General features: G+C 56.9%; 3 protein-coding genes, 1 long non-coding RNA gene and 1 other non-coding gene across 10 annotated transcripts; 2 read left to right on the forward strand and 3 right to left on the reverse strand.

Moving 5' to 3' along the window:
• The first annotated feature begins 470 nt into the window (after positions 1–470).
• Positions 471–22097, forward strand: LOC121076225. The gene is made up of 2 exons (XM_040570350.1): positions 471–1592; positions 21859–22097. The coding sequence occupies exons 1-2, from the start codon at positions 869–871 to the stop codon at positions 22092–22094; spliced, it is 960 nt and encodes a 319-aa protein (XP_040426284.1). The 5' UTR covers positions 471–868; the 3' UTR covers positions 22095–22097.
• Positions 22098–23904: 1807 nt separating this feature from the next.
• LOC121076107 lies at positions 23905–58478 on the reverse strand. The gene is made up of 4 exons (XR_005823333.1): positions 58298–58478; positions 48594–48663; positions 26379–26479; positions 23905–24508 (listed from the first exon to the last, which is right to left on the reverse strand). It is a non-coding gene; the product is annotated as an uncharacterized LOC121076107 (long non-coding RNA).
• A 10180-nt stretch (positions 58479–68658) lies between these two features.
• Positions 68659–68731, reverse strand: TRNAR-UCG. Its single transcript has one exon. It is a non-coding gene; the product is annotated as a tRNA-Arg (tRNA).
• A 93-nt stretch (positions 68732–68824) lies between these two features.
• On the forward strand, positions 68825–79285 carry POLG (DNA polymerase gamma, catalytic subunit). 2 transcript variants are annotated; one of them, XM_040570498.1, is made up of 23 exons: positions 68825–68926; positions 69686–70297; positions 70390–70585; positions 71046–71213; positions 71367–71513; positions 71663–71742; positions 71968–72150; positions 72232–72374; positions 72452–72578; positions 72661–72885; positions 72976–73093; positions 73243–73302; positions 73452–73574; positions 73780–73940; positions 74098–74151; positions 74222–74339; positions 74562–74697; positions 74775–75021; positions 75114–75236; positions 75487–75658; positions 75974–76182; positions 77155–77315; positions 78446–79285. In XM_040570498.1, the coding sequence occupies exons 2-23, from the start codon at positions 69720–69722 to the stop codon at positions 78505–78507; spliced, it is 3591 nt and encodes a 1196-aa protein (XP_040426432.1). In that variant the 5' UTR covers positions 68825–68926; positions 69686–69719; the 3' UTR covers positions 78508–79285. The 2 variants fall into 2 exon arrangements, with proteins under 2 accessions (XP_040426432.1, XP_040426431.1); XM_040570497.1 differs by having other exon boundaries at positions 71968–72374.
• On the reverse strand, positions 78008–103309 carry FANCI (FA complementation group I). Of its 5 annotated transcripts, none has more exons than XM_040570495.1 (38): positions 103182–103309; positions 103014–103086; positions 102350–102480; positions 101802–101958; positions 101666–101723; positions 101046–101087; positions 100587–100710; positions 99563–99648; positions 99248–99380; positions 98899–98991; positions 98274–98410; positions 97118–97298; positions 96449–96536; positions 95771–95901; positions 95043–95113; positions 94007–94121; positions 93544–93666; positions 92366–92434; positions 91003–91104; positions 90001–90183; positions 89784–89905; positions 89224–89388; positions 88383–88562; positions 86934–87097; positions 86487–86563; positions 85901–86017; positions 85027–85078; positions 84316–84443; positions 84121–84189; positions 83917–84004; positions 83447–83628; positions 82513–82569; positions 82375–82434; positions 81563–81649; positions 80355–80450; positions 79684–79809; positions 78894–78961; positions 78008–78750 (listed from the first exon to the last, which is right to left on the reverse strand). In XM_040570495.1, exons 1-37 carry the CDS (start codon positions 103275–103277, stop codon positions 78896–78898), a joined length of 4029 nt encoding a protein of 1342 aa, XP_040426429.1. In that variant the 5' UTR covers positions 103278–103309; the 3' UTR covers positions 78008–78750; positions 78894–78895. The 5 variants fall into 5 exon arrangements, with proteins under 5 accessions (XP_040426429.1, XP_040426428.1, XP_040426427.1 ...); XM_040570494.1 differs by having other exon boundaries at positions 83447–83631; XM_040570493.1 differs by having other exon boundaries at positions 78008–78961; positions 83447–83631.
• Positions 103310–104183: the final 874 nt, after the last annotated feature.

Consider the following 104183-nt stretch of genomic DNA (forward strand, 5'->3'; position numbering starts at 1 on the left):
CTTTAAAACAAACAAAATAACCTCTCCTCTCCATCTGGCCTCTCTCTCTGCTCCTTTCTAGCCTGGTCTGCTTCTCTACTCCTCGCAATATGGAACATGACAGGGTATTTTCAATGCTATTTTTGTCCGTTGTGTCATAGCTTATATTTAAAATAGCATTTAAATCTGCCAAGTAGTGCAGTGTTTTAAACTGCTGTCAGACTGAATTTCTCCTCCTACATACCGCATATTTCAGATACGGCTTAAAGACAGCTGAGGGGAGCTTTTGAGGCGGGGGGAAGGTGGAGGTGGCTGGGGACCCGATTGTCTGCAGGTGTGCGGAGAGCCAGAGGGTGTTAATAGCAGAAAGGGGTGCTGAGCTTGGGGGTGGAGGGGGGCCATGAGCCCAAAGACAGCCAGATGGGACAAGGGAGGGTGTGGGAAGGGCTGGGACACCTCTTGCTCCTGGTGCCCACCCTCACCATGACCAGGGGCTGCAACGGGGTGACCGTGGTGCCGCTGGGGGGGACCTACAGGGGTCTGCACCGACTGCTCCTGCTGCTGTGGAAACTGGGGCTGGGGGTGCCCCGGTCTGCAGGTGAAATGAGGGCCCCCATGTGGTGTTTGCTTTGTATTTGGGGTTCATATCAGGACTCCCCAAAAGGGGATCAACTGAGCCTTCAGAGACAGCAGGAACAAGGCAAACTGGGGGCTTGTCCTGCGCTGCTCGCACAGGGTTTTATTTCCCCTTTCTTCCCCGATGTTTTTTCTGGGAGGTGGCTGACATCTGGGAAGCCCTGTGGCAAAGTCACACAGCCTGGTTAATGCCTGGAGAGGGCCCACTCCTCACCCCCCCCTCTTCCTCGCATTTGCTGAGGTCTAGAAATGCATGTTTGGGGAAAGAGGGATGCAGCTTGCAGGGGCAGGTTTTGCAGGCAGCCCCGGCCTTCCTGCGCCCCCTCCTCACCCAGGTATCTCAAGTGGAGGTCAGACCCAACTCCATCCCTCCCAGAACTTCTTCAGCACCAACTGTTTAAACCCTGACTATCCCTGCAATCCACGTAAAGTCCAGTTCCTCTCTAGAAACACCTGCCTGGTGCCCTGGCTTGAACCTGGAGGTGTTCCAGAAATGGGTTTTCCTCTCTCATACGAGCCCAGGTTGTTTTTGCTTCATACCTATAACCCGCAGGCCTCTACTCTAGGTGACGGAGCTATTGTGCGTGGGGTGACATCTGGCACAGCCAAGAGGGCCCACGGGGGGGAAGCATCCCTGCACCAAGCCCCCCAGTGCGGAGAAGTCCCGTTTCTCTTCTTCCACATCTCTTTTTTGGAAGGACTGGGCAGCCAAAGCTCTGGTGACAGCCCCCACAGCTCAGCCCGCGGTCGGGGGAGATTTTCTGCTGCTGGCTCCCCCGCGGTGCCCGGTGGGGTGGGGGTTTCAGGGGGTGCCCCCCAGCTTCCAAACAGGGTTTTGGGTTTCTTTCCTGCAGAGATCCTGGGCAGAGCCTTCCTGCACCCGCACTTGCTGCAGCGCGATGCCCGCCGTCCTGCGCCCTCTCCCGGGACGCGCGTGTCTGCCGCTGATATCTCCTGCCCATCCTCTTCTGTCAACACTGCCTGAGCGAGGGAGAGATTTGATTTTTAGCAGCGTGCCCTCTGTGTCAATAACTCCCCCCGGCCCCTCTCGGCAGCTCGGCCGTCTCCTCGCCCACCTCTCCTGCTGGTGGCAGACGCCGGGAGCCGTGGCGGGAGGGCGGCGGGCAGACAAAGAGCAGCCCCCCCCTGCCCCAGCCCCCCGGGGGGCAGCAGCCCCTCTCTCCCCTTCCCCAGGGGCCTTGTCCCCCTCCCCAAGCCCCCCTCCCCGTGTGTCCCCCCCCCACCCCCCCCGAGGCCTGCAGTAACGCCTTTTGCCACAGGGTGCCACTATGGCAAAGCTGTAGGCGCCGCCGGGCCCGCAGCGCTGTTGTGTAAGAGCTACCTGGAGCTCCCCGTGTTTTTCTCGTTGTGTGTGTGTGACCCCCCCCATACCCCACCGCCACCCCAAAGCTCCCCCCGAAGGTCAGAGAGCAGGGGGAGCAGGAGGCCGGGCGGCCCGAGGTGGCGGAGGGATGCTGCGGTGTCCCCCCGGCTGCCTGGCACTGCCCCGGGGGGCGGCGGGGGCCGCAGCCCCGGCACCGGTGGGCCCAGAGGAGAGGGGAAATCCTGGAGGTTTGGGGCTGGGTGTGGAGCCAGCGAGCAAGGGGAGACGGTGCCTAACCCAGGGATGAGGAATGGTGTGTGGCTGAGCGATGGGGAGCTGCACGGGGAGCCCTGGGGCTGGCACCGGCCTTTCCCCAGGGATGGGTCCCACCAGGCCCACGGGTGCTTGGGTGGTGCCTGTGGGAAAGGGGATCCTGCAGCTGGGGCATCCCACCCCATCCCATCTGACCCCATCCCATCCCCTCCCATCCCCTCCCATCCCCTCCCATCCCACCCCACCCCACCCCACCCACCCCATCCCACCCCTCAGGACCCCATTCCAAGTTCCTCATCCCCCCAGCACCCGCTGCCCACTTCCCAGCCTCCTCCCAAGGCCCCCGCGCCGCAGCCCCATGCTGCACCCATGCACGTGCACGAGGCGACGGCACAGCTCATCTGAGGGAGCTGGGGTGACGAGAGCCATGCGGGATCAGGCCGTAAACATGGGATTTTTTAGGGTGAAAAGTGCTCTGCAAATGGCAGGCGGTGGGATCCTACACGCCGCATCCGCCGCAGGCAGAGAGAGAGAAGATTCTCCTCTTCCCTTGCTAATAAAGTCTGGCTGAAATGACACAGTATAATCAGTGTTTACCTGGGAGTTTACATACGGTTTGTTGTAATTATAGTTTCAATTCCTGCTTTTGCATTTTTTTTTCAAACATCTATTTTTCAATCAGTAAAAGTAAATACTATTTTCAGCCCGATGTAATTCTTCCACTCCCGTGGCCACAAACACAGCGAGGAGAGCGATTCCATTTGTGCGCTGTGCAATTGAGCAGAGAGAGGAGCCCGGCGGCTGCACAGCCGGGGCGAGCGGGGACCCGGGGCCGAGCCCCTCTCCCGGCCCCACCGCCAGTCCCAGCACCTCCGCCGGTAAAACCAGCACCAGGCCCGGACGCCGCCTCCTATCACCTCTGCATCTCTAAACCCCTACTGCTGCCTCGTCGGAGGCACCGGGGAAGGGATAAGAGCCATTAGGTGCGGCGTCATTTATTCCTGGGCTGGCAAAGCTTTGTTCCAGCTCGGGGAGTGAGTTGGCACTGAAAGCATCGCGATTCCCCCCTCGATTTAATTTTTTTTTTTCCCTCCTGCTTTTATGGGTGTGATTTATAACAAATACAGGATCCGGGTGTCAGGTCCCTTCTTCACCCAACTATTGCGGCGCACACGCTGATTAAAACCGCCCGGTTCCTCCTCGTCCATCCATCAGCCGCTCTGGGGACACACTTGGATATCCCCAAACCTCCAAACCCGCGGGCTCTGCTGCCAGGGGTTGAGCCAATATTGGCTACCCAGATACAGCTATATATTTACAGGTGCACATATTTGTGTCGTGCCCCTAAATCCTTGCAATAATAATAACAATTGGGAGTATGTCTGAAGGAAGAATTAGGCATGGTTGGGGTGCAGAATAAAACTGAATGCCTGAAACAGTGCACGGAGGATTCCAACCTTAGCCACTCTGTTAAATATTAGCATTTTATGTCCCCAAATTAGACGTCATTTGAACATGGTGCCAAGCCATAGCTGCTGCCCAGGCGTGCAGGGGAAAGCTGGGCGATGCAGGGCACCCTTCTCCTTCCTGGAGGGTCTCACCCGGCCCCTCAAGGGCAGCAAGCAGAGGCCATCAGCCCTGCAGCACCCTGCGACACCCCAGGGATGCCAAGGATCCTCCCCCCAGCATCCTCAGCATCCTCATTTTGGGGTAAAAGAGGGTGATGCGGATGCCTCCCAGCAGCTGCATCCTTGGCCTCAGCTCTGACAAGCTCACAGCGAGGAAAATTATTTTTTCACTACCCCACACACGCAGCACCCAAAAGGCTGCTGGAAAACACACCGTTTCCCCCCAGTATTTAAAAACCACCTCTATTTCCCCCACAAAAAATAATTTCCGAGCAGAAATGGCCGGCGTTTGCCACCCCAGCTGCCGGCACGCCGTGTCCCCAGCCGCCAGCATCCTTCGTCCCCGAGCCCGGGCTGCGGTGGCGGCGCGGCCCCGCGGCAGCAGGGGCTCCCCGGCCGTTTGAAGTTTTGCTGCACGGATAAATGCGTGGCCCTAATTCGGGGCTTTTTCACCCAGAGAGCCTGGGCTTCGGCCAGCGCGTCCCCAGGGTTTTTATGGGTGGTTTGTTTGTTTTTGCCAAGCTGGGAGGACGGAGGGGGAATATTGTACAGCGAGTGCGAGCCATCCCTCTCCCACCATTGCCCTGCAGTCAACAGAACATTTTTAAAACCAGTGTTTTTCAATTAAAAATAATAATAATAATGTTTGTTTTCTCTTGCCCTTTTTTTTCAAAAAAAAAATTATTAAAAACAAAAGCTCTTCTCACTGCCTCCCAAACCTGTGTATATTTTCTTACCACCTTTCTTAAAAGCCTATCACATTCAATCTTTTTCCCCAAAAAAATTAAGAATTGTCTGTTTTAAACCATCACCCAAAATATTTATCGCAAGGAACAAAGATATTGGAATCTTCTCTGCGGTTTTGATTTCAATTCTCCTTTTCAGCCTTTTATCTTTTCAATCCAAATTTCAGTGACAATAATCAGATTTTGATTGACATTAAAATTATTTATTGTCACATTGTAGCTGTTTAATAAATTGTGCCTGCTTTTTTGGCTTATAAATGCTGTATCTTTACTACCTTGTTGCTTAATTCAGGGGAAGGAGTCACTTGTGAAGGCAGGCATCAATATTCTCAGCCTAGACAACATGGAAAAATGCCTTTTTACACACATGTCCCTGACAACAGAGAAACACAGCTCCACCTCTTCAGTAATTTAGATTTTGAAAATCTCTCTGTTTTATAAAATTTAGCTTTATTTTATAATGCTAAAATATGCTTCTGTGAACTACGTGCAAGAGGAAGAGGATTTTCATCTCCATTCAGATACAGAACAATTAATTTGTCAGAAGTATTTTAAAAAATCAGGAAAACAATTCAGAACTACTTTCATGATCCAGATTTGAGAGGTTTTTCACCATTCAGGGAGTAAGTTCATCTAAAAAAAAAAAAAATTAAAAAATAAAACAAAGCCCCGAGACATTAATTTCAGAGTGCTATTAAAATCTGGGTCGCATAGCAAATGATTTTTTTTTTAATTTCTACAAATTACTGAAAGTTAAAAGGAACATCAGCCCATTTTACTAAAAAAAAAAAAAAAAAAAAAAAAGAAAAGGAGAGAGAGAAAGAGAAAAATTTTTAGAAGCATAGAGAATTGAGAATTTTGGAATAAATCAAAAGTAGGCAGAGCTGATCTCCACACCTTGGCAGGAATATTTTTCTGGGCAGAAATGTTTAGGGAGAGCTCGGGGGTGCACAGGCACCTTCTGCTGGGGGGGTTCCTGTGGTTTCATCCCCGCATTAATGGGCGTGATGCTGAGCACCCTCCCCAGGCCTGGGCTCTGCACCTCAAGGGATGCTCTGGGGATGCCCGGGGGTGCAGGTACCGTTCCAGGGGGGATGTGGGGTCCCCGTGGGGACGAGGACACGAGTGCTCCCGTGGGGATGGAGGGTTCCCCACCCCGGGTCCCCACCAAGGCAAACCCCCTCCTGGAGCATCTCTGCCGAGCACCAGGCGGCCGCAGCGGCGCTGGCAGCCGCGTTTGTTTACGGGCTGAATTTGTATTAAAACGGTTCATTATTTTCCTGACTGGCAGGTTTCCAGTGTCCGTGCTAGTTAATAATTGCAGCCAATTAAACGTCCGCAAAATATGCATTGCGGGAGTTGGGGGGGGGGGAGGGCAAAGGAGAATTTCTCGCGAGCCCGTGCCCGGTGTGGCATCGCCGTGAGCCCCGGCACGGTGACATCCCAGGGACGGGGTGCGCGTGGGATGGGGATGCTGGTGGACAGAATTTGCAGCTGGTGGGGAAAACGCAAGTCCCCCCCGCCCTGATGATGTGTGCAAAATGCCAGCACTGGCCCCCAAAACCCTGACCCTACAGACAGGGCTGGCTGGGCTCCGAGGGGCCTCGCCCCATTGCGAGCATCCCAATTTCTGCTTTTTCCCATTTCCCCTCATTTTCTCCCATCTCCCGAACACGCTCAGCCTTGGCAGGCCCTGCCTGGCAGCTCACCCCCTCCACATCCCACCCCGCTCCTTTCCCATCGGTTAAACAAAACACTTATGGCACAAGCCAGGCTCCCTGGTACAAAACCCGCTGGGTTTCCGAGCCGAGGCAGCCCCGGCTGGGTTCGCGGGTGACGTCGGGTGCCTTGTTTGAGCCACGAGGACGGGCGCCCATTTATCTCATGCAACTCGAGAAGCGGCCAAAGGAGATGAATAAAGAAGCGTTATTTAGTTAACATTTGCACCGGCCTTTGAAGCCGCGGAGCTCCGCCGTGTGCTGGCAGGGGCGGTTTGGTGGAGGAAGGCTGCCTGGGGGCTCCGAAATCGCTCGGCTGGGGGGGGGGGACGATGGCTGGGGGGGGGGTACACGCTGCCTTTCAGCAAGGCAAATAATCACAGCCTAGGTTAGGTCTTCCGTCGAGAGAATAATTGTGCTTCTAAAGGCCCTGATATGATGAGCAGCACCGCTTTGAAATAGAAATAAATACATAAATAAATCAGGGATCTTGGACTGATTAAGGCAATTGCTTCCCTTGCTTTTGCAACCCCTTTGGGTCCTGGTTCCCAGAGCCAATTACATATTTAAAAAGTTTCCTTCTTAAAAAAAAAAAAAAAAAAAAAAAAAAAAAGGGCTGCAACTCTAAAATAAAGTTTCTTTGTGATTGCCTAATGAACAGCGAGGGCCGGGGCAGTTTACTGCTTATTAATTGGTTTTAAATGGCTCCAGCTCCATCTCGGAGCATCTTTACGAGCCGGCCACAATGCACAGGGTCAGGGCACGGCGGGCACGGCGGCCCCGGGTGCTGCGCTCCTGCCGCACGGCCACGGTGCTCCCGGGACGAGCAGCCCCGGGGGCAGCCCCGGCAGCTGCACAGGGGGAGTCTGTTTCCAGCACGTGGAAATTCAGGATGTAGGTCTGCTCTTGTGCACGTTAAAAATGTTTTAATTTATCAAGAGATTCACTAAACCACTCGAAACCTTCAATTCCTGCGTTTTCCAGTTGCCTGTAAAGCTGGTATTCTTAACCCAGCTTCAGTGGTGGCTGCTGCAAATGTCTTTAAGCGTGAGCATGGTAGGCTAGTATTTTAACCTGACTTTTCTTAGCTAAAAACCCCTAAGTACATGATCATATACTTACAGTATGCGTATACTATGCTCAGTCATGCACCAAGGCCCCACAACCAGGATGCAACCAGGGGAGAGGAGCTGGTGAAGCCCCAAGGACGCTCAGCCGCTGCTTTTGTAAATATGTACTCATTTTTTCCAGCTACCTACACCTCCTTTTTCTCTAAGTGCTCCCCAACAGGGAGACTTGCTTTGCCACCCTCTCCCCATTCTGTCCCACACCACGGCACGCTGCACATAGCCCCTTGCTGCCCAAGCCCCGGATATTTTTTAGGCTCTGCACAACCACGGGAGCTTTGTCCCTGCTGCTCCTCCTGGCCACGAGTGTCTGGGCACTGCTAGGCACCCAGAGCCTGCAGGCACCGAGAAAAGGCTCCGGTCCCAACCCAAAGACAGCCAGGGGTTGAATTCGGCCACCAGGTTCATTGTCGGGGACCTTATCCTCAAACCATCACAGCCTTCGTGCCATGCCGGCCTCCCCGCCAGACCTCCAGCGGGAAGGGAGAGCGAGCCTGGGAGGGCTCGGACAGCCGGGGCCTTGCCAGCATCTCAGCAGCTGGGGCTATGAAAAGAGACCCCTTTTGCTGCTTCAATTTGCCTCTTCCAACATCTTCTCTCCATAGGTGTGCATTATCGGCAGCAGGAATTGTGTCTGATTGGGTTTGGGAAGCAAGGAGGTGCTGATGGTATTGATATTTTCCAGTGTTGCTTCCAAGCCTGGCCTATTCTCGGCCCCGAATGCGCAGCGTGTGTCATCTCCGATGAACAATTTGGAGCTTTAACTCGAAAAATAGCATTATGTTTGCGACACTATATAAGGTTCCAAGCCGGCTGTCCGCGCGTGACTATATATATATATATGTGTACGCCTGTGGGCCTGGGGGTGTGCACAGCACCGCAGTGAGACAAACAGCTCAATCCGCAGCTCCTGCGGGACAAGAGCTGCTGGGGCAGCCCGCAGGAGCGGCTGCTTGCCTGCAGCGTGGTTTTAGCTCCTTTTGACCAGCCAGCAGGGTTTAGGGGCGCCTCGTCTGGCTAAACACCTAAGAGTTGTCCCCGATGCACAGCCAAACGCGCGGCGGTGTTGTGGGTGCAGGTACACGGCCGGGCCGTGTTGGGGCTGTATTCAGCATCTGTTGGGTGGCGGGGACGGGCTGGTGCACGACAATACGCCAGGCGCCTTTCAGCACGCCGGATCTGTACCTCAGCACTTTTCAGAGCAGGAAAGGAGCAGCAATTAGCCGGCAGGACTCGCGCCGCGCTCGCGGTGCGCCTGCTTTACCCGTGCACACGCGCGTGCAAGCGGGCAGCTCCACACCGAGCGGATTCACAGCTTTTAGAACACAATGCTGGTTATTTTTTTGTTGTTTGTTACGGTGATGGATAAATTATCTAGCGGGAGCAGCGCTCCCCGATTCCGGGGTTTCTCCAGCAGCACCTTGCTGGCGATCGCTGTTGGCCCCTGCCCAGCCCGCCTGGTTTTATAAAGGGCTCTGGAATAACGCTGGGAATGTCAGTGTGTGGGAAGGAGGAGGAAGGTTCTAGCTGCATGGGGTCTTCCATCTCCAGCTCTGTTTCTATGGATATCTGAATGGAGTTTATATTTATCCCTCCTGTTTGAGCCATTTGTGCAACTTTGGAGGTGGAGGAGAAGGAGGCGGAGGAGGAGGCAGAGGAGGAACAGGAGGAGGACGCGACCCCCCGCTGCCCGGCTGGGGATAACAGGGCAGGAGCATCGCTCCTGGGCCCTGGTCCTCCTGCTGCTGCCCTGCAGAGGGCCAAAATTCCTGGGGGAAAGGGCTGCCCCTATCACCTTTGCTGTCAGGGCAGGATTTAGGGCAGCGTGCCCAGGCGCCGGGGCAGGTAGGAGCGGGGAGGCGAGCGCCCGCCTCGGCCTGGCCCTCATGCACCAGCTCCCAGAGCATTACCGTGATGGCTCCATCATTAATTGATCAATCACAGGATGACAGTTAATTAAGTAGAAAATAAAGCTACTCTGCCCAGCCTGGCATTAGTAGGCAGCGGCATTAAGATTTCTGGATTACAAAGAGGTGGGGGGGGGGGGGGCGAGAAAAAAGGGAAAAAAGGAAAAAAAGGGCACAGCTGGAGGAATGGAGCCGTGGTGGTGGCGGGGGTGGCACTGCCACCAGCAGCCACCCCAGGCCCTGTCCAAGGCCAGGATGCTCGGGAAGCCTCGGGGTGGCGATGGCCGAGGGTCCCTGTCCTGCCCTGCGGGTAACCAGCAGCCATGGTGGGGACAGACAGACAGACAGAGAGCAAAGCATCCTCATCCCCCCCACCTTGTGTGCCAGCAATTGTCCTGATATGAAAAATTATGGTTTTTGTTAAAAACTATTACTAATGAGGCGTCTTTCCTGCCCTTAATTGTTGCCAAGGCGATGACCCCAGCCAGCCATCTTTAATTAACTTAGACTAGATCTCCTGAAATGAGTTCCTCGGGTAAATTGCTCACCACGGCTTTCAGGCACGGAGCCGTGTTTGCCAAGCCCACCCGCCCCGGCACGCCGCCGCCGCCACCGGCAGAGGCGATGGCACGGGACCACGTCCCCCTCCGTCCCCACCCTGCCACCCGGGCAGGGGACCCGGGCTGGACAACGCAGAGCAAGAGGCTGGAAACGGAGCGATGGGGAAGGAGCAGCTCGTGCCCTACAAATGGGAACGGGATGAGGGAAGTTTTCTCCATAAAACGGGAATTCGCACCGGCTGCTGGCTTCTCCCGGTGTGCCGGGGACCGCGCGGCTGCTGGCGCCTCTCCCAGCGCGCGGGGAGAAAATCACATTTCCTGCCTGACAGATAACGCCGGTCAAGAGAATGCCAGGACAATTCCTGAAAATGCCATAATTGTTTTAATCTGATCGCGGATAAAAGATAATGACGCTAACAATATTTAAACGTAATTATAGTTTCCTGCGGCTGTTGGGCTCCCTGAATACTCTCCACTCAAGTGGCTTTGTTTACGAGCGGCTTCAATAACGCCGGGCCCGCTGCTGCGGGTGCGTTTTTCTCTTCCGAGGCGTTTCCACCTGCACCTCCAGCAGGCGGTGGGATGGACGCTTGCCAAGGGGCTCGCTCCGCTCCGAGCCGCCGGCCCTGCGCCTCTCCTGCCGCTGCCCCACCGTCGCCCTCCTGGGATTTGATGCCCGCCTTGAAATCGGGGCCAGCAGGCATGGCTTGTACCCTGCCAGCACCCAAAGGGGTGATTAGGGTGTAAATCCCCCCCTATATGGATGGGGCAGGTGCATGGTTGTGGGTTTGTAAAGGTCCCCAGGATGCTCCGTGCCAAGCCTGGAGGTGACGCTGGGGTGGGGACGTGGCTGTGGCAGGGGGGAAAGGAGCAGCAACGGCAGGAACTGCCCAAAATGTGTGGGACCGGCACCCGTCGGTGCCCACAGGGTTTTGGGACGTGGGCAAGGAGACGGGAGCCCATCCAAATCCCACATTATAACAAACGTGCTGTGGGCCGACGCAGATTTAAGGCCACCCAGAGAAATCTCGCGGTCAAACAGAACAGCAGAAGCAAACACGTGCCCTGAAAACACAGAAACTGGGGAAAATCTGGAGGAGCAGCAACGCCCAGCACGGATGTAAAACCGCAAGGCAGGACAAAGAGCTTCCCAGGAACAATTTGCCAATGGCAAATAAAAAGCCGCAGAGGTGGCCGTGCAGGCAGGGCTGGGCGGTGGCAGCCGGGCAGCCGAAGAAGGAAACCAGACGAATCCCCTACCCTGGCAATTGCTCACAAGATCTTAAAGAAATTCCCCCACAGGAGGCTTTCTTATGGGAGCTGGGTGCGCTCGCAGGCCAGGTAGTGGTGGAAAAGGTCGCAGGGCTGCTCCCACAGAAATAAATAGCGACAAAAGATGAGATTTCCACAGGAGTTTTGGAAGGACTTAAATATGAAATGGCTATTTCAGTAGCTGGAGCGTAGCCTCCTGTGTGAATCGGTCTTTGTAAATAGGAATGGAGGATAGCCAACTTCCGAAAAAGGGCTCGACGGGGGGTCCGGAAAATCACAACGTCCCGAGTTTAATGGGGAAAACAGATAGAAATTGTAACAAAGAATGAGTAGAAACAGCAATAAACCTGATTGTTTGGTAAATAAGGCCGGTCCCGTTGCTGAGAAGGGAAGTTTGAAAAGCAGCTCGGGAATGAATAACCGGTTAAAAGTTAGGAGACAAAGTGGCGTAACAAAACCTGGGGCTCCCGCAGCGGAGGGGTCACCGCCGGAGCCTCCGCGGCGCAGGAGCGCGGTGCTCGGGAGGCTCGGAAGTGGCTGGGGAAGGGGAGGAAGCTGCCAAGTGCCAACATCCAGCGCTGGTACAGCCCTGGCGCTGCGCGGAGGGGGATAGAAGGGGCTCCGTGCTGATAAAAGCCTTAAAATGAGAAGGGGATTCGGTGGTGAGCGTGCACGGAGAACGCAAATCCGCTGCCCACGCAGCAACGAGGCGGCTACAGGAGAGCTCCGGGCTGTGGATGTGGCTTTGAACTGATCGCATCGCCAGCTGGCAGGGGGGCAAAGAGGCAAAATGACTTGGGAAAGAGCAGAGCAGAGCGTGGCGATGGCAGGAGAGGAGCCGGGGAGGCTGCGGGGAAGGACAGGGAGGCCGGCGGCTGGAGACGCGCGGTAGCTGCGGTCAGAGCAGGGACTCAGTAGGCTGGAGCTCTTCAGCCTGCCAAAAGAGTTGACGAAGGGGGATAGGAGAGGGGGCTGTGAAAGCACGAATGGCAGGGAGAAGGTGACTGGGCACTTGCTATTCCCTGCTCGTCTCAGCAGGAGAGGCAGAGGGCATCGGATGCTCCGGCTGGGCGCTCGGCACAGGAGCAGCTCTGGCACTCACCTGGGGGGTGCAGGGCCTCAGGTTTAGAGGGGCTGGAAGAATATTTGGGAAATCAAGAGCAGAGAGGTGCCTGGCTGCTGGGAGGGCTGACGGGGAGCCGGCCGGGGGCTCTGCTGGGTGCGGGCAGGCAGGAGGGCACATCCCTCGCTGCCACCCTCCTGTGCCCTGTCCTGGGCTGGGGCTCTTGTGGGGATGGGGTGGCTCATCCCTGGAGCTGCCGTGGGTTTGGGGGTGCCTCAGTGTCCCGTGCTCGTCCCCAGAGCATCTCTGTCCCCCACAGCACCTCGGGAGGGGACTTTTTTCCTAAAGCACCGGACGGCACCAACTCCCCGCTCCCAAACCCTGTTCCCACGTTTCCCAGACGACCGCTGCCCAAAACGTTACACGGACCCCCTCCCGTGTACCCCCCCAGCACCTACATTTCTCCAGCTCCTTGTCCTTCCCCTGTGCCCCCCTCCAGAGCCGCGCAGTGCCTCTGACCCCCCCGGCCCGCCCGCAGCACCCCCTGCCCTGCTGTCCCCGCACAGCCAGGGGACGGGGGCGCTCCGTCGGGGGCAGAGGGGGCACCCCTGTCACAAAGCTGGTGAAACGCCACGCTGCTCGCCCACGCGGGACCGAGTTGCGGGTGAAGGGGGGGCAGCTTTGCCGGGGAAGCCCCTTCCCTGCTCCTCCCAGCGACCAGCCCGGCGCCACGCGGCTCCACGGGCTCGGCGCAGCCCCGACGGGGCGTCCTGACATCTGTAACCAACACGGCGGCTCCGGCGAAGGCAGGGCTGCCCGGCCAGGCGGAAAATTAACACTGACATTGAGTTTAATTAAACAAAACAACCGGGCTGCGACTTGGAGCCGAGACGTGGCGGCAGCTGGGGGAGCCGGCATGGGCGCGCTTTGGGGGCCACCCCCGCGGTCGCCCCAGCGGGACGGGCCCGGCCCCGGTGTGCCGGAGCCACCCGGACCCTGCCGTCTAGGGACGGGAAACGCCGTGTTTTCCCCGTTTTGCCCGAAAAAAAAAAAAAAAAAAACAAACTTCCGTGGGGGATGCCACGCGTGTCCGTGCCCCTGCGTGGGCCGGGGGAGCTGCGGGGCGCGGGGGGAGCGCGGGGCGGGCGTCGAGGGGCGCTCGGGGGGGCGGATTTCGTTGGCAGGGGTTGGGAAGTCGCCGCTCCGGACGTCCTCGGCGCCGGGAGAGACCGACGGACACCCGCAGCCCCTCCGGCTCCGGCCCCGCATTCCCCCTCCCCGACCCCAAACTAAAACAGGTGGGAAGGGCCGGGGCCGGGCAGGGAAACCCCGGGATGAGCCGCAGGCAGCGGGGAAGAGGCAGAGAAACCGCCCGGCAGCGCCGCTCCGCGCCGCGCACCAGTGGCACCAGTGGCACCAGTGACACCAGCGGCACCAGCGGCACCAGCGGCACCAGCGGCGTTTCAGGGAAAGCTCCGGGGCTCCGAAGCCCACCGGGCGAGGCAGAGCCTTTCCGCTCGCCGCCCGCCGCCCGGGAAGGCGGCGCGGAGCTGAAAATAGCGCGCACCGTCGGCGCAAGGCAAAGCCAGGGCAGCCTCCGCCGAGCCGGGCGGCTGCAGCGCAGGTGGCCGCCGGTCGGGGCTGGGCGGCTTGCCCTCGCCTTGCCGCTGCTTCTGTCTGACCCCCCCCCCCTCAACCCTGTGCCCCCTCGGGAGCTCCCTCCAGCCTCAAATCCCCCCCCCAGACACCCTCCCACCCGCCGCAGCCCCGCTCCTGGAGGCGAGGAGCCTCTGCCGCCGGGCTCAGCATCCTCCTCCTCGTACCCAGCCCCTAGCTTAGGGGCTCTCGGGCTGGTCATTTTATTTTATTTTCTTTCTTTTTCTTTCTTTTTTTTTTTTTTTTGGGGGGGGGGTGGGGTGGGGGGTGGGGGGCCGTGAAATGTCGGCTTTGAAGGATATTTGTAATAACATAACCAGCAAAATGAATGTCATATTTTTGCTCCAATGAATTGGATTTCCTGAAATATTGTCTCCGTAATGATGCCTTGAGGCTCCTCTGGATTAGATAACTCTCCAACCACATCAAGAAGGCTAATTATCCCGCAGCCACTTTCCCTGCGTTTCCACATCTATTTTCTATACGTGTAGAGCTGTGATATTTTCCCCAAACCTCCGGAGCTGCGTGGGGACGCGAAGCGGGCGGGTGGCGGGGTGTCCCCCCCGGTCCCGGCAAGGCAGAGCCGTCGGGGCTCATTTCCCCCCCCCCCCCCCCCAAAATCTCGGTCTCCCGTGCCGGGGCGGGACCCCCGACGGGGGACCCCCGTCGAGCGGCCGTGACGTCATAAATCCGAGCCAATTCTGGCGAGTTTGGCTCGTGTCGTCATCGCGAGCTGGCCAACGAGAGCCGAGAGGAGCGGCCGTGGCGCGATCCCCTCGACGGCTCGACGGGCACATGGGGGGCCGGGGTCCCGGGGGGAGTGGGGACAGGGCTGGGGGTGGCCGGGGCTTGGGGTCCCGGTGGCCCCGAGGTGCTGCGGGGAGAGGGGGAGGGCTCGGTGCCTGCCCCCAGGGCTTCCGAGGGAGCCCCCCCCGAAGGGGTTTAGGGCTGGAAGGACCCTGGTGCCCCGCAAGGAGCTTTGGGGACACGGGGACAGCGGTGTCGCCGGGTGACCCCCGGACAAGAGGCGAGCGGCTGCACCGACCCCACCGACCCCCAGCGCCCCCAGGGCCGGTGGGGGGGGTGCGGGCAGGGCCGGCCCTGCACACGCGTGGCTGCCCCCACTGTGCGCCCCCGCCCCCCCCCCCCGCCCAGCGCTGCTTTCTGTGCCGGTCCTCACTCGGGACGGGGAGTTTGTCCTTCGGGATTATTCATCTCCTGCAAGTTTTTTGTTAGGCGGTCCTGAAAGGCCTCAAAGGCTGGGAATACCATTCTAATTACAGGGAAGCACAGCTTATTTAGAAGATAAAAAGAGACTTGTAGTCTCATAACAGCTTCTTATATCCGTCAAATAAGGATCTCTAATGACGGGGTGAGAGCCAGTGAATGCCTAAAACAAACTAAAAAAAGGAGCGAAAATAAAGCAGCCAGGGGCTTAAGATATATTAAATTACCCTGATTAGGAATTTAGGCCGTGGCTCGAGTCTGCTGGAGAGGCTGGCGAGGGGGGGGGGACGGAAAGTGCTGCTATTCATTTCTGGGGAGAGGGGTCAGTAGGTCGGAGGAGTTCACAGGGCCTGGCTCTATTCTTATGCTAACAGAGAATACAAGCGCTGGCCTGGAAAATAGAAATGAATTTGCAATAATCCGAGCCCCTCTGTTTGCAAGGCGAGCGGCTCTATAGCTAATTGCAGCCCGGCCTCCCCCGCCTCGTTGCGGACAGTTGTAACGATGCATGGGAGATTAGAGCCCGAGGGGGCTTTTTTTTTTTTTTTTTTAAGCTGTCTCCCCCCCCCCCTTCCCTCTCCCCGACGGTGAAATATTCCGGGGCAGACGCTGGTGTTTGGGCTGGCTCTGCTCGCAGGGAGCGGGGCCAAGCAACTTCTTGAACTTCCCCGGAGCGGCGGGCGCGCAGGGGAGCGGGCTGCGGGCAGCGCCGTGTGCCCGGGGGGGGGGGAGAGAAAAACGGGGGGGGTCCCCTCGGCCCCGCTCTGCACAGCCCCCGGGCGAGGGAGGGGGAAGGCAGCTCAGGTCCCGGAGCCGGTGGGGGGAAGCTTTGAGCCGCCGGTGACAAGCAGTAAATCGGGGAAGAATAGCGCCTGCAAAGGCGCCGTCGGGGCAGCCCTACAGCTGCCGCCCCGTCTCGCCGCCAAGCGAGCCGGCGGCTCCCCCGGTGTCCGCCGCGGCGAGGAGCCCGGCTCCGGCCCCTCGTCCCCGTCCCTTTCCCCGTCCCTAAAGCGCCTCCCGGCCCCGTGCTCGGCCCGTCGGCGGCTGCCCCGGCCCGCCCCGTCGGCGCCGAGCGGGCGGTTTCAGGACCCTGGACAGGAGGGGCCGGGCGGGGCCGCCCGTCGGGGGGCGGCTCCGTGGGGTCCTGAGCGGCCCCGCAGCACCGCGGCTGTCCCGGGGCTCCGCTCCTTGCCCCCCAGCCCTTGTCCCGTCGGTACCGGGCTGGGCTCGGCCCCCGCCGGGGCCGCGCTTGGGATGCGGGTCGGTGCCGAGCTCGGTGCGGAACGAACCGGCTGGGAGAGGAGATGGTTTACAGGGTTAATAATGGTTTGTAGGGTTTATAGGGGAAAGGCGGTTATTATCCGCGGTAATAAACGCCCAGAGCCTTCGCCAGCCTCCGCCGCTCTCCCCGGTGCCGGGCTGCTGCCGCGGCCGGGGAGGGAAGGGCACCGCCGGCCCTGGTCCCCGTGAACGCCCCGACGGGCCCCGACGGGGAAATGGGGTGGCCAAGCCTGGGGCTCGCCTTGCCCGAGCCCGGCGGCGAAAAGCTGACCCTGCTGCCAGAAACGCAGCCCCCTTTCGTTAACCGGCGCTTCCCCTTCTTCCGCGCTGGCCCCAAAACCGGAGCTAAGGATGCTGCGGGGCAGGGCTGTGCGTGGGGCGGGCGGCACGAAGCAGTACCGCTTCTGACCCCCCCCAGAAAATCCCCGTTCCGGGTATGGGGATTTTGCCGGGCCGGATCCTGCACCCCGCGCCTCGCCCTAACAGCGCCGGGCGCTGCGAACTTCGCTCTGCCCTGCCGCAGCCCGGGGCTGACCGCGGGGGTCGCCCCCATCGTCCGCCGGGGAAATCGGGCACGGGGAATAAAATAAAAAAATAATAATAAAATAAAAAAAAAAATAAAAACGGGGCAGGGAGAAGGGCTCCGGGTCTGGCTGCGGGCTGCGGCCGGGAGCGGGGCCGCCGGTGCCGCCCCGCAGCCGCGGTGGCCGCAGGTCCCTGGGTCTCCCCCCGTGCCTCGTTTTTTCCCATTCTCCCCGCCCCCCCCCCCCCCTCCGGTAGTTCCTAAATTGACAGAAATGAAAAAAAGAAAAAAGAAAAAAGGAAAAAAAAAAAAAGATTCCCGTAAGTGGCATCGGCTGGACACGTTCAGCCCCGCTCGGCATTGTCCTTGGCGCGATGCTTCTCCGGGAGGTTTCACCTGATGTTTTTGTCGTTTTAAAAGAAGGAACCGCTGGGTATTATCCAGCGGGCTGTTCTGAAGGGCTTCCAAACCTTAATTATATTTCAGGTACATTAAAAAAAAAAAAAAAAAAAAAAGAAGACAACAACGGTGTTGGTGTTTCTAAGTTCCGATTGTGTACGGAGTCGCTGAGAAAAGAGGCAGCGTTATTTGTAAGAATAACCTATCAACTCTGTTTGGGAGGAATTTTCAGCAGGAAGAATTCATCACAGGGCTGCTCCGCGTGTTCCCTCTCTCCCGAGGAAACGCGGGCAGATATACGGGAGCTTTCCAAAATTGTGCTGGAAAACAAAATCCGTCGGCGCTTTAATCTCCCGTGCCGTGGGACGCGGGGACGAGGCGGCGCGGTTGGGTTTCTCCCCGGCAGCCGCAACTTGGCTTTTCCCCCGGAGCCCCCCGGTCCTGAGCCCCCTCCCCAAATAACGCCCGGCCCCGGCGCCCTCTCCCCCCGGTGCCGCCGGGGAACGGCGGAGGAACGCCGGGCTCCCGGCCCCGCAAACCGCCCGCGCGCACCGGGGACCTGCTGCTGGGGGCTGCGGGAGGACGGTGCCGCGGCTCGGGGGCACCTAAATTGGGGACGGGGAGCCCTAAATTGCGCGCGGGGACCCCGGGGGGCGGAGAGCAGCGAGGGGAGCCGGGGACCCGCAGCATCCCCGCAGCATCCCCGCAGCCGGGGCGGGCAACGGGCGCTGCCCGCTGCGCCCCCCGCACGCCCGGGGCCGCCCCCGCTTTCTCCCAAAACCTCCGTGGGTTTTTTTTTTTGGGGGGGGGGGAACCGTGATGGGTACCCGGGATGTGCCCCCCCCAATTTCGGACTGGATTCGCCCCCCCCCGGCTCCCTCCGTGGATGCTTTTTCCTCGCCCCGCGGCCCGCTGCTTTGCCTGCCGCGCCGGCAGGGCAGGGCGAGGTTCCCACTTCAACGAAAACACGCGGGGGCGTGGGCAGGGCGCCCCGCGGCCCCCCCCACGCCGCACCGCAGCCGGCGGAGAGGGGATGCCCGGCCTGGGGGGCTCCTGGCGGCTGAGCTACGAGCGGGGGGGGCACGGCCTTCCCCGCACCCCTGGGGCCGCGGCTGCGGGGCTCAGCCCGCCGTGGGACGCACCCACGGGTGTCCGGGGAGCGGGCACCCACGGTGGGTGCGGGACCAGCCGGTGGGTGCGGGTGCCCTCGGTGGGTGCGGGTGCACAGGGCTCGGATACACCCCCGTGTGAGGATGCCGGGGGGGGGGGGGGGGGGGGGGGGGGTTGGGTGCGGCACGTGCAGAAATCGCCGACACCCCCGTGGGTGAGTCCGGTTGGGGCCACGCGTGTGCAAAATTTGGGGCCGCGGCCGCGCACGGGCACGGACAGCGGCGGGGGGACACCCCCCGAGGGAGGCTCGGCCATGGGTGCGGCGCCATGGGAGCACCCCGAGGGGTGCGTCCCGGTGCCCCCCCAGCTCCGGGGCCGCTCGGGGGCCACTGCCGGGCCCGGCACCCCCCCGGCCACGCTCCCACGCCCCCCTTTTCCCCTTCCCCGCGCGATTTCAGGCGGTGGCGGAGCCTGGAAGAAGCAGCGGTTGAACGGAGCCCCCCCAGCCCTCCGCCTCCTTCCCACGCACAAGGTGAAAACCCAGCCCCAGCACGTCCCCGGCTCGGGGCAGCCTTTTAGTGACCCACGCGTGTCCCCGTGTCCCGCGGGGCTGAACCGAGCCCAACCGGGCCGGGTGGCTCCGCACCGGGGCGGGGGCGGGGGGGGGAGGGGGGGGGGGGGGCTGCGCTTTTCTCCCTCCTGCACCCGGCCGGGCTCGGGAAAAGGGGCGACAGGAGTGGGGTCCGGAGGGGGTCGGGGATGGGGGCACGGGGGGGACGGTGCCAGCTTCGGGGGAGCTGGGGGGGGGGGGGCGAAAAGGGGCCCGCAGGTGCCGCTGGCGGGAGCCATCAGCAATGGCTGTTTGGGTGTTGCATTAACACACGCTGCAGTGCGCACACAGGCGGCCCCTCCCCCCCCCCCAATCTGCCTGTATGTTAATCACATGCAAATCGCCACATTTGCATGTTTATCTCTGTCAATGGGCGAGCGCGCCGGGCGAGGCAATACATTTCCCACCGTGGCACGGAGCCCCCCAACCCCGCCGGGCCGGGGAGGGCAGCGAGCACCTCCCGCCCCCCCCCCCTCCCCCCCGCCCCGCCCGGCCCTGGCACGACGGCAGGCACTGCCACAAAATGGCTGCCGGGAGCGGGGGGCCGGGGGGGCCCCGCCAGCAGCCCCAGCGCCCACCTCTGCCCCCCAGCACCCCCCGGGCCCCCTCCCCTCGAAGCCAGCGCTGGGTTTTCGCGCTTAAGCGGCCAATCGGGGGGCGCGGCGCCCTTCCCCCCTCCATCCCTCCATCCCTCCTTCTCCCCTGCATCCCATCCCTCCTTCCCCCCTCCATCCCCCCTCCATCCCTCCCGCCTCCCCCCCCGCCGGGGAAGGGCTGTTTCCATGCGCAGGGGATTTCTGATTGCCGACCGGCCGGGGGGAAAAGTCGCTTTGCCCCCCCCCCCCCCCCCCCGAGGGGCTCCGACGCCTTGCGACGCCGGCCCCGAGCACCTCGTGCCCGCTGCGGGTCCACCACGGCCGCGTTCCCCCCCCCCCCGGGGCACCGGGTGGGGGTCCCGGAGGTGGTTTTATCCCTGTAGTGTCTGGGGCGGGGGGGAATCCCACGGGGACACGCAGCCCCGTGGGTACAAACACGCGTGGGGGTCCCCACGGCGGCGGAGAAGGGGGGGGGGCTCGCCGGGCAGCGCACGGATGGGACGGAGATTAGAGGCACCGGGGCGCTTTTATTTATTTATTTATTTTTTAAATAGCTACAGAAAAAAAATAAAATAAATAACGGTAATAAAGCCTCTCCCACATCAGCGGGCGGGTCCGCGCCCCGATGTGCGCCAATTCTGCTATTTTCAAACGTGCGCCGCCTTGAAGCGCAGGGCTCGTGCTTTGGGGCGCGCCGAGGGATGGGCACCGGCTGTGCCCAGCCGACCCCCCCCCAAAAAAAAAATCACCCCCCCGTCCCGACGGGGGGATAGCGGCCGTGGGGAAACGGCTCTCGTGTCGCGCGGAGGGGAAACGTGGCGCCCCCGAGGGGGCCGAGGCAGGGCTGGGAGGGGGGCGCGGCACCGCGCCCCCCACCCCCGGGCCGTGGGGGCGCCCCCGGGGGCTGCGCAGGGCTGGATCCCGGTGGATCCCCGCAGCGCTGAATCCCCGCAGCGCAGCCGCATCCCCGCGCCGTGCCGCGTTGCCCGTGGTGGCCGCGCTGCGCGGCAGGACGGGTGGCATTTTTAAAAGGCGCGCAGGGGGCCTGGGGCGCCGGGAAAGGGCCCCCGCGGTGCTGCGCAGGGCGCGGGGAAGGGTCCCTGCTCCTCGGGACCCCCTCCTGCCTTCCCCACGCCATATCCCAGCCTCTCGCCTCCCTTTTTTCTTTTTTTTTTTCTTTTTTTTTTTTTCTTTTTTTTTTTTTTCCCCCGAATCTCGCCCTCTCCGCCCAGGTAAGGTGTTTTCGTTCCCGCCTTGCCTTATCTCTATTTTAATCGCGGGAGGGAAGCTTCGTTCCACCCCCTTCACCCAAATTTGTCTTCAAAGAAATAAAAAAAAAAAAAAAAAAAAGCGGAAAACCAAATCCGCCCGCCCGTGCCCGAGGCCTGGGGGCAGCCGCGGCCCCGCGGCCCCGCTCCGACCCCGCTCCCCCCCAGCGCATCCCAGCGCGGTGCTGGCACGCGTGGGGTGCTTTGCGTGGGTCGAAGCCCCCCCCACCCCCCCCGGAGGAGGGCACGGCCACGGAGCCGTGCCCCCCCCAGCTCAGGTGCCAAGCCCGGGGCTGGGCACCCCGGATCCGCTGCTGTCCCCCCCTTATATCCTCCCCCGCGCCCCCCCCCCGTTAAACCGCGCTCCCCACGGGCACCCCGGCCCCACGGCGCCCCGAGCGGCCCACCTGCCCCCCCGGGGGGGCGGAGGAGGCCCCGGGGGTGGGGTTTGCCCTCCGGAGCCCCCTCCGGGAGCCCTCTGCTCCCCACCGCCCCCCCCTTCCCCCATCGCCCCGACGGCAGCGGGCCCGGTTTTACCGGCGGTCCCCGGCTGCGGGTGCGAAGCCGCCGGGGGTGCCGGCTCGCCGGGGTCCCCCCCGAGCCCCCCGGGCCCGCTCCGAGGTGGGTGTTCCCCTGCCGAGGGGGGCGGAGGAAGTTTGGGGAAGTCCCCCTCGGCCTCCCGACCTCCCCCCGCCAGGCAGCGCCGAGCATCCCCGCACCCCGGCCCGGCCGCCGCCGCGCACCCCTGCGGGGGAAGGGGTGTGGGGGGGGACACTCCTGGGGGGACCCACGGCCACTGCAACCCCACAGCAAGCCCTGGGAAAGGATGTATTTTTCCGGGGGGGGTGCTGGGGGTGCAGTGAGAGAGCCCCCACACTTGCCCGTACCGGCGCGCCCCGCAGAAGAGGCAGCCCCCAGGGATTAAATTTTGGGGGGGGGGGGGGGGGTCCCTTACCTGAGCGCCGTCCCGGGGCAGCAGCGGCCTGGGGGAGCCCCCGGGGGGGGGGATTTGTGCAGGATCCGGCTCGCTCCTGTGCTCCCGCCGTGTCCCGGAGCGGCAACTTCGCGGCTGCCCTCGGCGGGCCGGGGCCGGGCCGTGGGAACCGGGGGGGGGGGGCAGCCCCCGGGGGAGAGCCGCGCACCCCGGGCCGTGTTTATACGGGGAAAGAAGGGGAATTTGAGTGCTTATAACCAAGAACCGGGGTTGTTAAGTTTGCAAGGCAGGCAGCTAAACGGTGCCAAGTGCGGGAAGGGGGGGGGGGGGTCGGGGGGGCTTGCGGGGGGGAGGCTGGGGGTGTGTAAGAAATAAAGAGCAATTGTCAGAGGCGAACAAAAGGCGGAGGATGGGAAGGAGCTGGGAATCCCGGGGCAGAGCCCCCTCGGCGTGGACTTGAACTTGGGCTTTGACACCGGCTGCGAGGCGGAGAGCGGCTCTGGCCCGGCCGGGCCGGGCGGTGGGGGCTCCGTCCCCCCTCCCCGGGGCTGCAGGGGAGAGCCGGCAGCACCCAGACACATCCCCCTGGGGGGGGGGGGGTCCCCTTATTTTAGACCGGGGGGGGGGGGGATGACCCGGAGGGGCCGTGGGGCCCCGTCGGGCTGAGCGCAGCTCCCGGAGCGCCGCTGCGAGGGGGGCGGCGGGGGGGGGGGGGACCCCGTCGGGGCTGGCCGGGGCCAGACGGCCGGGGGGGGCCGCCCGGTTCTCACAGTCTGCGCCCGAGCCTGGATTCTCTGCACGTCCCGGCCGGTCCCCCCTTTGCCGCTATTCAGCACTTAATTGAACATTAATGGCAGCTGGGGATGAGGTCATTGGAGCCGGCTTTTCTCACACATTTTTCATGCAAATCCGCTAAACTCTAAACAAATTTGAATAAAACCCCCTTTGTGCGGGCCCTCCATGGTGTTTTTCCACGGGCCGCTCCGCCTGTCTCCGCACACTTCATCCGGGCCGGGGGGGAGCCGGGGGGAAACGGCGGGGAAAGAGGGGCTGGGGGGGGGCCGGGGGGGCCCCGGCTGAGCCCGCCGCCACTGGGCTGCATCCTCAGAGAGGCCGAGCCTCGTCCTCTGCGGGGATCCCAAAGCCGCCCCCGCCCCGCGGGATGCCCCTGCCAGGCACTTCACACGGGCTGGCTGGAGCCTGCGCTGTGCCATCTCCTCTCTTTTCACGCCCCTTCTCCCTACAGCACCAGTTTCCCCAGTAAAATCCACCAGCGACCCCAGTTCACCCTCTAATCCAAGACCCTCCGTAACCCACCCCCGGTAACACCAGTTTCCCAGCACGTAACACCCCCCCCGCAATAACACCAGCACCCCGACAACCCAACCCCCTCCCAGTATCACCAGCACCCCTTGCTCCCCTGGGCATCCATCCCCAGTGCTCCCTGCGAGGTGCTTTTGGGGCGCTGGTGGCCGCGCAGGATAAAGGCATGCAGAGCCCCCGGCCCCCCTGCTCCCGGCCCCGAGGCTCGCAGCCCCATTAGCATCCCCGCGCGCCCGGCCCCCTGCCCAGCCTTGAACTTGGCCATGCCGGGCTGCGCTCCTTCTGCCTGCCTGGGCGCGCACAATGCGGGCCTTGACCCATTGTTTGCTTTTTTTTTTTTTTTTCGGGTTTCAGCTGGGAAAGCAGCCACCTCGCGCGCTCTGCCGAGAGCACGCCGGGAGCCGGGCACAATGGGGAACCCCGCTCCGCAAGCAGAAGGGCTCCAAATCATTTTAGAGACATATTCATTATCCCCTTTCACAGGGCCTGTTTGCCTTGGGTTTAGCGGCTGCTTCCCAGACAGGGTGCAGACCAAATAAAGATCGCTCTCGGCTGCGAGGCGTTCGCTCGGGCACGACGCAGCCGGGGCGCCTGGGCTGGGCCGCTCCCGATGCGTCTGCGGGCGTCTGGGGTTGTTCTGGGCCCGTCACCTCCTCCGTCCCGAGAGCGCAGCAGATGACACAGCTCGCTTTTGCAAAAAGGAGTGTTTATTTTCAACAGTGCGAGGGGTGGGGGTTGATTTTAATGGGAGACGATTACAGACAGTACTTTTTTTTTTTTTTTTTTTTAACAGTGCAAGAGAACGGCAGCAGGGCTGCCCGGCCCGGACACAGTCACGGTCCCGTGGGCTCCACACACACGGTGCCACCAGGACAGCTGCGCCCTCGCAGCTCCACACCCCCGTGGATGAGCAGCAAGGGCCAAGCCCTGCTCCATGAGCAGAGCCCAGCCTGCAAAAACCTGCTGAAAGCAGGGTCCAGCCAGCTCTGACCTCCCTCCCACCCCCTTCGTGCACCCAGCGTTTTGCCAGTGGAGGCAGTGGCTTGCTCGGATCTGAGCGCTGTGGTTCTGCCGGGGGTATTTGGGGTACCGGAGGTGTACAGGAGTTAGGCGGGATTTTCCCTTGGTTCCCTGTCCCTCCCCGCAGCTGCAGACTGTGATCCGAAGCACTGCAGGAACCCTCCGTGTTCACGAGCCAAAGCCGCCTCCTCGCCAGGGCCATCGCTGCAGCAGGTTGGGACCCTCCTGGAGGATCCTGGAGGCATCAGACAGCGAGCCCAGGCAGGCGGCAGCCAACTGTGACACGGAGCTCACAGGCTTGAGAAATCCCTTCTCCACTCACTGGGATCTAGGAAGGAAAGGAAAACACGGAGAGGTTACAACCTGCAGCAGGGCAGGGCACAGAACCAGCACGCAGAACCGCAGCAGCGCTCGGCTGAGGGCTGAACACCTCGGATCACGGGTGGACCAAAGCTCCCCACACCACACTGCCCGGCCTCTCCAGCCCAGCAGCTCAGTGCCACCTCGCCCAGGTCCCCCCTGGTCCCTGAGATGCCGAGCTCCCCCCGTACCCGCCCGGACCCCCGTCCGCCCCCTGCCCCGCCAGCCCGGGGAGGGGTTGCCGCTTGTCCTTCCTCCGTAGGCTTTGGGGCATGGGATTACTCTGCATGTCAGAGCCACTAAAGGAACAGCCCTCTGATGTTTTAATCTTCACATTAACTTTCCCTGCCCTCAGCGCCCTTGGCCGTCTGTAGAAAGTGATACTGAGCCTCGGAGCTGGAGCCAAAGCTGTTTGCTGGGCAAAAGTGCTGTCTCGTCCTCTTCGCGGCTCTCTCTGCACTTCTGTTTTTGCCCCACACTTTGTGGCAGCTTCTTCCCCCTTTTTCCTGAGTTTTCCTGATTTTTCCTCCATTTCCTTTTTGTTTTCCCCATGGCAAGCACAGATCCCCTAGCACAGCTTTTGAACCCAGTCCCATCCTTTGCTGTCCTCCCTTCGCTTTGCTTCTAAACCACCGTGCTGGAAAGAGCCAAGCCAAATACCCCCCCAGTTCCTGAGTACACTTGGACCCAGGATGCAAAAGGAGCCATCAGCCGGCTAATTTATTCTTCTTATTGCGCCAAATTGTAATTTTATAAAATATTGCAAATTTTATAAAATATTTGCAAGCCCGTTTTGAGAGATAAATCTTCCGTGTGGCTCTCTAATGAGCCGCCCTGGGAGCAGCTGGCATGTGATGTGCTGTAGGTCGCACGGCGACGTTCCTGGGCTGCGAGTGGCTGAACCGCCGTCACTCTTTGAACTGTGCAAATACTCCGCACTCTGGGGTCCAGGCTGCAATTTTCATGGGTATTTTTTTTCCCTCTTAAAAATAGATATCTTCTGTAACCCCTTTATTACAGTATTCATAAAGCGCTTGATGGGAATCCGCGGAAAATCCCTTCCCTTTCACAACTTTGAGGCGAGCCTAGAAGCTGGAGGGGCAGGAGGCAGCTCCAGCCCAGGTGAGCTCAGCTGCGCTTTATCCTAACATCCCGATGGGCAGGGCAGCACGGATGGGAGCTGAAGGGTGCTGGGCGCTTTCCCAAGGCCCGGGAGAGGAGGAGGAGGGTGCACCCCTGTGCTTGCCAGGGGAAACCCTTGCTGGGTGCCCCTGATCTCCACCTGGGCAGGCTGAGCTTGCTACGAGCTCCTGAGAAGCCCATTTAATGTGCAGATGGGGAGGATGCTCGCTGGTACGAGACATCACCCCACCTGGTGATGTCCACCAGCACCTGGTAAGAAATTGGGGGCAGGAGGTGCCGGACCAACCCGGCTGGCCGGAGATAACGCCGACAACCTGCCCCGCGGGGCTGTTCGTGGCAGGGAGAAGGGCACACACCCCCAAATAACAGCACGCCGATGCACGAGGCTCTGCCTAATCGGATTCCCATCCCTTGCCAATGCCCCGTTTGTGGCCGGGAAGGAGGGACTCTGCTCCTCCCCTCCCCTCAGCCCAGCCTCCGCTTCGCAGGCTCGCGCGGAGAAACTTTCTGGACAATTTAATCTCACCAGGGTGTTACTTAGAAAAACCTTTTTCACTGTCATTTTTTTTTCCCCTCCCTTCCTTCTCCCCCCCAACTTTTTCTTCCCTCCCAGCCTTGATTGAATTTTGCAAGCCCCTGATATCTTTCTTTTTGTACAGATGCATGCTGCTTATGCAAATACAAGCCTTTCATACCTCCTCCCTGGCTCAAGACCTCCAACTTGAATGTGACCAAAAGCTGCGCTCTCCCCTGCTAACTCCTTAGCACAATTACACCTCCATTCTGCTCCGGGGGCCTGGGGAGGGAAAAAATCATTTTAACCTAATAACACGTGCTGTTTGCTTTGGATAATTACAAGGGAGCTTCAGCTTCTGAGAGCAAGGGAATATTCGGCGCGGCGGGGCGGGAGGGAGGCTCCGCGTTAACGCCTCCGCGGCGAGTTTTATCTCCTGCCCGGGATCGGGCGTGCGCACGGCCTCTCGAGGCTCCCTCCACCTCTTGTCCTGTGCACCTGGGCGAGCATTCACATTTCCGAGCGAGGAACCTGGGCTCCGCGAGAGGAGAACGCCGCTGACATTTTCTTATCTCAAGTTACAATTTCCTGCAAGCATCAAGATAATGAAACGCGGGCGAGCTGCGGGCCGGGCGGGAGGCACGCGGCGCGGGCAGGGCCGGGGAGCGGGCAGGGAGGACGCCCGAGGGATGCGGCTGCCGCTCGCCGTCATTGTTGTCCTCCTGCCCTGTCTTCTGGGGAAGTTTATGTGGAGGGCTTTCACCGGGGCGAGGAGGAGGAGGAGGGGAGCTTTCCCCCCAGAGCACCCAGGAATCTGTCAAAAGAGGGACAGAAAAGAGAAGAAGAAGAAGAAGGGAGACAGAGAGTGGGAACGTCAAGGACCCCTGACTAATGAATAGCAAGTTTGCCCTTGAACCTCCCTGGGCTTTGCCATTCCCAGGCTCCAAACAAGGGCTGATGCATGCTTGGGCCCAGCTGCAGGGGGACCGGGCTATGGTTCATCTCAGACACTTTGACAGCCCGGGCCTTTTCCCCGCATAGCTCAGACTCGCCTAACTACTCCCCTGGCAACAGCTCAGTGCAGGAACCTGCGCTGAGGCCCTGCCTGCTGCATACAGAAGTGCGAGGAGGAGGGGAGCGCCGGGAGAAATTAGCTGGAGACCGGCTTAACCCGTTAAAAGCTGGGCGGGCGCCGCAGGCCGGCACCCTCGGCCCGGTGGCACGGCGCTGGCGGAGCCGTCGGGCTCCCCGCGGGGTGGTGACGGGGTCCCCGTGTCACGGAGAGCCCAGGTCCTGCTCCTCCCAGAGCCTCGGAGCTGCTGGGATGGAGCTCTGTGAGGTGTCCCGGAGGTGGGAAAGGCCACAGTGGGACGGAGATGACACCGAAAGCTGCTCGGATGTGTCACCTGTGTCACCTTCGTCACCTGTGTCCCAGGCAGGGCAGTGCCAGCCTTGCTGAGATGCAGCACGGTGAAGCCAGAGCAAGGGCACGGCCTGGCCCCGATGTGGCAGGGCTGGAGGACCCCAAAACCAGGGGTCGGGCCGGGCCCGAGGGGCACAGGCTCGCCCCGGCCGCTCTTTTTGCATTGCAGATCAAAGAGCCGGGGAGAGCTGGCCGTAGGGGTCTGCGCTGAATGGCGGGGGAAAACAGGCGCTGCAGACGGCAGCAAGCACCCGACGGCTCCAAAGCACGACCCAGAAACGTTCCCACATCCCGGCCCCTTATAAATCAAGGGGGAGAGGGGGAGGGCTCCTTCCCGGCCTCTGTTTTTACAGAGCATCTTTCATGTGCAGCCCCTGAGAGAGAGGGCTTTGCCGAGCTTGTTAAGGAAGGCTCCTGCGCCAGGCAGAGAGGGGGACGCACCATATGGAGAGGAAAAAAAGAAAAGGGGACACTGAAAATGGAAAATTATGCAAATCGGGAGGAGAGAGGCTCCGGCGAAAGGGGGGAGGGAGGCAGGGAGGCGGAGGGGGATGGGAGGCCGGGAAGGGAGCCCTGACTTAGGGGACACCAGCCGAGCCGGCAGGAGGGACAGAAGTTTCCCACGTTCGGTGTCCGGGCGTGGGACAGCCCTCGGTGGCACCTCAGGGCTGTCACTGGTGTCCCCAACGAGGGCACCGCCGCGGGGTGCTGGCAGCCCTGGCCCCGGGGAGCAGCCCCACCGGAGGGCAGCTCGCCAGCCCCGTTGTTCCCGTGCCCTACCAGGGGGATGCCCCGGCCCTGGAGAGGCAGCAAAACGAGGTCTGCGGTGACCTACTTGGCAGAGGTGTCCTCAGGACCTCTGTTACTGTGGCAATGAGGTAGCGAGCAAATAAATTTTTTTTTTCTTGGTCTACGTTTTTGCTTTTTCTCAATCCCCAAAACTGGACTGATGCACCAAGGTGCCTCGTCATAAATGGCCCCGAAGGGCGGCACCAATAGCAAAGCCCTGGGTTGTCCCTGAGTTGTCCCTGCGTTGTCCCTGAGTTGTCGCTGGGTCTCAGCCGCTGGCCAGGTGACACCCAGGTGAATTCAGCAAAGTCACAGGGAGGTCCCCAGAGTTCTTCCCTTCCCGGTCCTGGAAGCTCTTCCCTTGGTCCCCCCAGCGTCCCCGTGCCGCAGGGAATTCGGTGCGGGCAGAGCTGCAGCCCCAGCGTGGCACGGGGACGCTGTGCAGGACGGGGAGCAAACGGACTCTCCAGACCCTCGTGTACGTTATTCCCTGCGCTGGGCTCAAACTCCAGCCTGGAGGCCAGGCCTGGACTAACGTGGTGCCCGGAGAAATCCCTCCTCTCTTCCCTGCCCACGGTGCTGGCGGTGGGGAGAAGCACCGCTCCCCCCCCAGGGCTGCTGCATTTCGGGAGCAGGTAAGTCACCCAGCTCACCCTTCCGACCGCAAGCTGCCTTCCCCTGCGTGCACCAGCCCAGCTTCCCAAGAGGTGCGTGACACATCCGTGTCAGCTCCTCCTCCTGCCTGCAGCCGCTTTGGAGAAGAGCTCTGAAAAGAAACAGCTCTCCCACCTCTCAGGCATGGCCATGGCTCCTTCAGAGCTCCTCCTTGCTCTCTGGAAACCTTGCCCAGGTCCTGGCTTTTGGGCTCGGCTCACCTTTGGGAAACCACCTGGCTTGGTTCTGTCCATCCTGCTCCCGTCTCCCCCATATCTCCATTCAGTCGTATCCATTGAGACAGACCGGTGCTTTCCCTTTCGCTCTGTGCAGCACCTCCTGAAGCCCAGGCACACAAACCACTCCTGGCTGCCACCTCTCCTCCTCCTTGCTCCCATCACAGCCTTTGACCACGCCACTTGCTTTTTTTAGCTGCTTCTCCCGTGCATCCCATCAGGACACTTCCCCTCGCCGCACCCCGCGTGGATCATCCCACTAATCCCTTCTACCTCGCATCCCTCCACTTGCCATCAGCCCAGAGCCGTGCTAAGAAGCTTTCCATAAAGGGCTGATCAGGTCTCGGCGTGCCCGGGCAGGGCAGTCATTAACCAGGCTCCGCACACCCGCCCCATGTCCGTCTGTCCGTCCGTCCCTGGCAGCACGCCCCGTGTAGGTGCTCCTGCGGGTGGGCGAGAAATAAATCTGCTGGGGACCTGAGGTCGGGAGGAGGCAGAGGCAGTCCTGGCGAGGAGCTCGCCCCGGTGGGACTGCAGAACCGAGATGTCCCCCGGTGCCAGGCTGGGGCGAGCTGGGGACGCAGCCTCCAATTCCTAATTTTTTGCTTTGAGACGCCAGGGCTTGCTGCTTCCTCCCCACCCGGCCAGTCTGAGCCTGTGCGCGCCCTGACAGCTGGCAGAAACGTCCAGCAAATAAATCAACCCTTGCGATTCAACGCCAGTAAAACCCGAATCCCTTTAAGAAGGCCCTTCAGAGGGACGCCCTGCTCTCACCTTGCAGCCCAGGGTTTCGGGCAGGGACGAGGCACGGGGCCGTGCTGCCGTGCAAGCACACGTGTGGCCGTGCCGGTGCGGATGGGCACGCGTGCCCCAGCGTGCGCGTGTTCCTGCCTGCACACGCCAACACCTCCGTGCTCCTGCCCACGTTCCCTCTGCCGCCTGCCAGGCTGCCAGGAGCTCGGGGGGAGCTCTTCTTGTTCTCCCGCACCCGGGGCACGTGCGTTATCTGTGCAACACGGCTGCGGGCAGGGATTTGGGCTGCTCAGCCTTGCTGTGGCTGGGCGAGAAGCACGCTGTGTCCAGCTCCTAGTTTCTTCAAGAGCCGTACCTCGGAGTAAGGCTGCATATGTTGGCCAGATCCTCGGTAAAGCCCCGGAATAAGCTGTAGGCACTGAAGAGGATTCATGTAAGCGGCGCACAGAGAAAAATAGCAAAAAATAAAGTTCACAGGGGTACAAGGAAAACAGAGCTTCCACCCACAGACCAGCTGTGTGGGGCTCCAGGGACAGGCAGACAATGTGGGAGATATTTCAGAGCTTGCTCTCAAGATGATGCATTTGCAATCGCTTCCCTCCTGAAAGTGGCGGAGGGAAAGTGAGCCACCAGCCCTGCCGACACGCATTTCCATACCCCCACCTTCAGGTGAAGGCACGCGACCTGCCTCACCTCTCACCTGGGCTGCTGTAAGGTTGGATAGCCACCAGGGCTGAGCTACAAAAAACACGACGCGCTCCCAGGGAAGAGGAAGAAGAGGGATATCTGACGTCCCTCGGTGCCACGACATAGGCAAGAAACTGCCCCTGCTCAAACAAAGCCGGGCGAAGGGGCTGCTCGGTGCCCTCCCTGCAGATCCCCACCAGCCAGACGCGGGTGCGTGGGGCGGGGGGAGCGGGCGGGGACCGTTCCGGGTGTCCTTCGGATCAGGCTGGCCTCAGCTGCCACGCTGGAAGCTGAACCACATCCAAGGAGGATACGGCAAGAACAGCGAGTGCTGCCCAAGCGGCAGTCCGGAGCGCTGGCACTTAGTCCTGATTCAGCCTCGACCCAGATTCCAGCCCCTGGCGTGGATCCAGGTTTCTCTCTCCTTGACCCGTCTCCATCAAAAGCAACGCCGCGGTGAGTCTCTGCTACGAGTTCCTATTCTACAAATAGAAGCAAAGAAGCGCCCCGCTCCTCAGCTGAACGTTTCCACTAACCCCTATTTTGATGCCTGCCCCACTGAAAGAAACCTTCAGAGACCGTGCCCTTGTAACTACCTCCCCCTCCAGCGACGTGACACTAAACCACACCACCACCAAGTGTCCCCGCGATCCTCCCCGCACAGCTGCCCTGCGAAGGTCCCACCTCTGGCTGGGGACAGGCAGCAGGGGCACGATGCGGGCAGGACGGGCTGATCCCGGCTCCTAGGAGCATTTCATTTCCAAACAGGGCCCTGGAGACCTCTCGGGCGAGGGGCTTGTCGGGGCGATGCAGGAGAGCAGGAGCACCCAACGCCGCCTGGCTGCGTCGCACCCGGAGCAGAACGTGCAGAAGTAAAACCTCCCAGCCACGTGCTCGCCGTCCGGGTGCCGCCACGGCAGCGCCGAGCCAGCCACCGAAATCCTCCCCAGCCACCAAGGAGCCCTTCCTGCCGGCCCGGCCCCTTGAACAGGAGCATCTCTGTTATTCTGGGAAATGGCGAATTGGGATCTTTTCGCCTCCCTCTTCCCCCCCACCCCACTTCCCTCCCCCAGCTCTTTTTTCCGCATCATAAGCAAAGTCCTAATAAAGCTCCCATCCCCACTGCCGGCCCTGCGCCATGCTCCCAGCAGAAAAGAGATGCAAAGCCACGCTTGGAATCTGATTCCCCGGCTTTAAACGCTGCTCTGCCAGCAAAGTGCGACTTGAAAGCTCCCCTGTCACAGTTACAAAGCTCCGAACAGCCCTTCCTCGGATAATCACGCTTATCTCCAGATTAAGAAAGAGAGACCTGCAGCTGAGGCTGGTCACATGGGCTGGGATGTGGGCAAATCTCTTTTAAACAATCCCCATATAGCTGTGACCTCCACCGCAGCCCAAATACCCAGCCCCTCGTTCCCACTTGAAAGCCAGCTCCGGAGACACGGCGGAGCGCTCGCGAGAGGGGAACACGCCGGAGAGAGCAGGGGCACGAGCGAAACTGGGGGAGGAGTGAGAAAACGACGCGGCAGAGGAGGCACAGAGCGGTGGAAGGAGAAAGCAGCCAGGGGAGGAGGTGGGAGAGGGAGAGAAAGAGGTGGGATGCGGTGCGGAGGGAGGAAGAGCGCGTGGCTGAGGGGGAGGCCGATGAAGGACAGGTCTGTGCTGCTCTTCCCGCTGGGGACGAGCTGTCCCCACTCTGTCCCCACGTTAACTCTTCCCGCTCTGTCCCCGGCCGGCAGCCCACGGCGGTTACGTGCCTCCAGCTGTGCCAAGCAGCCTTGGCAGGGCGAGCGCGCTACCTACTTTGCTGCCACGGATTCATTAAAAGGCTTTGCCTGTGTGGGAATAGTCATCCCAACGGGGGAAAGGGAAAAAAAAAAACCAACCCTTCTGCAGCTCAGCCTGGCAAGGAGCTCTGACAAAGCGGTTTCCATAGCCCTGCGTGGGGCTCGGGAGCAGGATGAAGGAGGCAGGGATGCGCGGAGGGGTGGGAGAGCAGCTGGAAGGGGTCGCCAGAAGGATTTTGCCTGGGGATGAAGCACAGGGAGGGAACTGCCCGCACTTTGCGGGGTGCTGCTTCCCTCTTCGTCCTTGTGACTAAAGGCCACGATGCACCAGGGTCAGGAGTGGACATCAGATTCACCCTGTGAGCAAACGATGGGTCCAAGCACCTGCACGGTGACTTCTCCTAGCAGCAGCTTCCCCTCTGCTCTATAACTTAATGTCAACACAATGGCTTTGCGATGGAGGAGCCCCAGCGGCCCTGAAAGGGGCACAGATGCCGAGCAGCGGGCTGGCTCTCTCTGAGGACACCCACGATTTGCTGGCACCGACTCGGGGTCTCCAGACGCGGGGCTTGGCCACTGGCTGCAGCCCGCTGGGAGGACGGCGGGGCTGCCTCCCCCACTGCTCATTATTCACCCCGCGCAATTAGGCACCGCTGATAAGTCACACCAAATTGCCTTTGTTCTCCGACTGGATGACCTGCGTTTCACAAGGGTCCCTTCTTCCTGCGCGCTGCCCACGGGTGTTCGGGGCTGCCCGCTGTGCCTGCCGCTCAAACGGCAGCGAGGATCTCGAAGCACTCACCCCACGCTCTGCCATCGCCCACCCGGGCTCCTGCAGGACCCCGCTGCTCCTCCACACCTTCGCTGCCAGCACCAGGACCCCAGCGTGGAAGAGAGAGCAAAGCCACCAAACCTCTGCACGCAGCAGAACTTCCCCAGACGAGCCTGGCTTCAGAGCAGCCTTGTGCTGGGCGCTGCTCAGCCACGTAATTCCCTGCTCTTTCAGCACAGCAGCTGCTCAGAGGCAGACGGCAGCACGGGCAGAGATGGCATCTCGCGCCTTTCTAGAGCCTCTTCTTGGTCTGCGCAAGAAACGTACGTGGGCTCTGAAGTCTTGGTGATTTAAGGGAAAGGATGCAAAAAAAAAAAAAAATTACACAAGAAATTAATTATCCCTACGTGTGCTACGGATTCTTGGGTGAACCTATCGAATGCGGACGGATGGATGGACAGACGGACGGACGATAAAAGCACTCTAGGAATGGCATTATGTGCTGGTCCATACGCTGGGGACGCAGAAAGACTTTTCTCTCGGTAATTAGTAACTCCACCCCGAGCCAATGTTTATAAATCCTTGAAACCCTTGATAGCGCCCACCTCTTTGTCTCCCCAGCCCCCGTTTCCACCGCCCCATCCCGCACGCACAGCCGTTTTGCTTCCTTCCCGTGTTTTGTGGCTGGCACTGGATCTGACTGCCTTTCTGGAGAAGCAGGCCGAGGTTTTGTGTGCGGGGCTTTGTGTGAGTGATTGCATGTGTATGTGTACATACACAGATGGATACAAACCCATTGGAAATAAACACCTTTTAAGGGACTCGAGAGAGAGACACAGGGCAAAGGAGAAGAAAGAGCCCACAGCCCCTCAGCCAGACAATCAGCAAAGATGAACAGAAAGACCCAGTGAACCAAAAAAAAAAAAAAAAAAAAAAAAAAGCTTCAGTTCTCTTTTAAACTCTCCCCAATTTGCAGCGAAGGCAGCCGCTCGCATCGCTGGGAAGCCCAGCTTCACCCCGGCTTCTCCCGGCTCCGCACAGCTCGATCACCCCGGGCTGCACCCGGCACCCCCCCGCCGCCTCCCAGGGCCCCGCATCTCCCCCGCCGCCGAGACAGCTTTCGCCAATGGAAGGAGGACAAATATATTCATTGGCACCTTATCAGACATGCATGCAAAACTAATTAACATGGGGAGACATGCAAGCTGCCACCCAGCCACAAATACACACCCACGAGCATGCACACACACACGCACACACGCACAAGGCAACCCTTGTCTAGGGGGGACATTCAAAAGGCTTTGTCACTAATTTAGGCATCTGTCTCAGTCTGGTCTGGTCCTCCTGGCTAGGCTGGAGTTGTGGTTTTTTTCCCACTCTGTTTGACAATGCTGGGAACATGCCCGGAGACCCCTCATTCAAATCACCCCTTGACAATGGTCTCATTGTGTGAGCGTACAGAAAAGGGAAAGGATGGGGGAGAAGATGGGGAGGGGGGCAAGGAATTAAAATGTGAACCCAAGGAAGTGTTTACTAACACAAGCCCCGCAGCTGCCCCGGCTCTCCTCCACCCCCTTCTTCCGCCCCCGGCCACTCCAATGGCCCGGGCTGTCCCCGTGCAGCGAGCCCTGGGCCCGAGGACTGCAGGGATGGAGCCTGCAGCACCTCGGCGGGGATTTAGTGACTTAAAATGTCCCGCAGAGGACATCTTTGGGGAGGTGGACGGCTGGCCGGTGGAGCAGGGGATTTATCGGTAGAACCGCCCGCTCCCAGGCTTTCCAGAGCGGGAGGAAAATTGTTTAAACGTGGCCTGGTGGATTAGAGGAGGAGAGCAGAGCGGCAGCGCGGGTCGGATGCTTCCCGCGGGGCTGCTGCCGGCCACGCCACAGCGGGAGGAAGGCGGCGAGCAGAAGGGTGTCGGGGCTGGGGGCTCAGGGAGCGGAGCGGACCCCCCTCCAGGACCTGACCGCCTTCCTTGCTAGTCAGAGGGAATTAAGCAAAAATCCCCCTGATGTCCTGCCCGCCCCCCGACCACCCCACGGCCCTCTAGGGAAGGGAACGGCAGACGGAGGAGGGCTCGCCCCCAGCCCCACCACACGCTTGGCCGGGCTCGGCAGACACCGTTCAGCTGGAAATGCCCACGAGTCGGCCGAGCAAAGGCAGCGCGGGGCTGGGGAAGGGGGAGGAGATGATGGCAGTGTTTTCCATATATGCAAATGCGGCTGCACAAGGTACTCGAGGGGGAGACAAAACAAAGAGACCTCCAAGAGGCAGGCGCACAAAGCCCAGCACCTCCATCCACCTCCCATGCTCCCCAAGGAAGAGCCGAGCGATGCTCGGAGGTCCCCCCCACCAAGCCGAGCAGGCACCAGCCCCGCGTGTCTGCCTTGGAGGAGCTGTAAAGGAGGGGCCCGGCGAAAGCTGCCAACACAAATGCCACAGCCCACGTCCTCCTCCACCAACAGATGCACCTCGGGGGGAAGAAACTATTCCCGGCCATCAGCTTAATCGGGAGAAAAAGCCGTGATGTAAACCCGAAAGAGAGCTGCCTCGCTGCGGCAGAGGTCTGGGAGCTGGAGAAAGCCCGGCTGCCGTGACATTGTTCCTGCAGGCAGGTCCACCACCCGGAGCTTTTTTGTGTCCTCTGAGAGGTTTCCGGTCACCGCCACCAGCACGGCGGGGCAAAACTTCGCACAGAAACCCCAGAACCCGAGTGAGGGTGAAGCGTCCTTCCCGTGACCGCTGTGCCAAAATGAAAGCGCAAATATTTCTGCTGGAAAGGGGAAGCTGCTGCCAAGTAAGCAAACCTGGGCTTTTTATCCACACAAGTAGTCGTGAGCAGTTTTAGGGCCACATCCCTCTCCTCCAACGCACAGGGATAGGCACTCGACACAGTGCCACGTACAGGACCAGGACCAGAGCTCTGGTTTTAACGGGGCGATGCAGACACCACATGAGATAAAACCCACCAGAGATCAGCGTGCCAGGACGCGGGGCTGAGGGAAGCTGCTTGACGGCACAGAGAAACAAGGACACGCGACTCCGCTCTCATTTCCCTGCTGTAAATTTGGGCGGCTTTTACCGAACGCAATTAACTCCTCACTCGGGGTTTAACCCGGGGGAGCTGGGAGCAGAGCTCGGTACAGGACCCACCTCTGGGCTCCTCTCCCTGGCTTTATCGCAGAGGGCAGCGGGAGGTGTGAAGGAGCTGGGTGAAGAAGCAGGGCGATTGGTAGCCGACGTGGCCATTTCTAAGTCCTCTCCAGCTCTGGCCTGGCTCTTCTTTCCCTAACCAGTCATTTGCCACTTTGCTGACGAAGCCTTGGCTGCAGGGGAAAGTCAGTGCCAGCCTCTTGGGCACAGAGACTCAAAGGGATTTGGACATCTCTTACCCTTTAACAGGGGCTGAAGATCTTCCACACACCTAATTCCCTGTCCCTGAGGGCTGACTCTTCTCGTCAAAGACCCCAAGGGTCACAGCGTGTATCCTATGCAAGAAACCACGCAAGACCCTCCATTATTAACTCTTATTTGAATAATCTTTACATTTTCCCTTTTTCTAAGTGCATTTCAAAGTGTTGTGGGTTTTTTTCCTGACCAACCCTCTGGGTTTCACCAACTCCAAGAGACAAAGCTCCTCCCCTGCTCGCACCACACAGGTCAGGGCACCTCCACTGCCCCGGCAGTGGCAGGCTCGGGATGCCCCTGCGACCTTCCACCCACCCACCCAGGCTTCTCCTCTCAGACACCGAGGCGTGCAAATCTCAACGTCTCATTAAACAGACCCGCGGAGCGCTCAGAACGGATTGCCTCCCAACATAACTTTTCAGCTGGTCACTATCCACGAGCAGATGATTTTACATGACATTTATTCATGCAAATTACAGAGGCTGCAGTCCCGTTACCCGGTTAGAGCATAAAAAATTACAGTTTAGATGCAGAAATGCTAGCACCAGCACGGAAAGCGAGGCGAGGCTGGAAACGCATCCCCGGCTTTTAAATGCAGCACAGCAAAACTCAGCGCAAGGCCTCGTCGGATGGGAGTTTATCGGAAATAACCCCCCCAAAAAACACCCAGGGGAGGCAGAGAAGGGCATGTGCAAAGCTGCAGGGGATGCAGAGAAATGAACTTCTCCTGCTGCATGTGCAGGAACCTGCCACGGGGAGAGCGCACACGACATTTTACGTCACTCACAAAGCCTACCCTGTCCAATAAAGTGTGGAAGTAAAACAAAGCATGAAATCCAGGCATAAATTAGCATCCCTCCAGTCTAGCTTTATTTGTGCTGCTGCTGATGTGGATTAGCATCTAGCTAGCTGACAGGCTGATAGGCAGACAGAAACAAGGAGATATGAAAAAAGCAGTGGGTGTCTTTTTTTCCCTACGGTTCCTGGGACGGCTGCCATCAAAGTGCAGACAGTGTTCATCCCTTCAGGACCAGAGTTTTCCCGTCTTTCTGGGGAAGCAATAGGATCTGTAGGAAAGCAAATCCCCCCCGAAACATTTGCGCCTGCACCCTACGAAGCCGGCACCCATTGTCTGACTGCAAGCCCAGCGTGAGCCTGTCACATCCGCGGCCGGTGTCCCTCCGGCAGCCACGGTATCGCTCCAGTGGCATTTCGGAGAGCCCCAGGAGCAGGGGCCACGAGGCTTTTAGGACAGCACCTCGCCGCAGGCGTGCACGTGGAGCAAACGCCCCAGGATCAGCCCTGGATCATGTTCGCCAGCGCTCAGGGCAGCTGCTGGCAGCCACGGCCGGGCCTGGTACCTGATCCCGGCTGACACGACCAGGATCTCACGCTGGCATCTCCTCTCCGTTCGTGTCAGAAATGTGTCACCGCCGGCTCCGCGGGCAGGAGGGCCTGCGGAGAGCATCAGGCGGGCTGTCACGCAGCCTCCCGCTCCCCAGGGCTGCGTGGCAGAGCGAGTGGTCGTCACCAGAGCCTTCCCTTCTCTCCCTCGGGCTCAGCAGCCCTGAGGCCCGCCCCTGCCACCAACGCTCTCCCCCTGACGCAGCACCACGGGACCACGCCAGGCAGCAGAGGGGAGCGGGGATGCTCGGGGAAGGCGCCAGCACCGTGGCACTCGTGCCCAAACCAGGGGAACAACAGCTTCAAACGTGACTGCGTGCAGAATGACCTGCAAAACCCATTTCCACCCTCACTGAGCCGTTCACAGCTTCGTCAGGCTCTCGGGTCACAGGAGATCTCTAGTCCCTGCCCGTTGCTTGAAGAGCCAACGGGAGAGCTCGGTTTTTAGGCTAAGGAAAGCAAATTTTCAGCCATTTTCAGAAGTGGCCTAGAAAATGCAGACTAATTCTGCACAGCCGTGAAGCCGGTCCCTCAGGGGCACGGTGTGCAGTTTGCACAGCCCGGTGTCCCCGTGCCTGCCCGGGTGACACGTACTGAGCGGGTCTGATCAGAGGACGCAGGTCTGAAGGTTCAGCAGGACGAGCAACCAGTGCCAGCAATCCCAGGCTGACCCCAGAGGACGGGGAGCAGGCAAACCCCGCACGCAGCAGGCGTCTGTGGCCAGCTCCGACTGACCCAAGCCCCATGCTCACACGGGGCAGCCCTTCCACAAACGAAGGGAAGTAACAGAGCCTTTGCTCCCCAAGCTCTCAGCCATGTTGCGCGCTGTTGATTAGGGACCGGAGACCAGCCACCATATCCTAAAGCTCTCGCAGCAAGGGCAGGCACTCATTTAATCTCTGGCATGTGAGGATGGAAAGAGACACAAGTCTGAGGTCCCACCAGCCTGCAGAAGCCCAGCAAGCTGCAGGTAACATCTTCCCTTCGCAAGGCAGCGGTCCCCTAACGGGCTCCCCAGCCGGCCCGTGTACGTGAGCCGTTTGTTTCCTCCCCAAGCTCTCAGCTTGCTCTGCCACGTCACCCCTGAGCCTGATCACGGGCAAAACGAGCCCGATGGGCCCCAGCCTAGCACCCGCTCATTAGCGCTCTGCATTTCCACTCTGCTCCGCAGTTCCACACCACCGGGAAAAGCCCAGCCTGGGGACGGTGCAGGACCGGAGCTGCTTTAAATGCTATGGATGAGCAGCGCGGGCTGTTAGCACGGCTGGACGGGGTAATGAAAGCCAGCCCTGAAAGAACTCAAGAAGCCACGGGGCCAGCTCATACAAGTCCTGACTCGTGCCTGCAGTTTCCCCTTCATTTCGGTGAGCTCCAGCACATTTCCACATAAGATATATTAAAAACCACGCTGGTTACAGCACGTTCACACAAAGTGGCGACTGGTGTGAGGGCGATGCCTATGCAGTGCATCACAAACGGACTGAAGGAGCATGTTCCCCTTTGAGACCGGTCTGAGTGGCAACCTGGGACATGGCTGTGGCAACCCAGGGAGCTCCTGCACAGCCCCAGAAGGACAGCACAGGGACAGTGCCTTCTCCTGTGGCTCTTAAGCAGAGTCCCCCACGGCACTGAGCACAGCACTGACCTCTCAGTTAAAGCCAGGCCCAGAGAAATGAAAAAACCACGCATTTTCCTCCTGAGCCCTGGCAGTGGGGAAGTCAAAAAATGTTCTTCAAGCTGTCCCCAGAGTGTGCCAGACCAGCACAGGTCCACAGGCACAGCCAGTCTGCCTCTGTGCAGCCTCACCCCCACCACCTCCACAAGCACATACACGCGTGGGCACCCCCGACTTGATCTCCTACAGGACAGGGTGCCTTCACCAGCATCACCAACTATTACAGGTCAGAGGCTGAAGCACACACCACAGACATTTACTTCCAAGTTTCTCTACGATCAGTGGCTTGGACCGCTCCTGAGAGTCATCAGTACATCCAGCAGGACCAAGCCAGACCCCACCCAACCCAATGCAATCCATCATACTTGAATTTGCTAGGCTCTCTTTCACTCCCCAGTCAAAGCTATGCAGCATTTCATGCTTCCAGCCTCGAGCTCTGAATACCAGGAATCTGACTCCTCAAAACCATTAATTTTGACTCCAAAAACACCCGAGGATTTAGAGGATCTTTTTCAGATTGGCAGTTCCAGGCCCTAGCATGTCTTTGCCTTGTTTCCAGAGCTTCCCCTGTAATGACGATGCCCATAAATACACCTCTCGTTAGCACCATTTTATTATTTTTAAGTGAAAACTGAAACTTTCAAGCAGCCCTTGATTCCAGGTGATGGGGTTTTACAACAAACATCCCAAATCCCAAGCCCTGTGATAAACCCCCTGAGAGTCATTCTGGCTGAGCCTCGCCAGCTGCTGTTCTACCCAGAAGGCATCCACCCCTGAGAGTGGGATGGAAGAGGGGAAGAAAGCTGGAAAACAGGGATTTCTGGCACCCAACCCAGAGTGCAGGGGGGGCATTCCCACCTCCACCTTTCCTGAGCAGGGCACCGATTCCTTATTTCTTTGTTTAGGGTATGGCACAGACCCTAGAAGAGGGCACTGATGTCTTCTACGGGCAGAGCTTCTCAAAAGCTCTGCCTAGTGCTGCTTAAACCAGAAGAAATAGCCCCAAAAGACTGTTCTAGCCCTGGCCACCTGCAGCAACGACTTGCAGAGCTCCCTCTGAACTTGGCTGAGTGTCTGATAGGGTGGGAACCAGAGGAAGAGAAGCACTGCTCCTGGCTTGCAAGGTTTTCAGCCAAGCTTGTCCATAAGGCATGCTCAGCCTATGCACACATACCCCAACACCCTCTCCCTTGTGTGGTTTCCCAGATATTTCCTTCCGCCTCCTGCTGCCCTCCCCAAACCACGAAGCCACCACAGCCACGTGCAAGGTGCTGCACACGCCTGGCCTGAGCCCTTCTGCTGAGCCAGCCCCAACGTGGGGCATGCAGGCAAAAGAGCTGCCTGAGGAATCCATGCCAAGCGGCGCTGAGCACGACCTTTCTGCTTTACAGCGGCAACCTGAATCCTAAATACTGGATTTCTAGGCACGCATTAAAGCCATGAGACAATGGGGACCGTGAGGCTGGTGCTGGCTGCAAGCCAGCTCCGCTCCTGCCCCGCCAGTGTCCCCCATTTCCTTCTTTTTTTTTGCCCTGGCAGATAAGTGAAGTCCCGCTAAGCGTGCACATTTTCCCCCGTGACCTGGGGACTCACCCCCACCGGACGATGGATGCCTAAGAAGTCACAGAGAGGTGGCCATCTTCCCCCCTCTCTCTCTCATAGAAGCATTGCTTCTCCTTTAATTGGTTTCATTCATGGCGGCCCTCCACTAAATGTAATTATGCCAGGCTCTCTCCATCTGTCTGCATTCAGTGTTTTATTCTCAATCTTTATTTCTGCATTAATTCCCCCTCTGCAGCTTACATGCACAACAACGTCCAGGACCTCCTGAGGATGTGCAGACACCAAGTGAAGAGCAGGATTTGTCCCAAGTCTCTCCTGGCTGGACCTACTGAACGATTTTTCTCGGGGAAAGCCCCATACCTCAGCTGCTCTCTGTAACCATTTCTCAATAATACCCACACAAGCCAGCCCTTTTGCAAACACCAGGCAAGATGAGACACCTTGATTTTTGTCTGCACCTTATAGAGGCAGAGGTATCACTGCCCTGTCTTCCCAAGCCTGGTGCTTAAAGCTACCAAGGGGAGATGTCTGCTCAAGCTGGCGCAGACTTTTTTTTGCATGAGGACAGCATTTAGTCCTACACAAACTAACATGCTAATTTTCCTTCCCATGAATGCAGATGGGGTGAACACGGCTGAGCACGGGGATTAACAAATCTCAGCTTTGCAAGGGTAGCTCGTATCTGCATGGCTGAGGCTGCAAAGCGCTGAGCACTTCCAGAAGCATCTCCTCTCTGGGATACATCACCCAAGGTCCCTACATCGTCCTTAGACAGGACGGGTAGATCTTGAGGGGACACAATACTAAAGGGCTTGTTGGCTTACAGAGAGACCAAACCCAGCGACACAGACCCTGGGCAACCAAGCACCATCTGGTGACCGCCGGCTCCCGACACAATAGCCCACGTTGGCATGTTTATGATAGAGACCAGAGGCAGATTCCCTTTATCCCCATCAGACCCTGTGATGTGGTTTCAGGAGAAGGACCATGAGAAGCAGATGGGATAGCAGAAGAGAAAAGAACACGGCGAGACAGACAGACAGGAGAGATTTATATGAAGCTAAAGCACATACCCATAAACATGGGATAAGCAAATAGCATGTAAGTATGAAATTAAATGCAAGGAATCCACGTTATTCAATAATCAGTCAAATATCTCCTTCACCTCTTTTTTTTAGTTTGTCATCAGCATTTTAAAATGAGATATGTATGCCAATAAGTAACCCAGTTGTATATTGTAACCTTGCAAATATTGGATGGGATCTGAGAGATTCGTCCCGACAGACAATTCATTTTTACAGTTATTTTTGGACTCCCGGCTTTCGTGGAACACCGGCTCTCTGTGTTGGATTTTATGCCCCTGAAATGTATTTACAATGCATGGCATCTGTATTGTGCATTACACACTTAAATCACTGCTTTTCATTCAGCGCTTATATATTAAAAAAAAAGCAATATCCTGAAGCCCCAAATACTCAAATTCAAAATATTATTGGTGCGTTTTCAGAGAAATACTGTAAAATAGCATTGCATTTTTAGATAAAGGAGGGAAAAACGATCACAAGGAACATGGATTCCCAAGATCTGGGAAGAGGGGGAGTTTGGATTTCATGCCAGGATAAATGCAAAATAAAAATAAAAGCTGAAAAAAACACAAAGGTTTATTTTCTAAACAAAAACATAGAAACATTTTGTCATTTAAACAAAGGGAGGAGGGCGGGGGAGGCTCCACATCCATCGCTTGCTCTGTGCAATGGACAAATACTATCAGAAACAAAAAGCATGGCATAGTTAGCAGGAGCAGAGCTTAGTGCTTTAGATTTAATGATATGTATTTAAGTTCCTTTTAGGGGAAGCCTTCTGCAGTCGTTGGGGGGGGAAAATCATGGTTTTAAAGGCTTCTGTCATTGTTGCATACGAGCTGAGCAGAAAGGCGCTTTCTTTGTCATCCAGGGGTTTATGGAAACACCTTAATGTGTCCTTTTCATAGGTGAAGCAAGGCGTACAAAGCAGCAGCGTGCCAACGCGTCCCCCCTGCCATCGGAAAAATAAATAAATGGAGGAACGCGGTGAAAACGGCCGTCGTAATCCACCAACAAAACGACAGCAAGGATGGTCTATCTCGGTAAATATTGCACGTCTCCTGCCAAATCCCTCATGGGCTATTGTCCCGCCATCCCCACCCCCACGCCACCCCTTTTATATGTCATTAAGGATTTTTCGCATACAACCAAACGAGCGGAGGGGAAGAATGCGCTCGCTCCTTCCCCACCAGTTGGATAAGCCATGACGAGGCGGCTGGGAGCCGGCGTGCAGAAAACACAGGGCAAATTAGGAAGTATGTTAATTCAATTAATATCACAGAGGGGCTGGCGGGCGGGGGGGAAGAGGGGGGGTTGTGCGTGCAGATTTTCCGCCCGAGGAAGGAGGTGGCAGAGAAAGAACTGGGGCATGCCAGCTCCCGTTATTGTTCTGCCTTCATTGGTAATTAGCAAGATAAGGAGGGGACGGCGTGAGGGAGGCAGCGTGGCGAAGACGAGGCAGCGCTGCACCCCACCTCATGCCCATGCGGCCATCTTACAGGCAGCGCTTGCCTCCCTCAAAATGGCCGCCAGGGCCCACGCTGCTTCAGGGCTGCGGCTGGCCTGCCCTGGCGGGCTCCTCTCTGCCCGACCCTTGGCAGCTGGCACCAGGGGCTGGAAGCATGGGCAGCCACCCTGCAGCCCTGAAGGGAAAAAGGGGGGCCCTGGGAGCCAGGGAGATGCCATCGCAGGCCTGAGTGTGCCCACAGGCGGGGCGAGCGGCCATCTTAGCCCAGGCCGCTCGCTCACAGGGCCGAGACGCCAGGTGCATAGCACTCCCACAGCTTTTCCCCGAGCCCTTCTGACCTGAAAATTCAGCTCATGGGGCTATTCACTACAATACATCTCCCCTTCACAAGGCAGTGCACATTGCCAGGAATCTGCCTGTGATTATAGAGGTAGCTGTGCCATCACAATGCCTGTCCCTTTAGGCACCTGCTGAAGCTGAGGCAGGCCTCAAGTCCACCCTGCACACAGGCAGGTGTTTTCAGTACACAGCTACCTGTCTGGATGTGCCCCATAAATCCCGTAAGCTGCTGGAGACTGTGTCCGAACTGGGGTCTGACCCAGGGAAAGGTTTTGTGGACATCTACAGCAGTGCAGGTAGTTGGGCTGAGAGCTATGAGGGAAACCATGGCCTGCCCAGCCACCAGAACAAGTCACGGGCAAATCCTGCCTTTCTCCTGTGCAGAACAAAACAAATCCCAAGCTAAAACTGCAGAGGCACCCGTAAAGAACACACAACCTTCCCAAATTTCAATTTAACAAAAATTTAAAACAAAGTCAGTTATAAAAACGTAAAGGTAAGGTCATACAGATGACGCAAACAATGCTACACCTGGTGTTTCCCATTTCATGAGAACTTTACAGTGGAAACATCAATGTTGTTCCTCTCCAAATGAGTAAGCTCAAATACCAAATGAGGAACTCTCATCCGTGGTCATGGGCTGTCCTCAGGATGGCTATAGCAATTACTGACATAAAAACGGTATTTGGGAAGCATCTCATGTACCTTTAGCCAAGATGGGGCTATTTCGCGTGGCAAAATAGGCACATTACACACATTGAAAATTTGGCATCTGCTCCACTACGCTTCTGAGAACCAGAGCACACGTTACCTGGGCAAGAGGGCGATTACAGCCGCACGCAGACAAGCTGTGTTATACATCTCAGTTAGACAGTGAAACATAAGGGATGGCAGGCTAGCTACTCCACTCTGGGGTTGTCTACATGGAAAGCCACACCATTATCATGACAGCCCTATAGGTCAACCGATTCTGCTGCTTGCTGCTCTGGTGCACATCTCCACTCATATTCCAGGCCAAGACTGGCTTTCTCCAGTTTAGCTTTAAGTGCTTCCAGCATGACATAACCATGTGCAGGACAGTCCTGCCTTCTGCTGAAGTAAATATCCACAGAGGTTGTACGCGTACAGCTCGTTGCTTTAAAATCCACCCCCCAACCATAAGTCTGTAGCTAGACCTGCCCTTCGGCTAACCTTTCTGTACTCTGCGCACTTCTGGGCTGTTCACAGTGCCCGTGAAACACTATTACACCCTGCTTCCCTTGGGTGCTAATCCTGCTTGTCAACCCAAAGGCAGAAACAGACGGTGGCTTGGCATTTTGATTACGTTGTGATCTGTTTGAACCTTCCAGACTCTTTTGATGTCTGTGCAAATTTGAAAGGGGGAGTTGCAATCCTCCACAATGAAACTCTGCTATCGCATGGCAAAACATCTCGGGGCTCCTGCGTCCATAGCCATCGCTAGATTTGGAGCAGAGAGGGGAGTTACAGCTCCTCCAGGAAGAGTCTGAATTTCAGGCTAACCAATTCTGGCCCTGAGCAGAGAACACCACGGGGACAGTGCGTTGCTCTTCAAACAAATGCATGCGTAGGGGAGTGTGCGCATGCACGGAGACACCATATTTATACAAATAGATGCATTCATAGGAAAATGCAAATAGCATCCTCTTCCGTCCCAGGCTCCCTTCGAGCTCCTGACATCCCAAGGTTTCAGAGGAGTACAGCCGAGCCTCAGATCAAACATTAGCCCTGCGGGGGTTCCCTCAGGGAAGCAGCCATGCACCAGGGTCTCTTCCCCGCTTCCATGCGAGGTTTCCCGACCCGGCCTTCCTTGGGTGCTCTGTTCTGACACACATACAACGCGCACGCACACATGCAGAGCCTTTCTAAAAGGAGCTCTGGGAATTGAGCTCCGCTTCCTTCTTCTTCTAAATCAATTGTCATAAAACAGCTTTTGTTTTATTTTTAACAAAGTGACAGAAATAAATTCTGCTCACAGATCTTCCCACTCCCACAGCCCGGTCCTTTAGCACAAGCTGCCCAGTCTGCCTGAGGAAGCAGGCAGGAATGCGTTCTGGTGCACAGAAACCAGGTCCTCTGCCCTTTCTCTTGAGCCCATTTCTTGTCAGGACAGCAAGACAGTGGGATGGGAAGAGGGCTAGATGGTGGGTGAGGCACTCTGAACCTCCCCAGCCCCACCTCCAGTTGTCCCCTTCATCCGCAGCCCACTGAGGTGCCCGCTTTTGACCTGCATTTTTCCTTGTGCTCTGCAAACCACGGTGTCCCTCGCTCTTTGATACCAGCAAAAGGTGACCCTGCAGCAATCGATGGGCTGACATGCAACCTGTGACAGCCCGAGCTCTGCCTGCCCGTGGCGCATCCTCTCTCCAGGCTGGCCGAGGGCCGGTCCCTCCTCCTGCATGGCCTTGCTCGCCCGGGCCCACAACTCAGACATGCAGAGACAGTTCTTGATGAAACCCATCAGTGGGTGAGTGGCAGCTGAGCAGGTACTGAGCAAGACGCGGGGCCAGACAGCAGCCAGGGGGGAAGGCAGCGGGTGGAGGGAACGTGCCTCAGGAGGAATACTCACAAAGGGCTGCTTTCATTAATAAAACATTCCCCCCTCGGTCGCCTTTTGATTTGGGTGTAAGAATTAACCCCATCTGCCCAACAGCACGCTACCTACCAAGTCATCTCTGCTGAGGAAGACCGTCTGACATGTGTCCGCTCAATTGCTACGCCTCCCCCTGCCCGTGCTCCTCGGCTCTCCAGACCCCCTCCAAACAGCTCCTGAGCCTCGCTGGGTCTGCCCTATTGAAGAGATCCTCTTCCCACAAGATAGATTAGACCCAGTGAAAATAGGCTTAGTGAAAATACCATTTCGCTATTAATGCCCCCCCCCCGCCTTCACACTCTCACACACCCAGAAAGATTATAACAAATCCCGGTCACCTTTTGCCCCTGCTAACTACTGCTCCAGTCTTTGCACCGCACGCCGTCTACTGCGAGACGGAGAGCCGGGCAGAGAGCAGTGCTGACATATACAGACACACATGTAGTCAGCAGTGGAGATACTCTGCTACACAGCACAGACCTCCCTGCACATCACCTCGCCCTGCCACAACACCCCAACCTGTCCCTCTCCGCTGTAATTGTAATGCCTGGTTCTTGGGCATCAGCAGAAAGTTCAGCAAAACCTGCGCCGGTTTAATCTTTCTGTTCGAAATTGGAGGGGGGTTGCTTTTACGTCACCGAGACATTTCTATTCTCTCCTCTGCCTTGACTTTCCGTTTTAAGTAAAGCCGAGATGCAGAGATGCCCTCGAACAGACAGCCCCTTCATTTTTCCAGAGGTGTGTTTTAATGAGTGACTCGCCTTCCAAAAAGGGGCCAGCGGAGGGGAAGGGCGGCAGATTCTCCACACAAATTCAATAGCTGGTAGGTTGCCATGGGCTAAAGCATTTCTTTGCACACATGAAGGGAAGGGACTCCGGAGCACTAAGGGTTTTGCCTCCCATGAGTTATAGCTCTACCCTTCAAGAGCGGAATAAATGCTTTATCCCATTGCAGCCTGCGATGTATTCTACATAGATGGATTGATTTCCCCTATTGTTCTTAATAAATCCTGGCGCATGAAGAAACTCACTGCACAGCCATTTTTCCTGCCTTGTTCTACCTTGCAGAAGTAATAAGGGTCAGATGTGACTGCAGCGGGAAGCAAAGGCCGTACACAAGGCAGTACTTTGCTGGATGCGGTGGCTGTGCTTGCAGGGGCTTGGTGGGTGCAGACAAGCAACACCCTTCTCTCTGCTTATTTCTCCTGCCTGAGTCTAAGCGGAGGAAAACAGGAACCATGGCAGGGCACCGAAGCACTGAGGGCAGCAGCTGCTGTACAGGCTGAGCCTGCGTGAGCCCCCTTTCTCTGAACAAAACAAACCAACCAAACAAAATGCCAAATCCACTCCCCCGCTCAATAACTCCCAGCTACCCAATTCAAACCCTCAGTTTTATTATTTTTTTGAAAGGCTCTCACCCTCCCTATTGCTTTTTCTGCTCGCAACGGTTGCACCCATCCTCTCTCCCTGCTTCAGGAGGGAATTTGCCGGCCACAGCTTGGTTGGTGCCCAGCAAGGAGGCCGGGAAGCAGGTGGCTTTGCACGGACCTGCCTTGGCCGCCTGCCTCCAGGTCCACCCAGGCTCACTGGATTATCGCTGCTGGCCTTCTCTAGCAGCAGCGAACTGGCCCTGTTTCAAAAGCCTAGCTGGGAAATTTGGCTGCGGAGGAAGGGATCAGGTGAAAGAGCTGGTCCCCCATGCCCAGGTTGGACTCGGTCCTTCAGCGAGACTCCCAGGGACTCACCTCTCCTCGCTCAGGTGGAGACGTCCCAGCCCTTCCCAAGGCATCCCACTCCGCGAACTCGCAGTCACGTCTGATTAAGGAAAAGAGAATTTGTCTCAATTAGAAAGAGGCTCCCACACGTACGGATGGATGTCAAGCAATTACCAAGTGTCACTCATGAAGAAATGGCTGGAAAAGAGACCTTAAATTTGGGACCGTGCAAACTCGCGCACACAATTGCAATTGAGTTACGGACCTTGGCATGCTTCAGAGCATACCTTGTGCAGATGCTTTCAAGCCCGTCCCCTCAGCTGAAATACACACGGCCACATAAAATACAGCCAGACACGGCCACGTCCTCTAATAAGGAAATAAAGCCGAGCGGACCTGCGTTGCCAGAGCCCAGAGAGCAACACTGTCTCTTTAATTTTCTCCCTGGCTATCTCATCCTTTGCACAAACTCTTTCCTCCCCGTGGCTTCTTCCAGCCTGGTGGGCAAAGTGGGAAAACATCATTAGGGAGGAAAAATAATTTAGTTTGTTAATCAGTATCCAGTGGTGGGAAACAAGAAAGACAGAGAGCAGGGCTGGCGGTTAGGGCTTAGGAAGGGCCAGCACAAAGCCCACCATTCATGACATCTGGGGCTGGGATTCTCATTGAATTAAACAGACACAAAGAGCAGAGGCATTTCATGCTCTCTTCACAAGAATTATCATATCTCCCTGGCACTAGGAAACCTTCAGCATGGGAGAGAGAGGGGAGAGAGAGAGAGAGAGAGAGAGAGAGAGAGAGAGAGAGAGGGGAAAGCGGGCAGGCTGGGTAGAAATATGGGGCAGGGTAGAGGAGGCTTTGTTCCAGGGCTGGATTTATGGATGGGATGCAGCGCGTTGCTTTGCTGGGAGAGACGGGGCCCTCGCACGCTGGGTCTAATAAGAATCAGCAAACGTGAAGCAGGGGGCCCCTGTGTACCATGAAGCAGGGAAACCCGCGTCTGACAAGCCAGCAGAATAACCGCTCGCGTCTCGGGGCTGTGGAAGGATGCTGACGTTCGTCCGAGATGTGTCGTCTTGTGTGTGTGTCAGCGAGGCGGGGGGAGAAGGGGAGCGGCGAGGAGCATAAGCAGGAGACCAGGCAGCATCGTTCAGTCATGAAAATTAATTAGCTAATATGCAAACCATGGCTGCCTCTGCCCGCTGCCCTGCGAGCGCTCCCCACAAAGCTACGGTGTGTGCCGAGCCTGTGACTGGGAATGACAGGGGCAGATTAGGCAGCTCCTTGGGACACGCCTCGGGACACAGCAAACCCACAGCCCATGAAAAAAGCGAGGAGGGGACGGTTAGGGTCCTCGGGGAAGGGGCAGAGCCTAAGGGTCAGGAGAAAGAGATGTGGGAGAGCCTGGGCACCGAGCTGAGACCAGGCATCACACTGCTGCAGCAGCAGGAATTGGGGTGGATCTCAAAAACCAGCCACTTTGGTCCCTGGTGGAGAGCGAGTGCATTTAGGGTTTAGACCGCAAGCTGTGTGGGGCAGGACCTGCCATTTCCTACAGGCTCACACAGCAGAGAGCCATCCTCCTTGGTCTCTGGGCATCACCAGAGAAGCTGCTTTAAATACTAATTGCTCCATGACCAAGACCTGTGAGCTGCCGAGAGCCTCCCTACAGCATTACCTGTGGGAAGAGGGGACAGATCTCTGACCTCACGTCCCCGGGGTGATTTGACCCCGTGCACTGGTGCCACAAGCAAGTATTCCTACCCGGTGATGGAGATGAGAAACTCCTGGCGACTTTGTGTAGCCCCATCCCCGAGGTCTCAGATCCCACTACAACATCATGCTTATTTTTTTTTGCTGGGAGCAACCACGGGAGGAAGAGGGTGCAGGCAGCAATTACCAAGGGAAAAAGAGGATAAAAAGGGACTGAAGAGGTGCAGAAAGAAAGTGGTAGAAAAAATAAATAAATAAAGAGAGAAGCCCCTTCGACATGGGATGCGTGCGGTGAACGAAGAACGCGCTGGAAACAAAGGGATGCAAGGAGAGAGGAGAGGCTGGGATGGGCCTTTCGTCAGACATGTAGGTAAAAGTTGAAAAGGAAGCACTAATTAGCACCCAGACCATCACTTTCCATTAATAGCTTGTCACCGTTTCCTTGATGTTGCTGAGAGCAGGAAAGTTGGTATGTGTGATGCTTACCTGTCTCTATCTCATTAATAGAAGTCAGGGTGAGAACAGACGTTTATTGCCTGCATCCAGATAGACAGGCCCTTTGCTGAACTGAGATGCAGGAGAGAGGGGGAAAGTTGTGAAAAAGAAGCTCGTGAAGCACCAGGCCGTACCCACACAATGGAAACCCAAACCGTAGGTAGGTATCTGTATCAGGAACAGCCCCCAGCAGGGACCAGGCTCCAGGAATCCACAAGGCAAAAAACCGCGAGGTCGTACAATTATAATCCAGAGCAAATACACTGCTGGCTGGAGAGTGTGCGCCAGTGTCAGCACCAGGTGTGTGCGAGGGGACAACACTGGATTAGACCCAGGAAAGTAAAACAAAAGAGCGGCCGCCTACTTCCCCAGACAAATCTGCTCAGCTAGAGCCCGCTCTGCTACAGGGCAGAAAGAGCCAAATGTTTCCTGGTGGGTATCGCGAGCCAGAATGGAGAAATTCCCAGTAAACAAAGGAAAAAAAAAAAAAGCCATCTTGAGCACAGATAAATCTGCATTGCATGTAATCACCTCCCAGGTAAAGTGGAGGAAATTCTTCCAGCAGTTAAAAGAAGAGATTAGATCTCCCGTTTAATGCACAAAGGCCTCCCCTTTCCCTCCACCACGTGCGACGGCTCCCAGTAGTGTCACGGGGAAGAACGAGCGTGCAAGGCAAGGGTGCCAGGCAGCGGTGCCTGCGAGCTGGCAGTGCACGTCTGGCCGGGTGACGCCGGGTGTGCGCACGCTCCTGGGGACACGCCTGCTTCCACCAGCCCGCAGATTCACTAAACGTGCTGAAGATTCCTCAAGAGAAGGAGCCCGAACCTCCCCAGGAGTGAATGAGGCAAAACCAAAGGCAAAGAAAACATCAAGGCCGCTGCTGGAGGAACAAAGGCTTCCCCCTTTCAGCTTGGAGACATCTTCTTGGCCATTTAGTTCAGATCAAGTGTAGGCTCCGGTGACTCCCCCACCTATTCAGACGAGCACTTTCAATAGTCTGATGGGTCTTTTCTGCTCCTCTACCCCTGCGTTCGCTGTCCCCTACCAAGGCGGTCAGCGCAGAAACCCTACCCTGAAAAGGCCTCGCTTGGATCGCGTGGTCGGGCACTTCAGAAGTTCGGAAACGCTCAATTTATGGCCCTCCCCGCAACCTTAATTCCACCTCGCTGTGCAGCCACCCTGGCCAGGGAAAGAGGGAGGGAGCTAAAAATAGGCCGTGACCGAGTCATCACAGCCCGCTACGGGCACAGGCTGCGTTCACATCCCTGTGGTCGGGTGCCCCCGACCTGCTTCGGCGCCTTAAACCGGGCACGTTTTTAATCCGCAGCAATCACGTGCATTCTAAACATACAGAAAATGTATTATTTATGGCTAATAAATAATAGATCGTTTATATAAGCCAAAAAAAAAAAAAAAGAAAGGAAAAGAAAAGAAAAACAATTGTACGCGAGGGTGGCGAATTCCCCCTCCCTCCGCCCCACACCCATCGCCGCCTTCGTCCTGCGCGGGGAGAGGGATTTGGAGCCCCGAGCCTCGGCACAGCTTTCTGCCACTGGGAAATACAGGGCTAATGTTATCTGGCAGCGGCAGAAGGCTGCTCTCCCGGGGCCGGCGGTGCAGGGAAGGTGAACCGCCGGGGCTGGCAGGACCCGGGCCAAGCACGCACACAAACGCAATTTCCCCCCCCCACCCCCAGGACCTGGAGGAGCTCGCTCCCGGGAGGCTGGGACACGGCGCAGGAAGATCAGCTGGATGTGGAAAGGGATCGTGGAGTTGGCCGTGACTGTCCTCCCGCCCAGCCCAGCTGTGCCAGCGCACCGCAGCGCTCTACCCTGCTCCCGGTCTGTGATTATTTCAGTGAAACACCGATTTTACCCCTTTCCCCCCCCCCTCCCCACAAAAGAGGCAACCGAAAGGAAATTGCGATCCCGAACAATTCATAATTCAGCTAAACCTGAAAGGAATTTCGGGGACAAAGAATAGGCATTTCTCTAGCCGAAAAGCTTCCCCCCGCCGAATTTCAAGGGCCCGCAGCAAACAATGGGAGTGTCAGAGGTTCTCAAAAAGAAAAAAAAAGTTCAAGAATCTTTACAATAAAAAGTGTTAGGCAACACAGAGGTCAGAGCCAGCTCCTCCTATAATAAATAGCAGGGCTATCTTACATTAACTATAGGAGACATTTTAATGCAGTGCCTCAGCTTCGTGCTAATTATACTTTTTCACCATATTTTGAACCTAAGAAAAAATGTCATCAGTTAATTATAACAGATGAGGGAGTGTGAAGACTTCCTCAATAAATAATGCCTTGATATCTCATATCCAACAAGCTGCGCGCACTGCTCTGAAGGTGCCCAGAAATATGTCCTCTCAGGAAATATATCAAGAAATGATGGTCCCATAAGCTGGCTTTGTTTCCAAGCCTTGATTTTCGGCCCAATAATTAAGTGATTTTTATGGATCTGAGAGAGTAAAGGTCATGGGACTGCTGGAATGGTGCCAGAGACATTCAGCGTAAGGAAAAAAAAAATCCCAAACCAAAACGAGATACAAAAGACCTCAGCAAATCCTCCCTATGGACACACACACACACACACACACGCGATTTGGTGCTCCCCAGGTCCCATCCTCCTGTTCCTCCCGGCATCTCCATGGTAGTCTTGCACAGAAAAAGCCTGGTTTTAATGAAACCAGGCCACCACGGACGGTGTGCTCAGCACCCAGCCACTGCCAGGCCCGTCCCCGCCTTCCACCTGCCCCAAGAAGGAGGGACCCCGTCCCCGTGCCACCCCTGGGTGCCCCGTCCCAGCTGAGGCCGGTGGGTGCTGGGGTCGTTTCGGAGGTCCGACCACCCCACCTTTCTTTCAGCTCCTTTCCCCACCCGGCACCCCTCACTTCCCCCTCTGAAGAGCTGGGATTTGGCGTGGGAAAGATGTCTTTGGGCTTTTCACAAATCCAGTATCCCCTTGAACCAAAACCAATTAGCCTGGCCCAAGGTCCTGCCATTGAGGGACTGTCCCTTCTTTTCAAACCCCCGCGGGCTCAATTGCTCTAAGGAGCCTGGATGTGAATGAGCAAAGCCCACTTAAAGTGGTACTTAAGGCCAGACCAGGGTGAAGGAAAAGAGAAAGCCTCTATAGGAACAGCGAGCTGAGTTTCCAAGAGACAGCTAACTGACGGAGATTGTGTTCTTTCCTCCCCCCATTTTCTTTTTTTTTCCCCCACTCCTGAGCTTTCGAGGCGAACGCTCCTAACCAAACCTGAGCCGCTGAACAAACACGGACGGCGGCACCTGAAAACGCCGACCCCAAAGCCCCGTCCGCCCTCACCCACGGCGGACACCGGCAGCCTGGCTGTGGCGGGGCGACGGCTCCACCGGGCCAGCACGAGCTCAGGTCCCCAGCACGTGCTGCCGGCCGGGAGAGCAGCGCCAGACCTCGCTTCTGCGAGCTGGGCTCTTGGCAAATGCATCCCCACCGGGTAAGAAACGCTGAAAAGCAGCAAACCCACCGGGGCGGAGTGATTCCTGGTGGCACTGCGCCCATCTCACACCGCTGGTCCTGAGGGTTCCCAGGGGCTTGGAGTGGGAAGGGGTGACAAATTGCCTGGGTGCCGCGCGGCCAGACGCCAACACCTCCGCGCTCACACCTCGGAAAAACTCCCGGCACCCAAATTAGCACCTCGCACCCAAATTAGCACCTCGCACCCACGGAGCCACTGTCTGTGCTCTGCAGACCCGGGCACAGCCACGGGCAGGATGCGCCCTCAAAGCCACCGAGCTGTGCCCCTGGCTCTGCCCCTTCCCCGACGGCACGGACAAAGCCCGGGACGAGGGGCAGGTAAGCGGAGGCACCGTCCGCCTGCGTCAAGGGCGCACGGAGGGGGTGGGAGCCGAGGGAGACAAAAGAAACGAGAGAGCCAGGCCTCCGGCTTCACACCAGCCATTGCCAGGCGATTCCACAAAAATGCCCATTGATGGGATTTCATCCAGAACCGAGCGGCCGGGCTCACGCAGCCCTGCCTCCATTCACAGGCAGCTGGTTCCAACGGCAGGCACCGAGCAGCCCCTTCTCCACCTGCCCCCGGAGCCACACCGGGTTGGGCTTTCTCGGCTACCTGGTGCAAACCCCCTCACCTCGTGCCGGGAGCCCAGCCCGCTGCACGGGGGAGAAGTTTTGGGGAAAGAAGAGAAATAAAGAGAAGAGTTCGAGCGCTCGACGTCCCGGGGCGTCGATCCCCCGGGGTAAACCCACAGCTGATGTTTTCCACTTACCCCCGAACCACGCACGCCGCTCCTTTACGCTCCTGGCTCCCTCTGCCCATCCCCAGCACTGCCTGAAGAACAAAGACATCAGGGCCCAGCTCCAGAGACCTCACCTGCGCCTGGCCTGCGCCGCGTCCCATCTCCTCCACCAGAGTCCCACCGAGGGGGGAAGAGCCGAGGGCGCCGGGCGGCCCCCTGGGACCTGGGCTCTCCTCCCTGCCCACGGCATCGCCCCTGCCCCACAAGCGATGGGGCAGGGCAGCAGCAGGAGACCCCTTCCCTCCTGGGGGTGGGAGGAAGGATCCCGCTGACGCCAACAGCTACACGAGCAGGGCAAAGGCTCGGATGCAGGGGGGCCCGTGGGGGCTGCCGGGATGTTTCGGCTGAGGTCCCGCTCGCCAAAATCCACCCCCGGCCCTAAGGAGATGAATCGGTGACCCCCCTTCCACCAGGGCTTCAAAAAGGGCACAAAGCGAGGAGCTGGCACCAGGCTGCAGGGAATGAAAGGCGGTGGGTTTTGCACGAGGATGGGTTCACCCGGGGGCTTTATCCGCATCTTTGCCCTCCACCCACGCGCACAAGCTGGCGAGGCTCCTGCCACTGTCCCCATCCTTCACTGCCAGCCTCAGCCTCCTTGTTAATCAGGCCGGGGCTGCCTCCGCGCCTCCCCCGAACATGCAGGCAGGGAGGGCGGAAAGGAAGAATTCAGCGCTAGCAAAAATTCAACCACGGCTTCTCCCCGCTGGAAACTAAAGGCCAGACCGCTCCGTCCCCGCCTCAACCCCGTTTTGGGGGGGACTGCTGTGGGTTACACCAACCAGCCCTACAGCCTGCAAAAATACCCGAAAAATCCGCCCAGAACGCGGGCTCTGGGGGAGGAAAAATTGAGGAGCCAAGGGTGGTTTCTGAACAACGGATCCAATAGCAAGGCGAAAAAGCTTGCTTCGATCCTTTGTAAGAGTTTACATGTAGACACTGATTTCCACACTTCCATTTTATTTCATAAAATTATATATATATATATATAATATGTATTTATATACACACATACAAACACACTTAGCATATGCGTGTATATATATATAATTTTTTTTTCCTCCAATCCTCTTTTTAAATTTTCACCTTTTGCAATTACAAAAGCCAGGGATGGAAATACCTCCTGGGCTCTGCCAGCGCAGAAACACTCCCACCAAACAGATTTTCTCTACCACGCTGGTCGAGTGATTCCTCCTGAATTATATTCATTAGGAATTTGAATGTTTCTTTCCTCCATCCCCCATCAAATCGTTACTCCGGAATAAATGCATTCATCAACCACCTTGCTCGGTTCTCTCCTGCTTTGTTCGCTCTAGTTTTAAAGCATCTCCACCGAAACCGTTTGCACCTGACTCGATCCTATCATACGGAAGGGGGAAAAAAAAAAATAAATAGAAGAAGAATCGAGTGCCACTCACAATATTGTGGAAATAATTGGAAAATTATTTCTTAAAAATAACCGCCATAATAAAGGAGGGAAAGCACTACATTCCCTCCTCCCCACCTCCGATCTCTTCCACAATTTCTGGGATTGCATTGAGCATACATATTCCAGATGGGCTGGAGAGAAGGAGGTTGGTTCTTAATGACACGTCTTTCGCTGCCTTTGGAATGAATGATTCATTCGGATCTCGCCGAGACTCGGTGCCACAGTTGAGTTACATTTCTAGAAAATCCGTATCTTTAATTCTGGCGCTGCGTGTGGGACCCAGCAAATCATGGAATTACTGCTGTAACTTCGGATTAGTAACGCTCTCTAAATGATAGTCTAATTCCAGGCCTTCATGCTTTTCAGCGTTCACACTCACACAGCCTTTTCCCTGGGAGGCTTCCTGCGGAATTAGTGCTGCCGTCGTCGTCTCTCTCTGCCCTTTTTAATTTCTCCAATGACTCCTCATTAGAATACACAATACCAACAGCTCCTCAGAACTTTTCTTTCTCGCGGTATAGCCCAATTCAGGCTGAGATCCTTTCTCCTTACTGCGGTTATGGCGACGCTTTGCTGGCCCTGGAAGGGTGCACAGGCATATTTAGCTTTGCGGGCCTACGTGGCGTCTGACGCCATTCCCCCGTGCAAGGGCTGCTGGAAAACCTGCCTCGGGGCTGCGCGGGGCTCCCTCCTCTCGCCTCCCCGGTGGGCACGGGCGGCTCAGCCCCCCGACGCTGCCCTCGCCCCCGGGCCGGGCACCCGCAGCCCACCTCTGCCAGCGGTGGGAGCGCGGCCGCGGCGCCCCCGGCTCCCGCTGCGGCTCCCGGGTGGCAGAGACCCCGCGAGGCGCCCACCGGAGCCACGCGAAGGTTTCTCCCTGCGGCCTCCCCGGAGATGTCACAGCCCACGGGGGCTCACGGCGGCGTGGGGACCATCCCCGCAGGATGCAGGCGAGGGGCTGGCGGCGATGCCCCGTGCGGACCCCAGGGTGCTGGGGGGGCCCTGGAGACCCCTACCCCGGCCGAGGGCGCTCGCCCCACACCGGCTGGGGAAACGTGCTGGGGAGGCTCGGCGGAGAGCGCGGTGCTTTGTGTCGCCATGGGAACGGAATGCAGATTTGCCAATTGCTTTTTTTTTTTCCTTCTTTCTTTCCTTTTTTTTTTTTTTTTTTTTTTTATTTGCCAGACATTGTAATACATATTATGTTTCAACTTCTCGGGCTTGCAGCGGAGGTGAGGGAGGCTTTGTGCCTGCCAACTGCTCGGCTCCCGGGGAAGCTGCGGGGCCGGCGGCTGCACGCCAGGAGGGGTGCACCCAGCAGCGGGACCCCTTCCCTTCCCAGGGGACCCCCCCCTCCCCGGGGACCCCCAGCTACGGACAAAAGCGAGAGCCAACGCGTGGGGGGAGAGCGATCGCGTTATCGGCGAGCTGACCTTCCAAGAGGGAGGCCAGAATCAAGCCAAAAAGGAAAAAAAAAAAAGAGAGAGAGAGAAGAGAGACGGGGAGGAAGAGAGAAGGAAAATATCCCCAAACCGGGGGGTTTTGAGGTCGGACCCGCAGGGCGGGCACGGGGGAGGCTTTGTTAGGAGAGGCGCCCGGGGCGCTCGCCCCCTCCAGCCTCCCAGCCCCGGATCCGGCGGCTGCCCGGAGCCGGGAGCGGGGTTTTTAGGGCTGCTTCCCGGCGTGCTGAGCCCCGAAGCGCTGCAGGCGTGTGCGCGGGGCTCGCCCGCCTCTCCCCGCCCTCCCGTCCCGCTGCCCGGAGCCCCGGGAGCGCCCCGACGGGGCGGGCGCGGCGCTTACCTGGAGCCCCGAGGTGGCGGGGCCGCGACTCGCCTCTGCTCCGGGCTCCAGCGGCGCCGGTCCTGCTGCAGCCTCTTCCCCGGGGGCGAGCAGGTTTGGAAGTCATTTCTACTTTCGGTTATCTAGCTTTATGATGGCTCCACAACACTCATACAGCTAGATAACCAAAGACAGAAACATCCCTCCGGCGGGGCTGCCGTCGGCTGCGGGGAGAGGGCACACGGCGTGGGGGGGGGGGGGGGGAGAGGGGGGGGCAGAGCGGCCGGGATCTGCCAGCGGGGAGCCACAGAGGGAGAGAGAGGGGGGGAAAAAAGGGGGAAAAAGAGGAAAAAAAAAAAAAAAAAAAGATGAATACGAGGAGCGGAGGAGACGGAGCCGCGCTGCGGGAGCGAGCAAGGCACCGTAAGGGGCTGCGGGGAGCCGAGCCGAGCCTAGCCGAGCCGTGCCGTGCCGTGCCGAGCCGTGCCGTGCCGAGCCGGGCAGAGCCCGGCAGAGCCGAGGCGAGGCGAGCCGGGCAGGGCAGAGCCGAGCCGAGCCCCGCACGGTCCCGACCCGGGCGGCAGCAGCAGCGCTCCCGCTCCCGCCCCGCCGCCCAACTTCTACTCCCCTCGCATGGTAATCGCCCCCTTTGGGAAGTGACGTCACGCGGCCCCCAGCCAATCGGCGGCCCCGCATTTAAATCCGCGCCCCCTTTTCCCGCGTTTTGGCGCCCCGGCCCCGGCCGAGCCCCCGCTGCTGGACGGGGCGGGCGGGACGGGGCGGGCTCGGCTCGGCTCGGCACGGCTCGGCACGGCTCGGTGCGGAGCGCAGCGGAACGCCCCCAGCTGCACCCTCCTCCCGCGGCGCCCCGGCACCCGCCTGCCCCCCGCCCGCCGTGCTTCGCCTCCCCACCCGTGCTGGAGGAGCCGCGTTGTGGGGTGCCCCCCCCAGCCCCATAGTGCCCCCCTCGGCAACAACGAGGGTGGGGGCACGGGCGGGCAGCACCCCGGCACGGCACGGCACGGCTCGGCACAGCGGACCCACCTGCAGCTAACTTCCCTCTCCTTGTCCTTCGCCCTCCCTTCGCCCTTTCCCCTCTGCCTTTCCCCGGCCTTTCCTTTTTCCCCTCCCTTCCCTTCCCCGTACATTTCCCTTCCCTTTTTCCCTCCCCTTTCCTTCTGCCCTTCCCCGGTCCCAGCACGCCGTTGCCCCCCCGTCCCTCGCAGCCTCTCCTCCTGCAGCAGCGCCCGCCCCGTCCGGCCTCTGCACCTGGCCGGGCGTCGGGGCAGCCCGGAGGGCGCCTTCCCCGCAGCCAACGCGGGGCCGAGGAGCAGCCGGGCCGGGGATACGCCTGCGATCCCGCCCGGATCCTCTCGACACCCCTTTTTCCCCTCCGTTTTCATTATTTCCCCTCTAGGTTTTGCTCTTTCCCTCGCCGGTTCTTAGCGCGCTGTGCGTGTAGCGACGAACGCGGCGCATACAAATCCAACTGCAGCAATAAGAATAATAAAATGCCGGGAGGTAAATGTGATTATCTGGGATGCTTATCTGACCTGCCCCGCAAAAAAATAAAATAAAATAACATAAAAATTGTAATCCGTCGCCGCTCCTAAACGTTGCTTTGCCTTAAATCTGAGGCTTAGCTAAAATGCGACCTGCTGCGAAACGGGGGAGCCGCGGAACGAAGCGATCGCTGCGGGAGCAGCCGCGGCTGAGCGCAGCCTGCCGGTCCCGGCAGCTCCGGCTCTCGGCGAGCTCCGCTCGGCTTCTTTATTTCTTGCTCTCCTCGCTTCCCCCCTCCCCGCCTTTCCTTTGGAAAATAATAATAATAATAATAATAAAATAATAAAAATTAAAAAAAAATAAAAATACGGGAGCTCAATTAGGCTGAAAGCTCAAAGCTCAGCCCTGCCAGCCCCTCCGCGCTCCCGGCGCGCAGCCGAGCCCAGCCTCCCTGCCTGCCTCCCGGCTGCCTTCCTCCTCCTCCCTAACGAGAAACGGGCCCGGGGGTGCCCCGGGCACCCCGACGGGGCTGCGGCGGGTGGGGAGGAATCTTTGCTCCTTCCCCAGCCCCTCGGTGCCGTCCCCGCGCCCCCGAGCCGCTCGGGAGGGGGCTTGGCTGAGGTTATTCTAACCTGCCCTGGAGAGAGAGGAAAAAAATAAAAATAAAAATCCACTACAAATCGGATCTCCTTAATTTTCCGGCTGTGGATTTTCCCCTAATTTATTGCTGCCGTCGTTACGGTGATTGCTGCCCGTGCGTTCCCCGGCCGGGGCCGGGGAAGGTGCCCAGCGGCCCCGCTCTCCGGGGCTGCCCCTCGGTGGCGGCGATACCGAGCGGTGCCCGCAGCCCGGTGCCCACGAAAGGGGCTCTCCTGGGCCACGGCCCGGCCTCAGTTTCCCCCCGGGGGTGTCCCCGTTATCCCCCGGCCGCGGGGAGCACCGGGGGGCTGCCGGCGGCGGCGGCGATGCGGCCCCGCTCCGGTCCCGGTCCCCCTGCTGGGATACCGGGAGCGGGCTCCCCTTTCTCCGCCGGGTAAGGGAAGGGATTTCTCTCCGCAGAAATAAATCCCGGGATTCTTCCCTGCTGCTTTTCGGCAACGCTTCGCTCGGCTCCGAGCCCCCCGCCTCGACCCGCTCCGTGCAGGCGGAGGCCCGGCACCTAGGAGAAAAATGCTGCTGGCCTTCGGGGGATTTTTTCCTATCGCTTGGGCGTTGGTTTATATTTTTTATTTTTATTATTATTGTTATTTTTATTATTATTTAGGGCGCAGTTTAAGCAGGACGCGTACAAAATGGCTCCTTGGCACATCGCAAAGCAGCGGCGAGCAAAGCGGGGAGCGAGCGGGGGGCTCCGGAGGCCGCAGCGGGCAGAGCCCGGAGGCAGCCAGCGCCCGGCCTCACCTGGGGGACCGGGAGGATCGGGGAGGGGGGGGGGGGCGCCGGGATGGGGGGCACCGGGGACTGCCCTTCCCTGCACTCACAGGCAGAACGACGGGGGAAAACGACCCCCCGGGCTGCGGCCCGGTTTAGCCGAGAAGGACGGTGAAAAAAAAAAAATAAAAATAATAATAATTTTAAAAAAAAAAATTAAAAAAGCGGGGAGATCTCCCAAACGGCCAGGCGGAGGTTCTGCCTCCCCGACGGGGCGGGGCGGGCAAGGCTCTGGCCATGGTGCTGCAGCCGCCGCCGCTCCGCGCCCGCGGAGCCTCCGCGCAAATCCCCCCCCCGGGGGGGAAGGCGGCCCCGGAGCCCCCCGCTTTTTGTAGGGCACCCCCGGGGCAGCGGGACCGGGAGCGGTTGGTGCTCCCCTTCCCGCAGCCGGGCAGCCCGGCCCCGCCGGCCGCCCCTCGGAAGAGCCCTGCCGGCCGTGGCGGCCGCTTGCCGGGCGGCCCCGCAGCTCCCGAAGGCGCCCGCCCTGCCCCGGGCCCCGCTGCCTTCCCCTCTTTACGCCCTGCGCGTCTGACGTCACTTTTCTTTAATTAGGAGAAGTTATTTTTAGCCAACCTAGAGTAACCCCCCGTGCCTCGCCGCCCCGAGCTGCATCTCCTCCTAATTGTGCTTTGGTTTGCTCTGCTTTTTTTCCTCTTTTTCCCCTTTTCCTCCCACAACCGGGGCTTCGCCGACTTCACGCAGAAGCGGCGGCTCCCGACGGGCGTTGAGGAAACGCGTCGCTTTGTTTAGCAATTAAAAGCCACGTCTAAAGCAGCCCCGGCGCTGAAAAGGCTCCGCCGCAGCGGCCCGGCCCCCGGCTGCTCTTTCCTGCGGCTCCCGGGGCCGGGACGAGGCGGGGAAGGGGCCGGGGTCCCGGCCGCTCCTGGCCCGGTGGGGCCGGGCACGTCGAGGGGGGGGATCCGGGCGGGTGCAGGCTCCCAGGGCACCTGCACCGCTCCCGGTCGGGTTTCCTTAAGGCTGAGGCCTAAAATGCGTTTCACTTCCAGGGAGACACGGGAAAAAAAAAAATAAATAATAATAAAAAAAAAAAGCCGAGGAGATAAGAGTCCGCGGGAAAGGGAGAGAAGAGGGGAGAATGGATAGGGGAGAGAAATGAAGTAAGAGAGAATTGCAGAAAAATTAAAAAGGGAAAGAAAAAGTGCGAAAAATAAAAGGAAAGAAAATAAAAGGGAAAAAATAAAGCGGAGATGCAGGGAGAAGCGAATGCGAAACAAAAAAAAGCCTCCAGCCGCTGGCAGACCGCAGCACGGGCAGCGGCGCCCCGGTGCCGCTCTATCCGAGCAGGGGAGCGGGGCGCACGGTGCCCCGGTGCCCCCCCCCGGCCCCCCCCTTCCCGCAAAGCGAGGCCCCGCAGCAGCCCCCGCTGTGCCCGGAGGAGAAACTGGGGGAGCCGGGGATTGCCCCCGGGGCCTAAAAGCTGGATGTGCCGGGAGGCTCGGCCCCGTTCGGGCGTTTTTTTGCGGCGCCCACCCCTCCGGCCGGCGAGCGGGGACATCTGGGGACAATTTGGCGGCCGCCGGCACCGCTCGGCCCCGGCTCCCCGCCGCCCCGTCGGGGCACAGCCCGCCCCGTCGGGCTGCCCGGTCCCGGCCGGCCGGGGAGAGGTTGCCCGGAGCCAACTCGCCCCCGGCAGCAAAAGGTCGCCCCGTGGCCGTTCTCCCCCCGCTGGCCTCCCCCCTGCGCCTCCCCCCCCGGCCGCCGCCGCTCGCCGCGGGCTGCTCAGCCCCGACGGGGGGGTCCGGGCAGGGGCAGGGAGCGGCGGGGGGCGGCCCGCTCCCCCGGGAGAGCCTCGCAACTTCCCCGCGGGGACCGGCCCGACTTCAGCTCCCCCTTCCCACCTCCCTTCCATCCTCCCCCCCCACCCCACCAGCCTCCTCCCGGGGCCACGTCCCCGTCCCTCCCGCCCCCCCCCCCCCCCCCCGCGCCCTCCAGCCCCCCGGGGGACACCCGATGGCGGCGGCGACGCCCGGCCGCGACACTCACGCTTGGAGCCGGGGCGAGGGCAGCGGCGGCCGTCCCTGGACGAAACGGGCGGCGTTGGGGGGGGGTGGTGGGGGGGGGGAAGAAGGACGGCGACCCCCCCCCAGCCCCTCCCCGGGCGGGCGGGCAGAGGGGCGGGCAGGGCTGCCCCGGGGCGAGCAGCGACCCCCGCGGCCGCCATCCCCTGGGGGCGGCCGGGCACGGAGCGATGGGGGCGGCTGCTGCCGGGCTCCCCGCCGTCCTCCCGGCGGCTGCCGGTGCCGGTTGTGGCTGCTGGCCGGGAGCTGCCGCCGGCGGCAGGCTCTGCCCGCACTGACGTCAGCCCGGCAGCCTCCGACTCACTCCAACCATGGCGGAGAGGAGGAGGAGGAGGAGGAGGAGGATGGAGGAGGAGGGAGGAGGAGGAGGGAGAGGGGGAGGGGAGGAGGCGGGGGAAAGGAGGGGGGAGAGGAGGAGGACGGGAGGAAGGCGGCGGCGGCGGGGGTTGCTTGCTGCCAGGCTCCGGCGAGCACAGCCCGCAGCCCCTCCAGCTCACCCCGTAATCACCCCCCGAGGATGGGGCTGCGAGGGGCAGAGGGGCCGCTCCCCCCCTATCCACCCCCTTATCCCCCCCCCCCCAGGCCCCCCACCCCCCGGCGAGCCACCCGCCCCCTCGGGGCCGCCTTGTCCCGCTGCGGGGCTGCCGCCTCCCCCCTGCCCTGCCCGGCCGGGAGCCTCCCCTCTGCCCCCCCGGCGGGGCACGGAGCCCCCCGGAGCCCCCTCGGGGTGTCGCCCCCCCGGTCCCCCGCAGGAGCAGACCCCCGAGGCGAGCAGAAAGGGGCCGCGGCCGCCCCGCTGCCCAGCGCTGCCCCCGGGCTCTTTTGGCACGGCCCGGCCCGGCCCGGCCCCGCTGCCGCACCGCTGTCCAAGTGCTGAAAGTCCGCACGGCTCCCCGCGGCGGGGCGGCACGGCACGGCTCGGCACGGCACGGCACGGCTCGGCACGGCTCGGCACGGCTCGGCAGGGCGCGGCAGGGCACGGCGCGGCTCGGCACGGCTCGGCACGGCGCGGCGCGGCACGGCGCGGCACCGCAGCCGTCGGGCAGAGCAGCAGCTCGGGCTTTCCCCGGGGTGCGGCCGCGGCCCTGGCAGCGGGGGGAGAGAAAAAGGCTGAGAGTCCCTCCTGCGCCCAGCCGTGCCGAGCCGTGCCGAGCCGTGCTATCCCGCCCCGACGGCCAGGCCGAGCCGGGCGATGGTTTGCCCCGCCGGTAGCCCGCCGGCAGGCGGAGGCGAGCTGGCAGCCGTCCGGCACGGCAGGTGCCGCCTGCGCTCCTCTCCTTCCCTCTCCTCCTTCCTCTCGCTCCCCTCTCCGTATTTCCCTGGCTTAATTCCCCTTTTTATGTAATTACACACGTAGCGCCTCGCCTGCAGCCTCTGCAGCAAGGAAAAAAATATAAAATGAAACAACAACAACAGCAAAATAAACCACCCTCCTGGCACACCTTTACTTCGCTTCCGACCTTTTTTTTTTTTTTTTTTTTTTTTTCTTTTTCCTCGTCTTCCTTCCTGCGGTTCACCCGGCTGCTGGTTTTTTTATCTCCGATTCTCTCAAAGCAATGCCCCGGACCGGCTTTGGGGAGCCTCTCGCCGCCCTGGTGAGCACGCAGCCGGCCCCGGACGGGTTTTCTCTGTAGGAGAAAATAAACCGATCGAGACCGAGGGGTCTGGAAGAGCCGAACTCGCCGCCTCGCCTTTACATTGGGGTTTTTAAATTTCCCCGTTATTTTCCTTTTTTTTTTTTTCTTTTTTTTTTTGCGTCTGCGAGTTGCCACGAAAGGAAATATAACCCCAAACGCCACCGCCAGCAGAAACCGGAGCTCGTTGCCAAATTCCGTAGTATTTTATTTTAAAAGCAATTAAGTAACACCGTAAAAAGCGTCTTCTCCTCTTCCCGGGGAGTGTAAGAAATCCTTTTGCTCACCCAGAGTCGAAACCTAATGGCATTGTCGTTAAACACGAAAAGGAGAATATTAAGAAATTGCAACACTCCCTCCAGAGCGCTCCCCCCCTCCCCAGTTTATTTGCCCTAATAATTAATTCACAAGAGCTTAACTTCGGTGTAACCCTGGCGGTCTTTTCATTAAAAAATCCCCGCGTTTCCTATTGAATTAGCTCTGCTCCATTGTCGCTGAAATGAAGACGCCAAACCAACTTTTACCCTGAGCATTTTCTCACCAGCCCAAAGAAAAGTCTCTCCCCTTTTTCTTTTCTCCGATTTTTTTTTTTCTTTAATTCAAGCACCCAGGCGATGGACGTGTCCTGCAATTTAACTACTTTCAAATTCTTTGTTCGGGTCCCACTGGGGCTCTATTGTCACCCTATTGAGAGAGCTTATTGCCAAGTCAAGCCTGAGTGAATTGAGACACGCACGGGAGGAGCCCGGGGCTGGGAGCGGGCTCCGGGGGCTGCTCCTCCCGGGGGACCCCGGCCCAGCCCCGACGGACGGGGCAGGGTGCGGGGCACGGGCTGCCCGCAGCCCCCGGGACCACCGCCACCGCCTGTGCCCCCCCAGCCGCTTCCAACCTCCCCCCGGCCCTAAGACGGAGCCCGCAGCCCCTCCAGGGCCCTGCCCCGGGATGGGGAAGGGGACGGGGATGGGGCAGGCCCGGCTGTGCCCCCCCCTTGCTCCCCAGCCCCCGGTTCCTTCGCGACCCCGCAGCGCCGGCACCGCCCGTGCCCGCAGCTCCGGGCGGAGGGGACTTACCTCGGGTACCAGCCTCCTCCCCCGCCGGCTCGCCCCTAGTCCCAGAAAAAAAAATAAATAATAAAAATAAAGGGGGTTTTGGGGGGGTCTTCCTCCCCTGCCAGCCCCCCCCCGGCCCCTCGGCTCGGAGCCGGCTCCCGGCCGCCTCCCCTCGCCCTCGCCCTCGCTCACTTTCGGAGCTCCGGGGCCGGTCTCCCGAGCAGGAAAAAGAGGGGGCTGCTTTTCTTTTCCCTTTTCCTGCCCCCCTCCCGCTCCCCCCAGGCTGGCAAGGGGGCTGCGAGCCGCGGGGAAGCGGCGTGTCAGGAGAAAAGGCGCCGGGAGCGCGGCGCTGGGCACGGACTCCCACGTAAGCCCGTACGTCACCTATAAAATGCCCATTTCTCGGCTCCTGGAGAGGCGGCACAAGCCCCTCTCTGCCCGGGGAGATGCTGCACGCCTCGACAGCCGGCTCCCTCCTCCCGCAGCCCCCCCCACGGCCGCCCCCCGAACCGGGGGGCGAAGGCAGAACCGGGGGGCGCCGGGGGGCAGCGGCCGCTTCTCCGCCTCCCTCTCCTAAAGAAATGCGTGGCCCCGCTCTGTCCCCCCCTAAAAAAAAAAAACCCCAAACGCCCTCCCGGAGCCCTCCGCACCCCCCCCCCCCTCGGCGTCCCTCTCTGCAGGGGTCCGGGGCTCCCGCACCGGCCGCCCCCCGACGTGGCGTTCCCCCGGGGCCGTGCCCCGGCGACCGGCGAGCCCTTGACCCCTGGCCCCGCCGGCTGGGGGGCAGTGGGGTTAAACAAAGTCCCGCCGCCGCCCCATTGTCCGGCCCGCAGCCCCCAGCCCCGCCGGCGGCAGCTCCGTGCCCGGCCCCGACGGGGCGCGCAGGGCTGCGGGCTTCCGACGGGCAGACAAAGGGCCCGGGGGGGAAATCCCCCCTCCTGCCCTGCCCCGGCTTGTGCCTGCATCCCCACCGGCCCCAGCCCCGGGGAAAGTCCTGCGGGCTTTTCCCCAGTTTACCTTTACCGGTATTATTTCCCCCCCTCCTCTCTCCGCGCGTTAGGAATCGGCGGTGGCGGCGGCGTTTCGGGGAGAATTTATTTAATTTCTTTCTTTCTTTTTTTTTTTTTTTTCGTTTGAGGAGGGAGCGATTTTTTTTAGTGGGGTGATTTCTTTTTTTTTTTTTTTTAATTTTATTTTTTTGACCGTGATAAAAATAACCAGAGCAGGGACCGCACAGAAGATCGGCGTTAAAACAAAGCACCGCAGGGGAGGACGGGACCCACCCCGCGCGGTATATGTCGCGCCGGTCGCGATAGCGGCGCAATTGCAGACACAAAGAGGGGCCCAGGGCGCACGCCCGAAGCTCAGCCTCGCCTTTCTCCGAGCGGGCTGCGGGGGCCGGGGCTGTCCCCGCGTCTCCGCACAGCTCCGTGCCGGGAGCCGCCAGTCCCCGGGCAGGTGACACCGTCCTGTCCCGGCCCGGCCCCCACCGGCCCCCGCGCTGCCGTCGGGGCTGGTGCTGGGAGCCGGGGCTTTGTCCCCGCTCTGCCCCGGCCCTCGGAGCGCTCCGCGGGGACCCGAGGATCGGGGGCAGGGTCCCCGGTGCCTCCCCCCGGTGCCCTGCGGGGGAGCGGAGCGGGGTCGGAGCCGTCGGACAGCGGAGGGACCGCGCCCCGACGGCCCCGGCCCCGGCCCCGGCCCCTGCCCCGGGTGAGCGGCCCGGAGCGGCCGCCAGCAGCGGGACCGCAGCGACACCTGGTGGCTCGGCTCGGCTCGGCTCGGCTTGGTTTGGCACGGCCTGGCACGACACGGCACGGCCTGGCGCGGCACCAGACGGCACGGACAGCCTGCGGCACGGCTTAACCCGGCCCGGCACGGCCCGGCACGGCCCGGCACGGCTCGGCACGCCGCAGTGCTCCGGCTCAGGAGCCACCTTCCCAGCCCCATCGCTTCCATAAAAACCCTCGTAGGGCCGGGGAGCCTGCTCCCACCTGCCCCGTCCCCTGTCCCCTCGCACCCTCGGGTCCCCTTCTGCATCCCATAGCACCCGCGGTCCCCCGGGGCTCTCAGCCGCCCTGTCCCTCGCCGAGCCGTCCCCACCAGTGCCACGCAGCCTGGTGACGGGGACCCCAGTGCCATGCTCAGCCCGCGCCCAGCTCCCACCCGTGCAGCCCCACAGCCCTCAGCCAAGCTGGGTCGGGCGATGGGGTCCTGGGGGCGTCCTGCTGCGTGCCACTCTGCCCCCAGGCCTCAGAGCTGGGAGGTTTTGGGGTGCCCTCGTGGAGCACTTCTGGTGGCTGTGAGCACCCCACAAGCGTCGGATGCGGGCAAGACGGTGAGAAAAGCAGCGCCCAGGGTGGGGCTGTGCCCCCTGCCAGCCCCCCCCGGCCGTGCCCCTGGGGTGCCCCAGCAGCCCCTGCCCTGCTGCTGTTACAGACACGGGTGATCCCATAGATTCCCCCGCAGAGTCAGCAGCCGCCTTTTTTCGCGCTGCTTTTAAATAAAGGAGCAAAACGCACGGAGCGCTTGGGGCGATAACAGGGGCGCGGAGGCACCAGCAGCCCCGGGGCACCGCAGCTTTAGGCTCCCCTACAGCCACGCCTGGGGGGACGCCCTGTGTCCCCCGTGCCTGTCCCGTTTGATTTTCTTGAGATGCCAAAGGAAAGAAGCAGGGAGGGACGAAAAAAAAAAAAAGCGCCCTGCTTATGGAGGCGGATTGTACTTCACGACCGCGGCAGGACTCGAACCTGCAATCTTCTGATCCGAAGTCAGACGCCTTATCCATTAGGCCACGCGGCCGCCTCTACCAAAGGTTCCCCGCGCGCCCCCCTGACTGCACCACCGCCGGGCCGTGCGATGTGCGCGGGGGCGGCGGGGGGGGCCGGGCAGCGCCGAGCGGCGTGGGGACGTCAGCGGCAGCCGGAAGCTCCCCCGCGCTCCTCCCGGTTGGTTCCGCCCGCGGGACGGGGGCCGGGCGGCGCGCGCTGGGCCCAGGTGGGCGCGTGCGGGGCGGGGCGGCGGGAACGGGGTGCGCGTGTGCGGGGGGGGGGTTGCACGCCTGGGGGGGGGTGTGTTGCACGTCTGTGGGGGGTCGTACGGCTGTGGGAGGGTTTGCACGTCTATGGCGGGGGTTGCACGCGTGCAAGGGATGTCTGCACGTCTGGGGGGGGGGCTTGCACGCGTGCAAGGAGTTTGCACGCCTGCCGGGGGGGTTGCACGTCTACAGGGGGGGTTGCACGCGGGCAAGGGGTTTGGATGCCTGCGGGGGAGTTGCACGCGTGCAAGGGGGGGTCGCATGTCTATAGGGGGTTGCACGCGTGCAAGGGGGGTTTGCACGTCCGTGGGGGGCTTGCATGTGTGCAAGGAGTTCGCACGCCTACTGGGGGGGGGGGGGGGGCGGTGCACGTCTGCGGGGGTTTTGCCCACGTGCAAGGGGTTTGCACGCCGGCGAGGGGTTGCTCTCCTTGCGGGGGGGTTCGCACACCCGCCGGGGGTTCGCGCTCCTGCAGGGTGGCGCCCGGCTGCGGGAGGTGTGGGCGCGTGCTCGTAGGGCCGTGCGCGCCCCCGGGCGGGGGTTGCGTGCGGCCGTGGGGCGGTGCAGGAAGGAGCGCCGAGGGGTGCGCGCGCCCGCGGGGAGGGCGCCCGCCTGCAGCGGGCTGGGCGCTGCCTCGAGCGGCCGGGCCGTGCGTGCTGCGGCCGCCGTCGGGGCTGTCCCGGCGCAGAGCTCACGTCCTGCTGCTGCTCCTCCCGCAGGCCCTTGCAGCCGGAGGCTCCCGCAGCGGGCGCCATGCGGCGTGCGCTCCGGCGAGGCCGGGCGCTGCGCCACAGCGTGCCCCGGCGCTGCGCCTCCGGCTCCTTCGCCAGCCACCCGCTGCCGGAGAGCGCGGCCGAGGACGCGGAGACGGGCCAGCGCCGCGTCAACCCCCTCAACATCCAGATGCTGTCCCGCAGCCTGCACGAGCAGATCTTCCGCGGGGCCCGGGCGGGCTACTCGGAGGCGGCCGTGCGGCGCAGCGTGGAGCACCTGCGGCGCCACGACCTGTGGGGCAAGGAGACCTCGGCGCTGCCCGACGTGGAGCTGCGCCTGCCCCGCATGTACGGGGACAACATCGACGAGCATTTCCGCCTGCTGGCCCAGAAGCAGAGCCTGCCCTACCTGGAGGCTGCCGAGGAGCTGCTGCGCTGCCGGCTGCCCCCCGCGCCCCCCGGCTGGGCCTGGCAGCTCGGCTGGACCCGCTACGGCCCCGACGGCCGGCCGGAGCCCGTCGACTTCCCCCGGGATCGGGCGGTGGTGCTGGACGTGGAGGTGTGCCTGGCCGACGGGCAGTGCCCCACGCTGGCGGTCGCGGTCTCGCCTCACGCCTGGTGAGATGCCGGGGAGGGGGGGGGGGGTTTGGGTCGCCTCTGGGTCTCGGTGCACGGCCCCCGAGTCATTTTGATGGCCGTGTGCCCCGCAGGTACTCGTGGTGCAGCAGGAGGCTGCTGGAGCAGCGCTACTCCTGGTCCAGCCGCCTGACCCTGGCGGACCTCATCCCGCTGGAGAGCGCGGCGGGCGCCGGCTGTGCCGGGCGGCAGGACTGGCCGGAGCGCGTGGTGGTGGGGCACAACGTGGCCTTCGATCGGGCGTTCATCAAGGAGCAGTACCTCATCCAGGTGCCCTGTCCCGTGGTGGCTCATCCTGCCCGCTTTGCTCCTCTGGTTGCGTGTAACGAGGGCTGGGTGCGACCCGGGCCGATGCTTCGTGCTGGCACCTGGGGTTTGCTTCCCAGATAATTTGTATCGGCTCTTCGGGGTGGTTTTGGCAGTGCTGTTGTGCACGAATACCCCCGGGTTGTGCTGGCCTCGTTTGGCAGCACCAGCCCCGTGCCTTGCCTTCGTCCCCCGCACGAGGGGCTGTAGTGCGAAGGATTTACCGGGAGGTGCTCGTGCGTCCTGTGAGGTTACCACAAGCTCTGAGGTGGCCACGGGCAGCTCCGTGCCCTCAGGAGAGGGGTGCTGGGTGGCAAAGCTTGGCCCCGGCACAAGCAGCCTGAGCGAGGCCTCGCAGCTCAGCAGTTTCGCAGCACGTTTCTCCTCCAGCGTGCCCGGCACCACCTCTCCTCTCTCCTGGCAGGGCTCCCGGGTGCGTTTCCTGGACACCATGAGCATGCACATGGCCATCTCGGGGCTGACGGGCTTCCAGCGCAGCCTCTGGATGGCTGCGAAGCACGGCAAGAGGAAGGGGCTGCAGCAGGTCAAGCAGCACATCAAGAAGACGCGCAGCAAAGCCGAGGGGCCGGCGGTGAGTGCGGGGCTGCGCCGCTGCCCGCCTCCTGCGCCCGGGGGCGCCCAGGGATTTGGGGCGGCTCTGCTGGGCGAATCGCTCCCGGCGCCATCCAGACGGGCACGGGCTAAAATAAAATAAAATAACGTGGTTGTCCTCTGCGCCCACCAGGTCACGGCGTGGGACTGGGTGCACGTCAGCAGCATCAACAACCTGGCGGACGTGCACGCGCTCTACGTGGGCGGGGAGCCGCTGGAGAAGGAGGCGCGGGAGCTGTTTGTGAAGGGGACCATGGCCGACATCAGGGATCACTTCCAGGTGCGGGCGGTGATGCTGGGCGTGGGAACGGGGCGGGAGGAGCTGTGGGGTGCTTCCCGTCTCGGTGCAAGGGCTTTGGGCCTGTGGGTGAGCCGTGGAGGGGGCTGTGGGTCCCTCCTGCTCCCGGTGACGCCGTGCCGTGCCCCCAGGACCTGATGTCGTACTGCGCCCGTGATGTCCGGGCCACCCACGAGGTGTTCCAGGAGCAGCTGCCGCTCTTCATGGAGAGGTGAGAGGTCCCAGTTGGAGGCGGGGGGCACCGTGGTTCTGCTGGGGACGGGATGTGGGTGACCTGTCCCTGGGGAGGCCGGGAGGGTGCTGAGCCCCGTTCCAGGAGGCTCTCGGCCCCGTCTGTGGGTGAGAAGGAGCCGGCAGCCGTTGGTGCTGTGATCTGCTGCTTGGGGGGCAGCTCCCCTCCGGGAGGAACCTAACTGGGGGCTGCCTTGGGCTGCAGGTGCCCCCACCCCGTGACGTTCGCAGGGATGCTGGAGATGGGGGTGTCCTACCTGCCGGTCAACGGCAACTGGCAGAGGTACCTGGACGACGCCCAGGGCACCTACGAGGAGCTGCAGAAGGAGATGAAGAAGTCCCTGATGAACCTGGCCAACGACGCCTGCCAGCTGCTGCACGGGGACAGGTACCACGGCCAGCCGAGGGGAGGGCGCGGCGCCGTGCCCCCACCCATGGGTGCTGGAGCACGGCCACGGCGTGCCGGCAGGTACAAGGAGGACCCCTGGCTCTGGGACCTGGAGTGGGACACGCAGGAGTTTAAGCAGAAGAAACCCCCGAGGAAGAAGAAGGATCAGAAGGTGAACGGCGGCGAAGCCTCCGGGGCAGGATTGGCGCAGGAGTGGCAGGGAGGTGAGCGCAGGGGGGCTGGGGGGGGGACCCGGGGCTCGAGGGATGCTCAGCCCCAGGCCCCCCCCGTGCCTCGCCAGACCGCGGCCCCCCCAGCGAGGACGAGGAGCTGAAAGCAGCCCCCGAGGGCAGCGCCCTCCTGCAGCGCCTGAAGGACACGGTCACGCTGCAGCCCAAGAAGCTGCAGCATCTCCCCGGCCACCCGGGGTGAGCTGGGGACCGCGGGGGTGGCCGGGGGGCTCGCTCCGCGCTCCCCGTCCCATCGTCACTCCCCCGTGTCACCCCCCAGGTGGTACCGCAAGCTGTGCCCGCGCCTGGAGGAGGAGGGCTGGGTGCCGGGGCCCAGCCTCATCAGCCTGCAGATGAGGGTGACCCCCAAGCTGATGCGCCTGGCCTGGGACGGGTTCCCCCTGCACTACTCGGAGAAGCACGGCTGGGGCTACCTGGTGCCGGGGCGGCAGGACAACCTGCCGGCAGCCCCCCCGGAGGCGGGGGGTCCCGTGTGCCCCCACAGGTGAGGGGGATGCTGGGGGTGCTCCGTGGGGGCTCGCCTGCGGTGCGTGGCCGTGTCCTCATCGTGGCTACGTGTTCCCCGCCCTACCAGGGCGATCGAGGAGCTGTGCCGGCAGCACCGGCTGGAGAAGGGCCGGGAGCAGCCCCTGGAGGAGGCGAGCGTGGAGGACGAGCTGCTGGTGATGGACGGCAGCAGCATGTGGCAGAAGGTGACGGGCTGGGGGGACCCCGCTGGGAGGAGGCTTCCTGGTGCCGGGGCTGGGCTTTCTCCAACACACCCGTAAAAACCAGCAGTGAGAAAAACCCTTTAATAACGTGCCTAACCTGGTCCTTTTGGGGCGGCCCCTCTCTGCTGCAGGTGGAGGAGCTGAGCCAGCTGGAGGGGGACGTGGGCAGGGCGGACCAGAGCTTGGTGCAGGTAAACGGGCTTTGCTGCGGGGATGGGACCGTGCATCCATTCCCGTTTCCTCGATTTCCCCCCCCTGCCCCGTGCTGGGGGCTCCCAGCGAGTGCCCGCGTGGAGCAGGAGGGCCCCGTGCCCCCCACACCTCATGTCACCGGCTGCAGGAGGAGGGGGACGAGCGGTGCGAGCTGGTGGAGGCGGACAGCCGGCCCTCGTACCACCACGGCAATGGGCCCTACAACGACGTCGACGTCCCCGGCTGCTGGTTCTTCAAGCTGCCCCACAAGGCAAGGCGGGGGCTTGGTGCTGAGCCCTCCCTGCCGCGTGGGGCTGCATCGCCCTGCCCCACAGCCCAGCTCCCCCTGCCCCATATCCCTGCTCCTGCTCTCCTGTGTTGTCCCTGATCCCGTCCCATGGGGCAGGAGGGCTCACGGGGCTGTGCTGACGCCGAGTGGTGGCGCGCTGAGCCCCGAAATCTCTTTGCTGCTAAAGGACGGGAACGCTAACAACGTCGGGAGCCCCTTTGCCAAGGATTTCCTGCCCCGCATGGAGGATGGCACCCTGCGGGCTGCCGTGGGACGCACCCACGGGACGAGAGCCCTGGAGATCAACAAAATGATCTCCTTCTGGAGGAACGCTCACAAGCGGATCAGGTGAGCAGCCCCGGCCCGATTGGCACCTTCCCACACATCTCAGAGCACGTATATGTGTGTATGAGTCCCTGCAGGTGCTCAGAGCTTGTATCGGTGCTGGGGGGTCCCTGCAGCTGTGGGTGCTCAGCACCCTGTATGCCCTTATGTGTCTCTGCAGCTCGCAGATGGTGGTGTGGCTGAAGAAAGGGGAGCTGCCTCGTGCCGTGACAAGGTGTGGAGGGGAACGGATGGTGCTGGGAGAGCTGCATCGGGCTGGTGCTCACCCTTTGCCCCTGTCCCAGGCACCCGGACTACAACGAGGAGGACGACTACGGAGCCATCCTGCCGCAGGTGGTGACCGCGGGCACCATCACCCGGCGGGCCGTGGAGCCCACGTGGCTGACAGCCAGCAACGCCCGGGTACGGCCGCGCTCGGGGGATTTTGGGGCACGGCAAGGGGGGTGTCTGTGTGTTTTGGGGTGGTGGGTGTGTTCTGTATGGGAAGACAGAGCTGGGGAAGGTGGGAGTCGTGCTGGGATGTGGGAGGAGGAGGAAGAGGAGGAGGAGGAAGGCTGTCCTCATGCTGCAGAGGAGGAGGGGGCGTTGCACGGGGTATGCTGAGCTGGGCATCACGTCCCACAGGCCGACCGCGTGGGCAGCGAGCTGAAAGCCATGGTCCAGGTGCCACCCGGCTACTCCCTGGTGGGCGCGGACGTGGACTCCCAGGAGCTCTGGATAGCTGCGATCCTGGGCGAGGCGCACTTCGCCGGCATGCACGGTGAGCGGGGCCCCCTGGTGGGGCGTCAGCACCCCAAAACGCTCGGCATTCAGCCCCTTCCTTCCTCCTCGCCGCAGGGTGCACGGCCTTCGGCTGGATGACCCTGCAGGGGAAGAAGAGCAACGGGACGGACCTGCACAGCAAGACGGCCGCCACGGTGGGCATCAGCCGGGAGCACGCCAAAGTCTTCAACTACGGGCGCATCTACGGGGCCGGGCAGCCCTTCGCCGAGCGCCTGCTGATGCAGTTCAACCACCGGCTGACGCAGGAGCAGGCGCGTGAGAAAGCCCAGCAGATGTACGCGGTCACCAAGGGCATCCGCAGGTGGGTGCTGCCCGGGGGCTGCAGGGTGCGTGGGGACGGTGTCCCCATGGGACCTGGATGTGGGTTACCCCCACCTGGATGTTGCTGCCCAGGTTTCATCTGAGCGAGGAGGGCGAGTGGCTGGTGAAGGAGCTGGACCTGGCTGTGGACAGGGCGGAAGATGGCTCGGTGTCAGCCCGGGATGTCCACCGGCTCCAGAGGGAAGCTGCGAGAAAGTGAGATGCTGTGACCCCAGATGGTGTTCGTGGGACAGGGGCGTGAGGCGGGGAAGGCCACGGCTGGTGGGCAAAAAAGGGGCCGGATGGCCCCAGCTGTCTCAGGTCCACCCCTGTCCATGGGACGGGGGTGCTCCCTGTCTCTTCCAGTGTGTGAGCAGCAGCAGACGGCTGCGGGGGCTCCCCCGGCTGCCCCCAAACCAGAAGAGGGTGTCTGAGACTCCAGCAAACCCGCCTTCTGCCCCGACAGGTCCCGAAGGAAGAAGAAGTGGGACGTGGTGGGCCACCGGTTGTGGGCTGGAGGCACCGAATCCGAAATGTTCAACAAGCTGGAGAGCATCGCCTTGTCCTCCTCGCCGCAGACCCCGGTGCTGGGCTGCCACATCAGCAGGGCGCTGGAGCCCGCCGTGGCCAAGGGGGAGGTAAGGCCGGGGCTCGGTGCTGCTGTGGTGAACCCCAGCTCTGCCCTCCTGAGGCGCGGGAAACCCTGTGAACCCCTTGGAGCTGCAGAAGAAACCCGTAGGTGTTGGGTCCTGCTCCCCTTTTCTCTACCTGTGTGCCAGGGGAAACACAGGAACCCTGACTGAACAGCCTTCGCCCCTCTGAGAGGAACGGGCCCAGGCCCCGAGCGTTTCTCAGAGCATTTCTCTGGGCATTTCTCCTCATGTTTCTCAGAGCATTTCTCCTAGTGTTTCTCCAAGTGTTTCTCTGAGCATTTCTGTGTTTCCTCTCCCCAGTTTCTGACCAGCAGAGTGAACTGGGTGGTGCAGAGCTCGGCCGTCGACTACCTGCACCTCATGCTGGTCTCCATGAAGTGGCTGTTCGAGGAGTTCGACATCAACGGGCGCTTCTGCATCAGCATCCACGACGAGGTGCGCTACCTGGTCCAGGAGCAGGACCGCTACCGAGCGGCCCTGGCCCTGCAGATCACCAACCTGCTGACACGGTGAGACGGGGGGCTGAGAGAGAGAGATGGGGCTGGGAGAGAGATGTGGGGCTGGGACACCTCTGGGGCCAATCCTGAGCGCGTCTCCTCCTGTTACGTGGGGCTGTGTCTCCTGTCAGCTCTACACAATCCCCTTCCCCGTGCTTTATGGCATGTGGTTTATAGAGGAGCTGGCCAAAAGCAGAGCTATTTTCTGCCGGGCTGAGGTAAGGATACAGCAAACAGCTTTTCTGTGCCCAGGCAGCATTCGCAGCGGGGGAAGCCGCCCTGATGTTTGTGCCTTTATCCCAGCTATTGCGAGCACAGGGCTTCCTGCTGGGAAAATCCAACATCTGCTCTGCGTGGGAGGATTAGCCAGAAGTGAAGGGCTGGGTTTGTCCTTTCTTCCTAGGAGGCTGAACCTAGCGGTGCTCCGTTCCTCCCACAGCTCCTCTGGCACTCCTTGACCCTCCCGCTACCCGGCACTTACAAAGCACTTTGTCTTCCAGCCGCTGACTGACATGGGTGCAAAGCAATCTGTGCCGGGGGCTGCCCGGTGTTTTGTGAGGCCGCCTTTGTTCCAGCCGAACCTGCGGCTGATCAAAGCCCCCCGCGTGCAGTAAGAGGAGAGCTGGCTGAGCGTGAGAGAAGTTAGCGGGCTCGCTCTAACTTTTAAGTGGTGGCTGGTTTCTGCCTTTCAAAAAAGGCCACGGAGTTCTTTCCCCAGCGGAGAACAAGCGGTGCTCGTGGTGAAAGAAAGGGCCGGGCAATAAGCTTCTCCATTAAGCAACCTCCCTGGCTTTTTTTTTTTTTTTTTTCCCCCAAGGGGTGCTGCCTACAAGGAATTTTCTGCTGCCTGGGACCCGATGGGCCGTAATTTGGCACCCCTGTTCTGTCCCCTGCTGGGCTGTGCCATGCTGCCTGCTGCAGCCCAGCTGTGACGGAGCTGTGTGCGAAGTGGCACGGCCCCACTTGCTCTCCTTGTGGTTCCAGGTGCATGTTTGCCTACAAGCTGGGCCTCCAGGACCTGCCGCAGTCGGTGGCCTTCTTCAGCGCCGTGGATATTGACCGGTGCTTAAGGAAGGAGGTGACCATGAACTGCGTGACTCCATCAAACCCCACGGGGATGGAGAAGAAATACGGCATCCCTGAAGGTGAGCAGCAGCCCTTCGAGCTCCATCCCCTATAAAAGCTGGAGGCCCTACAGGAGCCGCACTGCTGCTGGAGGTAGAGCCCTTCCCCAGGGGCTCATCCCTTCAGCCCCAGCGCCTCAGGTCCCCACCACCCTGGTGCCAGCCCCTCTCTACCTTGCTCCCCTTTCTCAGTGCCCGAGCACTTTGTGCCGCTGCTTCCACCTATTTCCGATAAAGAGCTCAGGGGCTGGCTCTGTTAGCCCGTGCATAAGTTCGCTTTGTGCCCCTCAGAAGGGAGATGCGCTTTCCTCTAGTCTGTTAAATACAGCCCAAGACTGACTTGTTCCCTCTCTGAAATGAGATAGCTCTATGGTTGTGTCTGTTTAATCCTCCAGGCCAAAACATTTCTGGCCTTCAGTGTTTTCTCTCCTTCCCCCCCCCCCCCCTCAGCTCAGCAGAGCTGGGTTCAGAGCCCAGCCCGTCCTGCACGCTTCAGCCTTGGCAGGGCTGTGTTCTTCCCCAGCAGTCCCGAGGCTTACAGTTGTCCCTGTCTGCACCTGACATAACCCTCTAACTGCTGCAAACAAACATTTAATCGTTGGCTGGGAGCTGCTTTAAATAGCACCTCCTCACTATGCAGCAACGTTTTGCCAGATAAGAGGAACCTGCCCTCAGATTTGTTCTGTCAGTTATTGAACACATCAGACATTTCAGCCTTAAGCAACCTTTATTAGGAGTTTTACAGGTGAAGTGTGCTTTCAGAAGAAGAATCTGGGTTCCGTGGGCAAAAAGGGTACTTGTGTTCTCATCAAGAACAAAGCAAATAAGTGCATTGAGGTCAGCAGAAATGTGACATAGCCCATGCTGCTGGCTCTCCAGAGGAAGCTGGCACCTCTCTGCTTCTTGGGCGCTACGCACAGCAGCGAGCTTCAGCTCCAAGGGAGAACAGCCCCTCTTTGCTGCTTCCTACTGGTGCCGTTTTCTGCACTCACAGCACCATACAAACCAGAAGTTTGAATAAATTTAGGGCTTTCTGTGCTACATGCTCTGAGCTAAAAGCAAATAATTACTGTTACTCTCTTATTCGTATGTTGTACAGTCTGTAATTGTACTGCAGAATGCAAGGAACTCATTGTCCCATTGTCTTCCAGGAGAAGCACTGGATATATATCAGCTTCTTGAAATAACCAAAGGTTCGCTGGAGAAGAAGTGATGACGCTTGAGTGCCAGAACAACAGTTGTCCAGAGAGCGTGCCAGAACCTGGCTGTCCTTTCAGGAGCACATCTTTTGTCAGGGACTGATCCTGGTTGAGCTGCTTGCTTTTTGCTGGAAGAAGGAATGTTCCTGGAGAAAAGAACTGTGGTAGCAGCATGTTTGAATGGCAGAGGCATTTCTGAGGGCAGCAGCCAGCTTTAATACCTGCGACGCTTGACAAGAGTCACTGTTTGCACATCCCTGGGCATGAAGAAAGAAGTCTTAAGTATTTGACAAGAGAAACAACAAACTACTATCTCTGTACACACGGTTCTTCAAGACCAAGGTGAATGCCACAGAACAGGCACTGTAGGAGAAGGAGGGGGCAGCAGTGGCAACCACACCTTTATTTTTTTCGCCGTCTCTTCTTTTTGGGTTCCTGGTTCTCATCTGGCTGCTCTGCTGTGGTGGACTGGAGAGAGGAGGAGAGAGTAGCAGTACCAAGTATGAATGTTTTTGTGTGAGTACTCTAATGAACGTTTACTTTAAGAAAGCAGACTGACAGAACGGGATTTAGCACTTTTCCCTCCCTAGCAAAAATGGCCTGAAATAGGGGACTCTTCTCACCCACTGAAATTTTCCCCCTGGATCTCTTTAATTCATGCTGGAATTCAGACCCCAGGTTCTGAACGGCACAAGACAAGGCCTGCTTGTTCAGTGCTGGATCCTGGCTTGTTGATGCTGATTACACTCTGGGAAATATGGGCAAAAGCACCAATAAAAACCTGGACAATCAGCAAAGGAAAGTGGCGTATCTTTTGTCCAGCACAAGTTGTGCTACATTCCCCAGCACTGTCTGCTGGAGGAGGCCAGCCAGTCGGACCTCAGGCAATGCTGACAGACTTCTCTGCTTGCTGAGACAGGCAGAGGCAAAGAAGAAGGTTTATAAACAGTCCTGCTTAAGACCAGGCATGCAGCCAACTGGTACGTGGACACAAAGGTCACTCAAGGCAGAGGGCTGGACTGTAGGGAACACTTCAGGCCTATTTGCTCACTCCCGTTAGCTCAGTATTAAAGCGAAGACAAAACAAGACAAAACGGGCCTAGTTTTACGTATACCTAAACAGCTCACACGTACACGTGGCAGCAGGACAGCAGAAACCCAACAGTAACAGCAGCTAAATGAGTTCTCACCTGGTCGTTGTCCGGTTCATTTTCAGCATCCTCTGTGTTATGCTCCTGCAACACGCTGTCTAGCATGGATGCGTTGATGCGGAAGTCCCGGGAGGTACTTAGCTTCATATATTGCATCAAGTTCACCTGCAGCAACCGGGGGGCAGGACATATGGCATAAGCTTAATTTTCTACCCTGCCTAGTCCTACACACAGAACTAGAATGAAGTCTATCGTGATAATGATGCAGGACTGAAGCAAGAAGTAGGTGAAAAAGCACCTGCCCCTATGGAATCCAGTGGCCCATTTATGTTTTTAAAAGAGCCCGGTGCTTGCCAATTATTCTGACTCTCACGTAGTACCTCATCTTGGTACATTTCTCTCCTGTTCAAGGAACAGGCTGGGGGGGTGGGATGAGGTGAGCCAGCATTGTGTTTCTGCTCTCCCGGAAACCATTGCCGTTGATCCCTGCTGGTATCAGGGCGACAGCACTTTGGTTTAGTTGAGCCAGGAGCCTGGGCAAAGACTGAAAGAAGGGTAAGGTTCTTACACTTTCCTAATCTGAGCAGCAATGGAGTGATTTTTTGTTATTTTATTTTTTTATAAAGTGAAAACAGCAGTAGCCTTCTACCATGCCATGGTACCACTGTTCCACTGAGATCGTATCACAGAAGACCTCTGCTTTACATTACCTTTGATTTCTTGGAGAGATGGATAAGGAACTTCTCATATTGCTCTATTGCAAAAATCAGGTTGGGGATTGGCTTGGTATCCCGAAGCACCTTAGCCTGAAACGCAGAAAGGTGGGAGACTGGTCAGATTTGAAGCGAACAGCATGAAGACTGCCTTGTACAGTCATCACTAACAAGCATCTCAGCTATGGCACTAAAGCAGCACCTGTATTTCTACCAGGAGTTTAGATTCCCCTAAAAGCCGATGATGCTGTAGCATGACACGAAGGCCACAACCACTCCAGTTCAGAGAATTGTCTTCAGTAGCCTTGTTCCGCAGCAGTCCTGCCTCACCAAGCCGTGCCAGCCTAGTTTGTTACTGGGCTTAAACTGCCTCCCAGAATGGTTCTGCAGTGAGGCTCTTTCAAGTATATATATTTTTTTCCTCAGTCCACAGCCCTGATATGCCTGATAGCCAGAGCAGAACTCGCTCTGCAAAGACATTCTAAGCCTATGCTTTCCAGGCAATGAGCAACTGCTGTTTCATCACATTTCTGCCCTGTATATTTTACACCACTAATGTTTGTTCCCCATGCTGACAGGGGAGTGGCAAAAGGATATGCAGCATTTCTTAATATTTCCACACACTCAGGAAGTGGCTAGAAAGATCAGGCTTGTGGTTTTTAAACACTTAGCATCACAGGAATGTCTGGGACAGCAGACAAGACAGAGGAGACACCAACAAGGAGCGTAAACAGAGGACACAAAAGGCCAGGAACCTGCCAGCCTGCTGATTACCTGCTCCCAACAAAATCAGCCAGACATTATCAGCTGCCTTACTTTAATGGAATCCAGTATTTTATCTTTAAATCTACTGATAAAATTAATAAACACTTAAATAGCATGGAGTATTGGCTCCAATAAATTATTCCATTTATGTAATTTCATAGCTTACCCCAAACATAGAATAGTCAGACAACACAAACTATCCAGACTTGACCTTTTTCCATCCCTGGGAGCTTTTAGCCTGCATTTAGTATTTTTGTTTGTTTCACTATTCGTAAACTTTTCTCTGAAGTTCAGGTTGAAGAAATTAGATTTTTACTTAAAGGCCCAGTGACAATGTGTCATTGGTGATCTCTAAGAAGCCACCAGGTAAAGCAAGCCTTGAGGTATGATCCCAAGCTCAAATTTAGCCCATATTCTAATAGAGAGCAAGACAATCTCACCATGACTGTGGAGACTGCAGCAGCTTCATCTTCCTTCTTCTTCTTCTTCTTCTCTTCTACAAAGCTTAAGCTCTCACTATGAATGTTCTAAAGAAGGAAGCCAAAAGATGTGGCATTAGAGGGTAAACAGGGAAGGAAAGGCCAGCCAAGTAAGGCCACAGAAGGCTTTGCTCCAGCCAGCTAACACAGCATTTACCAGCTACATGACAGAAAGGCAGTATGTAAGGATGGAATCTCACAAAAAAAGGAAGGGAAGAAAATAACTTCATGGTTTATACATTCAGAAGCACGTATGTGTGAGACATCCCCAGGAACAAGAGCTTTGCATGCCACTATATTTTCCCCAACATGCCGGGTCTGGTTTACAAGTCCTTTGGTCCTCGCTCAAGCACCCACTTCGTGTCTAAACAGACAAATCTCATCCCAGGTTGCTGTCTTTGGCACCCACAGGGCTTTGTATTGTGGCAGCTGCAGTGTCCTTGACCTTTACTTGCCACTGTGATTAACAGCAGTATCAACTGCATCCAAAAAAGCCACATGAACAGAAGGGGAAATAAAAAATTAGAAAGCTAAAAAACAGTTCCCTAAACATTTTCTTCCTTCCCTGCTCAAATAGAAATCAACACGCCTGGTCCCAATGGTAGTGAAATGCCTTACACTATTATTTGACATATTAAAACTTAAAATATAAGACACTCAAGTCATGTCAAGAAGATTAATAATCCCAAAAGGTGCCCATGCACTTCATCTGATTCACCACTCAGCATCAGACAGATGAAGTATGATTTTGCCACAGTTATTTTAGATCCTACCTGTACATAAGTAATGAATGAGTAACACTGTGGGGTCAAATGGGAACCCGAGAGCTTCACCTGCAAAGAAGCAGAGGCTGGTGTTACTCCCAGCTCAAGGCAATGAGCCATTTCCTCCAGCAATTTGCTCACACTCACCAGCTTTTCTAGCCTTCCTGGAATCGTATTCGAGGTGCTGCGGCAAGCTTGAATATACTGCAAAGAAAACATGAATGAGTCTCTTCTAGATGCACCGTTCCCATCCAACAACCTGTACTTTCAGGCACGGGCTCAAGGCAGCTCATTCAACTGCCACTGACCAATTAAGAAAGGAAGTTCTGACAAAAGGATGAGGGGCTCAGAGGGCTGCCGGCTGTCCTCAAATCAGAAGACAACAGGGTATCATTTCCAGAGCATCCAAGTCTTGTTTTTGTTTAAAGTAAAACTCTTTCCTATGCCAATGTTCAGGAAGAAATGAGGAACACCATACATTGCCTGAACATAAGTTGGGTTCTTCTGAAACCATGACTGCTGAAGCACGTACAGTATTGTAGAGGTTACAGGAGTAGCACTACTGCTCGCAGTGAGGAGGGCAGCATTTGCAAGAACTATCCTCCCCAGCGGCTTGCTATGGCCCAGATGACCTCTGCATTCCAGAGCTGTGAGAGCTCCAGGGAATTCATCATCTTGTCTCAGATGAGTTCCCCAGTCTGAGCTCATGTCCCAGTTGCCCCAGGTCCAACGCTTTGAGCCTTACATGGGAATGAGTGGCAAGGGCAGGATTGCTGAGCACTGTGAGAATATTGTTAGTGCCTACAAGAGACACTGGAAAGAACCAGTCTAAGCCAAGTGCAGTCAAAGTCAGCTGGAGAAAAGCTTTCCTTTATCTCCCCTGGTATACCTATCACTGCTGTGGAAAGGTCACGAAACTGAACGCATAAAAGCCAACAGAATAAGGACTCATTTTATACAAGAGATGAACAGCCCAGTCCTGAGCGTAGCTGCTGCCAGGGGTCACTGCGAGCTTGCTGAGGCAGATGGGGAAAAAGTTTTTAGATCCCAGCCAGCCCACTATCAGCAGAGCTGCACTCACATGTTTGATGAGGGAGGTGAGGATTGTGTAGGTCTTGCTGAGGCTTCTCAGCAGCGTGTCCACACAGCTCCCTGCAGGAAGTGCTGTCTGCACCAGCTCGTGAAAAACCGTCAGCAGAGTTCCCAGCTGCAGAATTATGCCTTTCTCCAGAGCCTGGGTTTGGTTTGATGCCTGAGAAGAGTCTTCTAGTAGAAAGAAAGGAATACTATATAAATGTGTGTCTAACAAGCCAAATTAGGCAGGTGGGAGACACAAAAGACCACTTTTTGTCAGGTGCACGTAACACCAGTGTGGCACAGGGAAAATAACTGGGACGGGGGTTGTGACAACTCTCACTGTTGATGTGAAACCAACTCAAGGGAGAGTTTATCCGCCCCGAGATGATGCTACCTGGGAATCCTGAAATACCTTTTTGTCTTCGTCTGTCTTTGACAAAGGTGTAACAGTAAGAAGCGGGCCACTGCTATTACCTGATGTGTCTGATCCCAGACTGGTGAGTTTCTTGATAAGCCAATCCACCTCTTCAAGGACCTTATCTGCCTGACCCAGAACCAGCAGCTAAGAAAGAAACAGCAATAACAAAACAGGTTCTTGGAGGAGTTTGACACAACAGAAATCTACAAGCCACTTGTAGCAGAGTGGCTGGTTGCTCCATCCACACAGCTTTGACTCACACAGACAGTAGGGGCTGCAGTCTTGGCATTCACTATGGCAAAATGGGACCGACTCTCGACTTCTATGTCCTGGTGGGGGGAGAGAAAAATTCTGGTGAGCAAAACTTCAGCTCCTATTGTGTGGTTTGCTCTATCTGTTCTGCCCTGACAGAACTAAGTGAAGAGAGGTAAGCTGCTGTGGGCTCTGCGTCATACCTGATCTATGTCTCCCAGGCAAGCATGGATATCTTGTGCAAGTTCACGCAGCAGACTGACGGGACTCTTGTACAGAACATGGAGACTGAAAAGGAGAGTCAGCAAACCCTTACAGCAAGAGATGTCCTCTGTGGGGGAAGGAAAGTAAAGCAGGATGTAAGCAGATGTAGAACTCCTTTCACTATTCAGGAACATCAGACATCCATTGAGGGAAAGCTTCAGATTCAGTACGGATTTAAGTCTACACTCCCAGAAACAATACACAGTAAATGAAAATCCTATCAACATGCTCTAGTTGCAACAGCAGAGTTTACAACAATGGGCACTGTACATAATGTTACAATGGGGAATACCAGAGCCCTCGTCTCACAGGAAAATAGTGCTCAGAAGCACCGAGTAAGCACAATGCAAACTCTGGCAAGAGTGACGTTTTCCCAGAAAACAAATCCAAATTTGAGCAACAGGTACACTAAGTAACAAGAGAAAAAAGTCAAGTGGCTTCTTTTTTCAGCTGCTCTAATATTTATAGAGATGAAGTTTCTTTCCTAATACCCATGCTAATAAACACAAAGTCATGGCAATCTGCCACAGAATAGGACCTGAATCTATCTGCAAGAAAGAGATGAAAACAGAAAAAAGAGCAGAGCATTCAAGAGTCTAGTATCAGACCTGAGACATCACATCTAAGCACACCCCTCAAAGCTTACCTACCTAGAGCATTTTCTTTGCAAATTTTGACTGTCCATGTCAGGAACTGAAGGAACTGTATAAGAGGAGAAAAAATATTAAGGGTTTGAAACAGAACTCAAAACACAAAATTAAACAAAAAAACAAGCAAGCAAGCAAGCAAAAACACAAGAAGAGGTCATTCAAGACAATGAATCACAGCAAAGGGAGACCAGCAGAGTCCCCTTCTGGCAGAAGGGCACTCAGCCATGCTCTGTTAAATTCCACAAGGGACACTTAACCTACTAACAAGTCAAAAGCTGAGATGCAGGACACAGGAATGGCTATACCTTCCTTCCGACAGAGTAACAGCTCCATTTAATTTAAGGTAAATAATGACTCCAGACTTCTAGCACACTTTTAGTGCAGTGCCTAATAGGTAAAATTGGGGCACCTCTAAGCTGTGCTTTAGAAAACGCATCCTTGCATGGAACAAATTAGGCACCCAGCCAATCCTTTCTGAGAAGCCGTATTTGGACTAGTCACAAATCTGCTGGCCTTTTTTGACTTTACTCCCACGTGGAAGCCAAACCACACCTAGGCTCTATTAGGAGTTGCTTCTCATGGAAACAAGCAGTTCGGGCTCCAGATGCCCAAAGGCAGCATCAGAATGTGCAAGGGGGAGGGTGGGAAAACAACTTGTTCTTAACTGTGCTTGCAGGCATTTGACAAGATAATGCTTGACAGCTTACTAAAACTGTTGTGTTGACATGGTCTGGTCTGCAGGAGAAGGCTAGAACATGAACACACACACACACACGTCAAAGCCCAGATCAAAGCCCTCAGATCTGGTAACGTTCTTCCCACACCTACGATTGCTACACACATCCTCACCCCCCCCAGGAAGGTTATGAAGTACCTGCTGAGACGTTGGGTCCAGGAGTTTGGACAAAGTGGAGAGAACGGTGACAAGTAACTGCGTTTCCTTGGAGTTGAAGTCATCTTCAGCACCGCTGAACTGGTTCACCAGAGACCTCTGATCATGGGGAGGAAGGACAGAGACACTGAGCACGCATGCTTGTTGCGGGGACGTTTTAAGAAGTAAATAATCAGAAGCTGCATCATATAAAAGAATTGGCAATGTTCAAGAATGACAAAGAATATAAAGAGAGGAATCTTCTCAGGAGCGCACAGATTTTTTTTTGAGTGCTTACTCAGAGGTCCACGTTTGATTCAGTGCGACTTCTACAACTTACTCAGGTATGTTTTATGCTGCATTGCAGGACCTTAGAGCTCTCTGAATACACGTGCACTTCAATCCTGCTCCGCACACTGCCCTGAAGAAGCCTTCCTTAAGGATCAGAAACTTTTCTGAACAGCCAATGACTCAGAGTGTCAGAGTTGCTAGTGTATACTTGATTCTATGGTCAAGCAAGAGAACTAACAGCATTTTCTGCCAGAATTACAAGTGCTTTGGAACACTTGCAGCACACGGTGGTACTTACCTGAAACTGTCGGATCTGGAAGGCAGCTTTCTCCGTGACATTAATATCCGCTTCTTCTGCGTCACCATCAGTAATATCTGGCAGACAGAGAGGTGCAGAAAAGAGCTAAATGCCAAGAGCAGAATACAGGATTTATTTCCAAAAGTAGGAAAGACTGCAACTGCTCGCAGCTAGGGAAGGAATACAGACGGTAAAACTGTGGTTTTACAAAACATGCTAAAGGCAAACCTCAAATAGAACACTATATCAGACCCCAACTATCCTCTGCTGACAGAGTGATAGCAGGTAAACATATCTCTGGAATTGGCATGAAAATCCATGGCTACTAAGCCCTCCTTGCTACTGAGGGACAAGGACTGGACCTCTCTAGCTATTTATGGATAAAGAACACACATGGGCTGGAACATGAAGGCTAGAAACCAGAGCAGAATTGTACCACATGCCTACCCAGGGCTTGTAGAAACTGGGGGATCCTTGCAGCGTACAGCTGCTGCACCGTGTTGAAGATCCGCAGACAACCTTCCAAGCACAGCAGGGAAATGCTTTTGCCTTTCTTCTTCCCAGACTCTTCAACAACAGTGGGAATTGAAGTGTACCTCCAAAGCAGAACCCTAGGGGATGGGAGAGGAGTTGACAACACACGCTCCAGTAAAGCTGGCTGCACAGTGCGAGAGCCTAGAACTCGGCTAATCACAGAATCTTCAGTTCATATTTTCAATATAACTAAATTGGAAAGTCTTTTTCCTTTAAGGAAGAGGAGGGAGAAGAGATCCACTTTAAAGGCTGTTTCAATGTGAGCCAAACAGCCACTGCTTTCTGCCTGCACAGCTACATAACTTAATCCTTCCCACATGCCAAGGGACCTTCCAATCCCAAGTCCATTTTTAAGGACTCCTTTCTTTCACGCAGTTTTCCTTCTGTCTCAGACTACCCAAACACTGACCACTGGTGTCAAATCCGTCAATGACAAGAACAGCTCATCTCTTGGCAGTTTAAATTTGTGAAATGTCAGCTATCTCCATAGGGCTCTATATAAATAAAATCAGAAAGGTAAATGCAGGCAAAGCAAAGTGAAAAGCTTCGAAGAAAGCTAAATTGTTTGGCCTAGAGGAGACATTTCTATTTGCAGGCAAACACCTTTTTCCTGCCCCTCTAACTGTTCTTGTTCCCTTTCTTATTCTCTCTCCTTTCTTCTCATTAGTTCTCTCTGCTGTGTAGATGAACTTACTCTATTTCCATATCCAATCACGCAAACATGTACCTCATATCTAGCCCCAGTGACTGCAACAAAAATAGCTTCATCTATGGGATGAGACACAAAATATACAGGTAATTTGTTTTTTGTGCTCCCTGCTGAGAGGGATCTGAAACAACCACTTGCACATATGACCCAGATCCTAAAAGACATTTAGTTGCTTAACATTCTCAGATTTCCAAAAGATTAGACGCCTGAGTATCTTCAAACACCTTGCAAATGTCCTAAAAAAATGTTTTCTGAAGCTGGTGTCCCTCTTATACCTGTTTTATAGTGAAGTGAATTTTAATTTCAGAGCTTTCCAGAGGCCTCAAGAATCTAGCCTGTAACCACGCTACCTCCCCTGTGACTATAAGTGATGAACCGAAAGTCAGAAAGAGGATTAAAATGAGAGTTTGATGTTGTTTGGTTCTTCCAGGCTAAAGTAAAAAGTTAAGAGTTGTATCACTCACTCTGGCACCCAAACCATAGTTGCTCCACTTGATTTCTCAGGAGCAAAGAAAGGCAACAATCTAATTCCAGTGATAATAACTGTTTCAGTTACAGACTGCATTCTTCTTTCAAAACCATGAGAATCTAAACTCCCCAAAATGCATTGCTGCTTTTCAGGGCTGATGACTGCACGTTCCACAGTGACTCACCGTGTGATTTTGCAGAGGTTCTGAAACATCTTCTCAGGATTTTGTCCGTCTGGTCCATCGGTTTGTCCCGTCTCCTCCAGCTGCTGCACCTTCTGCAGGGCTACACTGACAGCATAGCGCAAGAACTCTGTGTTGGAGCGCAGAACCACCAGGCTCTCCTCGTGGCTTTGGGCATTGTCCCTGAAGAATCAAGAGCACTGTCAGGGAATTGAGGATGCACTGAAAAAAGCACAGGGATGGCCTATCAGCACTTCGTCTCTTCACACCAGAGCTCAAGTCACAAGCAAAGCACCGTATAGAACAGAACTATCACTACACCTACTGCTTGCTTTCAGCTTGCCACATTAAATTCAAAACCTAAATATGCATTTACACAAAAAAGAACTCACTAGCTGAATCCAGGGTGGAAAAGACCCTTTGTTTTGGTAGCTTATAGAGAACACTTGGAAGACAGAGCTCTACCAGCATTTCCAAGTACACTAACTGGCACGGTTCAAATTGATATCAGACTCTGTGCCACAGAAGACTGGAGCTCAAACACTGGAACTTATTGACTGGGAACGGCCCAGGACTGTAAGAATAGGAACTCTCCAAACCTTTTAAGTCATAAGCAAGGTCCAGCAAAGCTGGTTGGTCAGTACCATAAATTTCATAGCTACAGTTCCTGCCTGGACTATGATGCTGCCCTCCAGACAATAAGTGCTGTTACCACAGAGGCTTTGTACAGAAATGAAAACGTCTGTATGGTGTACACAGTGCACAAGACCAGCCAGCATGCAGACACCAAGGAAGCAGCTCGTGAGCAGGCCTGAAAGCTACTCCAGGTGGGACAGCTTCTCACCTGAACAGAGCTGTGAGCAGAGTAGATACGAAACCCATGGACAGGAAGCTCCGTGCAGTTTTGTTGCCCAAGGCGGATTTGTTCTTTCCGGCTTTCTCCCTCAAGATTTCAGAGAGTTTGTTGTAACAGGTAAACAGGCCTAGGACATCCTCAAACTTATTCTTACTGCAATAAAGCAAAGGAAAGCATTAGAGGAGAAACTCCAGTCTTAAGGTTCCCCATTTGAAGCTTCAGCTGCCAAATTACACAGATACTTTCTAGATGATAAAACTATGACATGACATCTCCCTGCCTCCCTAACAGCATATACCTCATCCACTCCTTCTTGACCTGCCCTTCTACAAAATGTTATATCACATCTCCCACAACACATGACATTCAGAAGACACTCCCAAGGTTCTGTGAATATCTGTGCCACAAGGCACATACACTCAGAAAACATCATTCTGACTCTGCGTTGGGACTACTACCCTGTGCTTGCAGAGTCTGTGTCCTGCACTCCGAAGAGCAAGGCACAGCATAGCACAGCTAGTGCTAGAGGGTAAGATTTGATGTTTTACCTGAAATTCCCTATGTTGAAATTGTACTCAATCAGAACCTCACAAATTCCCATCACCTGGATGGCATAGATGTTATTCTTTACACCAACGCCAGAAGACAGAGAAAAATCTGCTGATTTATCCTAAGAAGTAAAGGAAACAAGTGAAAAAGTCATTTCAAAACCTGACAAGAACTCAGTGTCTTCTGTCACTGAGTCAAACTGAAAATCTGATTTACCAGTTCAAAGTCTTCCAGCTCACTCTTGATCATCCGTCGTGTGACAGATTCTAGCATCTCCTCAAAGTTTTGCTCAAATCCCACATCCTCCTCCTCCTCCTCGTCATCTTCAGCTCCTTGGCATAAACGCACGGTGCTCTTATACCAGGCTAGACAGTGTTGGATACAGCAGAGCAGATGGGCCTGAAGGAAGCAGCCACACAGTCACATTCAGCCTTCTAGAAAGAGATTGCTGTCAGATGAGGACAGCCCGTTCAACGTCACAGGCTGGACCATTATAGCTTGATGCAAAGAACCATAGGTGCCTTCAGAGGTTCATGTCAGTCTCAAGTATATACCTAATTCCCAGAAGAGGCTTTCTGTAACCCTGCACACAGTTAAAGAGTTCTAGCTTCAGATAGTATTGTCTGTGTGAGCTTGCCTACATAGGATGTACAGACTTAGCTCCCACAACCCAGCTACTTTAACTGTTGGAGGAGACAGAAAGGGAATTTCCAAGAGGGCCCTCACTGCAGCTGAAGTGTCTGCTCCCTTCCTGGGCGTGCTACTGCAGCACAGCATGGAAGCTTCCTTAGGGAAAAACAAAGCAATGAATTGGAATTTGTTCCCTTGGAAATCCTATGAATCGAGATCTCATCTGCACCAATATCAAAGGAACAAGATCAAAGGGCAGATTCTTCCCCCACATCACATGCTGCATGACTATTTTATGCAGAATTAAGTTGAAGGAGGAAAAATAACAGAGTGAGCTCAATAGAAGATAAGAGAACGACACTACTCCTCCTGCATTTTTCACACAGGTCCCCCAAACCACTTTGCTAACAAAGCTCTGATAGATAGCCTCAGGCAGGGGTGAAATGCCCAGCTCTATTGTCATTAAAAGAATTGCTCCAAGCTAGAAGGGGCTGAAGAAATACAAGGTATTCAGCTCATGTAGCAGCACAACTAAAATCCTATGGAACAGATGAACTCGCAGCTGTGGCCAGCCAATATAGCTCTTACCAGCGGTTCCTGCAGAAAGATTTGATCTCCTTGAGCCATAATACAACCCTCAAGTTTCAGTGGAGGTAGGAGGTCTGGCTGGGGCAAGTAATATTGTTTTATCTGCCACAGAAAACACGAAATAAAAATAACCAGTTACTTAGTAACTGAGCCTCTTGAGTTGTTTGAATACAGAATACGATAATCTTTTATCTCAGATTCTACAAAGGAGAAACCAGCACCATGGTAATGGGACCATACACGTAACTCAGCCACACCATCTGCTCTGCTAGTAATTAAAATCCCCTCTCCAGTTGCTCTCGTGCCTCTCAGCTAAAAGGCAAGGTCACTGCACTGAAACAAGTCTATCTGACCACTTCCTGTTGTGTTGCTTCAACACGCAACGCCACTTGTGTTTCACCTGCAGTGTTATCCACCCTTTAAACAGTGAGGAAAAGTAACTGTTCCTGTTGCCCGACCTCAATACTGAACGCTTGGCCCTGGTATAACATAAGCATCCTGGCCCAAGGATGCAGGCAGATATGGAGGCTACACTTGGCTCTACAACAAATCTGTGACGGACCGTGCTTGCACCAGGTCCTTGCTGTCCAGCACAGCACATGAAGGAGATATGCTCCAAGTACTGATGTAGGAATAGAACCAAATAGGGAAAGTTTGGCATATAATGATGCTATAAAATGGCACCCATTTGCACCAAATTCCCATTATTTGCCCTCTGCTACCCAAGAGCTGCCTTGGCTCTGTTCTTGTTCCCTTCTCAGGCCCTATATTGGTGTGGGAAAGCTGGAATTAGTCAGCATGAACTCTATGGATGATTAAAGGGAAGAAAATTACTTGTCTCAAAGAAAGCACAGCCTGTCCAATGGATTGAGGAAATGTGATTGTCTTGTTGCCATGAGCAACGCTGTTGGGGGATGAGTTAATCCTCCTAGATCCTACAAGGACTTGGGTACTCTCCCTATGGGAGGACAGCAATAATAATTACATATCCTTGGGGATGTATGGGAGGCTGACTGTTGTGCACTGCTAAGGAACGGGGAGCACACAAAACACTTCTCTGGGCATCAATTCCAAGATGCCGCAAGAAGTGTCAAGGATTGTAAAGGGCTCCAAGACATCATTTCTCTTCCATCCTGTGTCCTGAGACAGGATATGAACCCGTTTCCACAGATGTTTACCTAGTCTGCTTTCTCAATATAGCAGGGATTCAAACACCTCTCTGTAGAAGTGCCGCAGCACTTACACATCTTTTGAGTGCGTGGGAGAACTGTTTTCCTGATATTTAACCTAAATTGCTTGCTATGCTGGTCGCAGTGCGGAATTCTTAGTGCCTCTGCAGCCATGCCACAGAGCAGTACTTTACCTGAGACAAGAGCGTTTCCATTATAGAGCTGGCCAGCTGGGAGTTCCTGCGAAGGACATCGTAAAAACCCTGAAGACAGGAAGGAAGGACAACTTGGCTTACTTGACAAAGAAAAGGAACCATATGCAAAAGAAGTTTGCGTCACAAGACAGAAATGACCCTTTAGCACCAACCATGAGCAAACAACAATGCGCTCAGTGTAAAACCCCATACCTGGCAAAGCAAAGACTCAACAGAAAGAAGGTATGAATCAGAAAGAGCATATATTTCCTTGCAGGAGCCCTCTCACAAGCTGTATCTCCCCTAGCAGCAGTGGCATCAAGCCCAGAGTGACTTTCATTGCTATTTAACACCAGCACTAGATCCAACTTCAAACTGTGAAATCCTGTTTCAAAGGCAAAACAAGTCAGTGGGGAAACTGTAGGAGGCAAAAATCCTTTAGACTGAGAAATCTCAGTGGATGGATAAAACAAGCACAAGTTCTATAGCAACACTGAAAAACACATACAGAACTTGCAGCTCACTAAAGGTCAGTCCAACCAAGTCAAGAAGGAAACAAAATCTCTCTCATCTGAACAGTTTAACTTCTCTCAAGCTGGTACCCCACAGTTACCTCGGTTATGCACCCACAAATTGCTCTGTATATTAGGCCCGTTGTCACGAGAAATCTAAGAGAAAAACAAACCTTTAAAGGAGGCTGCAAAAGGATAGGAGAAAAAACAGACCCCTGATGCAATCTTTAAGGATGTTTCCCCATACTCTCCGAGGAGGGCTTTCTTTGGAGCTTGGTGTTAACAGAGCTACACTGCTTCCATCCAGTGCCTGCCATAACACTGCTCCCCACTGGGCATCAAACATGCTTCCCATCTCCTTGGCCACGCCAAAGGAAGAGAGACTTTGATTTTTACTCTTAAGCAATGCACGAGACAAGGAAAATACATTAACATGCCTTTGGGCTTATGATGGTCCAAAATAAAAAACAGCAGAAGGACTGAAGAAAGAAATGTATTTTTTTTAATCCAGTCCCTGGTACAAGTACGTGTCCCAGGAAGAACATAACTGAGATGATGGGTCATTTTCTACAATAACGTAATCATTATTTACCTGGGGCTACAGCAGAACCAGACTACAGAAGAGCTACTGACTGTTTAAAAGGAGGCCAAAGAAACCATGTTTACCTCATATAACATGAGTCGGACATCCGCTTGCTGGCTCAAACATCGCCTCAGGCTGCCCAGGATTTCGAGGCAGAAGGCCTCGTTAGCTGCAGAATTATAGCAGGCATGAACATCTGCCTGGACCTGAGATGGAATATTAGTCACGTTATACTGGTTACGGCTCTCAAATAGCACAAAAGCAAGGTGAAAAGGGGCCTGACCCCTAAACAGTCACTGAAATAGTCATGAAATAAGCATGCTGCCGGGCAGCGTGCTGTAAGAGATAATGACTCTGAGAAACTACATCCCCAGAGCAGCTTGTCTCTGCATGCTGCATTTCCAAAAGTTCCGCTTCCAGGACTAACCCTTACTCAAGTTATATCTCCATTTTGGGGAAACACAGCACTCCAACTCGTTTCAAACTGTGTCTGTTAGGTGCAAGACTGTCGCATACCTGCACCAGAGACTGCAGAACAGCACTTACCTGAGTGGCACCAATGGCCTGGCTGCACTGGGAAGAAGTCAAGCTGCCCAGAATCTTAAAATTTCTTAACAGAAGCAAAAAGCCAGCAACTGCAGCTTTACGAGCATCGAGCTGCCTGTGAGTCAGGGGGAGAAAAGAGAAGCATAAGGAAAAAAGGAAGCAAGAATAACAACATAAGAACAACTCAGCTATGAAAAAGGGTCCACAAAAACACAGTGCCTGGGCCCACTGGCTCTGTATTCCCCAAGAGGACAACACAGCACCGAGCAGTTAAGAGGCTGGGAGCTTGCTGGGAACTCCTTTGCTTTACACTCCCAGCATTTTATTTCCTTTCTGCCCTTCCAATGCTCACACTGAGGGAGAGCCCCAGACACAAGCATTAAACATCCCCTGAAAACTGGAATAGAAGCATCTCGCAGAGCTCTTCTCAGAGGTGCAAAATTCCTCAAAAAAAAAAAGCTATTTCGCTTTGCTCACTGAAACCCCAGATCTTTTCCCAAGACCAAGTCCCTTGCCTTGAATAATAGTGAATTACGAATTCTGTTTCCATAACCAGGCAGCCACTGCCCCACAAAACCCAGTCTACGATCACAGCATTACAAAGACAGCAGGATGTATTTATTGCTCAAAGCATTACCAAGACAACAAGCCTGCTTCTCTACCATTTTGTAAGAGATCAGAATGCTGAGATGCCACCTTCCCTCTGCGTCAGTGGTTCCTTCTAGACTCTCCCTAGCATCTGGATGTACTCATTTGTAGAGAGCATGGGATTGGTTTTAATTTTGCCTTCTTATTTGGAGTTCCCAACAACCTTCTGAATTTCCAAAGACCTTTCATGTGGGGGTTGGGATCTCTCAGCGGGTAGAGCTGTGACTGTATTGCAGCCCTAAGGCCGAAGGGACAGATGTCACCATTAATTATTGGAAGAACACAGTAAGACGACACATAGCCAAAGCAAACAAAAAATTCTTCTGCTCCAAAAAATTACACATAGGAGTTGCAGAAATCTTTTCAAAGAATCCCTTTCCCAGCTTACCTGGAAAAGATAGCTTTTTGGAGAACCAGTATCAGGGAGTCCCTCACTGACATGCTGACTTTGAGCAGGGGCTGGAAAGGAAAATATACTTTGGAGAGAAAAGCACTAAGGCATGCCAAGCCCTTGGTGCATATGAGCTCATCTTCCTCAGGCCCATCTGGCCCTGCATTTCCAATACTGTCATCGGTACAGTAGGGAAACCAAAACATGTCAAAACAGTGTAATATAAAATTAAACCCAGAGAGCTGTAGCAGCAGGACACCTTAGCAGGTTAGTGAGGACACAGCGCGAGGGTTTGGGAAATGACTGCTATAACCAGTTTGGACTAAAGAGGTAGAAGTTGAACCCCAGGGCAATATCTCAGCCCAGTCAAAGAGAAATACTGACATGGAGCTTGGAAGGAGAAAAAAACAACGATGGCAGCTACAGCTGTTGATCTGGACCCATATACCTAGGTTTCTACACTGTGGAGCATGTGGGCATCTTTCAGATGAAAGGTCAGCACAGAGCAGTTCCAGCACCGTTCCTAACGGCACCATGTTTTTTGCTAGAGGGCACGTGCATACCCATGCTTGAAGAACAGTTCCGTGCTACATTGAACAACCTACAGCAGAGCATTACGGCTTATTTTACAAGAAAGGTTGTTAGCTCATGCATGTAATTGTGGCCTGGAGCTATCGCTGGAACTAAACTAACAAGGGCATTTATGGAGAAATGCAAAGCCTTACCTGTACTGCCCGGAGGAGCCCTTGCACTGTGTCAATGGGCAGAAAAGATAAATTGTCAAAGGTCTCTGTGACTCTGGAGGATGAATTCTGAAGCACAAGAGGAGCAGACACAACAATATTGGACAGCAAGTCTGAAAAATAAAATGACAAAAGGAGCAGCTGCTGCCAAGGGGCCAGAAAAGTCTATATTAGGAAAGAGAGCAAAAGATTTCTGTAGGGTTAACAATTACAGAATAATCAAAGCCCTTCCATCCCTTGGAGAAGTCGTAATAGGATGAGCATTGATAACCTGAGCTCTACGGCAGGCACAAAGCGCAACACACTCACAGCCTGGCTGCAGGGCCTCGCCCCACCAGAGGGCACTAAGGTATAAGAGAAGAGGCTGCAGCACAGGCATCTCGGCAGCCCCAGGGACTCCCGGGCACCTACCCAAGGCTGACAGGAAGGCAAGCCTAGGAACTGATGGCCACCAACTTTCTGTGCGTCAGCCATTCCACGGCAACCGCCCGAAAACATTTTTCACCTGCGACAAACGCAAGGTGATCCGAGGCTGACACCTCAGTGAGGAGCAACAACAGATTTTCCTGGCTTCGGGTCACTTCAGCAGGAACTTAGCTTCTGAGAAGCTATGTTTTGAAGCGTTCACAGAGCAGTACACAATTCTCTCTTTCCTGTTACCTATGAAGTGGCTGACAGGAGATGCTGCTTTCGTGAGGACTCTGTTCAGGACCTGCTCAAGAACATCACTTCTGATGGGCTCGTGGACCTGAAATGACAGACGACAACAAATAAAATCAAAACCTACACAAACGTAAGATATTCCTGTACACCAGAACACAGGCATTGTCCTGTACAAAGCAAATCCATCCAGATCTAAAGGCTAAACTGGGACTGGTTGTCAGAAGTCCCTTTTTCAGCTGAATTCAGACAGGCTGATTCAGGTTTCATCCCGGTCCAATCAGAACCAGCCCATCAGCGAGGCACACGCAGTACACTTGAAACACAATGGGGTCAAATTGTCTGTGGGATGCAAATTTACCACTTCAGTGAAGATGCTGGTTTCAATCCCACATCTGTCACATTTTCTTTGTGCCTCTGAATCTCTCTACCTTCTCTGCAGTCTCTCTTGTGCAACAGTGATTACACAAGCATCATGCTAGATGGAACACATTAGGATTGGGTCTTTGTGAAGATGACCTCTTCCTGCTGGACAGGAATAAAGAGGAAACCAAATCCTGTCTGTGAAGCGCTCGTGATGGATACTGTAGGCAAGGTTTTGACACCATTTACCAAGGGAGAATAAGAACAGTTTCCCCCTGCAAAAAAACTCTCCAAACCATACGCTACCTTAAATGTTTCCAGCAGGATACTTGCTCCCAGTCTGCAAGCCTGCTGGGCTGGTGCTTTTGAAAGGCCACAATTGGTCTCAGCAGCCTTCCCTCCAAAGGGCTTTTTTGGTTCATACGATTCCATTAGGCTGAAGCCGAGATCCACCAGGCCCTGAGTAACGTAGTCCCAGCCAAATGCACTGGGGAAAACATGCAACAGACCAGGAAAGAAACAACTTAGTCACAGAAAATACTTATATTAGAGCAGTCTGTATTAAAATCTTCCAGTCATTCCAGATGCAGAGCAGCAGCAAGAGATGCTTGCTCACCCAAGGAAGGTACCATCCCTCTCAGCCCTGTGACTATCCTTAGGTTGAGGGGCAGGTGCTCAGCCCGCACATTTTGCGTTCCTGGCTCTCCAGCCATCAGACTTCTTTTCCAATCCAAAGGTTTCCTTCCTATGGGAAGTGGTGTGCACTCTGACCTCATCTCAGTGAGACACCGGGCTGCAGCCTGGACGCACGGATCCTACAGATCCTGAGTCTTCAAGGCACAGAGGAAGGCAGAAGAGGAATGCCTTACATCAAACTAAAGGACAACTGATGACAGATCACAGAGCTATCCCACAGGATGTTTAAAGGACTAACCACGTGGAGGAAAGTAAACAGTCAACCTATCACTCATCCCTTGATCAGAACACAAACTACAGCAGGCAGCATGACTCATACCATCAGTTTCTCTCCTAGTAAGAAACAGACAGGGTTCTGATCAGTGTAGTCCTCTGTACCACCAGATGCTGAGATTTGGGGTGGAGGAGGCACATTTACACATCTACGTTTGTTTGTTTAAATTCACCAGTAGAAAACTGTGATAGAATCATAACATCAAAAAAGCTGGGGTTGGAAGGGATCTTAAAGATCATCCAATTTCAACCCCCCTGCTATTCCACTAGGCCAGGTTGCTCAAAGCCCCATCCAACCAGGCCTTAAACACTTCCGGGGATGGGGCATCCACAGCTTCTCTGGGCAAAAAGATAGAGACTTTGGATTTTGATGTTGGTCCCTGCTGGTAACAGGTCAGCAGCAAACATGCGATCCCAGAGCATTCCAGCAAGGCTGGAACACTCTCCCTCCCCAAGCCTGCTGAGCGTTCTGCAGCGCACAGCAACAACTCACCTATTTTTCACCACCTCCAGAATCACAGCTGTTATATCGTATTGTTGAGGAAACAAGTCCCGCAGAAACTTGGAGGCCTGCAGGAACTGCAGGTCCTTGCAGCTTCTCGTGATTGATGTTTTCAAGAAATCAAATATCTGGAACATAAAATCACTGAGCATGAGGAAATAATCTTTGAAATGGGATCTCTATAATCCTGGGCACGTTCCAGTGCAAGCACCAGGCAGAACACAAGTCTCGGTACAACCTGCCAAAAACCTTAACTCACTTCTTTCTCAGGACAAATACACCAACCTCATTAAGTGTCTCAGAGAAGGTAATTTGCTGCCAGATGCACTTCAGGTGTCTACCACAGAGTCAAAACGTGAGAGAAGGAAGACAATGCTTTTCTTCTCACCCTACAACGTTTGGCCCACAGGCATCATGATTCTGGAAAATTCTGACATTGTTCTGGAGTCTTTTATAGTGTTTGGTAAACTACAGTGTACTGATGATCTGCCTCCCTACCAGCATCCCAAAAACACTTTTAATCTGATCCTGATGAGACTATGATCTAACTGCTCTTCCCTTCTTGTACAGGGCTGTGTACACTGCCATTGAAGTTCTCTATATTTATCACACGTACCTGCTCTTGCAGTCTGTGTTTTACTGCAACTGACAGCAAAAGAGCCACACTGAAGGGACATAGAGCTTTACCAGGGTCCTTCTGTTGCTCAGTCTAGAAAATAGTAAGCAATAGTTAGAAGGCATGCTATCTTTACCTGCAGCATCCCACAGATCGAAGAAAGTTATCAGGCTCCTATCACACTGCTGTTGTGGCACAGATGGGAACACGTCTCTTTACACATAACACTTCATGAAATCATAAAATGGCCATAAAAATGATTAGATCCCTTCTAAAGATAACCAGTGTTGATTTTAAAAGCTCTGCTTCAACACCTTCAAGAACAGTGCCTGTTCCATCTCTGTCATACCTTTAGATGTTTGATTAACTCCTCGCCTAGGTCCTGATCCAGGTTGATAACAGAAATGATATGGAGAATAACAGTGCCCTCCACGTGGCGGAGCTGGTCTAGGGGCACTGTGGCTACCTCAAGGTCCATTGATCTGTAAGGTTTATCAGATTAAAAAAAAAAAAAAAAGAGCCATCCAATGCCACAAATTATTGCTTAGGCGTCAGGGAGTATGTGCTTGCACGAGGTCTGACACATTCAGCAGTACCGGGCAGGGCAAGGGTGACTGTAAATACCCAGGCTGTAAAGAAAGGGGATGACAGAGAAAGAACTTACTGTGGAACCCTCTGTTCTTCCTTCTGTCTCTTGTCCAACTGATTGAAAAAACCGATGATTCCTTCCAAAACAGTCTTCTTACTGCCCTGCAAGAAAGGACATTACGTTATGCAACTGCATGGTCTGCAAGATCCCGGAGAGCTACACTCTATCCCCACACCAATTACGAATGTCATGGTATCCTTTATTTCCCTTCATAAATTGCTGAGGTGCTGGAAGGCTCCTGCACTGCTCACTTCCAGATGAAATGATGAATGATGATTTTAGTTTGTCCCCTTCTTTTGACCGCACTTATTGAAGAGTTGCAGAAGCTGAATCTCTCACAGCTTTTTGTTTTGTTCCAAGTTTTTATTAATGGGAAAGGATCCTTTATATTATAATCAATAAGGAAGGTTTTCAAACCCCTAACTTCATATATATATAATCACATTTTGGCCAGTGGACACAAACGACCTCCTGTAACACACAGGTATTTGTCTTTGTCTGGACCATTTTGGCACGTACTCAGTCACAAACAAAGCAAAAGAGCCAGATCGCTCTGACAAAGGGCAGATACGTCGCTGGCAGCCTCCGCCTGCAGGACAAGCAGAGGAGGTGAGACGTTTCCAGTACGAGTCACAGGACAAGCCAGAAGAGTTATACCGCACGAGCCAATATTACACTAGAAGCGAGCAGGCCACAAAGAGTGAGCAGACCCACGCTTAAGAACACTGAAAACAACCCACTCGGCTGTCTCCTGGGTCTGAGCTCATCCCTTATTTCCCAAAGGTTCCCTGCTACGATTCCCCATAAGGAAGAACAAGGTTATTTCCTCCTCTGAGCATTCAGCTTCTTCAGGCTAGAGGGAGATAGAGGAGAAAAAAATACACCACCACCACCACAATGATGTCCTGCTGTGTCCTGCTCCCCACAGCACATTGGGAGCAATCAAAACCCCTCCCAAAATCCAGCCTGCAGCTCAGCTCGTGTATATTTTTTCCTGTGATGCATGCTCAGGAGGAGGCCATCTCCCGTGAGCCTTTACCTTAGCAGAAAGCAGCAGCAGCTGATAGACCAGGGGGGGAATTTCCTGCAGGTCTAATTTGGAGAACATCCTAAGGACCTTTTCCACCACAAACTGCAGCTCCTCTCCTGACAGTGGAATATCCCTGTTGGGCCAAAGACGCAGCCTGATCATTTCCATAAATTTCCTTCAGAATCCCCCAGTAGATTCAACCCATAACTAGACAACGAGTTAACGTACAGGCAGGCAGGAAGCGCTCCCAAAGTTCTCACCAGAACACAGATCACCCAGTACCCAAGCACTGTCCCAGGATACCATTCAACCAATCTGACGTGGACGTTCATTGACCGAAACATCCACGGGGTGACGCCTGGCACGCTCAGACAATTTGTACTTTCCCCAAACTACCTGTGGAATGGGACGTGGGCATAACCGCAGCACAAGAAAGCACCGATGCTTGCTGAAGGAAAAAAGAATTACCTGAACATGTTGGCAAGATGTATTACGCTCTGAGGATCCCACCTGAGAAAACAAAAGTTTTCCAGAAAACTGAGTGGAAGCAGAATTATTGTTTACCCCTTTACTCAGTTTCCCTGTTTGTTACTTCCTGATATTAAGATCAGAAGCCAAATTTCCAACCCGAAATCACCAGTGTCACCCAAATTACCCAGACTTAGAATGGTTCCCAACTGCCCTGGCCCCCACAATAACAAATATCAAGAAAGGAATACAGACAAACACTTCCTGAGACCAACTCACGCAACACTATTACAAGACCTGGGAACAGGGTGTTCCTTTGCCCGTCCAGCCAGAGAGGACACTGTCACGGGGGGCACAGATTCAAAGACGACAGAACAGGACACGGACAGCGCCACCCAACTCGTCACGGTGTCCTTCTCAAAGCACGACGCGAAACACACTGTTTTGACACGTAACTAAGGGGATGACGGGGCTACGGACACATCTAGCAACTGCAGATTTGGCTCTCACCACACCTCTGGGGTGTCACAGGGAGTTCTGTAAAAAGCCCAGACAGAACTAGGCCCTGACTGAGTTTTTACCAAACTAACGCACAGCGGAGCTGGCAGACAGGTACGTACTTGCTGGAGCAAAGAGTATTTATCAGCTGTTTCTTAAACTCTTCCCCATTCAGTTCACCTAAAAAAGCAAGAGTCTTTTAGGAGTACACTCCAGAGGGAGAGAGGAGAGGCTGGCAGGAGGAGAAGAGAAGGTTACCTTTCCCATAAGCCAGGCTCTCCTTCGAGCTGGCCAATGCAGTAAGAACAGTGGAAAACAGCTCCAAGGATTTCCCGTTAGACAGGCTGCCTCCCTTAATAACATCAACAAACAGGGTGGCAAGTTCAGCCAACGCGTGGCCTGGCAGCTGGCGAACCTGGGAGAAGATGGAATAACATGAAAGAGCCTGGGGCAGACACGGGAGCACTCCTCATACGTGTCCACGTGGTCACCAAACACCAGAAAAGGACGACATTTCTCACAGTGCAGCTTGTCTAAAGGGGGAGTTCGCCCCACGACCTCTGTTTCACGCTGTCTTTAACGGAACAGAGCAGTTAATCAAGTGAAGGCAATTATGATTTTGGAGTCTAAGTCTAGATATCCAAAGATAACCACATTTTCACACACGGCAAGTTCCAAGACCAGCTTAATCTAGGGCAGATCCGTGGGCAGGACACAGCTCATTTTTCTCAGTGGTGAAGTACTCAGTGTACTTACTAGGGGACAGGCGGCAGACCCCAGGAGAGCCAGCCCGAAGGAGCTCCTACCTCCAGCATCAGCAGCCCTATGATTTCGGACGCCTTGCTCAAGTGCAGATCCCCTGACTCCACCAGCGGGACACAGTGCTTGTAAACCTGCAGCCTCCTGAGAACGCCACTCGGCTGGGAACACGGGGAGCCTTATAATGAGAAAACAAAGGAAGACAAAGAATGGAAACGAGGTTACACAAATAACAACGCGTTACTAAACAGGAAATTTGCAGGGCTAAACTGTCACTCAGCTGCAGCTCCCCATTTTATATCTCTGACAACACAGATAAAAAACAGAGTACAGGAAATGAGAATCTCTTGGATAAAACTGCCGAAACACTCAGCCCTCTTATCACACAGTGGTTCTGCCGACCTGCCCTCTGAGCTCGAGAAGTGGCAGCATTTTGAGGCGAACCACTTGGGAACTGAGCTTCAGCGGCCAGCTGGTGAAACACACCTACGTACTGGCAAAAGTAAATCCCATATAGAATACGGTCATCAAAAACGCGTTACTCTAGCCCCCCATTCCCCCCATAACTACCTTCTGGTGTCACATCCCGCTTACACCCGCCTGGCCCTCACCAGAGGCGACCCTCACAGCCCGTGCTGCTGCCCACTGCCCTCACCCAGCCGGCCAGCTCACCGTGCCCGCCCCCAGGGACACAGCCCCGGGGCCACCCACCTCTGAAGATCCCCCTCAGCAGCGCCGCCGTCTCCCTGCCCCTCAGGGCCTGCTTCGTCACCATGTCGCCCAGCTGCAACGAGAAGGCCATGCTGCCAGCCGCCCCAGGCCCCGCCAGGAGGGCCCCCGGCTCGGGGGAGGGGGTGACGGGGGGCCACAACCGCGCACCTCGCCCTCCCCCAGGCCCTGCAGGGCCTCCTGGAGCCGCTCGGGGCCCTCCTCGGCCGCCAGCGCCAGGACGCGCTGCGCCATGGCCGCCGCCATCTTGCCCGCCAGCCCGAAACTCCCGCCCGGAAGCGCCGCCCGTCACCCGGGCGACAGCTCCCGCCCCCCGCCCTTCACTTCCGTTGGCCTGAGGGAGACCGACCCCCCTCCTCCCCCCCCCCTTCCAACCCCCAAGGTCGCGGGTTCGAGTCCCGCCCCCGGCTGCTGTGCGGGGTGCGGGGCTGTGGTGTTGGGTGTCTGTGGGGTGCGTGGGGACACGGCGAGCCCTCGGCACGCAGCGACCTGTCATGCGTCGTCCCCCACCTTGGCCACAGCGCTGTCAGCTGCGAGCGGCAGCGCATGGGGCACCATCTTGGTGCAATGCCCTGATTCCCCCTGGGGCAGGATTTGGCCGCTGGAGCGGGGCGAGCGGCTTTGCGAGCCCCTCAGCGGGGTCACACAGCTCGGAGTAGGTCTTCGGACCTGTCCTGGTGCTCCCCTAGGGGCTCCAGACTCAAAAATCCTCATGGTTTGCACCCACAGGGCGTCCAGCAGGCCAGGAGGGAGGCCCCTGCACCCCTCAGGGCGTGAGGCGCCCGGTTTGACTGTGGAGAAACACCCAGAGAGATCCTGGGCACAGCCGGGACCGTGTGGGGTCGGCACGGGGCAGGGACGGGGCCGTTGGTGGGTCTGGCGTGAGGCCTGGTGGAGCATGGCGTCACTTGGGGGCTTGCTACAGGCACGGGTTTCCCCTGCCTGCCCCTCATGGGGAGCCTCGTGCCTTCCTCCTCCTCCTCCTCCTCCCTCACCGAGGGGTCTCGGCTCTGCTGGCGGGGCAGCGCGGTGAAATCCAAATCCATAAATCCTCACGGCGTTACAAAACATGCCTTGTGTAAGCCCCTTCGTTCCTGGCGCCCCCCCCCCCCGCCCCCCAAATCCCCAGCGCAGCAGGAGCGCGGCCAAGCC

This window comes from Cygnus olor, chromosome 11, assembly GCF_009769625.2.
Source record: "Cygnus olor isolate bCygOlo1 chromosome 11, bCygOlo1.pri.v2, whole genome shotgun sequence".
Lineage (NCBI taxonomy): Eukaryota > Metazoa > Chordata > Aves > Anseriformes > Anatidae > Cygnus > Cygnus olor.

What these genes read in the sequence shown, in the direction of transcription:
- FANCI (XM_040570492.1), bottom strand. Translation starts at nt 103,277, where the DNA reads ATGGCGGCGGCCATGGCGCAGCGCGTCCTGGCGCTGGCGGCCGAGGAG. An exon ending in TAGGGCTGCTGATGCTGGAG is followed by an intron (nt 101,959 to 102,349) that starts GTAGGAGCTCCT and finishes ATCTTCTCCCAG; the next exon opens with GTTCGCCAGCTGCCAGGCCA. An exon ending in AATACTCTTTGCTCCAGCAA is followed by an intron (nt 101,088 to 101,665) that starts GTACGTACCTGT and finishes TTGTTTTCTCAG; the next exon opens with GTGGGATCCTCAGAGCGTAA.
- LOC121076225 (XM_040570350.1), top strand. Translation starts at nt 869, where the DNA reads ATGTTTGGGGAAAGAGGGATGCAGCTTGCAGGGGCAGGTTTTGCAGGC. An exon ending in CCCATCCTCTTCTGTCAACA is followed by an intron (nt 1,593 to 21,858) that starts CTGCCTGAGCGA and finishes GGGGTCCCTTAC; the next exon opens with CTGAGCGCCGTCCCGGGGCA.
- POLG (XM_040570497.1), top strand. Translation starts at nt 69,720, where the DNA reads ATGCGGCGTGCGCTCCGGCGAGGCCGGGCGCTGCGCCACAGCGTGCCC. An exon ending in GCAAAGCCGAGGGGCCGGCG is followed by an intron (nt 71,214 to 71,366) that starts GTGAGTGCGGGG and finishes TGCGCCCACCAG; the next exon opens with GTCACGGCGTGGGACTGGGT. An exon ending in CCGCCGTGGCCAAGGGGGAG is followed by an intron (nt 75,659 to 75,973) that starts GTAAGGCCGGGG and finishes TCCTCTCCCCAG; the next exon opens with TTTCTGACCAGCAGAGTGAA.